This window comes from Pristiophorus japonicus, chromosome 5 (assembly GCF_044704955.1).
Source record: "Pristiophorus japonicus isolate sPriJap1 chromosome 5, sPriJap1.hap1, whole genome shotgun sequence".
NCBI classification, from domain to species: domain Eukaryota; kingdom Metazoa; phylum Chordata; class Chondrichthyes; family Pristiophoridae; genus Pristiophorus; species Pristiophorus japonicus.
Window position 1 is genome coordinate 148,439,629 of NC_091981.1, and position 144,179 is coordinate 148,583,807.

General features: G+C 46.4%; 1 protein-coding gene across 5 annotated transcripts; it reads right to left on the bottom strand.

Moving 5' to 3' along the window:
• Nucleotides 1-29,831: 29,831 nt before the first annotated feature.
• LOC139263909 (uncharacterized) lies at nt 29,832-101,293 on the bottom strand. Of its 5 annotated transcripts, none has more exons than XM_070879987.1 (5): nt 101,245-101,281; nt 75,784-75,914; nt 65,134-65,259; nt 36,785-36,953; nt 29,832-30,685 (listed from the first exon to the last, which is right to left on the bottom strand). In XM_070879987.1, exons 3-5 carry the CDS (start codon nt 65,164-65,166, stop codon nt 29,985-29,987), a joined length of 903 nt encoding a protein of 300 aa, XP_070736088.1. In that variant the 5' UTR covers nt 65,167-65,259; nt 75,784-75,914; nt 101,245-101,281; the 3' UTR covers nt 29,832-29,984. The 5 variants fall into 5 exon arrangements, with proteins under 5 accessions (XP_070736088.1, XP_070736089.1, XP_070736087.1 ...); XM_070879988.1 differs by lacking the exon at nt 101,245-101,281 and adding an exon at nt 78,792-78,823; XM_070879986.1 differs by lacking the exon at nt 75,784-75,914 and having other exon boundaries at nt 101,245-101,293.
• Nucleotides 101,294-144,179: the final 42,886 nt, after the last annotated feature.

Sequence of the window (144,179 nt, forward strand, 5' to 3'; positions counted from 1 at the left end):
AGGTGATGCATAATATAATACTCTGACGCACTGCAATGAAATGGGAAGACAAAATAAGCCAAGTGAACCTGGAAGCCAATATTCCAAGTTCATGTCATTAACAGGCAGCCTCACCTATTGGCTGCAAATGTCAGAAAGTAATGGAAAATCATGAACAGCATGCCTCACAGAGGGGGCTGCTCCCCACTGGCAGCACAAACTGGGCAAATTATCCCATAGAGTTCAGAGGGAGCTTTTTTTCCCAACAGAGGTAGTAGGTACATAGAACAGGCTCCCAGCCAAAGTACCTGTTACAGATCTTCAACTCAAAACTACAGTTTGACAGTGGGCTGACCACAGAACAGATGCTGAGAAAGGACTTGAAGGTGGAGGCCTCTGTCTCATCAGCAGCATGAAGCATGAGGCCCAAATTTCATGCCCTAGCTTAAAGCTGGAGTTCAAGGGTTCTGTTAACTCCTTTGAAAGAAGCTAGGTAACTTTCAGGGGATTGAAATTCTCTGTGTACCATTTTTAGCACACTTTCTATTGTGTGCATTATTTTAATGAAATCATTTACAAGCTCACAACTTTATTAGCATAGCACACACAGGAATTTGATAGCAACTTGTCAGCCAGTGCATTAAAATTACCACACAGTGGGGTTTCAACTTCCTGATTGAGAATGTGATTGGAGGGTATAAGGATAGATATCGACTCAAATAATCAAATATTCCATGGGAGATGACTATTCCTGTGCAGCTGTGTCAGGAAGGTGATGCTATTTCAAGGACGCCAAACTTATTGAATAGTGGAGTTATGAGAAGGGTAAACAATTGAATAACCTTTAGGGATGAGAAGTCATTTCTAGAGAGCTTTCTTTCAGGAGAAAGAGTGGGACTTGCTGCCACCCACCCAGTAGGCTCCATCCATGTTGGACCCATAAATTAATATTTTGGTATGGTCCAGGAGCAGGGCAATGAGAAGGTCCTCCGACTTACCCACCCACCTCCAGACTGGTGGTCAAAGATCAGGGGGGTGGAACTAAAACATCGCCAAAAGTAGAGGAGCAGCCTCTTCATTTGGCTGAGTGGGGCTGCAACCATTCACACTGCACATATGCATGAAATACGGACCCCTATCTGCCATAGAAATCAAGCAGTTGACTAAAAATCTATTGCTCATGACCACTCCAGCCCAGGTCCCCAATAGTGCAGGGAAGGACTCCCCGATAAGGAGCCTTCCAATGTGGACCCCTGCCTCCACCAGATGGCAAGATGGAAGGAACACAGTTAGGGCCAACTTCAGATTATGAGTTCAAGATGGTATTATGCAAATAACACGAGTTATATGTGGATTTTCTTAAAATAACAAAACTAGCTTTATTTAAAAAAAAACACACGTAGGTATTTCCTTCCCCAGTGTCAGCTTTGGCTCAGTGGGTAGCACAATCGCCTCTGAGTCAGAAGGTTGTGAGTTCAAGTCCCACTCCAGGAACTTGAGCACATAAACAAATCTAGGCTGACACTCCAATGCAGTACTGAGGGAGTGCTGCACAGTCAGAGGTAGCGTCTTTCGGATGAGACGGTCTGCCCTCTCAGATGGACATAAAAGATCCCAAGGCATTAATTCGAAGAAGAGCGGGGGAGTTATCCTCGGTGTCCTGGCTAATATTTATCCCTCAATCAACATAACAAAGAAAAGATTATCTGGTCATAATCACATTGCTGTTTGTGGGAGTTTGCTGTGTGCAAATTGGCTGCTGTGTTCCCAAGTTATAACAGTGACTACACTCCAAAAGTATTTCATTGGCTGTAAAGCGCTTTGAGACGTCCAGTGGTGGTGAAAGGCACTGTATAAATGCAAGCCTTTCTTTCTTTATAGGCATATAAATAGTAAACGGGTAGTAAGAGGAGGGGGGAGGCTGATTAGGGACCAAAATGGAGACCCACACAAGGAGACAGAGGGCAAGGCTGAGGTACTAAATGAGTACTTTGCATCTGTCTTTACCAAAGAAGAAGATGCTGCCAAAGTCATAGTGAAAGAGGAGGTAGTTGAGATACTGGATGGGATAAAAATTGATAAGGAGGTGGTACTAGAAAGGCTGGCTGTACTTCAAGTCGATAAGTCACCTGGACTGGATGGGATGCATCTTAGGATGCTGAGGAAAGTAAAGGTGGAATTGCAGAGGTACTGGCCATAATCGTCATTTATCCCTCAGTCAACATAACAAAAAAAAAGATTATCTGGTCATTATCACATTGCTGTTTGCGGGAGCTTGCTGTGCGCAAGTTGGCTGCTGCATTTCCCACATTGCTACAGTGACTATACTCCAAAAATACTTCATTGATTGTAAAGCATTTGAGATATCCGGTGGTGAATGAAAGGTGCTATATAAATACAAGTTTTTCTTTCTTCGTTCCCCAACATACACGCGCCCAGATACAGACAAGAATACATGGAATCACCCATGTAACAGGGAGCGAGAGGTCGGGGGAAGTGGGCATTTTTCCTTCAGCAGGTCTGTCATCCGGCTGTCTCTTAAACTTGCTGCTATTTGCAGGAGAAACAGCAGTGTGAGATTAATACTGTTAACATTTTCTTTGCTTGACTTCTTAAAGAATTTGCTGGCATTTCAGAGAACTCAGAGGGATAAAACCCATCTGCCAGTAATGAGACATTTATTCCTGTTCCCCATTACTGCAAATGTCCTTGCTAATTTTTAAGAGAAGGAACAACAAATTCCTCTCGCACTGCCAGTGTGAGCCAACCGAACAATGGCATTACCCTAAGCTGGTTGCACCTGGAGGTTGTTTACTTGCAGCTCCTCACTTCCTGAGGGAGGGGAAGTAGAAATGGAATGATTGCTCTGTACAGTATAGCACATTGTTTCAAAGCAACCCAACACAGCAGGAAACACATTGCTCCATTGCTTCAACAATACAATATATTGCTAAACAAGAACATTCTCAATACAGTGAGACATTCAAAAATATACATGAATAAATTGATCCTGGTTTACGGTGATTCGTTTGTGGAAGGAGAGAACTTCATGAACCAAATGATTTGTAGCCATTTTTCATACTCTTATGTGTATTTATGTTCTTTTGAGTTGGAGGTACTTCCATAATTCCACATATGTCAATTATTTAAATTTGATTCTTGAGCCCAACCTAAGCTGCCTCCCCACATAAAGATTGCTTTCTTCCATCTCTGTAATATTGCCTGACTCCACCTTTACACCTCCCCACAGCTATTAAAACCCTAATCCATGTCCTCATCGCCTCGAGGCTTGACTTCTCCAATGCTACCATAGCCGGCCCCCTCACCTCGGGGCCGAAATTGCTCCTATCTATAAGGTCCGTGGCCACCTGAACGTGGCAGCCAAGGGTCAGTGTGGACTGGCCGCCGAATCTCCATAGAGGGACCACCATTTTAGATATTGACCTCTGCCCGTTTTCCCAACACGTCGTGCATGCGTCAATCCCTTACCGACCGGCGGCAACCCCTTCCCGAAATTGCCCCTCAGGACATTGCCCCTTTCAAAAATTACCCCGCGGAGCGGCGCTACTACCAGTCGGTGCCACTGACAGCTTATGCTTTCTGTTGCTTGGCAGCGCGGCGGCCCATAATGGGGAGGTGGCGCTGCCGGCAAATCCATATTTTTTTTTTGTCGGCCAACTGCCAAGACAATTATGCCCGCGGGTTCGGCCGGGCCGCCAAAAGGCACCCCTCTTGGGGTGCCAGGCCGCTGGCCCAGCTGAAACACTTCCTGGTAGCCCAGTGTTTGCCACTGAAGTGGCTGCAGAGTTCGGAGCGGACCTCCCCTTTAACTGATGACTTGGAGCATCGGCCACTCTGACCCGTTGCCACTTCCTCCTGCTAGTGGCAGTTACTCCAACCCGACCGCACTTCCACCCCGATGATGAGACCACTTCAGCCCCACTCCAAAAAAAACACCAAGACCTAAATTTCTCCAGTTTATCCGCCCCATGCATTGTGGTGGACGGAACCCTTCAAAAACGGTAGGTCCACCCCATTTGGGGCAGAGGGCCATTTCGACCTCCTCAACTCCCCACAAACTAGAAGTCATTCAAAATGCTACCACCTTTACATGCACAAAGTCCCGCACTACTCTCACCTCTGCCTTTTTCCAATTTCTGCTGACTTTATGTGTTGATTTCACGTGACATTTTGACATTTTTTAATGAGAAAGGATTTGGAAATTAGTTATATTTAAATTATGTGTTATAAATTAAAGTGGGCTCACACAGGTTTAGAATTTCCCAGACAGCCATATACCACAGCTGCAGAGACACGAGAACCTAGGAAAGAACATAAGCCTAGAAATTCAAGTAGGCCGAAAACGTGCTGGTTCCACCGCAGGCCGAATCTAGCGGCTGCCCGCAATAATAGATCACCGAAGTCTTCACTGCCAACAGTGTCGTCCCCACGACCTGGCTCAAAGAATCTTCATGACCGCAGACCAGTGGTGAAGGTCAGTGAATGGATCATCAAAAGCTATCTCCTACCAACTGCACCACTAGCCTCTCCCACTGCTGATTGCATGACACATCCCCACTCCCACAGATCACTCACATACCAACAATCTCGACCAAACACGAGGTACACTTCACACTGCTAGCTTCACCTCACCCACTTGGAACGGGGCTGGCCATTCTTTGCAGGCGCATGGTTGAGCCCTTGTTCAGCAGCAGGGCTGAAAGGATATAAGCTGTTGGTATCCTCATAGGCTATCCTCCTTCGCACATCCCACTCCCTCTCATCCCACAATATCTTCTGATTTACAAGGTGCACTAGGTGCAAGCATACAGTTCTTGCTTTCCCACTCTCCCCTCACCACAACTCTACTCTTGTGACTTCCTCATTTCATACACCCAATAAATACAGTCTGCCCAACCAGTGGGTGACCAAGAGAGGGAGAGGAGAGAGAAGAAGAAAGTGAAGAAGAAGAAGAAGAAACAATGCCATCACTCAATTTGACACTCCCAGCCACCAACACCCCGAGGTCTGCAGTGATACTACTGAAAGTCACTTCCATTGGCCATGCTGCAACCACTGGGGTAGCAGTATGTAACATCAGTAGGACAGGCACAGTCCCACACAAGACAGTCACTAAGGGAATGCGTAAGGGTGTTTAATTTATATCTTGAGGTCATATTGGATGGATAGATGTATCAAGTTGGATTGGAAAGTTTACTTTGTGGTGGCTATTATTCCAGCATTGTGGCCAAGAGGACGCTACGATGGTCAATAACAGAGGGAAGGTAAGGGGTGGGACAAACATTGAAAGGGGAATTGGGTTGTGATCACTGGTACCACAGGCGGATGATTCCATCCCAGATATCCCAGCCAGAAAGGGGTTATCTGGGTTGTAACCTTCCTTCCACTTCCTACTCTTCCGCTTCTTCCTATTCCCTCTGCAAGTGGATGCAGGAAACCTCTGTTTCTCTCTCCGGGGATGCCACCTGACCTGCTGAGTACATCCAGCATTGTCTGTCTTCTCAGTGGCCTTCCTTTACCATCCAAAGTCTTGCAAGCATCCAGGAGCACTCACTGCACACTTCAAAAACTTTTAACATCTATTGCATCAAGCTTAATACTTAAATAAAATATGTTTTTTAAGTCCAAAAGCTATAATACAAACTTACCTGAAAGATGTGTATGTCCCTTTAAGAAATGCTGACTATTATACATGTAAACTTGAAATTACTCTGTACAGCCACCAGATAGCTCATCCCCTGGAGTCCCAAGGGATCCCATAATCCCTTGGAAGCACAGGTATTTAAGGAGGCTTCACAGGTTGGAGAGGCACTCTGGAGATCTGCAATAAAAGACTAAGGATACACTTTACTTTGAGCTCACAGTGTTCAGCCTGACTCTTTCTCCATACACAACAACTGGCGATGAGATAGCGAATGCAAACGATAGAGAACAGTCGGCATCCTGAAGAAATTCTCCACGGGAGATGATTGGGAAACTTTTGTGGAGCGACTCGACCAATACTTCTGGCCAATGAGCTAGATGGGGAAGAGAGCGCTGCCAAACGAAGGGTGATCCTCCTCACTGTCTGTGGGGCACCAACGTATGGCCTCATGAAGAATCTGCTCACTCCAGCAAAACCCACGGAGAAATTGTACGACAATTTGTGTACACTGGTTCGATAGCATTTGAATCTGAAGGAAAGCGTTCCGATGGCGAGGTACCGGTTCTACACCTACAAAAGGTCTGAAGGCCAGGAAGTGGCGAGTTATGTCACCGAGCTAAGACACCTTGCAGATATTGCGAATATGATGGACATTTGGAGCACATGCTCAGAGACTTTTTCATACTTGGCATTGGCCACGAAACCATACTTCACAAATTTTTGAATGTAGAGACCCCAACCTTGAGTAAGGCCATAGCAATAGCCCAGGCATTCATTGCCACCAGTGACAATACGAAGCAAATCTCTCAGCACACAAGTGCTGCTACACATACTGTGAACAAAGTGATATTGTCTTCGAATCGTAACGTACAGGGCAGGTCACACATACCTGCAGCTACACGTCCACAGATGTCTCAGAGTCCACCATCAAGGGTGATGAATGCAAGGCCATTAACACCTTGTTGGCGCTGCAGGGGTGATCATCGTTTCCATTCATGCTGATTCAAAGAGTACATTTGCAAGGGCTGTGGAACAATGGGACACCTCCAACGAGTGTGCAGGCAAGCTGCAAAGCCTGTTAAACCTGCAAACCACCATGTTGCAGAGGAGGACAGATCCACAGAGGATCACAATTAACCAGAGACTTAGGTTGTGGAGGCAGAGGTACATGGGGTGCACACATTCACCACGAATTGTCCCCCGATAATGCTGAATGTTGAACTAAATGGACTCCCGGTGTCAATGGAGCTGGACACGGGCGCAAGCCAGTCCATCATGGGCAAAAAGACTTACGAAAGGTTGTGGTGCAACAAGGCCAGTCTTAACTCCAGTTCGCATGAAACTAAGAACTGACACAAAAGAACTGATACCCATAATCGGCAGTGCTACTATAAATGTCTCCTACGATGGAGCGGTGCACAAGCTACCACTCTGGTACCGGGCGATGGTCCCACACTGCTCGGCAGGAGCTGGCTGGGAAAGATATGCTGGAACTAGGACGACAGCCGAGCGCTATTGCCCGCTGATGACACTTCGTGTGCCCAGGTCTTAAACAAATTTCCTTCACTGTTTGAACCAGGCATCAGGAAATTCCAAGGAGCAAAAGTGCAGATCCACCTAATTCTGGGGGCGCGACCCATTCAAACACAAAGCGAGAGCAGTACCATACATCATGAGAGAAAGGGTAGAGATCGAGCTAGACCGGCTGCAAAGAGAGGGCATCATTTCCCCGATTCAGTTCAACGAATGGGCCAGTCCTATCGTCCCAGTCCGCAAAGGAGACGCACCGTCAGAATCTGTGGTGATTACAAAGTACCTATCAATCGTTTCTCCCTGCAATACCCACTACCAAAGGCCAACAAACTCCTTGCAATGCTGGCCGGAGGAAAGACGTTCACGAAGCTGGATCTGACTTCAGCCTACATGATGCAGGAACTGGAGGAATCATCAAAAGCCCTCCTCTGCATCAGCACGCACAAAGGGCTTTTTGTTTATAACAGATGCCTGTTTGGAATATGATCAGCGGCGGCGATATTCCAGAGAAACATGGAAAGCTTACTGAAGTCGGTCCTGCACACCGTGGTCTTCCAGGACGACATCTTGGTCACAGGTCGGAAGACAGTGGAACATCTGCAGAACCTGGAGGAGGTTCTTAGTCGACTCAACCGCATGGGCCTCAGGTTAAAATGCTCAATGTGCATTTTCCTGGCACCTGAAGTGGAGTTCCTGGGAAGGAGGATTGCGGCATCAGGCCCACCAAGGTGAAGACGGAGGCAATTGAGAATGCACCGAGGCCACAGAACGTGACGGAGCTGCGGTCGTTTCTGGGACTCCTGAACTACTTAGGTAACTTCATACCGGGTCTCAGCACACTGTTAGAACCACTACATGTCTTACTACGAAAAGGGGAGGCGTTGGGTGTGTATTGCAACAAGCTAATGATTTCGGGAAACTGCAACTGGTTGCTTATGCATCCAGGAGTCTGTCTAAGGCTGAGAGAGCCTACAGGATGATTGACAAAGAAACATTAGCATGTGTTTATGGGGTAAAGAAAATGTATCAATACCTGTTTGGGCTAAAATTCGAATTGGAAACTGACCAGAAGCCACTTATATCCCTGTTCTTCGAGAGTAAAGGGATAAATACCAACGCATCGGCCCGCATCCAGAGATGGGAGCTCACTTTGTCCGCATCCAACTACGCCATCCGCCACAGGCCAGGCACAGAAAACTGCATCGACGCTCTCGGTAAGCTGCCATTGCCCACCACGGGGGTGGAAATGGCGCAGCCCGCAGATCTAGCCATGATTATGGAAGCATTTGAGAGTGAGCAATCACCCATCACTGCCCGGCAGATCAAAACCTGGACAAGCCAGGACCCCTTATTATCTCTCGTCAAAAGCTGTGTGCTTCATGGGAGCTGGTTCAGTGTCCCAGTGAAAATGCAGGAAGAGATAAAGTCGTTCCAGTGGCGCAAAGATGAAATGTCTACACAGGCAGACTGCCTTCTGTGGGGCAATCGAGAAGTGGTCCCCAAGAAGGGCAGAGACACCTTCATCAATGACCTCCACAGTACCCACCCAGGCATCGTAATGATGAAAGCGATACAGATCCCACATGTGGTGGCCTGATATCGATGCGGACTTAGAGTTCTGTGTTCACAGACGTAATACATGCTCGCACTTAAGCAATGTACCCAGGGAAGCGTCGCTAAGTTTATGGTCTTGGCCCTCCAAACCATGGTCTAGGGTACACGTCGACTATGCAGGCCCGTTCTTGGGTAAAATGTTCTTTGTGGTTGTAGACGCATATTCCAATTGAATATGATAATGTCGGCTAGCATGTCCGCTGCCACTACTGAAAGCATGCCGGCCATGTTTGCCACACACGGCCCACCCGAGATCCCGGTGAGTGACAACGGGCCATGTTTAACCAGTGCTGAGTTCAAAGAATTCATGACCCGTAATGGGATCAAACCTATCACATCTGCCCCGTTTAAACCAGCGTCCAATGGTCAGACAGAGAGAGCAGTGCAAACCATCAAGCAAGGCTTGAAGAGGGTAACTGAAGGCTCACTGCGGACTCGCCTATCCCGAGTCCTGCTTAGCTATCGCACGAGACCCCACTCACTCACTGGGATCCCACCTGCTGAACTGCTCATGAAAAGAGCACTTAAGGCAAGGCTCTCGTTAGTTTGCCCTGATCTACATGAACAGGTAGAGAGCAGGCAGCTTCAACAAAGTGCATACCATGATAGCAGAAATGTGTCTCGCGAGATTGAAATCAATGATCCTGTATTTGTATTAAATTATGGACAAGGTCCCAAGTGACTTTCCGGCACTGTTGTGGCCAAAGAGGGGAGCAGGGTGTTTTGGGTCAAACTTTCAAATCGACTCATTCACCGGAAACACGTGGACCAAATCAAACTCAGATTCATGGACTATCCTGAGCAACCCACCTTGGATCCTACCTTTTTTGATCCCCCAACATAGACACCAGTGGCAATCGACACCACGGTTGACCCCGAAGCAGAACTCATCATCCATAGCAGCCCAGCAGGGCCTAACACACCAGGCAGCCCAGGAAGGCCAGCTGCACAGCAGGCCAGCGAAGTCCCGACAAATGATTCAACAACACCAGCTTTCACACCCAGACGATCAACCAGGGCAAGAAGGGTCCCAGATTGACTCACATTGTAAATAGTTACACTATTGACTTTGGGAGGGAAGTGTTGTTATATATGTGGACTTGTATTTACTCTGTACAACCACCAGGGGGCTCATCCCCTGGAGTCCTAAGGGATTCCATAATCCCGTGGGAGCACAGGTATTTAAGGAGGCTTCACAGGTTGGAGAGGCACTCTGGAGATCTGCAATAAAATAATACAGAGGTGGCACTTTACTTTGAGCTCACAGTGTTCAGTCTGACTCTTTCTCCATTCACAACAGTGACAGCGTCTCTGCAGGGCTGCTCCACGCACACTTTTCTATTCGTGCTTAGGACTTGGCATTATGGCATGCAAAAACATCCAAGTTGACAGTCGTGGCATAAAGTCAGGCGTTGTACGCTGATTGCCGTCACAATCTGCTCATTTACTTTTCAGAGGCCATTATTGTCAAGAGCAGCGTTATGACCCTAAAAAAACTGGCAGCCGCCGTGTCCTGGGCCAGAATCATCCGGAAGCGAGGTCGCCATCATTTTTTTGATGTAAAACTCATTGTCCGGTTAAAAACAGAAGCATCTCTACGTGTTCAACCTTGAATTTAAGGATCTGATGTCTCAGAGTGATAAAGTTGTAATTTGAGCTTCACTTATGAATCTGTAAACTATACGAGCAATCTGTGCAATCTAACTCCTTGGTCACATGACTGCAATCTCACCCAAGTAGCCTTTCTTCATCTGTGAACCCAGACAATGAGTGTTTGCAGTGCTATTTTGTCATGGGTGACATCACAGCTGAACTGTCACAAGTTAAGGATGAAATTACCACATATCTAGAGAAAGGGGGGAATTTTTCGTTATGTCTCACCATTCACTGCAACTCACTAAGCCACTTCCAAAGATGCACACAAATCTGTCCAAGAAGGCAAAGTGTTGAAAATAAAAATTTCAATGTTTGACAGCACAGTAACAGAAACTTCGCATGAACATTGGTGAAAACACACAAGTGCCTACCCTTGTGTGTTGTTAGTTGGTATAATTGGACTAGGATGAGGGGGAATGTGAGGGATGGCTAGTGACATAGTGAAGTGATAATGTAGATAGAGAAGGATGGGTGGAGGTGTAAGGTAAGTTGGTGTGAGTAAAGATGTGCAGAGTAGGGAAGGCAGAGCGATGGGGATGTGATGACTGGCACAGCAGGATGAGGTTAAGTGTGGCTTTGTAGTAAGGTTTTGTGATCTACTGACATACTTAAAAGGTTTGTGCCACTGCAGCCTGGTCTTCCTGACGACATCCCTGCTTGTGCCCTCCTGTGCAATGTGCAACCAGGCTGCGTTGCTGTCCAGGGGAGGTCTCTTCTGCCAATTGGAAGGGAAGACAACCTTCTTGAGTGCTGACTCCCTCCATAAGTATCTGGAGGGAATCATGGGAGAGCCTCGGTTCAGCTGTGCACCTCTGTGCAGTGCTTGTCAGTGTTTGCAGCACCTCAATGCTGTAGAATACTGACATCACAACTGTCAAAATTAATTTGCGCATGGTCCCTTTAAGGATAGCGCGTCATCAAGTGACATCACTAGACCCACTTCCTTCAATTTGCCGGGAAACACACTGGGCGGGCTTAACTAGCCTAATCAACTTAAAAATCCTTCTACACAGCAGGCAGAAGCAAACAGCAAGGCTGGGACCCGCCACCGCTCCCAGCCGCACCAGACCCGCCAAGGTAGGGGAAATCACAGCCAAAGAAAAAATAGTTAGGAGTTGCTAGCATTGATTTCAGAAGGATGATTGTGCTTGACAAACTTCATTGAATTCTTTGAGGAGGTAACATATATGGTAGATGGAGAAAATACAGTGGATGTAGTGTATTTGGATTTTAGGAAAATGGAAGACTAGTAGAGACGATTAAGGGCTATGGATTTAGGGGAGAATAGCAATCTGGATTAAAAATTGGTTAAAAGGAAAAATAGAGAGTAGGGGTTAAACACAATTTTCAGAGTGGTTGGAATAGGTTGTGATGTCTTATAAGGTTTAGATCTGGGCCATCTCTATTTGCTGTGCATATTAATGATTTGGATATAGGCCTTGAGGGAATTGTATTGAAATTTGCAGATAACATCAAAATTGGAGATATAGTTAAATCTTTAAAAGACCAAAGGATGCTGCAAAGGAATACTGATAAGATGAAGAATCGGCTAACAAGTGGCAGATGGAATTAAATGTCAGTAGGTGTGAGATAAGACTTTCTGCTTACAAAACGTGATAGAGGTGATGATAAGCCTATTTAAAGCCTTAATAAGATCTCAGTTAGAATATTGTGTGCAGTATTAGGCTTTACATTATAGAAAGAATATTGAGGCTTTAGAGTAGACACAATGCAAATTCACTAGGATTCTGCTTGGTATGAGCAAATACAAATCTGAAGAAGTTATCTTTGTATTTGTAGAAAGTATGTAAGTTAATGGAGAATAAAATTGGGTGTGATGTAAAATAGACAGCTGATCCAAACCTGGTAACATAGAAGCAGGAATAGGCTATTTAGTTCCTCGAGCCTGTTCTGCCATTCAATGAGATCATGACTGATTAGTGACCTAACTCCATATACCCGCCTTTGCCCCATATCCCTTAATAACTTTGTTAACAAAAATACATTACTCTCAGGTTTAAAATAAACAATTGACCTGGATCAACTGCTGTTTGTGGAAGAAAGTTTCAAACTTCCACCACCCTCTGTGTGTAGAAATGTTTCCTAACTTCACTCCTGAAAGGCCAGGTTATCATTTTTAGACTATCCCCTATTCCTAGATTCCCCAACCAGCGTAAATAGATTCTCTCTATCTACTCTATCTGTTCACCTTAATATCGCGAAAACTTTGATCAAATCAACCCTTATACTTCTAAATTCCAGGGAATACAACCCTAGGTTGTGTAGTACTTCCTCATAATGTATCCCTTGGAGTGCAGGTATCATTCTGGTAAATCTACGCTGCACTCTCTGCAGAGCCAATATAATCCTTCCAAACATGTGGTGCCCAGAACTGAACACCGTACGTCAGATATGGTCGAACCAGGGCTTTGTATAGTTGTAGGAAAAAAAAGAAAGACTTGCATTTATATAGCACCTTTCATGACCTCAAGACATCCCAAAGAGCTTTACAGCCAATGAAGTACTTTTGAAGTGTAGTCACTGTTGTGATATAGAAAATGCGGCAGCCAATTGTGCACAGCAAGCTCCCACAAACAGCAATGTGATAATGACCAGATAATCTCTTTCTTTTAGGTGTATTGATTGAGGGATAACTATTGGCCACGATACCGGGGATAACTCCCATGCTCTTCTCCGAAATAGTGCCATAGGATCTTTTACATCCACCTGAGAGAGCAGATGATGCCTCAGTTTAACGTCTGATCTGAAAGATGGCATAACTTCTATCCCCTTGTATTCTACTCCTCTAGACATAAAGGCCAGCAATCCATTAAGCTTTTTGATTATTTTCTCTACCTGTTCATGACATATTAATGATAAATGTATATGTTAACCAAAGGTATTAAGGGATATGGGACAAAGGCAGGTATATGGAGTTAGGTCGAAGAACAGCCATGATCTCACTGAATGGCGGAACAGGCTCGAGGAGCTAAAGGGCCTGCTCCTGTTCCTATATTCCTATCTTCACCATTTAGAAAGTACTCTGATTGTCCTTTTTAGGTCCTGTGACTTTCCCACTGGGCAAGCTAGTTTATTATTACCCCCAATATTACTTTCAAGATTAGATTAGATTAGATAGATGGATGAAGAAAAAGGGGAAAAAAGGATATGCACTATGGGTATATATATGATTTAAACTATGTGCTTGCATGGAGGATAAACATCAACATGGACTGGTTGGGACAAGTGGCCTGTTTCCATGTTGTAACTTCTCATATTTATATGCTCTATCCTCATCCAATGTCCTTTGCCAGGAGCGGGACTTTGGATACCACTCTTAGCAGGAACACTAGTTGCTACTGCTAGGTGTGATGCATTCATAATAAAGGATGAAACTGAGTACTGTGTACAATGAGCAAGTGTGACCTTAGCTCCTTTAATGAAACTCCAGAATGCAGGTACCTCGTGGGTGGCCTGCTTATATACCGTGCTCCCAAGGGATGCTGGGATCCCTTGGGACTCCAACAGGTAGGCCCTCTGGTGGTGGTGTAATACCGGTTGCAAGGGATTAAATATATAACATCACACCCCCGTAAAGTCAATAGTACATTTATTTACAAGGTGAGATGATCTGGGGCTTTTCGCTCCCTTGTCGATCGTCTCGGTACAAATGCGGGTGTGGGTGAGTTGGTCAGTTCTTCACTGGGCTGCTGGGCAGCCGGCCTTGCCGGGCTGCTGGGGATGGTGAGTTCGGCTTCGTGGTCAACCATGATGTCAGTCACCACTTGTGTGTGCGTTGGAGGGTCAAAGTTGGTGGTGTCTTCTTCAGGTTGTTCGTAGCTGTTAGTGAACCGCAATTTGATTTGGTCCAAATGTTTTCTGCATGGTAGTCCATTGGCCAATTTGACCTGAAACACCCGACTCCCCTCTTTGGCTATGACCGTGCCGGCAAGCCATTTGGGACCATGTCCATAATTGAGTACAAACACAGGGCCCTCGACCTCAATATCATGTGACAAATTTGCACGGTCATGGTACACACTTTGTTGATGCCGCCTGCCCTCCACGTGATCATGAAGATCAGGGTGGACAAGACAGAGCCTTATTTTGACCACCTTTTTATGAGCAGCTCGGCTGGGGGAACCCCGGTGAGTGAATGGGGTCTGGTGCGGTAACTGAGCAGCACTCGGGATAGCTGGGTCTGCAGGAAGCCTTCCGACACGCGTTTCAAGCTTTGCTTGATGGTCTGAACTGCCCGTTCTGCCTGGCCCTTGGATGCGGGCTTGAAGTGACAGATGTGACATGCTTGACCCACATTGCGGGTCATGAATTCCTTGAATTCAGCACTGGTGAAACAAGGCCCATTGTCGCTGACTAGGACATCAGGCAGGTCATGCATGGCAAACATGGCTCATTGGCTTTCAATAGTGGCCGTGGATGTGCTTACAGACATTATTGCACATTCAATCCATTTTCAGTAAGCCTCCACAACAACCAAGAACATTTTGCCTAGAAATGGGCCCGCATAGCCCACATGGATCCTCGACCACGGTTTGGAGGGCCATGACTACAAACTTAGCGATGCCTCTCTAGGTGCATTGCTCAGCTGAGAGCAAGTGTTGCACTGGCGCACGCATGACTCTAAATCTGAGTCGATGCCGGGCCCCCACACATGGGATCTGGCTATAGCTTTCATCATTACAATGCCTGGGTGGGTGCTGTGCAGTTCACAAATGAACATATCCCTGCCTTTCTTGGGCAAGACCATGTGATTGCCCTACAACAGGCAGTCCGGCTGCAGGGACATTTCGTCTTTGCGCTTGTGGAATAGCTTAATTGCCTCCTGCATTTCCGCTGGGTCACTGGACCAGCTCCCATGGAGGACACAGTTTTTTACCAAGGACAGTAAAGGATCCTGGCTGGTCCAGGTCCTGATCTGGCGGGCCATAACGGGGGACTTTTCGTTTTCGAATGCATCCATTACCATGAGCAAGTCCGCAGGCTGTGCCATTTCCACCCCGGTTGTGGGCAATGGCAGCCGACTGAGAGCATCAGCGCAGTTCTCTGTGCCCGGTCTGTGGCGGATTGCATAGTTGTATGCCAACAGTGTGAGCTCCCATCTTCGGATGTGGGCAGAGGCATTGGTGTTAATCTCTTTGCTCTCAGAGAACAGCGATATGAGCGGCTTGTGATCAGTTTCAAGCTCAAACTTGAGGCCAAATCAGTACTGGTACCCCGTAAACACACGCCAGAGCCTCTTTTACAACCATGCTGTCGGCGCTTTCAGCCTTAGACAAACTCCTGGACGCATAAGCAACCGGTTGCAAAATCCCCGATTCGTTAGCCTGTTGTAGCACATACCCAACCCCATATGACGACGCATCGCAAGCTAGCACTAATCGTTTCCAAGGGTTATACAGAACAAGCAGTTTTTTAGAACACAACAGATTCCTGGCTTTCTTAAAAGCAGTCTCTTGTGAATTTCCCAATACCCAGTCACCTCTCTTGCACAGTAGCGTATGTAGGGGTTCTAGCAGGGTGCTTAATCCAGGTAGGAAATTACCGAAATAGTTAAGGAGTCTCAGGAACGACCGCAGCTCCGTCATGTTCTGTGGTCTCGGCACGTTCTTGATGGCCTCTGTCTTGTCGTCGGTGGGTCTGATGCCGTCTGCTGCGATTCTTCTTCCCAAGAACTTGACCTCTTGCACCAGGAAAACACACTTCGAGCGTTTCAACCTGAGTCCCACTCGATCCAACCAACTAAGAACCTCTTCCAGATTCTTCAAGTGCTCAATGGAGTCCCGACCTGTAACCAGTATATCATCCTGGAAAACCACAGTGCGAGGAACCGACTTTAGCAGGCTCTCCATGTTCCATTGGAAGATTGCCGTGGCCGACCGAATCCCGAACGGGCATCTGTTATAGATGAACAGACCTTTGTGCGTGTTGATGCAGGTGAGGCCTTTCGAAGACTCCTCCAGCTCCTGCATCATGTAGGCCGAGGTCAGGTCCATCTTGGTGAACGTTTTCCCTCCAGCCAGGTTAATCGTTACTTTCTAATCCCCACAAATTCTGACCGTACCATCCTCTTTAAGTACCGGGACAATTGGACTGGCCCACTCGTTGAATTCCACCGGCGCGGTGATGCCTTCTTGCTGCAGCCTATCCAGCTCAATTTCCACTTTCTCACACATCATGTATGGTACCGCCCGTGCCTTGTGGTCGATGGGTCGCGTGCCGGGAACCAAATGGATCTGGACTTTCGCCCCTGAGAAGCTTCCAATGCCTGGCTCGAACAACGATGGAAACCTGCTCAGAACCTGGGCACCTGAGGCTTCGTTGATCAACGAAAGCGCTTGGATGTCATCCCAGTTCCAACGGATTTTTCCCAGCCAGCTTCTGCATAACAACATGGGGCCATCCCCGGCACAATCCACAGTGGGAGTTCATGTATTGCTCCATCATAGGAGACTTTGACTTCTACCCTGCCAATTACAGGGATTAGTTGCTTGGTGTAAGTCCTTAGTTTGGTGTGAATGGGGCTGAGCTTGGGCCTGTGTGTCTTGTTGGCCCACAGCCTGTCGAAGGCCTTTTTACTCATGATGGACTGACTCGCACCCGTGTCCAGTTCCAAAGATACTGGAATTCCGTTCACTTCAACTTTCAACATTATTGGTGGACATTTCGTGGTGAATGTTTGTACCCCGTATACTTCTGCCTCCTTGGCACGAGTCCCCAATTCAGCCTGATCCACAGTGGATCTATTTTCCTCTGCAACATGGTGGCTTGCAGGGTTTGCACGGTTTGCAGCTCGCCTGCACATTCGCTGGAGGTGTCCCATTATTCTGCAACCATTGCACGCATAGTGCTTAGCGGCATTGATGGGCCTGATGATCATCTCCACAACGCCAACATGGTGTTAACTGCCTCGCATTAACGATTGATGGTGGACTCTGGGTCATCTGAGGTCAAGCTGCAGCAGCCGGCATGTATGTTCTGCCATGTATATTCCTGCTCGAAAACGATGTTACTTTGTGCACAGCACTGGCCGAAACTTCTTTACTCTGCAAGATCTGTTTGGTGTTGTCGCTGGTGGACATAAATGCCTGGGCTATTGTTATGGCTTTATTTAGATTCGGAGATTTAACAGTCAACAGTTTGCAAAGGATTACCTCATGGCCAATGCCCAATACAAAAAAGTCTCTCAGTATTTGTTCTAGGAATCCCTCAAATTTGCAATGTCCTGCGAGGCGCCTTAGTTCGGCGACATAGCTCGGCACTTCCTGGCCCTCTGACCATTGACACGTGTAGAACCAATATCTCGCCATCAAAATGCTTTCCTTAGGATTTAGGTGCTCCCGGACCAGCATACACAATTCTTCATAGGATTTAGCTGTTGGTTTTACCGGAGCTAGGAGATTCTTCATGAGGCCATAGGTTGTTGCCCCACAGGCAGTTAGGAGGATCGCCCTTCGTTTGGCAGTGTTCTCATCCCCTTCCAGCTCGTTGGCCACAAAGTATTGGTCAAGTCTCTCCACGAAGGCCTCCCAATAATCCCCTTCTGAGAACTTCTCCAGGATACCAACTGTTCTTTGCATTTTTGTGCGGTTGTTCGTTACCTCGTCGCCAATTAATGCGTTCATAATAGGGGATGAAACTGAATACTGTGGACAATGAGCAAGTGTGACCTTAGTTCCTTTAATGAGACTCCAGAGTGCAGGTACCTCATAGACGGCCTGTTTATATACCGTGCTCCCAAGGGATGCTGGGATCCCTTGGGACTCCAACAGGTAGGCCCTCTGGTGGTAGTGTAATACAGGTTGCAAGCGGTTAAATATATAACAAGGTGTATCACTTCTCCTGCCATCCCAGCTAAAATCACATATTAGGAATCAATTTGGTCCCTTTGGTTTGTATGGCTGTTACATGTATGGGATGATTTTCACTCCCCCACGCTCCCCCTCCCCAGGGAGCAGTTAAAATGGAATGGGATAACTTGCCCACTCCTTCCTTGCCCCAAACTGGCTGAATACAATTTAAAATTGCAGACAACAATTGCACCTGGCCCGATAAAGTAGGGTCCTCTTTAAAACTTGAGGAGCAATGGTGGCTTCCCTGCCAGGTAAATTCTGCTGGGAACAGCAGGTAGGGCCAGAAAATAAATGAGATAATATATATGCAAGTTAAGTTTTTAAATTTTTCTTTTAATTTCATTGTGTGCAAGTAGGGCAGGAATGCTTCTCTAGGCCCCACTTGGAAGCCTTGGGCCTCCCCCCACCCCCGACTAGGATTCCTCTACCGCAACACTTACCCTGTGCTATGGGCTGTTCCCCTGGATCGTTGACAGCTGCCTCTTGCTACCCAATTTTAATGGGCAAGCATCCGCTTCAAGCCAACTTCCTGGTTGTTTTGGTCGGGAGGTCTGCAAGCGACATGTGAATGGGACCTGTCTGTTAAAATCACCCAAACCTCTCTGTTCCCGCTCCTGGATGGGCCGGCCGCTCATTTCACCGCTTTCCAGCCCGAGAGGTAGAAATCGAGCCTGTCGTCTCTATTTACTAAACCATCGAGGGAGTTGCTATTACATTGTTTTAATTTTAGAAGAAAGCCAAATGTCCCGTTGTTCCTTTGTTAACATTAAGATTGTACTGGCACTTGCATACTAGTGAGTGGTACTCTTTATACATGTACTCTATTTTCTCAGTTGCGCATTGGTGCTGGTCTCATAGTATAATCTGGGTCCGCTACCCCCACGTTGACTAGCAGTCAAGCCCAACAGTTTAATTTCAGGCATGGCTCTCTGATAATTTAAGAAAAAAATTGAAACAGGAAAATTGAAGCATTTAAAAAATCTGAACATGTACAGGAGTCATTAATGTAAAGTCAATGCATAGTGTTTCCATGTTGAATGCCAAAGGTAATCTTTCTAATGGAACTAAAAGTATAAATGCCTTTGCTTGCTTGGGCTGTGTTCAGAATATAAAAATGCCATATATTACCTACCACCATTGTGGAGGAGCACACTAACATTCTGGAACTCACTTGTGACTATAAGCACCTTCATTCAAGCTTGCGTGCTATCTGATGCAGAACTATGTGTATGCTCTTGGCACCTTTCTGGCACCAATGTAATAGATGTAAGTAAACACGCTCAAGAAGTTCAAAGTATGAAATATCTTTGCTTGTGCACTTTACTTGTAAGGAATGTGCAAAATGCATCACCATCAAACTATGGTAGTACACAGTCTTAAATGAACCATGGCCTACAACTCCAGCTATATGTGGAATAGTGATGGCTAAGGAATGCTAGACACGTTGTAAATCTGATTGCTTTATCTCTTCTATCTTATTGTGTGCCTTCATGTTTTGTTCCTTTAGTGTGCTAAGGTGGTCAAACTTTTTATTGAGCTTTGTTTGGAGTGTTTTCTACTTGACCATCTTGCGATAAGAACCTGATAATTATCAGCCTCTGTTTGATCAGACTGAGTTAGTATGAATAGCTATTGTTCTGTGAAATTATTTATTGATTTATAATCAATATTAACCAGGAGAAGCACATAGCAGTCTGCTTCCTAGCTATTGAACAAAAAACAAAGCATAAACCCACTCGACAACGCACAGATACAATTTTTTTCAAAGTCTTATAATTATTTTAGGAATGCTCTTCAAAAAGTGAGCTAATCTCCAAACTTGTATCCATTTCTTACAGAAATAAATCAATTCATAACTTGTTTATAATGTTTTGGTTGTCAGTGTTGGAAAGTTAAACCATTTTCTGCTTCTTACATCCAATATCAGCAATGATAGAATGGATTAAATCTAAGGTAAAGCCCTCTCCTATGATGAGAGCATGCAGTAGTTCAATCACATGACATTCCCACTCCTCATATATCCACCTATAGCCAGGAACTGCATCGGGGAGGGCGCTGAGCAGCTCGAGTCTCATCGCCGAGAGCATGCAGAAAACAAGCGCAGGCAGCGGAAACAACGTGTGGCAAACCAGTCCCATCCACCCCTTCCCTCAACGACTATCTGCCCTACCTGTGACAGAGACTGTGGTTTTCGTATTGGACTGTTCAGCCACCTAAGAACTCATGTTAAGAGTGGAAGCAAGTCCTCCTCGATTCCGAGGGACTGTTTATGATATCTATCTATAGCCATTTAATGCAGGAATGCCAGGCGAGCCACACTGAAAGAGACCTGAGACCTCAGTTTGCCACCCTCCCCTATCGAACATCGAGAGCAGAGATCTAAAACTAATGGCTAGAAGAAAGAGAACGAATCTGCACATTTATTTGGAACCAGAGACCCAATAGCAACTTGCAAGACCCTTGAAAATCTGATCCGACATTGCTGTCAGAACTAGAGTACCACACATTTGCTGTCAATGACACTCCTTCAGTGTCAGCTGTGGCGCAGTGGGTAGCACTCTCACCTCTAAGTCAGAAGGTTGTGGGTTGAAATCCTACTCTAGGGCCTTGAGCACAAATAATCTAAGCTGACACTCCAGTGCAGTGCTGAGGGAGCACTACACTGTCAACAGTGTTGTCTTTCAGGTGAGATGTTAAACCAAACCCTATCTGCTCTCTCAAGTGGTTGTTAAAGATACCATGGCACTATTTCGAAGAAGAGCAGGGAAGTTCTCCCTGTTTTCCTGGTCAATATTTATCCCTCAATCAACATATCAAAAAAACAGATTACCTTGTCATTATCACATTGCTGTTTGAGAGAGCTTACTTGTGTGCAAATTGGCTGCCGTGTTTCCCATATAACAACAGTGACTGCACTTCAAAAGTATTTCATTGGCTATAAAGCACTTTGAGATGACCGGTGGTCATGAAAGATATATAAATCCAAGTCTTTCTTTTTCTTTCTTAACAATACCTTCATCAGCTTTTAAATTAACTGTGTAATCAGTGATTAATAATAGCAGGTTTTTTTTTACATATATTGGGAACTGGGTGAAAAAAATGACAATATTCTTGGATCCTATACCTCAACAAATAAAGGGAGTGAAATTCGATTCGTCCCAAAAACCGGTCTAGGAAATACAATCTGCCCACGCCCATTTAAAGTGGTGCAGGCAGCATGCAAAATTTGTGCTGCCTAAACATTTAAATAATTGAAGCGCTGAGCTCAGTGCTAAACGTGCTGCTGGTTGGCTTAGTGCTTAAGCGGGGGGGCCAATATCAGGTGCAGTCCACTGGCCAATAATATTTTACCCAGGCTCTCTGCACTACTTAAAGGGGAGGTGCATTGTTGCAGAAGCACCTCATGGTCACTTTGCACACAGCCATGGCTCAACAGGGAATAGAGAGGCCAAAGAGGTTCTCAGATGCAATACTGAAAGTCTTGGTACTGGGGAGACACAGAAGAAGGCAGCATGCCAAAAGGCAGTGGGAGGAGATAACAGAAGCCGACAATATTACGTGTGTAGCCCGCAGGATCTGGCTCCAGTGCTGCAAGAAGTTTAATGACCTCACATGAGTGGTCAAGGTGAGTGAATGCTTCTTCAAATATCATATCCCACCTATTGCACCACTCGCCTCACACACTGCTCAGTGCACTACATCCCATCACTCACCTATCAGCAATCTATTGCAAACATGACTCATGCATACAATCATAGCTTCACCTCACCCTCACACACTTCCCACTGCTGCAAGACTCCCCCACATGTTACACCTTGCACGCACTGCCAGCTATTCAATCATAACAGGCACATCACCCAAACACGTTGTACCACACTCATTGATAAACTACCCTTTGTCTGGCAGGCAAAGATGGCACACAAAAAACGTGAGTAGCAGCAGATGGGTGGAGGGGAAGCATGTCTTCAGAACCTCACTGAGCTGGAAGAAACAATGCTGAAAATCATTGATGGGGCTGTCACTGGGGCCTTGCCAAGCGGTGAGGTTGAAAGCATTGCTGATGATGGCATGCCACACCGAATCCTTCTTCACACAGCCCACTTCCCCCTCATCCCACAAAGTCTTTTCACTTACAAATTGCTGATGGTGTAAGCATGCACATCTTGCTTTCCCCCCGGCCCCTCATCATATGCCGACGCTTGTGCCATTCTCCTTTCTGATACCCAAGTACTCCAACCTGGCCAGCCTGTCCCTAGCACTGTACAGGAGGAGAATGAAGGTGAAGAAGAGGCACCATCGCTCGATCTGACACTCCCAGGCACCAAATGACGCTGCACATACTTTAGAGGGTAGCGTAGAGGCAGGATCTGTGTGTGGCGAGCCACCGGGCATGAGTGGGCTGAAGCCAGGCAGGGGGAAAGGGTATCTCAGGTGCGCGCTCCCCAGAGGGCGAGTTCGCGTACAAGTTCTGTTGCACAGGACTCAGATGATAACGTTGACGGGGAGGCCTTCAGAAGAAACATGATGAGCAGGCGCACAGAAATGCACACACATATGCTTGGTGCAATGGCAGGCCTGCCAGAGAGCTTCTTTTTAGTGTCAAAGAGCATGGAGGAGTCCGGCTCAAACATTGGATGGGGCTTTGTGCAGAGCTTGGAGCCCATGGGATGGAAGTGATGGCGAACTCCATTAGGACACTTGTGGACCCAGCCATGATGCTGGGTGTGATGGCCGTTGTCGCAGCTTCAATTGCAGCACAAGCGGAAGCGATCCAACATCTGAGTGCCTCACTGGAACCGCAGGCTGCTCTCATGCAGGCTCAGCTTGCTGCCACGTAAGCTCAGACTGATGCCACCATGGCTGAGTTTCCAAGTGTGAAAAGGGGCTTGCAGAGTCTCACAACCGGCTCTTCTAGCCTCGGAGCTGATTGAGATCGTCCTGCAAAGCCATCTGCAGTCTCCCCCATGGAAAGTCAGCAGCCTTCCACCTGCCATGCTGCAGCCACTGGGGGAGCTCTAGAGTAGGCAAAGGGAATGATCAAAGGTGATTAGTTGACGTTGTTATCAATGTTCTCAGTAAACTCCTGTTTCTTTTAGTGTGTGGTTCCATTAAATTTCAGCGCATGCGTGATGTTTACAATGGAAAACCGCTGAGCAGCCTGCATGGGACCTTTCTCATTACTGTGCAGCCGTGCTTAGAGGGAACATTGGTTTTATAAGTAGTTTTCCATTGATTAATTTATAAATTTATATTTGAAATGTCTGTTTTTGTGGTGACTCTTATTTCAGCTTTGTGCCCAAGAGAATGCGGTGATGTTCCATGACAGAGGGATGGTAAGAAGGGGAGCAACGAGGGTTTGGGGTTTCATTCAGGGGAACCGGATGCTGATGAGGCACTCACAGACAACCCATCCAAAATGGGCATCTGCTGCTGCCTCCGCCCTTCCTCCTCCTCTTCCTACACCTCTACCTCCTCTTGAGGTGGTCATGGAACCCATGGTGGCAAGGGCTGCACCCTCATGATTGCCAAGTTGTGGAGGATGCAGCAGACAAGCACCAATTGGAACACCTGCTCCCGTGTATGAGAGTGCTCCTCCCTAGCGGTCAAGGCAGTGAAACTGTTGCTTTAGCACCCCGATGGTCTGCTCAATGTGTTTCCTCGTGACAACATGGCTCTCATTATATGATTGCTGGCCACGAGTGGTGGGGTTTCGGAAAGGAGTCATCAGACAGCTGTTCAGCGGATAGCCCTTGTTGCCTAGCAGCCACCCTCGGGTTCAACATGGTGGCTGGAAGATTGCTGGCATAGTGGACTGGCGCAGGATGAAGGCATCATGACTGCTGCCAGGATACCGGGCATTCACCATCATGATGTGCTGGGCATGGTGTAAGGTTCGAAAATCCATGGCCGCATTTTATTGGAACACTCTAAGATCAAGAAAACTAAGATGGAATCGTCCTATACATTTTAAATGAACATTTTTGGCCAAGTAAAATCCTCAGACCAGGCAGGCTGGGAAACGTGTGGGCGGATACAGACATTGTGGAGTCTGGCTCACAAGCGAGACAGAGGCACTGGCCTATGGGGGAAAAGTGCATTCTGGCAGGCCAATCAGGGGTCGAGTCGGGCCTGAAGCGGGGAAATCCTCAACCAATAGGGACTACCCGGCCCAGTTCGAAAATATGACTCACCCCTAATCAAATTATGAATGTGGACCATCATCTGCCTAATTAATATGGACAGTGGACAACAGTCCTGATATCACTGCAGTGATGGCCTATCAAAGGGGAGGCCCAAACCGATTGACTCCCAGGACTGTTACAAGGGACCAGCAGACTTTGAGGTACCAATCTGCACTGAAACAGTAACCCTGTCCTCACACCTACCTGTACATGTGACATCTTCTGATTAAATATTCAAAGCTATCTCCCCGCCCAAACTTACACAATGGACCACCAACTGAGTTTGGGCGCGGAAAGGCCAGAACTAAATTGGATACAAATATAGGACCTACGGAACCACCGAGAGGGAAGAAGCAGCTGGAGCAGTAGGAGAAGGAGTCGAGGAGCAGTAGCAGTCACAGACAGATAGAAACCGAGAGAGAACGGAGACGGACTGTTAACGGCTGGGAAACCTACCATCGAACGGGCCCTGGACTCGACTTGTGTGCAGAACATACAACCCAACTACCGAGAGGCCCAACATCGTCTCAAGAAGCCGAGCTGCACACCGAACAATGCTCCGAGGCCAACCAGCTGAAGAACCGGAGACCGAAGTAACTGGGAGAGGCAACATTCACTCCAGCTACCCCGTATACCAACCATCCTAAGGCTAAAAAAAATAACTGTCAAAAAGGATCGTAAGTATTATCCTGGGTTCCTTTTCTCAACTGTCAGCCTAGGTCAGTCAGGTAAAAAGCGGGGTGGGGGTGGCGTTGGAAATGTCTTGTAAAGATAAAATTGTGTAAGGTTTTCGTTGTGTTCGTTTCTTCCCATAGATTTTCATAGTTTATAAGTGTGTGTCAGATATGTGTTTTGATTAAGTTTAACCTTGTTGGAAACTTACCGTGATTAATAAATTGGACTTAGCCGTTTTTTTTTCGTTCCAAGGACCACTTGTCTCTGAGTGTTTTGTTTTCCCTTGTGGAAGCTCATAATCTACAAAATTCTGAGGTTAGAACCAAAGGGGCGCTAAAGCGCTTCGAAACCGCCAGTTTAGTGGTCAGCAAGCCATAAGCTGCTGGACCGTCCCCTAGAAGGGGCAGAGAGACCCAATACACCAACAGCCACAAAAGACCCCCGTAATTGGGCAGAGCAAAGCCCCCCCTACAATGGCTGCATAACAACTGCACATGAAGTGAGTGGTAGCCTTTGCAGTTGCGGTACATCTCAGCATTGATATACGGTGCCTCCAAAGCCACGTGTTTGCAGTCGATGGCGTTCTGCACCATGGGGAAGCCCACTATCCTGGCAAAACTACATGCTTGCTCTTCCTGCTTCTTCACTATTCAGAGAGAAGTCAATGAAGTCACTTCTCCTGGAGTAGAGAGTCTCTGTGACCTTCCAAATGCAGCGATGGATGACGAACCCTCCAATCTGCAGGAACTGTTCCATAACCTATAGAATTTTGGAAGATGACAACCAATGCATCTACTATTTCCATGGCTTCCACTTTTAGTACTCTGGGATGCAGATCATCTGGCCCTAGGGATTTATCGACCTTCAGTCCCGTTAGTTTCTCCAGCACTATTTTCTTACTAATAATCATTTCACTTAATTCTTATTGCTCACTACATCCTTGGTTCCCCAGCATTCTGGGACGTTATTTGTGTCCTCCTCCATGAAGACAGAACCAAAGTATTTATTTAATTGTTCTGCCATTTCCTTGTTGCCCATTACAAATTCTCTCATTTCTGTCTGTAAAGGACCTACATTTGTCTTCACTAATCTTTTTCTTTTTACGTACTTGTAGAAACTTTTGCAGTCGTTTTTTATATTCCTTGCAAGTTTACTCTCATACGCTATTTTTCCCCTCTTAATTAATCTCTTGGCCCTTTTTTGCTGAATTCTAAACTGCTCCCAATCCTCAGGCTTGCTACATTTTCTGGCAACTTTATATAACTCCTCTTTGGAACTAATACTATCCTTAATTTCTTTCGTTAGCCATGATTGGGCCACTTTTCCTTTTGAGTTTTTACGTCAGAAAGGAATGTATAACTGTTGCAATTCATGCATTCGTTTCTTAAATATTAGCTATTGCCTATTCACCGTCATGCCTTTTAATGAATCTTCCCAATCTATCATAGCCAATTCACTCCTCATACCTTCGTAGTTTCCTTTGTTTAGATTTAGGACCCTAGTTTCAGATTGGATTACTTCACTTTCCATCTTAATAAAGAATTCAATCATGTTATGGTCATTCTTCCCTAAAGGACCCTGCACAACAAGACTGTTAATTAACCCCTTCTTATTACACAATACCCAATCTAGGATAGCCTGTTCCCTGGTAGGCTGCTCAACATACTGGTCTAAAAAAACATCTTGTACACATTCCAGGAATTCATCTGTAGTACCCTTGCTGCATGCATCTCTAATTTCCTGTTTGATGTCATCCCCTACACTACCACTACTGTTTGGAGCCTGATAGACAACTCCCACTAATGTTTTCTGCCCCTTGGTGCTCCTTAGCTCCACCCAGACTGATTCTACATCTTGATTTTTTGAGCCAATATCTTTTCACACTATTGCTCTGATTTCATCCTTTACTAACAATGCCACACCACACCCTCTTCCTTTTTGCCTGTCCTTCCTAAATATCGAATATCCCAACCCTGGTCACCCTGCAACCATGTCTCCGTAATTTTAAGTATATCGTATCTGTTTATATCTATTTGCGCTGTCAATTCGTCTACCTTATTACAGATGCTTCGTGCATTCAGATACAGTGCTTTTAGATTTATCTTTTTCACATTATTAAACATCTTAACATTATTTTGCACTATAGCTCTATTTGTCTTATCGCTATTTTTTCTTGCCTGGACCCTATTTGTTCATGCAATTTGTGTTTTTATGCTCTGTCCCTTCCTGACATAATCTGTTTATCCTTACCACAATCACATTCCTGCATTGCTTCCTTTTCTTTTCTCTTCAGCATTCTAGATTGCTCTCTACTGCGACTGTCCTCCAAACTCCACCCCCCACCCCGCCCCACCCACTTATTTATTTAAAGCCCTGTCTACCTCCCTAGTTATTCGGTTCACTCCACTAGAATAGTACACTAGAATAGTCCCAGCATAGAACAGCTCTCTCTTTCCCGAGTATTGGTGCCAGTGCCCCACAAATCGAAACCCACTTCTCCCACACCAACCTCTGAGCCATGTATTCATAGAAACATAGGGCTAGATTTTCCACTTCACATCGCCATATAAGGCCCATATATTGGCCAAAACTGACCTCTATTGCCAATTTCGAGCAAAAAGTGGAAACTAGGCCAGAAAGATCGCCGGAAAAATAAGCCCCCAAGTTTCGGCTCACTTTGCCGAACTGATCGCCCGCACATCGCCCGTCCCAACTTTCGGCACATCGCCGGGCTGATCGCTCGCTGAGAACATCGCTGGGTAATAGTTGCTTTTCTGAAAGGAAATGGTCACTAAGGACGCCATTTTGAAGATCGAAGGAAATGTGGAGACAGAAAAATCGTGCTTAGATAGTTGTGAGTTATTTAAGGGTCCTGTATAGATAGATCTACTCAGATTATTACTTATATTTAATTTTACTAATACTAGCCTAGTGGATTAGGCATTTTTTAGTGAATAGTGTATTTATACCAAGTGAAAATAATTATTGAAAGTGATGGGGCCTTAGTGTTTGACTGGGGCTGGAATCGAGAGAGTATTAGACTGAGATTGGTATACAGTGTTAGACTGGGGGTTTTATAGAGAGAGTAGTTTAATAGATTGACATTCTTTAGTGAAAAGTGCATTTATAGCAAGTGAAAATAATTATTGATAGTGATGGGGCCTATGCTTTCTCTGCCATTACTTGTAACTGCTCACAAGCTGGTTTCTGAAAGGATCAATCGAAGAGGTGGCAGAGTAATGTGTAGATAGAGACAGAGGAGACAGAGGAGGCAAGCGTACAGCCAACTAAGGTACTTGGAAAAGCAATCTTACCTCAACTTGTCTGAAAACGCATGTCTTAGGAGGCTGGGCTTCCGGAAGGAGGTCATCGATGAGATTTGCCAACCCATCAAGGGGGATCTGCAGCCTTCCAGCACCATCAGAATCACACTGTCCATTGAGGTGAAGGTTACTGCTGCCCTAGCCTTCTACGCATCGGGATCTTTTCAGGCTTCAGCTGACGACCTCTTTCATATCTCTCAGCACGCTACACACTGCTGCATTCGGCAGGTGACTGAAGCCCTTTATGATCGCAAGATGGACTTTATAAGCTTCCCTATGACCAGAGAGGCACAGATCGGAAGGGCTTCTCGAGAATAGCAGACTTCCCCAAGGTGCAGGGAGCAATAGACTGCACGCACATTGCCCTGAAAGCCCCTTTAAAGAATGTGGAGGTGTTTCATAACAGAAAGGGATTCCATTCCCTGAATGTGCAGCTTGTTGTCGACCACAAACAAATAATCATGACAGTAAATGCTACATTTCCTGGCGGCATCCATGATACACACATCCTATGTGAGAGTCCTATCCCTGACCTGTTTGTCAATCAGCCAGAAGATCAGGGTTGGATACTGGGGGATAAGGGATATGGCCTTGCCAGTTGGCTGATGACCCCACTGCGTAATCCCGTCACTGAAGCAGAGAAATGTTACAATGAAAGCCACATCGCGACATGCAACATCGTTGAAAAGACAATTGGAGTCCTAAAGCAGCGCTTCAGATGCCTGGACCATTCTGGTGGCAGCCTACAGAACCACTCTGACCAGGTCGCTGAGTTTATTGTGGTGTGTTGCATGCTGCATAACCTAGCTATGAGGAGAGGAAAATCAATGCCAGATGGGGCTGCAGGAGGGGAGATGGAAGAGCCAGCCGGCGAGAAGGAAGATGCGGAAGAGGAGGCTGGTGAGGACCTAGGGCAGGCCAATCAGCCTGGCGATCTAGCCATGGTACCATCAATCTCCCCCCACCCCGTTGAAGACCAGTACTCAGTGGCAGTTGCGCGGCTGCTAAGCTATTGCGTTAGAAGCCCATTTATGAACGCTTTTCATGAATTACTTTGTGGATAGTCACATTTACATTTACAGTTACGGTTAAGCAAAAGTTGCATTTGCGTTGAGTTATGTTTTTATCTTGCCTGCAGAGGCCTGGCATTTGCATTAATGTTTAACTTAAGTAAACTTTTCCTATAATAATAGAATGCACAACAAATGCAGAACAATTTTTAAATGTTATGCTTAACATAACTATAAGAGAATGCACAACAATTGTTAAACTCAATAAAAAATTTTAATGAACACAACGAATTTAAAAAGAAAATTCTTTCACCACCCTCTCTTCCACCCACTCCAAACAACAATGAACGCTTGAACTTTAAAAAATTTAACACTGATATAGAAAAAAACAAAGCCCCTCCCCACCTGCGGCCACGTTTCCCTCCAAGTCCTTTACCACCACCTGCCCGTTTTGGTCGCCGCAGACTGAGACGAAGCTAGCGTGTAGTGGGCAATGGCAAAACTTCCTGCCATGGTGGAAGTGTCGGAGTGGAAGGCGAATCATGTCGTTCATCTTCCGAGTCCAGAGGAACTGTGTCCACCATACTCACTTGAGTGCTAGGGGTTCCACTTTGAACCAACACGACGCCTTGGGGTGCAGTGCCGTGTCCAGCTAGCAACACATGCCGAAGGGCATTGGTTGCGGCTGTCAGTTCTCTGATCCCCTCCAAGGTGTCCCGTGCTAACTCCGTTTGCATGACAGACCAGTTGGAGAAGGTCATGGAGAATTGGCTCAACCTGTTGGAGAACTGATGGAACCTCTGGATAAGCTCGCGACCTATCGTGACCGTCTCCCTGCACATGGAGATCAAGCACTCTGTCTGTCCTTCCAAGGTAGGCGATTGCTCACCTCGCTGGCCTGACGTGCGCAATATATCACATCTTGGTGTTGCCGGCTGCACACCAATTGGTTCCGGTGCCTCTTTCCGCTCAACAGAGATGACCGCAGGTTCATCCCTCACTACAAAAATGGATGGATCCTGCAGGATCTCAGGATCATCGTCCTCCACCTCCTCCTCCTCCTCCTGTTCGAGGTAAGGAAAGTACTCCTGTTCCTCTGTTTCCTCCTGTTCCTCCTCCGAGGTTGTTGGTGCAGCTGCTGGTGCCAGCTGGAGTTGTACGAGCTTCTCAGGTTGACCTTCAAAACACATATGACATTTTTACAGAACTTATTAGAACTTCCCCGAGTACTTTAGGAAGTGGCCCTAGAAATAGTGGATGCATTGGTGATCATTTTCCAACAGTCGATCGACTCTGGATCAGTTCCTATGGACTGGAGGGTAGCTAATGGAACACGACTTTTTAAAAATGGAGGGAGAGAGAAAATGGGTAATTCTAGACCGATTAGCCTGACATCAGTAGTGGGAAAAATGTTGGAATCAATTATTAAAGATAATACAGCAGCGCATTTGGAAAGCAGTGACAGGATCAGTCCAAATCAGCATGGATTTATGAAGGGGAAATCATGCTTGACAAATCTTCTGGAGTTTTTTGAGGATGTAATTAGTAGATTGGACAAGGGAGAACCAGTGGATGTGGTGCATTAGGACTTTCAAAAGGTTTTTGACAAGGTCCCACACAAGAGATTGGTATGCAAAATTAAAGCACATTGTATTGGGGGTAAAGTGCTGACGTGGATAGAGACAGGAAGCAGAGAGTCGGGATAAACGACTCCTTTTCAGAGAGGCAGGTAGTGACTAGTGGAGTGCCGCAGGGCTCAGTGCTGGAACCCCAGCTATTTACAATATGCATCAATGATTTAGATGAAGGAATTGAGTGTAATATCTCCAAGTTTGCAGACGACACTAAGCTGGGTGGTGGTGTGAGCTGTGAGGAGGACGCTAAGAGGCTGCAGGGTGAGTTGGACAGGTTAGATGAGTGGGCAAATGCATGGCAGATGCAGTATAATGTGGATAAATGTGAGGTTATCCACTTTGGTGCAAAAACACGAAGGCAGAATATTATCTGAATGGCAACAGATTAGGAAAAGGGGAGGTGGAACGTGACCTGCGTGTCATGGTACATCAGTCATTGAAAGTTGGCATGCAGGTACAGCAGGGGGTGAAGAAGGCAAATGGTACGTTGGCCTTCATAGCTAGGGGTTTTGAGTATAGGAGCAGGAATGTCTTACGGCAGTTGTACAGGGCCTTGGTGAGGCCTCACCTGGAATATTGTGTTCAGTTTTGGTCTCCTAATCTGAGGAAGGACGTTCTTGCTATTGAGGGAGTGCAGCAAAGGTTCATCAGACTGATTCCTGGAATGGCAGGATTGACATATGAGGAGAGACTGGATCGACTGGGCCTGTATTCACTGGAGTTTAGAAGGATGAGAGAGGATCTCATAGAAATATATAAAATTCTGACAGGACTGGACAGGTTAGATGCAGGAAGAATGTCCCAGGTGCTGGGGAAGTCCAGAACCAGGGGACACAGTCTAAGGATAAGAGGTAAGCCATTTGGGACAGAGATGAGGAGAAACCTCATCACTCAGTGAGTTGTTAACCTGTGGAATTCTCTACCGCAGAGAGTCGTTGATGCCAGTTCATTGGATATATTCAAGAGGGAGTTGGCCCTTACGGCTAAAAGGATCAAAGGGTATGGAGAGAAAGCAGGAAAGGAGTACTGAGGTGAATGATCAGCCATGATCTTATTGAATGGTGGTGCAGGCTCGAAGGGCCGAATGGCCTACTCCTGCACCTATTTTCTATGTTTCTATGTTTCCATAATGGTGAACATTAACAAGAGATGTTTCATATCAATACTTTTTACTACCTCACAAAGCTGTAGCGGCTACATCCCCTGCTTCTTATGCAGAAGGGCTGCACAAGGACTGCATGCATGAAATGACATGACATGACATGACATCATTAGTATATCATAAGTACATCAGAAGTATATTGCACATTGCATTATAATTAGAGAACATTACATCAGTTACTTATTTAAGTTTTTAATATTGTTTTTAACACTGTTTGACACGTTACACATTACACATTACTCATGAGACACACGGCTGGGTTCGGCCAGACCACGGGTGGTGGCCGAACAGCTCTCATGTCCAACCAGCGCAGCCGCACGCTCCTCAATTTAATTTAAAGGCTGCAGCTGAGCAGAGCCGTCCCCTGTCCATCTTTGCTCGGAACGGTTGATAGATATCGTCTTCTACAAATGAGAAAAGAGCATGGCACGGCATTAACTAATGGACTTGGTAGTATCTTAATAAAAATTTGCATGCATCAGTATAATATTAAATATAAAATTTGAAATGGAAAGTGAAACTTACTGTTAAGATTGTTTAATTAATTAATACAATAAAGAATGACAAACTTAAATTCAATGCAAGACATTCATTGCTCTAATAAAAATTTGCATGCAAAATTAAATTATTAAATATAAATGATAAAGCATTAATTGCAACTTACTGTTAACATGGTTTAAGTAGTACATTTAAGAATGACACACTTAAATTCAATGCAGGAGATTCAATGTTCTAATCAAAAATTGCATATATCAGTAAAATATTAAAGTTAAAATATACAATATAAAATATAAAATGCAACTTACTCTTGTTGCCACGACCAAGCTATTCCAACGTTTTCTGCACTTGTCAGGCCCCCTTGCCTCATGGGATGCAGACGTTACCACGTCTGCACTCTCCACCCAAATTTTTTTGTAGACATGGTGTGGAGGTTTCCCATGCACACCCCGTGTCAAGTCAGCCCACCTGGCTTCCACCTCGTTCAACAGGGCCTCGTTTGCTTCATCGCTGAAGGGTTTTGCCCTTTTCTTCTCTGAGTCAAAGTCAGCTGACATTTTAATCATACTTATATTTCTTATAGTACTTATATTTATTTATTTTTATACTAATTATATTTATAGCACTTAAATTTAGACTTATAATTGCAATCGATCCAATTCTTTCTCCTCTAACTCTCTTGTTTCCTCCACTCTCTCTATCTCCTCTCTCTCTCTCATTCTCCTCCACCTTTTGAGCATGTGTGATGACCCCTGACCTCCCGAAACGCGGTAAAACCAATCGGCCGGAAAAAAAATCTCACACATGCGCAGAAGGAAGTTGCTAGGGAAGCTTTTGACTTCCTCATTCGGTGGGTGAACTCGACATCGGCAAAAATCAGATCGCCCACTCCACCTCGCTGGCCGAAGGCCGAGTGGAAAATCACAAAAAGAATGAGCCATGTACCAGCGATCAGTCAGATTGAGACGTCCTACATCGCTGGAACAAGGCCCATTTTTGGGGGCGATGGCCACCTAGTGGAAAATCTAGCCCATAGAAATTTACAGCGCAGAAGAAGTCCATTTCGTCCCATCGTGTCCATGCTGGCTGACAAAGAGCCTCACGGCCCTTGGTCAGCAGCCCTAAAGGTCACATATAAACCTATGAACAATGATGGAAAGGCAAAGAGCACCGAGCCCAAACCCGTCTGCTTCACACAACTGCAACACCCCTTATACTGAAACATTCTACATGCCATCCCAACCGGAGTCATGTGATCTCCTGGAAGAGACAAAAACCAGATAAAAACCCAGACCAATTTAGGGAGAAAAAATCTGGGAAAATTCCTCTCTGACCCAACCAGGCAATCAAAACTAGTCCAGGAGATCACCCTGGCCATATTCTATTCCCTGCAGTACACCAGACTGATTCCCGGGATGGCGGGACTGACATATCAAGAAAGACTGGATCAACTGGGCTTGTAGTCACTGGAGTTCAGAAGAATGAGAGGGGATCTCATAGAAACGTTTAAAAATCTGACGGGTTTAGACAGGTTAGATGCAGGAAGAATGTTTCCAATGTTGGGAAAGTCCAGAACCAGTGGTCACAGTCTAAGGATAAGGATAAGCCACTTAGGACCGAGATGAGGAGAAACTTCTTCACCCAGAGAGTGGTGAACCTGTGGAATTCTCTACCACAGAAAGTTGTTGAGGCCAATTCACTAAATATATTCAAAAAGGAGTTAGATGTAGTCTTTACTACTAGGGGGATCAAGGGGTATGGCGAGAAAGCAGGAATGGGGTACTGAAGTTGCATGTTCAGCCATGAACTCATTGAATGGCGGTGCAGGCTCGAAGGGCCAAATGGCCTACTCCTGCACCTATTTTCTATGTTTCTATGTTACCATTATATCTGCAACGCCCAACAAAAGGTCATCCAGTCTAATCCCAATTACCAGCTCTGGGTCCGTATCCCTGCAGGTTACTGCACTTTAAGTGCCTATCCAACCATCTCTTGAAAGTGGTGAGCGTTTCTGCATCCACCACTCTTCCAGGCAGCGAATTCCAGATCCCCACAACCCTCTGCGTAAAGAAACCCGCCCCCCCTCAAATCCCCTCTGAACCTTGCACCAACCACCTGAAAATTATGCCCCCTTGTAATAGACCCCTTCACTATGTCCTAGCCCCTCAATATTTTGTACACTTCAATAAGGTCTCCTCTCAACCTCCTCTGTTCCAATGAGAACAAACCCAGCCTATCCAATCTGTCCTCATAACTAAGATTCTCCATTCCAGGCAGCATCCTAGTAAATCTCCTCTGCACCCTCCCTTGTCCTTCCTATAATACGGCAACCAGAACTGCAGGCAGTACTCCAGCTGTGGCCTAACCAAAGTATTATACAATTTAAGCATAACCTCCCTGCTCTTATATTCTCGACCAATAAAGGCAAGCATTCCGTATGCCTTCTTAACCACCTTATCCACCTGGCCTGCTACTTTCAGGGATCTGTGGACAACCACTCCAAGGTCCCTTTGTTCATCTACACTATTAAGTGGCCTACCGCTTAATGTGAATACCCATTCCTTATTAGCCCTCTCAAAGTGCATCACCTCACACTTCCATTTGCCACTGCTCTGCCCACCTAACCAGTAGATTGATATCCTCCTGAAACCCATGACTTTCCTCTTCATTATCAACCTCACAGCCAATTTTAGTGTTGTCTGCAAACTTCTTAATCATGCTCGCTATATTCAAATCTAAATCATTGATATATACCACAAAAAGCAAGTGACCCAGTACTGAGCCCTGTGGAACCCCACTGGAAACATCCTTCCAGTCACAAAAACACCCATCAATCATTACCCTTTGCTTCCTACCTCCAAGCCAATTTTGGATCCAACTTGCCACTTTGCCCTGGATCCCATAGGCTTTAACCGTCATGATCAGTATACCCTGTGGGACCATATCAAAAGCCTTGTTAAAGTGCATATATAATACATCGTATGCATAACCCTCATCGACCCTCTTGGTTACCTCCTCAAAAAATTCAATCAGGTTAGTCAAACACGATCTTCCCTTCACAAATCCGTGCTGACTGTCCCTAATTAATCCTTGCCTTTCCAAATGTAGATTTATCCTGTCTTTCAGGATATTTTCCAATAATTTTCCCACCACTGAGGTTAGGCTGACAGGCCTGTAATTACTCAGCCTGTTCCTTTCTCCCTTCTTAAACAAAGGTACTACATTAGCAGTCGTCCAATCCCTGATTCTATTGATCCTATGCCAATTTGCTCGTGTATCAGGTAATAATGCAGAGATTATTACCTTTGTGGTTCTGCTTTTCAATTTAGTCCCTAGCTGTTCAAACTCTCTCAGTAGAACCTCTTTCTTAGTCCTACCTATGTCATTGGTACCTACGTGTACCACGACAACTGGTTCCTCCCCCTCCCACTCCAAGTTCTTCTCTATGCCAGAGATGTCCTTTACCCTGGCACCAGGTAGGCAACACAGCCTTTGGGACGCATGCTCTTGACTGCAGGGAACCCTATCTATCCCCCTAACTATACTGTCCCCTACTACAACCAACTGTCTCTTTACTCCCCCCACTTGAATGGCTTTCTGCACCATGGTGCCTTGGTCAGTCTGCTCATCCACCCAGCAGTCTGCACACTTTTCCACAAGAGTTGCATGAACCACAAATCTATTGGACAAGTGTAGGGACTGAAGCTTCTGTAATACTATCTCGTGGATCCCACTTACCGCAGATGTAGTCGCCCTGGACGAATACGTCCAGAAACTCCCACATATTGCAGCAGCAACACATCTCCTGTTTTCCCATTATTTTACTTAATTAATTAGTTTAGTGTTAATCAAGTATTTACCCTATATAGTTTATTAAATTAGTTAAACAAATAAAGGTTTGTTTTAGTATTTAGTTATATGCTATATGTTAATTTAAAAGAAAAAAGAAAAACTTAGCCCACAATCACCACCAATCACGTACCCGCCTTACCTGTGATGTCACACAGCAGAGTTCTCCTCACCCGGAGTCTCCTGCTGAGACCCCCTCCTCCTCTTCCCTCTGTGAGTATCTTGTCCCCTTCTTTGGTGCCTCTGCTCCACCTCTCTGTCAAATTTGAGGGCGAGATGGACTGAAAGTAGAGCCCACATAACTGGGTGCAAGTAATGTGAGTAGAAACCACAAAATTAGAAACAAGGTCTTCTGCATTTGGAGCACCACTCCATCACTTTACCAACTTTCAGTAACTGTAGAAAGCTCCAAACAGTTGCACAACTTACTTAGATCCAGTAGAAATCAAAAAGCAAGTCACTTGCGAGATGTGAGATGTTGCTGATTCCTTTAAATAGCGCTGGTGGGGGTGTCCCTCATCTAGCTGAACACACATTCCGTTGTTCGTGTTTTGAATGGAGTGGCAACATCCTAATTGGCAGGTCATGCGTCAACTCAGCGTTGCACACTGAATGATATCACGATCTGCCTCAGTACCATTTTTCTCGCGAGTGCAGGCAACAGCCACGCTGCGAACCTGCGCAAAATGGTGGCTGACGCGGGTTGCGCTTGAAGTGGGTGGAAACGAGGCACCCGCCAATTTTCTGCTGACAACGGCCTTAACAGCCAGTGCTAAGGTGCCGAATTTCATGGCCAAACTGTTTCATATTCCTAGGAATGTTGGCAAATGTTAAAGTTGACTGAATGGCCTTAGAAGCATAGCATGATTTAAGGGCCATATGTATTCTGAATGCCAACAATGTAATCATTTACAGTGTTGAAGAGCAACAAGAACTAAAAGATTGAGGAAAAAATGTCCAAAACAGATGTCTGAAAGGGAACACCTAGGAAAATAAAGGAAGAATGTGCCAGCAATAACATCTGGGTAGCAGAATATAGGCATGAGACAGGCCTGAATTTTAAGACCATGCACAATGCCATCTCAGGAAAGGTTAAGTACATGCAAAGAAACCATGCACAATGTACAAAACAATTCACCAGTCGTGGTGGTCAGGAGCTCTAATTATATCTTCACCTTGCGGGGTGGTTTGCTAGTGCTGGTGGGGAGAGTTTAGACTAATTTGGTCGAGGAGTGTGCACCAGGATATTGCAATAGAAAGGAGAAACAAAGGGCACAAAGGACTGGGAGAGACAGATAGCACAAATGTAAGAAATAGTACTGTTATTAGGTGGGGTCAGACTAAGAGAGAACACAGGATAGTCTAAGATAGGTTTACAGTGTATGTATCTGAATGCACTAAGTGTGGTAAATAAGGTTGGTGAGCTGCAGGTGCAAATAGCCACATGGGAATATGATATCATGGTAATAACGGAGACCTGGCTCAAATAAGGGCAGGATTGGGTATTAAATATTCCTGGTTATAAGGTGTTCAGGAAAGATAGGGAAGGAAAAATAGGAGGTGATGTGGCAGTCTTGGTTAAGGAGAATGTTACAGTGCTGGAGAGAGAGGATGTCCTGGAGGGGTCAAGGACAGAATCTATATGGCTAGAGTTAAGAAATAATAGAGGGGCCATTACATTACTAGGTGTATTCTATAGGCCACCAACTAGTGGGAAAAAATATGGAGGAGCAAATTAGCAGAGAAATTAAAGAGAGATGCAAGAACTATAGAATAGTGATAATGGAGGATTTCAACTATCCTAATATCGATTGGGATAGTAATAGTGTAAAGGGCAGAGAAGGGGAAAGATTTCTGAAGTGTGTTCAGGAGAACTTTTTTGATCAGTATGTTTCCAGCCCAACGAGGAAGGAGGCATTGCTGGATCTGGTTGTGGAGAATGAGTTGGGTCAAGTGGAGCACGTGGAGTAGGGGAACATTTCGGGAACAGTGATCATAGTATCATAAGGTTTAGATTTGCTATGGAAAAGGAGAGGGAGCAAGCTAGAGTAAGGCCAATTTCAGTGGTATGAGATGTACCACCAGGATTTGTGAATGATTTTTGGCTCTCTCGGGACCTGTATTCTCTGCCTAGAGTACCGACAGGGAAAAACCTACAGGGCAGCCCTGCCAACAGCGCTAAGTATGAAGACCTGCAAAAAAAGGAAGTTAAAGTTTTTATTTTTTAATTCTTTTTCAGCGATTTAGTAGGTATGGATTTTGTGAATGTTTTTTTTGTTCTTTGCAATTTTTTTTGTTGTTGTTTTTCCCCCCTCCCAAGGCCTCTCTCGCAGCACTTCTGGCCCCGGACGAAATTTGCCAAAATTCACGGTTTGCGCCGCAGATCCTCATGCAATGTTGATTTTTGCTGAATTAAAGGCCAAAAAGCGGGCCTAAAAATGGTAGCGCAGCGAAAATGGTAATTTTGGTGTAAAACTACTACTTTCGCTGAAAACCAAAATTCTAGCCCATAGAATCAAAGGTGTGAAAATTATGATGAATCTGTATAAAACACTGGTTCGACTTCAACTAGAGTATTGTGTGCAATTCTGGGGACTGCAGTTTAGGAAGGATGTGAAGCCATTCGAGAGGGTGCAGAAAAGATTAACGAGAATGATTCCAGGAATGAGGGACTTCAGTTACGTGGATAGACTGAAGAGGCTGGGGTTGTTCTCCTTAGAGCAAAGATTGAGAGGAGATTTGATCGAGGTGTTGAAAATCACGAGAGGTCATAAGAACATAAGAGAACATAAGAAATAGGAGCAGGTGTAGGCTATTTGAGCTTGCTCCACCATTCAATAAGATCATGGCTGATCTGATCATGGGCTCAGCTCCACATCCCTGCCCACTCCCCATAACCCTTTACTCCCTTCACTCAAAAATCTGTCTATCTTCGCCTTAAAAATAATCAATGACACAGCCTCCACAGCTCTCTGGGGCAGAGAATTCCATAGATTTACAATGCTCTGAGAGAAGAAATTTCTCCTCATCTCAGTTTTAAATGGGTGGTCCATAATCCTAAGATTATGGGGCCCAAGTTTCTGCCCCCTGTAAAAACGGTGCACCTCCATGAGGCGCGCCGACTTTCTAGAATAAAAAGGGCGGCGAAAAGTTACCTTCTAATTCTCCGAGCTCCTCAGGATGTCTTCGGCCTCGGCGTAGTGCAGCACAAGGGGTGGGGAGGCCTGAGCCAGGTCCCGGCGCTGAAAACAGTGCCGGGCCTCTGCACATGCGTGCTAGAGTGTGCGCGCATGTGCAGTAGTTCCTCGAAACCGGAATCTCTGCAACTCTGCATGGGATGGCCCGAAGCACGCCGTCCCTAGCCCTGGCTGAACGGGCTCCCCGGGCATTGAAGATGTGCTTAAATAGTTATCGGGACTTGGGCTTCCTAGAAACACCCACACCGATTATAGCTGGGATGATGATCAGTAACAGAGCAGAAAACTCACACACAACTCCTGTTGACAGACGCAGCTTGCACCATTTAACAAGACTATGTTCTGGCTGTGAGAAAACACTCCAGGTAAGTGACTGATACAAACTCGTGACTGAAAAGCTCAGATGTGGGACCTGCCCGATATTGACGTCTCTGAGCTGGACTCGAGATCCTCGTCTTTGAACATTCTCTGACAACCACAGATTTCGGCAAAGTAAGGAGATGACACTCCAAGACCGCATCCGCGGGAAGCGTGCCTAGACTGGGGAGAAACGCCCTGTTTTTATTCCGGACTGGTTGGAATTCTAAAAGTGGAATCTTGCAATCTGGAAGCAGCAAATTAATAAACACCTAAATTAATAAGCGTCTAGGTACAAAATACGCCAATTCTGGTGCGTGCTCCAGTCAGTAAGGTAGGACTTTGAATTTTTATTACTTGATTTAATGTTCATTTATAGTTATTTAAAAATTATGATGGTTTCTATGCATCTTTATGGTTAAAAGTGAAATGTTTAATGCTTTGTATAATCCCCTAACTTCCATCTAACTTCTCTTCCCCCCCCTATCTCTCGCTGCCTGTGCTTAATTTATAAAGTGTAGGCAAGGTTTTCTGAGCGTACAAAAATCTACACATACTCCATTCTAAGTTAGTTTGGAGTAAGTTTTCGCTGCCTAAACTTGCAAAACAGGCGTAAGTGGCTGGTAATTCTCCCTTTAGAAAAAAAAATGTTCTAAAATGAAACTATTCTAACTAACTAGAATTGGAGCAAACTAAATGCCGAGAATTGCAATTTCTAAGATACTCCATACTAAACTAGTTGCTCCAAAAAAATAGGAGCAACTTGAGCCCTGTATCCCCTAGTTTTAGTTTCCCCTATAAGTGGAAATGTCCTCTCTGCATCCACCTTGTTGAGCCCCCTCATTGGGCCCAAGTTTCGGGCCGCGCCGACCTGGACGCCCGTTTTTCGCGCCAGAAAGTACGCCGAAAGAAAACTTACCTATTCTCCGGCTTCCTGCAGGTCCCCGGGAGCTGGGCGCGGCGCAGCACGAGCTGTGGGGGGTGGAGCCAGATCCCTGCGCTGAAAACAGTGCCGGGACCTCTGCACATGTGCGCTACAGTGGGCACGCATGTGCAGTAGCTCCAGGCGCCCAAAACTGTGGGAGGGGCCCGAAGCACGCAGCCCCTAGCCCTGGCCGAATGGCCTTACTGGGGCTGCGTGGATAAGGCTCCTCCCACCTGACCTGACCCGACCCCCGCTCTCCCCCCCGCCCCCTGTGACCCGCCCCCCGCGCCCCCCCCCCCGGCGACCCGACCTCCGCGCCCCCCCCAGTCCTCCGTGACTCTCTTTCCCCCTTCCCCCCCCCCCGGACCTCTGCGACTCCCTCCCACCCCCTGCGCGACTCTCTCCCCCCCCGGATCTCTGCGACCACCCCCTCCCACACCCCCCGAGACCCAACTCCACCTTCCTGTAAATCCAGCCCGAAGTCTTAGGCCTGGCCGTTCAGCCTCCTTCTCTCCCTTCACCCCCCCTCTCTGCTTCCCACCCTCCCTCCTTCCCTCCCTTCCTCCTCTCTCCTTCCCTCCCTCCATCCTCTCTCCTTCCCTCCCTCCATCCTCTCTCCCTTCTCCCCCCTTCTCCTCTCTCCTTCCCTCCCTCCTCTCTTCTTCCCTCCCTCCCTCCTCTCTCCTTCCCTCCCTCCTCTCTCCTTCCCTTCCTCCTCTCTCCCTTCTCCCCCTCCATCCTCTCCCCCCCTTCTCCCCCTCTTCTCCCCCCTTCTCCTCGCCCCTCCTCTCCTCCCCCCACCCCCCTCCTCCTCCTCCATCCTCCTCCCCACCGCCATCCTCCTCCCCACCGCCCTCCTCCTCCCCCACACCCTCCTCCTCCCCCACTCCATCCCCCTCTACCTCCCTCCTCCCCCTCCCCTCCACCCCCCTTCTCCCCCACCCCACCCCCCTCTACCTCCCTCCTCCACCTCCCCACCCCCTTCTACCTCCCCACCTCCCTTCTCCCTCTCCCATCCCCCTCCACTCCCCCTCCCACCCGCCTTCTCTCCCTCCCACCACCCTTCTCCCCCTCCCACCCTCCTTCTCCCCCTCCCACCCCCCTTCTCTCCCTCCCTCTCCCAACCCCCTTCTCCCCCTCCCCTCGCTGTCAGAAACACAAACACTGACAGAGAGTGAGAGACACACACACAGACAGACAGAGAGATAGAGACACTGACAGAGACACACTGTGGGGGCCGTCCCAGCGCACTGTTGGAGGACTCCCGGTGCTGCAGTCGGTAAGTAGAAAATGTTTTATTTATTGATTTTTAAAACATTTTTGTTTTTTATTAATTTTTTTTGATTGATTTATTGGTTGATTTATTGATGTATTTATCATTTTGTATTGATGATGGCTCTTTATTTGTAAAACTGAAGTGTTTAATGTTTGTAAACTTCCCTTTAAACCCCCCCTCCCCCACTTTCCCTACGCCTAAATTGTAAACTACGCCTGATTTTCTAAAGTGTAGACAAGGTTTTTTCGAATGTACAAAAATCTTCACTTACTCCATTCTAAGTTAGTTTGGAGTAAGTTTTCACTGCCTAACCTTTGAAAACAGGCGTAAGTGGCCGGAGACACGCCCTTTTGAAAAAAAAATTCTGTTCCAAAGTGAAACTGTTCGAATTGACTAGAACTGGAGCAAACTAAATGCCGAGAATTCAAATTTCTAAGATACTACATTCTAAACCAGTTGCTCCAAAAAAACTTGGCCCCATTATCTTATAAGTTTCAATAAGATCACCACTCATTCTTCTGAACTCCAATGTGTATAGGCCCAACCTACTCAACCTATCCTCATAAGTCAACCCCCTCATCTCCGGAATCAACCTAGTGAAACTTTTCTGAACAGCCTCCAATGTAAGTATATCCTCCCTTAAATACAGAAACCAAACCTGTACGCAGTACTCCAGGTGTGGCCTCACCGATACCCTGTACAGTTGTAGCAGGACTTATCTGCTTTTATACTCTATCCCCCTTGCAATAAAAAACAACATTCCATTTACCTTCCTGATTACTTGCTGTACCTGCATACTAACTTTTTCTGTTTCATGCACAAGGACCCCCCAGATCTCTCCATACTGCAGCACTTTGCAATTTTTCTCCATTTAAATTATAATTTACTTTTCTATTATTTCTGCCAAAGTGGATAACCTCACATTTTCCCACATTATACTCCATCTGCCAAAATTTTGCCCACTCACTTAGCTTGCCTATATCACTTTGCAGATTTTTTGTGTCCGCCTCACAATTTGCTTTCCTACCCATCTTTGTATCATTAGCAAACTTGACTACATTATACTCGGCCCCTTCATCCAAGTCATTAATATAGATTGTAAATAGTTGAGGACCCAGCACTGATCCCTGCAGCACCCCACTAGTCACTGTTTGCCAACCGGAAATGACCCATTTATCCCGACTCTCTGTTTTCTGTTAGTTAGCCAATCTGGACAGAGTAGATAGAGAGAAACTGTTCCCATTGGCAGAAGGTTCGAGAACCAGAGGAAACAGATTTAAGGTGATTGGCAAAAGAACCAAAGGCGACATAATTGGGAGCAGTGAGTGGTTAGGATCTAGAATGCACTGCCTGAAAGAATGGTGGAGGCAGACTCAATCACGGCTTTCAAAAGGGAGTTGGATGAGCACCTGAAAGAAAAAATTTGCAGGGCTACGGGGAAAGGGCGGTGGAGTGGGACTAGCTGAGCCGAGATGGGCTCGACTGGCTGAATGGGCTAATTCCGTTCTCTAACCATTCATTCATTCAGCCAATTTGTAACTCAAGGAGATCACTAATAACAGCATTTGATGGCCAACCAATTGGAGGAACACTTCACTCAGAAGCTGATTCATTGGAGAATCCTTCTACGAGGTCTTACAAATGAATCCTGCAAACACGGTTATAATTCAAGTTGTTCTTAATGGATTAGTTAAATTAGCAATACTGTTAGCGAGGGTATTGTGTTTCAGTTGAGTGAGCTGGTAGTACTCTGATCTCTAGGTTTAAAAGCTCTCTCCTATATATGAACAGTTGAACATGCATTCAGCTACACGATGGACCCCCACCAGCACTTTTAAAAGGGAAAGATCCAATTTGCAGGTAAGTTGATTATTTCTCTTGTACTTGCTGTTGCAGAGTTTTTATAAATACTGGTTTGCTGGAAGACATTTATAAGGTTGTTAAGTTTGCAGGGAGTGCTGCTGGACATTGGGGAGGTGTTAGCTCCTACTGGAAGGCCTCTGACTATACCATTTGCTTCCAATTATGTGGGCTCTACTTGCAGACACGACAGGGAGATAAAGCAGAAGCACCAAAGACAAGCTGCTCGCAGAGGGAGGGGTGGAAGGCCCCCATCAGGAGGCCTTACCTTGCTAGGGTCTTCTGGGAGCAGTTCTCCTACCTGCACCTAGACCAGAAGCAGTGTGTTTGATTACTCCACTTCACCAAGGAAATGGTCACAGATCTTTTCCACCTCTTAGAACCAGACCTGCAGCCTCAGAACAGAACAATGACAGCACTGCCAGTGGCACTTAAGGTGACTGTTGCCCTGAATTTTTTCGCCAGTGGATCTTTCCAGGATGGAACAGACGATATAGTAAACATCTCACAGTTCGCCATCCATCGCTCCATCTGGGAGGTCACAGAGGCTCTATACTCCAGGAGAGGGGACTTCATTGTCTTCTCTCTAAACAGAAAGAAGCTGGAGGAGCGTGCATGTAGCTTTGCCACAATATTGGGCTTCCCCATGGTACAGGGCGCCATCGAGCTGCGTATCAACGGTGACATGTAACGTAACCGCAAAAGCTACCACTCACTTAATGTGCAGTTGGTGTGCGACCGCAACCAGCATATCATGATGGTGAATGCCTGGTTTCCTGGCAGCAGTCATGATGCCTTCATCCTGCACCAGTCCGCAGTGCCAGCAATCTTCCAGCCAGCACGTCGAACCCAAGGGTAGCTGCTCGGTGACAATGCTTTCTACTCTATACCTGGTTGATGACTCCACTCTGCAACCCTACCACTCATGGCCAGCAATCATATAATGAGAGCCATGCAGCCACCAGGAACATCATTGAGCATCAGGGTGTTCAAGCAACAGTTCTTCTGCTTTGATCGTTCAGGAGGAGCCTTCCAGTACTCGCCAGATCAGATGTTCCAATTTGTGTTGTCTGCTGCATCCTCCTCAACTTGGACATCATGAGAGAGACAGCCCTTGGCACCACAAGTTCTGCAACGACCTCAGGAGGAAGAGGAGGATGAAGAGGAAGGGAGGAGACAATCTGCAAATCCTCACTCTGGATGGGCTTTCTGTGAGCGCATCATCCAACTCCGTTTCCCCTGAATGAAACTCCAAATCCCCATTGCTCAACACTTCCCCACCTTACCATCCCTCTGTCACAGAACATAACAGCATCCACTTGATCGCAATGCTGATATTGGAGCCATCATAAAACAAACATTCCAAACATAGTTTATAAATAATTCATTCCAATGCTACATAACAACGTCATCTAATCACCCTTGCACATTCGCTTAGTGCCTGTCTTTAGTGTGCCTTTGCCTATGCTCGTGTTCCTGTGCTGTGCTACCCCAGTGGCTGCAGCATAGCTGGTAGAAGGCCGATGACTTTCAGTGGAGGAGACTGCAGATGGTCTTGCAGGATGACATCGAGCAGCTCTAACCCAAGAAGGCCCAGCTGTAGACTGTACCACCTCGGCATGGGTGGCAGCAATCTGGGCTGTCGGGCTGAAGGGCAACAAAAAGGGCACTGATGGAGTGGCAATAGTGGAAATAGAAATGCTGACATCCTGAGAGAGGACAGCAGGTTCGTGCTCCACAGAGCCACTGGCACTCCCCTGGGGCAGCGCCATAGCAATCTTAGTAATCTGTTGGAGGACAAATTGCTAGACTGCTGTGAGATGCTGCAAGCCTCTTTGAACACTGGTAAATGCAGCCACGATAGCAGCAGTCAGAGCTTGCATGGCAGAAAGCTGAGCTTTAACTCAGTGCTCAGACATTGGATCGCTTCCGCTTGTGCTGCAATAGAAGTGTAGACTTTGCCTATCACACCCTACATCATGTTTGAGTTCACAAGTGCTCTAATGGAGTTGCCCATCACTTCCATCCTGGAAATCATGGGCTCCGGGGCTCTGCGCGAAGCCCTGTGCAAGATTGGAGCTGGAATACTCCATGCTCCTTGACAGTGACAACTGGATTTCTTGCAGGCCTACCATTGCACCAAGCATTTCTGTGTGCATGCCCATCACTCTTCTTCTGAAGGTCCCCTCATTGAATTCCTCTTCTGATTCCTCTGCAGCAGAACTCCTGTGCGACCTCGCTCTCCAGGGAGCTGGCACCTACACTACCCTTTCCATCTGCCCTGCCTGAAGATCACTCGTGCCCGGTGACTTACCACGTGCAGATCTTGCCTCTATACTACCCTCTAAAGTACACACAGTGCCATTTTCTGAGCTGGTGCCTGGGAGTGTCAGATCAAGTGATGGTGTCTCTTCTTCTCCATCACTCTCCTCCTCTTGTTCTTCCTGCACAGGCTAGGCTGCTTAGAGTTCTTGGTTAATTGAAAGGAGAAATGCAAACGGGTGGGGGAAGGGGGGAAAGCAAGAGGTGCATGCTTACATCATCAGCAGCTTGTGAGTGAGAAGAGATTGTAGGATGAGGAGGAAGTGGGATGTGAGAAGGGGGATTAGGTATAAGCATACCATCATCAATGCTTTCAACCTCGCCGATTGCCATGGCCTCAGTGACGACCCCTCCAATGATATGCAGCACCGTCTCCGCCAGCTGGGTCAGGTTCTATAGCTGTGCCTGCCCCCCGACTGTTAGCTGGTGCTGGTTATGTGCCATCTTGGCCAGCAAAAGGGAAGTTTGTCAGTGATTGTGGTGCAATGTATTTGGCTGATGTACCTGTCATGCTTGAATAGCTGGCAGTGTGTGCAAGGTGTAAGATGTGGGTGTGAGGCTTGCAACAGTATGTGAGGATGAGGTGAAGCTCTGAATGTGAGGTATGAGTGGTGATTGATAGAGTTTGTTGAGTAGCTGAGTGATGGGTGCATGCGAGGCTCGTAGTGCAGTAATTGGTATATGACATTTGAATTCACAGACGTTGACCACTAATGTGAGGTCATTAAACTTCTTTCGGCACTAGATCCAGGTCCTGGGGAAAAGATTGGTGGCACTGACCGCATAGCAATCTGCTCCCATTGCCTTCTTGCATCTGTCTGGAGGACCTCCTGGCACCCTGTGCTAAGAGGATCTGTCTCCTCCTTTCGAAACCGTGCACTAAACCCACCAGTGCTGCATCGGAGACCCGAGGTGCCTTTTCTCTGTACTGTTGAGTTAATTGTGCATAAGAACATAAGAATTAGGAGTAGGAGTAGACCATAAGGCCCCTCAAGCCTGCTCTGCCATTCAATAAAATTATGGCTGATCTTCAACCTTAACTCCACTTTCCCGCCTGATATCCATATCCCTTGATTTCCCATGAGTACAAAAATCTATCTATCTCAGCTTTGAATATACTCAATGATTCAGCATCCACATCCCTTTGAAATAGAGAAGTCTATAGATTCACAACCCTCTGAGTGAAGAAATTCCTCCTCACCTGAATCTTAAATGGCTGATTCCTTTTCCTGAGACTATGCCCCTAGTTCTAGACTCTTCAGCCAGGGGAAACAACCTCTCAGCATCTACCTTGTCAATGCCTCTCAGAATCTTGTATGTTTCAATGAGATTGTTTCTCATTCATCTAAATTCCAGAGTATAGGCCCAATCTATTCAATATCTCCTCATAGGGCAACCCTCTCATCCCAGGACTCAATCTAGTGAACTTTTGTTGCACTGCCTCTAAGGCAAATATATCCTTCCTCAGATAAGGAGACCAAAATTTTTCACAGTAGTCCAGGTGTGGTCTCACCAAAGCCTTGTATAATTGCAGCAAGGCATCCTTACATTTTCCTTTGCTATACTAACAATGAGGCATCTCCCCTTTAAGAAGTGCAGACTGCATTTCACACTACAGGCTAACTTTAAATAGAGATCACACTTGCCATGAAATTGGGCCTCCTGCTGATCGCTGAGCTGACCAGCAGTGTGTTCAGTGCTGGGCTCAGTACTTCACTCATGTACAACAGCAGGCAGCACGTATTTTGCGTGCTCCCTGCATGATTTTTAACGGGCGCAGGCAGATCATGCATTACAATCCTTTCGCACCTTTTTGGGCCTTATCCCTGATTATTTTGCTGGGCTCTGTATAGCTCTTGCATTTTATTACATGTAACAGTCACTTCAGTTTAAATGTAATTAATTGTGAAACACTTTGAGATATTTTGACATGATCAGGCACTATAACAATTTCCATCTGCATAATAAATGCTATGTAATTTAAACCTTTCAACTCCACCAATTTTCATTCAGCAGACCTGGGTTTTGACATGTAAAACACATAAAAGATTTACGTGACTGTGTCAACTTTCCAAGTCTGGGCTTTTGATTTGCCAATAAATTATATTAAAACTGGTTTTGAGCCAACAAAACTTGTGTTTTTCTGAACTTGTTCCCACCTCTAAAATGGAGGCTGAAAGCCAGATGAGAGAATGAACATGTAAACAAAAACTTTTAAATGTAATGCTGTAGTAGAAAAAATGGTTAGGAAATATAAGATAGATTAGAGAGGACACAAATGGAGTAAAATTAAAGTTAAAAAAGACAGAGAGAGAATGGGAAAGAAGATAGAATAGGAATAAAAAAGAGATAAAAGGATGAGGATAATTACAGTGATGATTTTTATTTTTACTTTAAATTGTGTTTCTTTTAATTTTAGTTATTTCTTTAATAATGCCAGCACCGATGTTTGAATAGTTGTATTGTTACAATATAAATTTTAACATAAAAAACAAAATTAGTCAGCTCAGTGAGACTGAAATTTTCAGGAACCTGTTTCCAATCTAAAGATTAAGTTATTCTTTTTTATTGAAAACACATTATAATACTTTCAGCACTCCCATGCCCCCAGTGAGGAGCCACGCTTGAAGGGAGCACTGGTTGGACACTCCGGGCTACAGTGTTATAGTCCTCTCTCCAACATGAACTCCATTTGAGCGCAAATCCCCTTTGACAGCACTAACTTTACTCTCCTAAAGCACACGTTTATTATATATGCATCTCGTTACTTGTGGCCCTAGTGGTAGAAAACAAATTTCAAGTGCAGCAGACTGCATGCTGTGAAATTGCTAGCCCGTTCTCAGAGCTGGAAATTTGGTCCTGCCCATTTTGAGGCGTTATTGCTAGTGGGGCGGTAAGTCTCGCGCCTTCTAAAAGTTTGCGCCTCTTACCGGAAATTTGGTTGAATCGCACCGAGGGATAGAGGGCGCTAAATCAGGTTTTCCACACCTGTGCTCGGGCACTCCAACTGAAAATCGCAGCGCAAAAATGGAAGATGAAATGCACATGCTCCGAGGCCTGCGATAAATCCAGGTGATTCTTAAAGGCGTGGCACTTTAAATATACGCGTGTACAGTTCCAACTGTGCACTCTGAGCACAGCTGGAAAATGGAGGAGTAGGAAGGTTGTCAGCGTGCAGACTGCTTCTCAGCCAGGGTCACTGAGGCCATGATAGAGGTAATTAAAAGGAAGTGGATGTGCTGCAGCATCCAGGAGGAAGGAGGCCTGTCCCACGAGTTGATCACAGGTTTTGGAGGGAGGTGGCACAGGATGTTTCTGCAAGAGACACGGTGCCGCGAACTGCAACACAATGTCGGAAGAAGTTCAACGAACTCATCAGGGTGAGTACCCTTTCTATTAATACAGCAATGCTATGATATAAACCTCACTGCCTCACACAATGTAATGTCTTTACAGTACCTGCCCCTTCTCTATCTGTCCCAGGCCATGGTCTTGGTTGGTGAAGCCACCTAAAAAGTGGTGGCTCAGTTCAGCAGCCATGCCCTGTGCATGCAAGCGTCGCGTACTTTCATGTTCCCTGTTCAGTCTCATCCCTCCTTGCACTACCCTTTCACTCTTGATATGCATTTGCAAAATGTCAGCCTGACCCATAATCCTAGGTGGCTCTCATCTCATCTCATCCCACCATTCCCATATGCAGCCACGCAAATACTAATGGACATCTGCAAACTTCCAGACAGTAGGAGCTATTTTATTCTGGAAGGCACATGTACCACATGACGAGCTGCACACAAACTCACTCCTGCTTTTTCTTATTGCAGGTGAAATTAGCTCATAATCATCAAAAACAGCATCGCACCGGAGGTGGAGAGCCTGATCTACAGGATCAGTTGGCGCAGTGGTGGGTGGCGAAGCAGATGGTATGTGAATGGCGTTTGCGACTTATATGAGATCTGTGACCCTTGATATCAAAAGGCCTACCCACTTTATATATAAATGTCCAATGCCACCTTCCTCTTACCTCCCTGCCCCCTCCCCTGCTGCTCACCACACGTCTGCTGCTTTGTGCTTATAGATGATGATCCAGAAGGGCGGATCCGTCATCATCGGCCGATGGGGGAGATGACGAGGGAGGGAATGACAGTTTGTTGAGTGAGCGGGATGCTCCATCAGTCCCACCAAGTAGGGAAACCACATCGGTCGAAGACCTTGAATTTCTGGGGTTCGAAGAGCCTGAGGCTCCTGGCTAGAGTGGTCTACAACAATGCACAGCGCAAGGGCAAGCTCAGAGGTCAGCCGCCCGGAGGGTGAGTTGGCTGAGAGGCAGGCAGACATGGTCCTGTACTTGGAGATTATGTCCAGGGTGTCCAAGCAAATGCACCGAGAGCTCATGGGTGCATTGGAGAAGGTCCTGCAGAGCATGCGCAGCTCCACCACCTCACTGACCTTTGAGCGGGAAAATGGAGGAGCAGGGAGGAAGGCAGATAGCGCATCGTTTCTCAGCCACAGCCCTGGAGGCCTTGTTGGAGGCTGTTGAGAGGCACAACAATGCACTACATCCTGTAGGAGGAGGAAGGCCATCGCCAAGGGTGTTCAGGATATTGTGGAGCGAGGTGGCCCCACACGTCTCTGCCCACAACATGGTGGCCAGGACAGCGACACAATGTGGCAAGAAATACAACGAACTCACTAGGGTCATCAGGGTGAATACCCTTTACAATAACCTTGCATTGCGTTCATGTGAGCCTCACTGTCTTACACATTGTAAAAGCTTTACACTGCCCACCCCTTCTGGAGACACCCTAAAACGCTCTATCGCCTCACCAGATATGCATCGCACATCCAAGCGTCTCTCACCCTCTAACTCCCGACTCAGACTGAGGACACCCACCGACACCTTTTAACTCTCCATGCCTTCCGCCTCATACTTACTCATAGCTCTTTGTCCTCAAATCCCACCATTGACACATCCACTGTGTGCTGCCACACAGGCTGAGATGCAGAGATTCAAACCTCGTGACATTAGTATTGAACCACTTACTGTAGACTCATTGTGGTACACAAATAGCTCATCAACATCATAGGCAGTCCCTCGAAATCGAGAAAGACTTGCTTCTACTCTAAAAGTGAGTTCTAAGGTGACTGAATAATCCAATACAGGAATTACAGTCTCTGTCACAGGTGGGACAGACAGTTGTTGAAGGAAAGGGTGGGTGGGGAGTCTGGTTTGCCACATGGTCCTTCCGCTGCCTGCGTTTATTTTCTGCAGGCTCTCGGCGATGAGACTCGAGGTGTTCGGTGCCCTCCTGGATGCTCTTCCTCCATTTAGGGTGGTCTTTGGCCAGGGATTCCCAGGTATCGGTAGGGATCTTGCACTTTATCAAGGAGGCTTTGAGGGTGTCGTTGAAACGTTTCCTCTGCCCACCTGGGGCTCACTTGCCATGTAGGAGTTCCGAGTAGAGCACTTGCTTTGGGAGTCTTGTGTTGGGCATGCAGACAATGTGGCCCGCCCAACGGAGCTGGTCGAGTATGGTCAGTGCTTCAATGCTGGGGATGTTGGCCTGTGCGAGAACACTGACGTTGGTGTGTCTGTCCTCCCAGGGGATTTGCAGGATCTTGCGGAGACATCGTTGGTGTTAATTCTCCAGCGATTTGAGGTGTTTACTGTATATGGTCCAAGTATACAAGTATACGAGTAGCTACAGACCCACTGACAACTTTTTGTTTTGGTTATTGCAGGCCAAACTCACCCACAACAGGCGAGACCAGGAGCGGACGGGAGGTGAGGAGCATGACCTCCAGGACCTTACTGCGATCGAGGAGCGAGTGCCCGCCCTCATGGACGCACCAGTCGGGGCAGTGGTGGCCGGCAAGGCAGACAGTGACGGTTTGTGAATGAGATGGACGTTATCTCTGAGACCCCTCACCCTTGAACCCACATGTCTCACAACATGTAGCTCCAAAACAACGATGTCCCCTCCTTCTTGCCTTCCTGCGCCACCCCCCCCCCCCAACAGCTACCCACACTTGTGTTGCTTTGTGCTTACAGATGATGAGCCAGATGAGCCGCAGCCTGACCGTCAGCCGCTGTCATTACACGAAGGGGAAGATGAGGAGGATGTGGAGACATGTGTGGTGACAGAGCGGGTCCCGATCTCAGTGCCAGTGAGTGGGGAGACCAGCTTGGTGGAGGACACCACCACATTCCTGGGGTTTGTTGATCCTGGCGTTCCTGGCCCCAGTGGCCTGCAACAATGCACAGCACGAGGGAAGCTGAGGGGCCAGCTTTCCAGAGAGTAAGTCGGCCGAGAATGCCTACTCAGAGTCAGGCAGCTAAGCACTTGGATTGGGAGGCTATGTCCAGGGAGTCTACGCAGGTGCACTGTGAGATTATGTGTGCATTGGGGAGGGTGCCACAGAACGTGAATTCACTTGCTTTGCTCATGGCAGAGGCTGCATCAAGCCTATACCTCGCAGCAGTCCACTGAGCCAATCCCGCCCCATCTAAATCGGGAAGTGGCCACAAAGAGTGACAGTGGGGTCCCAGAGGTGATGGCATGTGCCATGGTTAACGTGGCAGCAGCCATGACATCACAGGCCAAAGCCATGCAAGGTCTTGCAGACATTGGTTGCTGCAGGCACTGAGGCCACATTGAGGAGGAGCATTAAGCGTGGGAGAGGGTGAGGCAGAAAGATGGGAAATGTCAGCATAAGGCCCACTGAACAAATGTCTCCCAAGGGACCTCTGTAGAAATATAATGAAGACTCATCTTTGTTTGGGTTCTTTGAAGGGGCGGGTGCTCCATTTTGTTTTATTTGAGAGTGTGGGGTTTTTGGGGTTGTTTGAGCGATGTTTGAGATATAAACTGGTACTTTGATCATCTCCTTCACCTCTGGTGTATGACTGTGGACTTGTGACGGAGATGTGGCATTAATGTGGCACAATGTGTGGTCATTATTAGCTGCATTTCTCAGCTCTCTCCATTTAAGCAAACCAATCCCTTATGAGCCGAATAACACTACAGCCGCCAACTTTGGCACGCTGCTTCCTCCGTGACTGCTGCTGTTCCTCGTCATTTTGCTGGACATTTGGGGCATCGCCAATCTCCCGTTCCTCTTACTCCTCCTCTTCCCCCTCTTCCTGAAGTGGTCCTGCGATCCCCACTGGCAAGGCCTGGGCCCTCATGATGGCCAAGTTGTGCAGCATGCAGCAAACCACAATGAATAATGAGATCTGTTGGTGGGGTTGCGGAGTCATTAGCCAGGTGGCTAGGCCATATCCTTTGTCTCCGAGCAGCCAGCAGCACCCTGCCCATGGTGAGCATCATGGGCACTCCCTGGATAGCAGGCATTCACTGCGAGGATGCACTGCACACCAGCTATACGTTTGGGGAGTGGTATCCCTTTCGGTTTCTGCGTTGTCGAATGGTGCTCACAAGGTCATGTGTGTGCAGTCAATGGCTCCTTGAACCCGCAATCCTGCCAAACCCACATGCCTGCTAATTCTGGCTCTCCCTGTTCATTGGGAACGTTATGAAGTCCATTCTGCGGGCGTAGAGAGCATGTCTGACATGACAAATGCAGCGATGTGCAGCGTATTGAGAGATGCTGCATATGTCTCCTGATGCAGCCTGGAAGGAGCCAGTGGCATAGAAGGCCAGCACCACAACAATCTTCACTGTGACAGGCAGCACAGTCCTGGTGCCGATGTGAGGCTGCAGGCCTGCCAGTAGGAGATGGCATATCTTCCTTTCGGAAACACAGGTGGAGCTATGAGCATTGCTTCCTGTAAATTCATGAGGGGTAAGGCCTCCTGTACAGACGTCTGCGGCCTCTCCTCATTCTTGGACCTATATGGCCAACAGCCCTTCGAACTTCATGCCGCCTAGCCAGAGCATGGAGTGTAGGTGACACTGACGAATTAGTAATGCACCCATTAAATTATTTCACTCAAATTGTAAGAACCCTGTAATGGCAGATCAATCTTCCGATTTAAAGTCAGAGGTTCATGTACCGTGCTCTGTGGAAACATTGTACTCAATGTGACCTGCGATTAATGCTCTTCCTCCTCCGTTTACATAGGCTGCAGATAGTGGCAATGGAAGGTGGTACCACCCGGTTTCTTGGGCGTGATTGGGGGCAGACGCTAAATGAGGCGGCCGCACCTAATTTAGCAAGCGGGGCGCTGGCGCGTCGTTGCACGACAACTGACATCATGCAGTAACGGTTTGCACCATCGCAAAACCAGCAGCAACTTTCCTAGCCAAGTGCTGCAAGATGCGCAACTGGGTGGGACACAATTCAAGAAGCATTACCGCCCCTCTAGGGTGCTAACAGAGGCGCTACACAACCAAATTTCCAGCCCAATTTGTGTTTAGTATTAAACTTGAGTAAATAATTTTGTCTCCTTTCTCTCTAGCAAGGCCAGTGGGTTAAACAAAGAAGGTTAGTTAGTAGTCTAATAAATAGAGGCATGGCAGGGCACCTCAGTCCCATTGAATGCACATCCTGTGCCATGTGGGAAGTCCAGGATGCTTCTCGGGCAGGAAGTGTCGTCAGCTGGAGGAGCTCCAACTCTGGGTTTCAGATCTTGAGCAGCGGCTGGCATCTCTGCAGTGCATTCGCGAGGCTGAAAGCTCCGTGGATAGCATGTTTCAGGAGCTGGCAGAGAGGAAGTGGATGACCACCAGACAGACAAGGAGGACCAGGCAGGTAGTCCCCTGAATGTACCTTGCTCTCTAAACAGTATTCAGTTCTGGTGAGGGCGATGGTTCATCTGGAGAGTGCAGCCAGAGCCAAATCCATGACTCCATGTTGGTTCAGCTGTACAGGAGGAAAGGAGCAAGGTCAGAAAAGCAATAGTGATAGGAATTCATTAATTAGGGGAAATGACAGGCGTCTCTGCAGCCGCAGACGTGACTCCAGGATGGTATGTTGCCTCCCTGATGTCAGGGTCAAGGATGTCTCTGAGCGGCTGCAGGGCATTCTGTGGGGAGAGGGTGAATAGCCAACGGTTGTGGTCCCTATCGGTACCAATGATATAGGTAGAAAGAGGGATGAGATTTTAGGGAGCTAGGAAAGAGATTAATAAGCAGGACTCAAAGGTAGTCATTTCCGGATGCCATGTGCAAGTGAGTACAGAAATAGGAGGATAGAGCAGATAAATGCATGGCTGGGGGGATGGTGCAGAAGGGAGGGCTTTAGATTCCTGAGGCATTGGGACCGGTTCTGGGGGTGATGGGACCTGTACAAGCCGGATGAGTTACACCTCAGCAGGGCCAGGACCAATATCCTCGTGGAGACGTTTGCAAGTGCTGGTGGGGGAGGGGGTTAATCTAGTTTGACTGGGGGATGGGAATCTGAGCATAGATTCAAGGGAGGGATCACTATGCTAATTTTAACTGGGATAGAATCAGTGCAAAAGTTATAGATAGCGCCAAATTCTTAAAATGCATCCAGGAGAACATTTTTAGCCAGGCATAGCAAGTCCAACAAGAGAGGGAGCGGTTCTGGCCTTAGTTTTAGGGAATGAAGCTGGGCAGGTGGAAAGTGTATCACTGGAAGAACATTTTGGTGGCCGTGTCATAATTCAGTTAGAGTTAGCATAGCCCATTCTCAAAGCCCCTAGCCTCCATTTTTTAAATTGGGAGTTACCGCGAGCGATATGAAATGGGCGATAGCGATAAGTCTCTCTGACCTTCTGCCGTAAAATGTTGCCATCCTTAGCAACGGCATGGCAACGCTCGATTCCCGTAATTCAGGAGGTCAAGGGTCATCATGACATGCACAGAAGAGGAGACAGATAGAGAGGGAGCTGAGAGGGACTGAAGGTGTGTGTGGGTGTGGTATGGCTGCTTTGGGAGGAAGGAGGGAGAGTTTAAAGCTTTAGAGCAAATACGGAAACAAGAATTAGCTGTTAGCAGCGAGGTATTTGCCCGAATTTGGCCTATAATGGAGGGAGAGGAGGAGGCGTCACAGCACACTGTGGAGACTGACGCTGGCGAGAGCAGTGAGGTGGGAGAGGAACACATTGGAGGGCGCAAAAGAGCCAGGAGGTTCTCGGCCAAAGTAACTGCCTCCCTCCTGCAGGAGGTCGAGTTACGCTGGGGTGATTTGACCCAGGGAGGGCATGGGAAGCCCACCCCAAAGGCTTACCAGAAGATATGGGCTGAGATAGCAGGGGTGGTCTCGTCAGCGACCAGCGAGGTGCGTGAGGGCAACCAATGCCGCAAACGATAGAAAGACCTTGTGGGATCCGCAAGAGTAAATATTACGTTTATTTACATGTACTTATGTATTTATACAATTAGATTTGTAAGAGTCATGAGTGACTATCAGCAGATGTTACGTCTTGCACTTTTACCGGGAATGTTATACTCAAAGCTTGCGGTCACGGTGCACGTCTTTACGTAAAGAATGATAATTATCATTATAATCATGATTACATCTGTTGGTTATGTGTTGTATCAGTCTCTGTGACAGTACCTAGCAATGATATCACGCAATGATCTCATGCCATGTCGTCCTGTCACCTTTTACAGAAGAAGCTATCGACGATGAGGTCTGTGCAGAGGCGAACGGGTGGGGGGCCACCAGTCATCAGCGACATCACTGAGATGGAGCAGCGGATGCTCACATTTGTGGGGAAGCACACCCGGACAGCCATGCAAGCATCTGCAGACCCTGAAGTGAAGTGACGTGAGTAAAGTTTACACCATTGCGTGATGTAAAGTCGATAGATGCCACACCCACTCATATCCGAACAACCATATATGATAGATGATTTCTAAAATTGTCCTAAAGATAATGTTGGCCTAATGAAAATCATTGCAATGCAAATGTGTTGATGGTCATGAAATGTGATGTTTGTGATGATCTTGATAGCGGTAATGCTTTTGTCGTGCATATGCTGTGCATAGTGCCGGAATTACCTTGTGACCCTAGCACCCCCTTCTCCTCTAATAACCTCATTTGTGTTTTGCAGCTCGGCCAGCAGCGTGGCCCCAGGCAAAACCACAGAGGCCAGAAGGTGGGGGCTCGGGGCCGGACTCACCCGATGATCCTACATCTGCTGCTGAGGAGCTCCGATTCTCGCCCATCAATCTGCTGGGTGTGTTCTCTACGGATGAGAGCGCGGATTTCAAGGAACCTGCATCACCACACTCCAGAAGCCATTCCACCCCAAGGCCATCTAGTGCTCCTCTGGTCATTCCCGCCTCCACTCTGGAGATACCAGCCCCAAACACTCCACCCCTAGGTTCCTCACCACCACTGCGAATGACAGATGAGAGGCAGGACCAAGAGAATGTTCTCCCCTCGGCAATCCCTGCTCCCGTACCCATCCAACCACCGCCTCGGCCTTCATAGTCCCCAATGAGGCACCGCCTGAGGAGCTCTTCGACCAGGCAATGTGGAGTGAGGAGGGGACGGTGTAGAGGTGGAGAGAAGAAGGGGAGGGGGGAAGGAAAGTAAGGTGCATGACTGCAGGTGATGGCTGTGTTATATCTCCATCTGGGTGTCTGCAATTTGTTGTAATGTGTGGCAGGAGGGGGCCACCCTCCTGCTTTGCATTTGTAATCTGTGTTGCTGGACACGTTGACCATTTGATTGATGTCAATGGTCGAAAAAGTGGCGTGTGGGCGGGAGTTGGGTGTTTTTGCCTGTGATACATATGATTTCAGACCAATGTTGGCATAATTTTTTTTTTATTGAAGATAACCTTGTTGTGCATTGTCTAAGATAGCTGCACCATTACACACTGGTAATTCCTTAACATTAAAGGGTTAAAAAAAAAAACTTAACTTCAATCAACGTTGCGTAGCCTGATTGTCTGGCCCTAGGTCATTGTCTAGCCCCTCGTCCTCCTCTTCCTCTCTCTCGTGAGGTGAAGCATCAGTCCCTTCTGGCAATTCTTGGCCCCTCCTGATAGCATGGAGCACACGACCACAAATTTAGCTACTTGCTTAGAGTTGTATTGTAGCTCCCCTCCTGAGTGGTCCAGGCATCTGAGGAGCTGCTTAAGCACAGTTAATTTTTTCTGGACCACATTGCATGTGTCTCTGTGGCTCTGGTTGTATCGCTTCTTGGCCTCGGTGTGGGTGTCATGCAGGGAGGTCATCAGCCAGGTGGCTAGGCCATATCGGTTGTCACCAAGCATCCAGCATTGTCCTTGTGGCTGACTCTTAAACATGTCAGAGACAGCACTCTCACGCAGGATGTGAGCCTCATCGAAGCTGCCTGGATATTTGGCATTCACTGTCATTATGATCTGGTTGTGGTCGACAACTAATTGGACCTTCAGGGAGCGAAATCTTTTTCTGTTGCGAAAAAGCTCTGGATCCTAAGAAAGTGCCCACATGGCGATGTGAGTGCACTGTATTGCTCCCTGCACCCTGGGGAACTTAGCAATGCGGTAGAATGCTCCAGCCCTATCAATCTGAGCCTCCATGGTCATGGGGAAGCTGATAAAAGTCCATCCTTCACGCATACAGGGCCTCCGTGACCTGTCTAATGCAGCGATGGATGGCATGGTGCAACAGAGAGGAAATCTCGACCGCAGAGGCCTGAAAGGAACCGAACGGGTAGAAAGACAGTGCCGCGGTGACATTGACCTCGACCAACACTGATGGCCTGATGGCAGGCTGCATATGTGGCCTGATGAGCTCACATATTTCACTGATCACCACCTTGTGGAAGCGCAGTCACCGAAGGCAGGTGTGCTCGGACACATTGAGATAAGACCTCTTTTCCTTGTACGTGTGGGGTGTGTATGGTCTGGACCTCCTCCTCATTCTGGCACATCTTAAATTAGGCACATAATGATGTGCATCAGACATTGAGCCATTTGCACTCTGCAGTATCTGCGTATTAATCGATGCAGGCTGAGAAGTGGCTGGCCCCATTGCAATGAAATTATAATAGCGATTGATCAGAAGCAATAGTTTCCTCACTAAAATATACCTACAGTAAACCCCCAATAGTCCAAAGTCTGAAAATATGTCTGTTGAGATGGTCACTTCACCTGAGAAGAACTCCAGTCAATCCAAACTCCCCCGAAGTTGAAGTAGCCTTTTGAATGAAGTGACCTGCGATTTAAAAAATGGCGCCCACCTTTGATTCATTGAGAACAGTTCCACTTTGTCCGAGCGATGTTTTGGGCGAGCGATATTGTGGGCGATATGTGTGCGAGGTGGTGAAAGTGAGGCTGGGCGATCTCCTGGCGTTAGTTTTGGCAAATGTCACCTTTGCGACAAAATAAAGTGGGTGGTCAGTATTATTGAATCTCGGTGTTAATTACGTGCGGAAACTAACGCTGGCCGATATTATGGGCATTGATTTTGCCCGTTCTGATGATTCTGCCCAAAAAAGTGGGTGGGCGGTATTATTTTTTCCCGCCGTTACACACATGGGGAAAGTAACGCTCGGCGATGTGTCCATTTTGTGGATAAATGGACGATATCTGGGTGTTATACGTCATTTCAGTGGTAAAATGGACGTTAAGTGGGCATTATGCATGCAAAAAAAGTGCAAAATCTAGCCCTAGGTCTGTTGCCTTTTGTGGTACATATCAATGATTTAGACTTCAATGATTAAGAAAGTTGCAGATGATACAAAAATTAGCATTGTGGTTGATAGTGAGGAAGAAAGCTGTAGACTGCAGGGAGATATCAATAGACTGGTCAGGTGAGCAAAAAAGTGGCATATGAAGTTCAATTGAGAGAAGTGTGAGGTATTGCATTTGGGGAGGGCTAACAAGGAAAGGGAATACACAATAACTAGTCGAATACTGAGAAGTGTAGAGGAACAGAGAAACCTTGGAGTGCGTGTCCACAGATTTCTGAAAGTAGCAGGACAGGTGGATAAGATGGTTAAGAAGGCATACGGGATACTTTCCTTTATTCGCCGAGGTATAGACTATAATAGCAGAGAGGTTATGCTTGAACCATAGGCCACAGCTAGAGTACTGTGTACACAACTCGATGGGCCAAATGGCCCCCTTCCGTGTCTTAATTTTCTATGATTCTATGATTACAGGAAAGATGTGTTTGCAGTAAAGAGGGTACAAAGGAGGTTTACAAGGATGTTGCCAGGATTGGAGAATTTTAGCTACAAGGCAAAATTTTTAAAAATTTATTCATTCATGGGATGTGGGCATTGCTGGCAAGGCTGGCATATATTGCTTATCCCTAATTGCCATCGAGAAGGTGGTGGTGAGCCGGCTTTTTGAACTGCTACAGTTCCTTATGGTGGTACGCCCACTGTGCTGACTTTGTCAAAGCGGTTTGGTACAACTGAATGGCTTGCTATTCCATTTCAGAGGGCAGATAAGAGTCAACCACATTGCTGTGGGTCTGGAGTCACGTATAGGCCAGGCCGAGGTAAGGTTGACAGGTTTCCTTCCCGAAATGATATTAGTGAACCAGATGGGCTTTTATGACACTCCCGTAATTTCATGGTCACCATTGCTGAGTTAAAAAAAATTGTAGACTTATTTAATTAACTGCATTTTAATCCCCCAGCTGACGTGATGGGATTTCAACTCACATCTCTTGATTATTAGTCCAGGCCTCTGGATTATTAGTCCAGTAACATAGCCACTATGCTACCATACCATGGATAGGCTGGGGTTGTTTTCTTTGGAACAGAGGAGGCTGAGGGGAGACGTAATTGAGATGTATAAAATTATGAGGGGCCTAGATAGAGTGGATAGGAAGGACCTATTTCCCTTAATAGAGAGGTCAATAACCAGAGGGAATAGATTTAAAGTAATTAGTGGAAGGATTAGAGGGGAGTTTTCGAGAACTTTTTCACCCAGAGGGTGGTGGGGGTCTGTAACTCAATACGTGAATTAGTAGTGGAGACAGATACCTTCATCACCTTTAAAAAGTACTTGGAAATGTATTTGAAGTGCCATAACCTACAGGGCAAAGGACCAAAAGCTGGAAAGTGGGATTAGACTGGATACTCTTTTTCGGCCCGCACCAAATGGCCTCCTTCTATGCCGTAAATTTCTTTGAAAAACATTTCTATGATTTCGGGGAAGTTCTTGGTGTGGATTTTAACTCACAGCGATAAACCGCCCGCCCGCCCGCCTGCCCATGGCAGAATGAGGCCATGCCAATTTTAACCACTGGACCTCATCAACATGCCACCAGCTGACTTCCAGCCTGAACTGGTCAGGAAGTGGCTGCTGCCCTGCCGATAACTAGGCGGGTGCATCTTGCACTATGGAGCAGGATGTCCAGGACAGGAGAAGCCTACACTTTCTTTGTGGGGCCCAGAAGAGCACTCCTGCTCCTCCCGGCCCCACAAAGGAAAGTGAAGAACTTACGTTAAATGACCTGTTCTGCTTCTGATCCTCTTCTGTCAGGCCTTCAGCTGGCAGGAAAGCCACAGCACTTGAGCACTCAGACCAGAAGAGTTGAAATTGCAGTGGGGACCTGCTGACGTCACCAGACCCCGATCTGTATATTTAAAGGAGGACCTGCCAACTTTGGGTGGGCAGCTTAGCCACTTGTCCAGAATAGTCGGAACAATCAGAGATGTCAGGATCTAGGCAGAGCTTTGGTGAGAAAGTCACCAGTGGATTTTAACTGCTTACCCAGTCATTTTCCGTCAGGCAGGTAGCATTGTCTCACTGGGTCAACTAGTTTTATTAAATTTGAAAAAGTAATATTAAAATTATAGCAATGCAGTTATTGAAACAAACAGATTAGTATTGTTATTAAAGGAATATCCCCAAAATAAAAATTAAATAACAGGAATGTGGCTAAGAATTAACAATTCTGCATATGGCATACTTGGTGCATTTTATCCCAGAGATCTCAATTCCTTAACACACACACACCTGGCTTGTCTTGTGCTGTGTAAGAAACATAAGAACTTGCGCAGAGTACATATGTGTTAATGTTGTTGTAACAGTGGCTGCTTTACTGATCTGAATACTGCCAGGTTCTTTTGCTGATGATTAGTGTTCAGTTTGGCACAGCCTTGTCCTATTTTCCACATTAAAAAACATCAGAGACTGACCTTGTCATCTCTATTGTTTAATTGGCTGGAAAATAGCCTTTAATTTTGGTTCTCAGCCAAGAAAAGCTGATTTTTAAATAGATTTCACTCCAACCTTCATATTTGATACTTTGGTCCAGAAGGAAAAACCATATGAAACTCTTGTTATATATAGTTAACAACTATGATATAACATTTGTGTATCACTTGCAAAACAATTCGATGCAAAAATTAATTATTTTTATAATCTATATTCTATCACGTAAACATGAAGCAATTACATTTAATGCTGTAAATGAAAACACGATAACATAATCTGTGTGAAATTAATGTTCTGTTTGCTGATTGAAGTTGACTATTAGTCATATGTCTTATTTGACAATTGCTCAATTTTACAATTATCTCCTTTGATCATCTGTCCATCAATACCAAGCGCTGCTCATTATATCATGAAAATAATTGATATTTTTTTTAATTTTTTATTTATTCATCCATGGGATGTGGACATCACCGGCAAGGCCAGCATTTATTGACCATCCCTAATTGCCCTTGAGAAAGTGATGGTGAGCCACCTTCTTTTACCACTGTTCTTTATAGTGGTTTGGTACAATTGAGTGGCTTGCTAGGCCATTTCAGAGGGAAGTTAAGAGTCAACAACATTGCTGTGGACCTGGAGTCACATATAGCCGAGACCAGGTAAGGTTGGCAGATTTCCTTCCCTAAAGGACATTAGATAAAATAATTGATATGTCGTGGTGAATAAACGACTGAGCTGAAATCTAAACTGATCGTGCAAAAATATTTTGCTGCAGAAAGCTCTACAATAGCCGATTTAAACCAGCCATGAGACAGATGTTAGTCCCCTTAACTGCAAATAAGGCCTGTTAAAGGACTCCTTTTCAAAATTCATCAGCAATGAGCAAGGCAGACATCAGGCCTGCTCCACTCAGGATGCTTCAGCGGCTGCCGACAGCTAAGTGTAAAATAAAACTGTCAAAAAACTTTCATGTGGAGCCAGGAGGTGCAAGAGTGCTCCTCTGTGAGTATAAGAATCGTAACTGCCCCCGACCCCTGTAACCTGCTCCAATACCTGCTCCTGGGATTTACCTGTGGGCTGCTGACAGTGAGGCAGGCGGTGTAGTGAGCAAAATTCACCACAACCCCGACCCTGTGTTTGGGCTCATTCGAAAGGAAATTTATTTTGGGACTATCTACCGAAAAGTTTGGAACTCTAAAGTGCTTATGGAAGAAACTACGAACTTTAATAGATTTATGAACTTTTACAAAACAAAGGAAGCCCACTTGATTATTAGAACTGTTTGGGTGTGAGGACTGAGGTAACTTGTCTGGAAGAATGAGTATTTGGAAATCTTCCTCCACAAGAGACATTACCATCACAAAATCACCCAGATATAGCTCCCCATCAACATGGGTCTGGACAAACCATTTTCAGCATATACATCACAAAGAGGCCCAATCCAGCCTGAATGCGAAAGACTAAGCACAAAAGGACATTGCAATTACCAAACTAATTTTTCCATCAGGAAACAGTTTTTCGAAGATCAACCCACCCAAGACATATCAACTTTAACGAGCCCGATAAAATATTACAAAGAAGAACCAAGCCCGCCAAAATTATACAAAGGATTGTGAACAGATTGGGCAGCTAGATTAGAACACTGAAATCGTATAACTGCCCCTGTTTTCAACCGAGGTTAGTGGGGGAGAGAGGTGGTCGCTACTACCTCATCAAGACAAGGAGAGAAATCAACGTGACAGTTGTAAAACTAACTTCTCCAGCCTCGAAGTCTTGAAGTCCTGAAGGAAGGAAGAACATCACCATCTACCATTAACTATCAAAAGGATTGGGAAGCATAAGTCCCTGCCCTGGAGTCTACCCTAGCTAGAATTAGATATTGGGAGGTTGGAGGTATAATTTTACTGCTACCCGCTTTGAATGTGTAGTGCATGGTACTTTATTAGAGTGATTTTAAGTTTGACCTTGTACCTTTCCTTCTATTGTTCTTTACTAGAGTGATTGTAAGTTTGGCCGTGTATTTTCTTACCAGAGTAATAAGCCTGTATTACCTTGACTGTAATAAAACCAAAGTTCTTTGCATCAAACCAGTGTCCTCTGCACTTTTGTCACCACCCCCCTCCCAAATAAATCCAGAGTACAGAACCCAAGGAAGGGGGAGCGGTTCGAAACCGCTCAAGTTGGTCAGAAGGGAACCTGACCCCCTCATAGAGACCACCACACACAACCCCCCCCCCCCCCGAACCCTTACAGCAGCCAATATTGATGTTTTTATTCAGGCGAGCTGGTTGTGGGGGTTGGGAGGGGGACCTTTATTCCTGGCCAATATTTTTCCCTTAAACAAATCAATAAAACAGATTACCTGGTCATGCATTCTGTTGCTGTTTGTAGGACCTTGTACGCGAATTGGCTGCTGTGTGTTCCAACATTGCGGATGTGAAGCGCTTTGGGATGACTTGAGGTTGTGAAAGGTGCTTTATAAATGCAAGCTCTTTCTTACCTCCTTCTCCTTTGATGCAGTCTTATCCAGCATGTCTGTTTCATTTCCTTTACTTCCTGCTCCTGCTCCACCTCCTTTATAGGAACAAATATGGGAATGTCCATCGTGAACCCCATGGTAAGAATTCTGGGAAAAAAACAAGATCTCCCTGAAAATACTGAAAGGCAGCTTGGAGAATACTTCCTCAGTTACACAACTGAGAAATATTTTTTTCATTTCTTCAGTTAAACCTAATATTTCAGACCAAGTTTATGGACATTCAAAGCCTTTGAGTTCAATCACTTGCTGGGCTAAAACCGATCCGTGAGAGATTCCAATTAGTACATCTCCGCAGCCTGACTCCCCAAACTACCATCCACTGCTTCCTCCTTTGCAGCGCCACCAAAGAACTGACTTCAGGAGTGGAAGCAAGTCTTCCTCGATTCCGAGGGACTGCCTATAATGATGATGATGATGATGATGATGCAGCCAATTCTGAATCCACCGCCACGTTTGATCTAGAATACCTATAACGTTAAGCTGGTGCTGCAGCCTTTGACATGAGGCTTACTGGAATTCCAAAATCATTACCTAACTGGACTTTTGAATATGAACTTGAGATGACCAGTTCAGAGAAAAATCAAGAAGGCTGGGAGCAGAATACCCTCACGGTGATGACCATTTACCAGATAAAAAGAATTCTGCCAAGGAATTCCCTTGGGCTGACAGTTCTGTTATAGCCATAACCAACCTAAATATTTCCAGGAGGGGGATGTAATGGTTCATAGTGAATTGTCTTTTGCAATAAAGGATATGGACCTGCTTGTCCCCTGCCCCTGAAATTTACAAATTCCCTACAAACTCCAGAACAAAATGGAAGAGGCTATAAAGAGGAAATAGTTTGGGGTAGAAATTTGCATCATTTGCGTCTCCCGTTAGCCCCTGGGGGCGCTAATGGGATGCAAATGATTTCTCGCCGGGTGGGGAGTGCTATAGCCCCCCATGAAATTGCGTGGGAGTTAGCGCATACGCAAACCAGTTGTAGCACCCTAGGACACTGCACCGGCAATGATGATGTCCTTGCCATGTGCAGCGGCCCGTTTTTGCCCCACAGTGGAAATTGGGTAGCGACCCGAGAGGCCGCCACGGGCAATGTCAGCACTAGCCTCGCGGGTTGCGAACTGGGCCGCACTCCGCTCGCAAGGCGAAAAGTAAAGGTGAGGTGCGCAGCGTAATTTTTTTTCCCCGGGCGGCCTTTCATTGTTTACTTCGCAGGGTCCGTGCCGCAATGGTACATCCCGGCATTATGCTTCTAGAAACATAGAAACATAGAAAATAGGTGCAGGAGCAGGCCATTCAGCCCTTCTAGCCTGCACCGCCATTCAATGAGCTCATGGCTGAACATGAAACTTCAGTACCCACTTCCTGCTTTCTCGCCATACCCCTTGATCCCCCGAGTAGTAAGGACTTCATCTAACTCCCTTTTGAATATATTTAGTGAATTGGCCTCAACTACTTTCTGTGGTAGAGAATTCCACAGGTTCACCACTCTCTGGGTGAAGAAGTTTCTCCTCATCTCGGTCCTAAATGGCTTACCCCTTATCCTTAGACTGATAGAAACATAGCGCTGGAAAATTCACACCCAAACGGGGCTTTACCGAATTTTGCCGCCTAAGTGTCTTACTATAAGAGCAGCACCACTTATGCTGGGAAAGAAAGGAAACAGATGTTGTGGGTTAATAACTTTCGCTCAAGAACAGCCAATGGCATACTGTATAATGGTAAATGGGTTTTAGTTTGCTTTGTATTTATTTTCTCCCATGGAAATGCACGTTTCATCTACTTTGATTTCTTAATTGATATTTGTTCAGATCCTCGAGCATCCTGTAGGGTAAGTTTTCACTGGCTGTCATCAGTGTAGGGGGTTTTGTGGGTTAGTTCTATTTCCTGGACAAGATATGAACAGCTTATCTCTCAAAAATGCTATTGTCAGCTCTGGGGGATAAATCACACACCATTTGCTACAGCACAAGTATTTTCCTGGGGTTTGCATTAAAAATTTTATTCTACAGATGGCATAAGAAAAATTGGAATCTATTGTCGTCAATTGTTGAAATAATGGCATTATCACATACTGTTCCTGACATTCTAACACACTCATATTAGATCTGCCCTCCCAATGATCAGTGGCCTGCCTTGAATCTAGATTCAGTAGCGGTGCCACAGCAGAAATCCTTCTACCTGATGCAGGATGGTAGCAATTTCCAGACTTCCTGCCAAGTGCCTCAGAGCCCAGGCAGCTACGCAAGTGATGCAGCTCACATCAGGTCATTCCCATGCCTCAGCTGTCAGGAGAGGAGGTCTACCTCAGTCCCAAGAGGCTCTTGGTCCATATATGCAGCCAACAACCTCTCATGACATTGGCCCTCAGATGCCCCTGATCATAACATTCGGATAGGAAAGCACATCTCAACACCCAAAGGAAACAAGGTGATAAAAAGTGGAGACATCTGTGGTTTCTGTTCTAAAGATTGATAATTAAGAACAACAACTTGCAATTCTATACTGTTTTATCATAGAAAAACATCCCAAGGTGCTTCACAGAATCATAATCAGGTGAAAATGGATGCTTAAATATTCAGAGGGGTGACCAAAAAGCTTGGTCACAGAGGTGAGTTTTAAGGAGGGTCTTAAAGGAGGAGAGGCAGGTGGGGAGGCGGAGGCGTTTAGCGAGGGAATTCTACAGCATTGGTCCGAGACAGCGAAATGGATAGTGTGGGATCATCATAGGCAGTCGCTCGGAATTGAGGAAGACCTGCTTCCACTCCCAAAGTGAGTTCTTTGATGGATAAACAGTCAGATACAAGAGCCACAGACCCTGTTATAGGTGGGACAGACATTTGTCGGGGGAGGGGGTCGGTAGGGCTGGATTGCTGCACGTTCCTTCTGCTGCCTGCGCTTCGCTTCTTCATGCTCTTTGCATTGAGACTCGAAGAGCTCAACGCCGTCACGGATGGAATTTCTCCACCTCGGGTGGTCTGCGGCCAGGGTCTCCCAGGTGTCAGTGCTGATGTCGCACTTTACCAAGGAGGCTTTGAGAGTGTCCTTATAACGTTTCTGCTGTCGCCCTATGGCTCATTTACCATGAAGGAGCTCCACATAAAGCATTTGCTTAGGGAGTCTCGTATCTGGCATACGTACTATGTGGCCTGTCCAGCGAAGCTGATCGAGTTTGGTCAGTGCTTCAATAATGGGGATGTTAGCCTGGTCAAGGAGAATGATGTTGGTGCACCTGTCCTCCCAGGGGATTTGCAGGATCTTGCGGAGACATCGTTGGTGGTATATCTCCAGCGACTTGAGGTGCCTTCAATTCTTCGTCCATGTCTCAGAAGCATACAGGAGGGCGGGTATTACTACAGCCCTGTAGACCATGAGTTTGGTGCTAGATTTGAGGGCCTGTTCTTCAAAGACTCTTTTCCTCAGATGGCCGAAGGCTGCGCTGGTGCACTGGAGGCGATGCTGAATCTCCGCATTAATGTCTGCCCTTGTTGATAAGAGGCTCCCGAGATATGGGAAATGGTCCATGTTGTCCAGGGCCGTGCCGTGGATCTGATGACTGGAGATAGAATATGGACAACAGACTTTTGCATGAGCTGAAATTTATAGAGGGAGAAGATCAGAGGCCGGCCAGGAGAGCATTGGAAGAGTCGGCTCTGAAGTTGACAAAGGCATGGATGAGGATGTCAGCAGTAATTGGGTCAAGGTAGAGGCAGGCAATGTTATAGAGGTGGAAGTAGGTGGTCTTGGTGATGGAGAGCATATGGGGTTGGATTGTCAGCTCAGGATTGAATAGGACACAGTTTGCAAACAGTCTTTCAACTTCTTTTAAATGGTCAGACAAACATGCGCATATTGTGTTTGTAAAAATATATTTATATAAACATAACCTCAAACATTCATGCCCTCCATCACTGGTGTAATGTGTCTGCAGTGTGTACCATTTACAAGATGCACTGCAGAAACTCGCCAAGGCTTCTTCAGCAACACCTCCCCAACCCATGACTTCTACCACCGAGACAGACAGGGGCAGCAAGTGCAAGGGAGCACTGTTATATAGATAAACTTGTATTACACTGTACAGTCACCAGAGGGCTCATCTCCTGGAGTCCCAAGGGATCCTATAATCCCTTGGGAGCACAGGTATTTAAGGAGGCCTCACAAGTTCGAGAGGCACTCTGCAGACCTGCAATAAAAGACTAAGGTCACACCTTACTTTGAGCTCACAGTGTACAGTCTGATTCTTTCTCCATACACAACAACTGGTGACGAGATACAGATAGCGAACCCAAACAGTGGGCATCCTGGAGAAATACTCGGAGGGAGATGATTGGGAAACTTTTGTGGAGCGACTCGACCAATACTTTGTGGCCAACGAGCTAGATGGGGAAAAAAGCGCTGCCAAACGAAGGGCAATCCTCCTCACCGTCTGTGGGGCACCAACATATGGCCTCATGAAGAATCTGCTCACTCCAGCAAAACCCACAGAGAAATCATATGACGATTTGTGCACACTGGTCCGAGAGCATTTGAACCCGCAGGAAAGCGTTCTGATGGCGAGGTACCAGTTCTACACCTACAACAGGTCTGAAGGCCAGGAAGTGGCGAGGTTTGTCGCCAAACTAAGACGTCTTGCAGGACATTGCGAATTTGAAGGACATTTGGAACTCATGCTCACAGACTTGGCATTGGCCATACTTCGCAAACTTTTGACTGCAGAGACCCCAACCTTGAGTAAGGCTATAGCGATAGCCCAGGCGTCCATTGCCACCAGTGACAATACGAAGCAAATCTCTCACCACACAAGTGCTGCGACAAGTACTTTGAACAAAGTGATGTTGTTTTCCAATCGTAACGTACAGGGCAGTCAAACATACCTGCAGCTACACGTCCACAGATGTCTCAGAGTCCACCATCAACGGTGATGAATACAAGGCCATTAACACCTTGTTGGCGCTGCGGGGGTGATCATCGTTTCCATTCATGCCAAATCAAAGAATACATTTGCAAGGGCTGTGGAACAATAGGACACCTCCAATGAGTGTGCAGGCAAGCTGCAAATCCTGCTAAACCTGCAAACCACCATGTTGCAGAGGAGGACAGATCCATGGAGGATCACGACGAACTAGAGCCTCAGATCGAGGAGGCAGAGGTACATGGGGTGCACACATTCACCATGAGTTGTTCCCCGATAATGCTGAATGTTGAACTAAATGGACTCCCGGTTTCAATGGAGCTGGACATGGCACGAGCCAATCCATCATGGGCAAAAAGACTTTCGAAAGGTTGTGGTGCAACCTCAAGGCCAGTCTTAACTCCAGTTCACACGAAACTAAGAACTTACACAAAAGAACTGATTCCTGTAATTGGCAGTGCTACTGTAAAGGTCTCCTACGATGGAGCAGTGCACAAGCTACCACTCTGGGTGGTACCGGGCGATAGCAGGAGCTGGCTGGGAAAGATACGCTGGAACTGGGACGACATCCGAGCACCATCGCCCACTGACGACAGTTCGGGTGCCCATATCTTAAACAAATTTCCTTCACTGTTCGAACCAGGCATCGGGAAATTCCAAGGAGCAAAAGTGCAGATCCACCTAATTCCGAGGGCATCCATCACAAGGCGAGAGCAGTACCGTACATGATGAAAGGGTAGAGATCGAGCTAGACTGGCTGCAAATAGAGGGCATCATTTTCCCGATCGAGTTCAACGAGTAGGCCAGTCCTATCGTCCCAGTCCTCAAGGGAGATGGCACCGTCAGAATCTGTGGCAATTACAAAGTAACTATCAATCGTTTCTCCCTGCATGACCAATGCCCACTACCAAAGGCTGACGACTTCTTTGCATCGCTGGTGGGAGGAAAGACGTTCACGAAGCTGGATCTGACTTCAGCCGACATGACGCAGGAACTGGAGGAATCATCAAAGGGCCTCACCCGCATCAACACGCACAAATGTCTTTTTGTTTATAACAGATGCGACGATATTCCAGAGAAACATGGAAAGTTTACTGAAGTCAGTCCCGCAAACCGTGCTCTTCCAGAACGACATCTTGGTCACAGGTCAGAACACAGTTGAGCAACTGCAGAACCTGGAGGAGGTTCTTAGTTGACTCAACCGCGTGGGGCTCAGGTTAAATTGATCAAAGTGCGTTTTCCTGGTGCTTGAAGTAGAGTTCTTGGGAAGGAGGATTACGGCGGATTGCATCAGGTCCACCAACGCGAAGACGGAGGCAATCGAGAATGCACCGAGGCCACAGAACGTGAGAGAGCTGCGGTCGTTTCTGGGACTCCTGAACTATTTTGGTAACTTCTTACCAAGTCTCAGCACACTGTTAGAACGACTGCATGTCTTACTATGAAAAGGGAGTGAATGGGTTTGGGGCAAAAGCCAAGAAAATGTCTTTGTAAAAGGGAGAAAATTGTTTTGCTCAAACAAATTGCTTGTGTTGTATGATCCATGTAAGCATTTGGTACTAGCATGTGATGCGTCGTCATATGGCGTCGGGTGTGTATTGCAACAAGCTAATGATTTCGGGAAACTGCAACCGGTTGCTTATGCATCCAGCAGTCTGTCTAAGGCTGAAAGAGCCTACAGCATGATTGAGAAAGAAGCGTTAGCATGTGTCAATGGGATAAAGAAAATGCATCAATACCTGTTTGGGCTAAAATTCGAATTGGAAACTGACCATAAGTCACTTATATCCCTGTTCTCCTAGAGTAAACTTAGAAATACCAGTGCATCGGCCCGCATGCAAACATGGGCGCTCACGTTGTCTGCATCCAACAACGCCATCCGCCACAGGCCAGGCACAGAAAACTGCGCCGATGTTCTCAGTAGACTGCCATTGCCCACCAAGGGTGTTGGAAATGGCGCAGCCCGCAGATCTAGCCATGGTTATGGAAGTATTTGAGAGTGAGCAATCACCCGTCACTGCCCAGCAAATCAAAACCTGGACAAGCCAGGACCCCTTATTATCTCTCGTCAAAAGCTATGTGCTTCATGGGAGCTGGTCCAGTGTCCCAGTGGAAATGCAGAGAGATAAAGCCGTTCCAGCAGCGCAAAGATGAAACGTCTATACAGGCAGACTGCCTTCTGTGGGGCAATCGAGTAGTGGTACCCAAGAAGGGCAGAGACACCTTCATCAATGTGCTCCACAATACCCACCCAGGTATCATAATGATGAAAGCGATAGCCAGATCCCACATGTGGTGGCCTGGTATCGATGCGGACTTCACAGATGTAACACATGCTCGCAGTTAAGCAATGCACCCAGGGAGAACTGATAAGTTTATGGTCTTGGCCTTCCAAACCGTGGTCTAGGGTACACGTCGACTATGCAGGCCCGTTCTTGGGTAAAATGTTCCTGGTGGTTATAGATGCATACTCCAAGTGGATTGAATGTGAGATAATGTCAGCAAGCACATCTGCTGCCACTACTGAAAGCCTGCGGGCCGTGTTTGCCACACACGGCCTACCCGATGTCCTGGTGAGCGACAACGGGCCATGTTTTACCAGTGCTGAGTTCAAAGAATTTATGACCCGTAACGGGATAAAACATATCACATCTGCCCCGTTTAAACCAGCATCCAATGGTCAGGCAGAGAGAGCAGTGCAAACCATCAAGCAAAGCTTGAAGAGGGTATCTGAAGGCTCACTGCAGACTCGCCTATCCCGAGTCCTGCTTAGCTACTGCACGAGAACCCACTCACTCACTGGGATCCCACCTGCTGAACTGCTCATGAAAAGAGCACTTAAGACAAGGCTCTCGTTAGTTCACCCTGATCTACATGAACAGGTAGAGAGCAGGCGGCTTCAACAAGTGCATACCATGATAGCGCAAATGTGTCACGCGAGATTGAAATCAATGATCCTGTATTTGTATTAAATTATGGACCAGGTCCCAAGTGGCTTTCCAGCACTGTCGTGGCCAAACAGGGGAGCAGAGTGTTTTGGGTCAAACTTTCAAATGGACTCATTCACCAGAAACACTTGGACCAAATCAAACTCAAACTCCTGAGCAACCCACCTTGGACCCTATCTTTTTTGATCCCCCAACATACACACCAGTGGCAACCGGCACCACGGTTGACCACGAAGCAGAACCCATCATCCACAGCAGCCCAGCAGGACCCAACACACCAGGCAGCCCAGCAAGGCCAGCTGCACAGCAGCCCAGCGAGGGGCCAACAAATGATTCAACAACACCAGCTTTCTCACCGACAATCAATCAGGGCAAGAAGGGCCCCAGATCGACTCACATTGTAAATAGTTAGACTATTGACTTTGGGGGGGGAATGTTTTTATATATGTAAACTTGTATTTACTCTGTACAGCCACCAGACGGCTCATCCCCTGGAGTTCCAAGGGATCCCATAATCCCGTGGGAGCACAGGTATTTATGAAGGCTTCACAGGTTGGAGAGGCACTCTGGAGACCTGCATTAAAAGACTAAGGTCACACTTTACTTTGAACTCACAGTGTTCAGTCTGACTCTTTCTCCATACACAACAAGCACCATCACCTGCAAGTTCCCCTCCAAGTTACACACCATTCTGACTTGAAAATATATCGCTGTTCCTTCATCGTCATTGGGTCATAATCCTGGAACTTCCATCCTAACAGCACTGTAGGAGTATCTTCATCACAGAGCCTGCAGCGGTTCAAAAACATAGCTTACCACCACGTTTTCAAGGGCAATTTGGGCTGGGCAATAAATGTTGGCCTTGCTAGCGATGCCCCCATTCCATGAACGAATTAAAAAAATACTGTGATGTGCAAAAACAATAGGGCAGTAATAGTAGGAGAATTCACCTGTCCTAATATTAACTGGGATAGAATCAGTGTAAAAGTTATCGAGGGCACAGGATTCTTAAAGTGCATCCAAGGGAACATTCTTAGCCAGTACATAGAATCCCAACAAGAGATGACTTAGTTTTAGAAATGAAGCTGCGCAGGTGGAAGGGGTACCAGTGGGAGAGCATTTTGGTGGTAATGATCATAATTCAGTTAGATTTAGTGTAGTTGTGGAAAAGGACAAAAGAAGACCAGGAGTCTACGATAACCATTCTACGATAACCATTTTTCACGCAGCACTTTCTTTAACATAGACCAATCTCCTTTAAATATAAAAAGTCTGCAAGCATTGTTTGAAAATGTTATCAATTGATATCAGCAAATTAAAATAACTGTCAGACTTCAAAATGTCACGAATAACCATGTGCACAATTAGAGTGAAGTTTCTTAAAGCTGATTTCAATCAGTTCTACCAGCACAGCTTTAAATTAAAATTTCAGCTTATCTGCAAAGGAAGTGCATAGGATGCTGATTGCCATTTTAGGTCAGAACTGGTCAAAGCCTGTGTCATGCACATGCTGACTATCTCCATGGGCAATACAGCCGAAGAGGTCCATCAAAGGTAAGTGTTAAATTATTTTTGTCCCCGGGGGCCCGATTTAATACCTCCTGTTAATGCCAGACGAAGGCAATGGAAATTGATCTCCTGGTTCATCTTTCGGTATGGCTGTAAATATTATTCTTTATACTGCAGCAAATGTCACTCTTACATCTGCAGTTAGGTATGGAGCAAGAACAGCAGTGTGCTGATAGATACACATTATCTTGTTGGCAGTTGCCGTGACCCAGTCATGAGGCCAGAAAATCAACAAGACTTAAAAAAAAATCCAAATTGCATAGCTTTTTTTTCCCTGTTGAAAATTGGATGGCAAATACTGCACTTAGCATGCATGCTGACATCATAGATATAAGTTGCATGCATCTGTAGACCTGATTTTTGGTAAAAAAAAAACAATGGGAACTATTTTCTTCTCAAACTTAGGAGGAAATTAGTTTTTACGGATTCACCAGCCTAAAAGAAATCCAGGAATGTAGTAATGCAAATCAGCAAAAACTCATTATAACAGTCCATATTTATTAGCAACAAGCTTAAACTGAATTGGGACTTTGCTAATCATTAACAGAAATGTGAATGAACAAAATATCCATCAACACTTCTCAGTGTGGTGCTGAAGGATTGTGTCCAGGCTGATATTACCATCCACCAGGACATTAAGGCGAACACCTTGGGGGGGATTTTAATAGTAAAGTGTGCATGGGTTTGGGTTTGACAGGATTGTTAAAATCGACGGACATGTCAGCGTGTCTGGAAGCCGACTCCAATGTGCTGACTTCTGGGTTTAACTCAGGCACGTTTCAATGCATGTGTGTAACCCTCTCTGGAGAAGCGGGTTACTGCTTAAAATATTTAACTGAGGCAATTTGAAGGAGATTCCACTGGGATTTAAATTTAACATGGTCTGCATGGGTTTCCCAGGCTTCCTGAAACTCACCGTTGAAACCAAGGCGAGAAAACTGAACGGCAACTCATGGGCTCATTAAAAGTCAGGCATACGGACATCAGTAAAAATTCTGTGCTCACAGCTGCTTTCTTACCTTCCACTGGGAAAAGATTTGTTGAGAGTACTTGTGGTGTGAGGTTAATTTCTGCGGCTGTGTTTATTTGCATCACAAGTGCATTGGACCAGATTTCCGATTGGTCCCATTTGAGGACAAGACACACCCAACAATTTGGCTGGAATATGTAATTTGATCTTGCCTGCTAGAGTGTAATTCAAGGTCTCTGCAATGTGTAATTTGATCCAATCATTGTCCCAGCAGGCTCCCCGAGCAAAACTGCTCCAGTGCAGCTATGTAAGTGGCATCTACCTGCTTCATCTGGAGGGTCACCTAGAAAAGGAAGAAAACTCTCACACAGTCATGTATGGCCTGCCATGTTGACCTCCTCCCAATCATCAGTTGAATGATATAACAGAAAATATATGAGTGCATTTCGCTCTCCAACCAGTACTGAATAATGGTGAGGGTGATGGTTCCTCTGGGGAGTACAGCCAGAGCCAAGTCTATGGCACAACGGATGGCTCACCTGTATAGGGGGATGAGGAGGAAGATCAGGAAAGCAATAATGATAGGAGATTCAATAGTTAGGGGAACAGACAGGCCTTTCCGCGTTGACGGACATGATTTCAGGATGGTATGTTGCAGCCCTGGTGCCAGTGTCAAGGATGTCACTGAGTGGCTGCAGAACATTCTGAGGGGGGGAGGGTGAACAGCCAGACATCGTGGTCCATATTGGTACTAATGATATAGGTAGAAAGAGGGATGAGGTCCTGCAGGCAGATTATAGGGACCGGACGGTTACCACACACCAATCAGTCAGCGAGGTGGAGCCGCCATTTTGAAAATTGCCCTCATGGATTTTCCCGGCAGAGAACCTCTCCGCTGCGCCCATCTTGCAACCCCGTCGACTCCTTACCGACCGGTGGCTCCCCCTTTCCACCCCACGTGTGAAATTGCTCCGCGGGAGCGGTTTGTCCACTGGTCGGTGCCCCCAACAGCTTTTCCCAGCGAGAACCTTCGTGTGACTGGGCGGCACATCCGCCCTTAAAGGGGAGGGTGCACTGTCACAATTGTTGGCCTGACTGCCAGGTCGGCCCGACAATGACGGCCATGGGTTTGGCCATGCTGCCAACAGTCAGCCCAGCACTCCCTCTTGGGTACCAGGCTGCTAGCCCGGCCGAAACGCTCCTTGGAGGCCCAGTGTTTGCCACTAAAGTGGCTGCAGAGTTTGCAGCGGCCCTTCCCTTTAACTGACCAGGAAGGACGTTGTGACGCCAGTGCAGTGCTGAGGGAGGGCTGCACTGTCGGAGGTACCGTCTTTTAGATGAGACGTTAAACCGAGGCCTCGTCTGCTCTCTCAGGTGGTGTAAAATATCCCATGGCACTATTTCGAAGAGCGGGGGAGTTATCCCCAGTGTCCTGGCCAATATTTATCCCTCAATCAACATAACAAAAACAGATTATCTGGTCATTACCACATTGCTGTTTGTGGGAACTTGCTGTGCGTGAAATTGGCTGCAACGTTTCCCACATTACAACAGTGACTGCACTCCAAAAGTACTTCATTGACTGTAAAGCGCTTTGAGACGTCTGGTGGTGGTGAAAGGCGCTATATAAATGCAAAACTTTCTTTCTTTATAGGCATATAAATAGTAAACGGGTAATAAGTGGAGGGGTGAAGCCGATTAGTTACCAAAATGGACACCTACACATGGAGGCAGAGGGCATGCCTATTGTATTAAATGTTTACTTTGCATCTGCCTTTACCAAGGAAGAAGATGCTGTCAAAGTCATAGTGAAAGAGGAGGTAGTTGAGATACTGGATAGGATAAAAATTGATAAGGAGGAGGTACTAGAAAGACTGGCTGTACGAAAGTAGATAAGTCACCTGGACCAGATGGGATGCATCCTAGGATGCTGAGGGAAATAAAGGTGTAATTGCAGAGGTACTGGCCATAATCTTCCAATACAGAGCTGGTACAAGAGGTCTGGAGAATTGCAAATGTTACATCCTTGTTCAAAAAAAGGTGCAAGGATAAATCCAGCAACTACAGGCCAGTCAGTTTAAGCTCGGTAGTGGGGAAACTTTTCGAAAGATAATCCGGGACAAAAATAACAGTCACTTGGACAAGTATGAATTAATTAAAGAAGACCAGCATGGATTTGTTAAAGGCAAATTGTGTTTAACTAACTTGATTCAGTTTTATTGATGAGGAAACAGAGGATTGATGAGGACAATATGGTTAATCTGGTGTACATGGACTTCCAAAAGGTGTTTGATAAAGTGCCACATAATGGATTTGCCAGAAAAGTTGAAGCCCATGGAATAAAAGGGACAGTGGCAGCATGATACGAAATTGGCTAATTGACAGGAAACAGGTGGTGGTGAATGGTTGTTTTTTGGACTGGAGGAAGGTACACAGTGGTGTTCCCCAGAGGTCTGTACTAGGACCACTGTTTTTCTTGACATATATTTATGACTTAGACTTGGGTGTACAGGGCACAATTTAGAAATTTGCAGATGACACAAACCTAGAAGTATAGTGAACAGTGAGGAGGATAGTGGTAGACTTCAAAAGGTCATAGACAGGCTGGTGGAATTGGCGGACACATGGCAGACAAAATTTAACACAGAAAAGTGTGAAACAATTTTTTACTGCCCAGCGCTATTTTTGCGCTTCCTGAAAAGTTAGCGCCCCAAATGGGGGGGCTACGCAATTTCTAGCCCATATAAAAGCAAGGAAATTATGATGAACCTGTATAAAACACTGGTTTGGCCTCAACTGGAGAACTGTGTCCAATTCTGGGCACAGCACTTTAGGAAGGATGCAAAGGTCTGAGAGAGGGTACAGAAATTTTTTACAAGAATGGTTTCGGGGATGAGGGACTTCAGTTATGTAGATAGACTGGAGAAGCTGAGTTGTTCTCCTTGAAGCAGAGAAGATTGAGCGGAGATTTGATAGAGGTGTTTAAAATCCTGAGGGGTCCAGACAGAATAGATAGAGAGAAACTGTTCTCATTGGTGGAAGGGTCAAGGACCAGAGGACACAGATATAAGGTGATTGGTAGAAGAACCAAAGGCGACATGAGGAAAAACTTTTTTTACGCAGCGAGTAGGAATTCACTACACACCATCAACTACACCACTTGACTTTGCACCGCATATCAATGGTGTGATGTTCCACAAATGCAAAGTGTACCACTCACTTAATGTGCAGTTGGTGTGCGAACAGCCTAACACATCATAATGGCGAATGCCCGGTATCCTGGTAGCAGTCATGATGCCTTCATCCCGCGCCAGTCCGCTGTGCCATCAATCTTCTAGCCACCACATTGAAGCCGAGGGTGGCTGCTGGGCAATAAGTGTGATCCACTCTACACCTGGCTGTTTACTCCCCTCTGCAACAGCACCATTCTTAGCCGGCAATTATAGAATGACAACCATGCTGCCACAAGAAGCATCATCGAGCAGGCCATTAAAGTGCTCAAGCAATGGTTCTGCTGTCTTTACCACTCAGGAGGAGCCCAGCAATACACGCCGGAGCAGGTGTCTCAATTTGTAGTGGTCTGCTGCATCCTCCACAACTTGGCCATCATGAGGGCGCAGCCCTTACCACCACAGATTCCGCAACCATCTCAGGAGAAGGAGGAGGAGGGAAGGAAGAGGCAGTCTGCAAATCCCCGCTCTGGATGGGCTTTCTGTGAGCACATCATCAGGCTCCGCTTCCCTTGAATGAAACCCCAGATCTCCAGTCTTCTACATTTCCCCTCCTTACCATTCCTCTGCCATGGAACATAACACCGTCCTTTTGGCCTCAATGCTGAAATGAAAGCCACCATAAAACACATGTTCCAAACATAATTTACAAATGATTAATTCCAAAATTACAATACACAGTCAACTAATAACCCTTGTGCATTCCCTTAGTGCGTGTCTTTCGTGTGCCTTTGCCTATCCTAGTGCTCCTATGACTACACCAGACATAATTTATTGGCTGTAAAGCACTTTGGAACATTCTGACATTGTGAAAGATGCTATGTAAATGCAAGTCTTTCTTTCTTTTACTTGCTAATTTAGCTGTTGTACATAAAGTCAAACAGGTTACAGATACTATTGAGATGATATCCAGTATGTTGGCCTAGAAATTCGTCTTGGGTGGTGGCGCAAACATAAAAACATAGAAACATAGAAACATAGAAAATAGGTGCAGGAGTTGGCCATTCGGCCCTTCGAGTCTGCACCACCATTCAATATGATCATGGCTGATCATGAAACTTCAGTACCCCATCCCTGCTTTCTCTCCATACGCCTTGATCCCTTTAGCCGCAAGGGCCACATCTAACTCCCTTTTAAATATAGCGAATGAACTGGCCTCAACAACTTTCTGTGTAGAGAATTCAACAGGTTCACAATTCTCTGAGTGTAGAAGTTTCTCCTCATCTCGGTCCTAAATGGCATACCCCTTATCCTTAGACTGTGAACCCTGGTTCTGGACTTCCACAACATCGGGAACATTCCTGCATTTAACCTGTCCAATCCCGTCAGAATGTTATATGTTTCTATGAGATCCCCTCTCATTCTTCTAAATTTCAGTGAATACAAGCCTAGTCGATCCAGTCTTTCTTCATATGCCAGTCCTGCCATCCCGGGAATCAGTCTGGTGAACCTTTACTGCACTCCCTCAATAGCAAGAATATCCTTCCTCAGATTAGGAGATCAAAACTGTACACAATATTCAAGGTGTGGCCTCACGAAGGACCTGTAAAATTGCAATAAGACCTCCCTGCTCCTATACTCAAAGCCTCTTGCTATGAAGACCAACATGCCATTTGCCTTCTTCACCGCCTGCTATACCTCCATGCCAACTTTCAATGACTGATGTACCATGACACCCAGATCTCATTGCACCTCCCCTTTTCCTAATTTGTCACCATTCGGATAATATTCTGCTTTCCTGCTTTTGCCACCAAAGTAGATAACCTCACATTTATCTACATTATATTGCATCTGCCATGCATTTGCCCACTCACCTAACCTGTCCAAGTCAGCCTGCAGCCTCTTAGCATCCTCCTCACAGCTCACACTGCCACCCAGCTTAGTGTCATCTGCAAACTTGGAGATATTACATTCAAATCCTTTGTCTAAATCATTAATGTATATTGTAAATAGCTGGGGTCGCAGCACTGAACCTTGCGGTACCCCACTAGTCACTGCCTGCCATTCTGAAAAGGACCCATTTATTTCTACTCTTTGCTTCCTGTCTGCCAACCAGTTTTCTACTCACGCCAATACATTACCCCCAATACCATGTGCTTTAATTTTGCACACTAATCTCTTGGGTGGGACCTTGTCAAAAGCCCTTTGAAAGTCCAAATACACCACATCCATTGGTTCTCCCTTGTCCACTCTATTAGTTACATCCTCAAAATTTTCTACAAGATTTGTCAAGCATGATTTCCCTTTCATAAATCCATGCTGACTTGGACCGATCTTGTCACTGCTTTCCAAATGTGCTGCTATTACATCTTTAATAATTGATTCCAACATTTTCCCCACCACCGATGTCAGGCTAATCGGTCTACAATTCCCTGATCTCTCTCTCTCCCTCCTTTTTGAAAAGTGGGTTTACATTAGCTACCCTCCAATCCATAGGAACTGATCCAGAGTCCATAGAATGTTGGAAAATGACTACCAATGCATCCACTATTTCTAAGGCTACTTCCTTAAGTACTCTGAGATGCAGACTATCAGGCCCTGGAGATTTATCGGCCTTCAATCCCATCAATTTCCCTAATACAATTTCCTGATTAATAAGCATTTCCTTCAGTTCCTCCTTCTTGATAGACCCTTGGTCCCCTAGTATTTCTGGAAGTTTATTTGTGTCTTCCTTAGTGAAGGCAGAACCAAAGTATTTGTTCAATTGGTCTGGCATTTCTTTGTTCCCCATTATAAACTCACTTGATTCTGACTGCAAGAGACCTACATTTGTCTTCACTAATCTTTTTCTCTTCACATATCTATAGAAGCTTTTTCAGTCAGTTTTTATGTTCCCTGCAAGTTTACTCTCATACTCTATTTCCCCCCTCCTAATTAAACACTTTGTCCTCCTCTGCTGAATTCCAAAGTTCTCCCATTCCTCAGCTTTGCTGCTTTTTCCCGCCAATTTATATGCCTCTTCCTTGGATTTAACACTATCCCTAATTTCCCTTGTTTGCCACGGTTCAGCCACCTTCCCCATTTTATTTTTACACCAGACAGGGATGTACAATTGTTGATGTTCATCCACATGGTCGTTCAATGTCTGCCATTGCTGATCCACTGTCAACCCTTTAAGTATCATTCGCCAGTCTATCCTAGCCAATTCACGTCTCATAGAAACATAGAACATAGAAACATAGAAAATAGGTGCAGGAGCAGGCCATTCAGCCCTTCTAGCCTGCACCGCCATTCAATGAGTTCATGGCTGAACATGAAACTTCAGTACCCCCTTCCTGCTTTCTCGCCATACCCCTTGATCCCCCGAGTAGTAAGGACTTCATCTAACTCACTTTTGAATATATTTAGTGAATTGGCCTCAACTACTTTCTGTGGTAGAGAATTCCACAGGTTCACCACTCTCTGGGTGAAGAAGTTTCTCCTCATCTCGATCCTAAATGGCTTACCCCTTATCCTCAGACTGTGACCCCTGGTTCTGGACTTCCCCAACATTGGGAACATTCTTCCTGCATCTAACCTGTCGAAACCCGTCAGAATTTTAAACGTTTCTATGAGGTCCCCTCTCATTCTTCTGAACTCCAGTGAATACAAGCCCAGTTGATCCAGTCTTTCTTGATAGGTCAGTCCCACCATCCCGGGAATCAGTCTGGTGAATCTTCACTGCACTCACTCAATAGCAAGAATGTCCTTCCTCAAGTTAGGAGACCAAAACTGTACACAATACTCCAGGTGTGGCCTCACCAAGGCCCTGTACAACTGTAGCAACACCTCCCTGCCCCTGTACTCAAATCCCCTCGCTATGAAGGCCAACATGCCATTTGCTTTCTTAACCGCCTGCTGTACCTGCATGCCAACCTTCAATGACTGATGTACCATGACACCCAGGTCTCGTTGCACCTTCCCTTTTCCTAATCTGTCACCATTCAGATAATAGTCTGTCTCTCTGTTTTTACCACCAAAGTGCATAACCTCACATTTATCCACATTATACTTCATCTGCCATGCATTTGCCCACTCACCTAACCTATCCAAGTCACTCTGCAGCCTCATAGCATCTTCCTCGCAGCTCACACTGCCACCCAACTTAGTGTCATCCGCAAATTTGGAGATACTACATTTAATCCCCTCGTCTAAATCATTAATGTACAATGTAAACAGCTGGGCCAGCACAGAACCTTGCGGTACCCCACTAGTCACTGCCTGCCATTCTGAAAAGTACCCATTTACTCCTACTCTTTGCTTCCTGTCTGACAACCAGTTCTCAATCCACGTCAGCACACTACCCCCAATCCCATGTGCTTTAACTTTGCACATTAATCTCTTGTGTGGGACCTTGTCGAAAGCCTTCTGAAAGTCCAAATATACCACATCAACTGGTTCTCCTTTGTCCACTTTACTGGAAACATCCTCAAAAAATTCCAGATTTGTCAAGCATGATTTCCCTTTCACAAATCCATGCTGACTTAGACTTATCATGTCACCATTTTCCAAATGCGCTGCTATGACATCCTTAATAATTGATTCCATCATTTTACCCACGACTGAGGTCAGGCTGACCGGTCTATAATTCCCTGTTTTCTCTCTCCCTCCGTTTTTAAAAAGTGGGGTTACATTGGCTACCCTCCACTCGATAGGAACTGATCCAGAGTCAATGTAATGTTGGAAAATGACTGTCAATGCATCCGCTATTTCCAAGGCCACCTCCTTGAGTACTCTGGGATGCAGTCCATCAGGCCCTGGGGATTTATCGGCCTTCAATCCCATCAATTTCCCCAACACAATTTCCCGACTAATAAAGATTTCCCTCAGTTCCTCCTCCTTACTAGACCCTCTGACCCCTTTTATATCCGGAAGGTTGTTTATGTCCTCCTTAGTGAATACCGAACCAAAGTACTTGTTCAATTGGTCTGCCATTTCTTTGTTCCCCGTTATGACTTCCCCTGATTCTGACTGCAGGGGACCTACGTTTGTCTTTACTAACCTTTTTCTCTTTACATACCTATAGAAACTTTTGCAATCCACCTTAATGTTCCCTGCAAGCTTCTTCTCGTACTCCACCTAATCAAACCCTTTGTCCTCCTCTGCTGAGTTCTAAATTTCTCCCAGTCCCCGGGTTCGCTGCTATTTCTGGCCAATTTGTATGCCACTTCCTTGGCTTTAATACTATCCCTGATTTCCCGAGATAGCCACGGTTGAGCCACCTTCCCTTTTTTATTTTTACGCCAGACAGGAATGTACAATTGTTGTAATTCATCCATGCAGTCTCTAAATGTCTGCCATTGCCCATCCACAGTCAACCCCTTCAGTATCATTCGCCAATCTATCCTAGTCAATTCACGCCTCATACCTTCAAAGTTACCCCTCTTTAAGTTCTGGACCATGGTCTCTGAATTAACTGTTTCATTCTCCATCCTAATGCAGAATTCCACCATATTATGGTCACTCTTCCCCAAGGGGCCTCGCACAATGAGACTGCTAATTAATCCTCTCTCATTACACAACACCCAGTCTAAGATGGCCTCCCCCCTAGTTGGTTCCTCGACATATTGGTCTAGAAAACCATCCCTTATGCACTCCAGGAAATCCTCCTCCACCATATTGCTTCCAGTTTGGCTAGCCCAATCTATGTACATATTAAAGTCACCCATTATAACTGCTACACCTTTATTGCATGCACCCCTAATTTCCTGTTTGATGCCCTCCCCAACATCACTACTACTGTTTGGAGGTCTGTACACAACTCCCACTAATGTTTTTTGCCCTTTGGTGTTCTGCAGCTCTACCCATATAGATTCCACATCATCCAAGCTAATGTCTTTCCTAACTATTGCATTAATCTCCTCTTTAACCAGCAATGCTACCCCACCTCCTTTTCCTTTTATTCTATCCTTCCTGAATGTTGAATACCCCTGGATGTTGAATTCCCAGCCCTGATCATCCTGGAGCCACGTCTCCGTAATCCCAATCACATCATATTTGTTAACGTCTATTTGCACAGTTAATTCATCCACTTTATTGCGGATACTCCTTGCATTAAGACACAAAGCCTTCAGGCTTGTTTTTTTAACACCCTTTGTCTTTTTAGAATTTTGCTGTACAGTGGCCCTTTTTGTGCTTTGCCTTAGGTTTCTCTGCCCTCCACTTTTCCTCATCTCCTTTCTGTCTTTTGCTTTTGCCTCCTTTTTGTCTCCCTCTGTCTCCCTGCATTTGTTCCCATCCCCCTGCCATATCAGTTTAACTCCTTCCCAACAGCACTAGCAAACACTCCCCCTCGGACATTGGTTCCGGTCCTGCCCAGGTGCAGACCGTCCGGTTTGTACTGGTTCCACCTCCCCCAGAACCGGTTCCAATGCCCCAGGAATTTGAATCCCTCCCTGCTGCACCACTGCTCAAGCCACGTATTCATCTGCACTATCCTGCGATTCCTACTCTGACTAGCACGTGGCACTGGTAGCAATCCCGAGATTACTACTTTTGAGGTCCTACTTTTTAATTTAGCTCCTAGCTCCTTAAATTCGTTTCGTAGGACCTCATCCCTTTTTTTACCTATGTCGTTGGTACCAATGTGCACCACGACAACTGGCTGTTCTCCCTCCCATTTCCGAATGTCCTGCACCCGCTCCGAGACATCCTTGACCCTTGCACCAGGGAGGCAACATACCATCCTGGAGTCTCGGTTGCGGCCGCAGAAACGCCTATCTATTCCCCTTACCATTGAATCCCCTATCACTATTGCGCTCCCACTCTTTTTCATGCCCTCCTGTGCAAAAGAGCCAGCCACGGTGCCATGAACTTGGCTGCTGCTGCCCTCCCCTGATGAGTCATCCCCCCCAACAGTACTCAAAGCGGTGTATCTGTTTTGCAGGGGGATGACCACAGTGGACCCCTGCACTACCTTCCTTGCACTGCTCTTCCTGCTGGTCTTCCATTCCCTATCTGGCTGTGGACCCTTCTCCTGCGGTAAGACCAACTCACTACACGTGATACTCACGTCATTCTCAGCATCGTGGATGCTCCAGAGTGAATCCACCCTCAGCTCCAATTCCGCAACGCGGACCGTCAGGAGCTCGAGGCGGATACACTTCCCGCACACGTAGTCGCCAGGGACACCGGAAGTGTCCCTGAGTTCCCACATGGTACAGGAGGAGCATAACACCCGACCGAGCTCTCCTGCCATGACTTAACCCTTAGATACACTTAAATTGGCAACAACAATGTTAAAAGTTACTGACTAATATAAAAAGAAAAAGAAAAACTACTCACCAATCACCAGCCAATCAATTACCCCCTAGGCTGTGACGTCACCTTTCTGTTTCTTTCTACTTCTTTTTTGCCTTCTCCTTGTAGCTGCACAAGCACGCCTCACCAACGAACTCCCGACGCCTCTCGTGGCCTTTTATCGGCCTCCGACCCCAGACTCACGCCTCACCAACGAACTCCCGACGCCTCTCGTGGCCTTTTATAGGCCTCCGACCCCAAACCCACGCCTCACCAATGAACTCCCGACGCCTCTCGTGGCCTTTTATAGGCCTCCGACCCCGGACTCATGCCTCACCAACGAACTCCCGACGCCTCTCGTGGCCTTTTATAGGCCTCCGACCCCGGACTCACGCCTCACCAACGAACTCCCGACGCCTCTTGTGGCCTTTTATAGGCCTCCGACCCCGGACTCACGCCTCACCAATGAACTCCCGACGCCTCTCGTGGCCTTTTATAGGCCTCCGACCCCGGACTCACGCCTCACCAACGAACTCCCGACGCCTCTCGTGGCCTTTTATAGGCCTCCGACCCCGGACTCACGCCTCACCAACGAACTCCCGACGCCTCTCGTGGCCTTTTATAGGCCTCCGACCCCGGACTCACGCCTCACCAACGAACTCCCGACGCCTCTCGTGGCCTTTTATAGGCCTCCGACCCCGGACTCACGCCTCACCAACGAACTCCCGACGCCTCTCGTGGCCTTTTATAGGCCTCCGACCCCGGACTCACGCCTCACCAACGAACTCCCGACGCCTCTCGTGGCCTTTTATAGGCCTCCGACCCCGGACTCACGCCTCACCAACGAACTCCCGACGCCTCTCGTGGCCTTTTATAGGCCTCCGACCTCGGACTCACGCCTCACCAACGAACTCCCGACGCCTCTCGTGGCCTTTTATAGGCCTCCGACCCCGGACTCACGCCTCACCAATGAACTCCCGACGCCTCTCGTGGCTTTTTATAGGCCTCCGACCCCGGACTCACGCCTCACCAACGAACTCCCGACGCCTCTCGTGGCCTTTTATAGGCCTCCGACCCCGGACTCACGCCTCACCAACGAACTCCCGACGCCTCTCGTGGCCTTTTATAGGCCTCCGACCCCGGACTCACGCCTCACCAACGAACTCCCGACGCCTCTCGTGGCCTTTTATAGGCCTCCGACCCCGGACTCACGCCTCACCAACGAACTCCCGACGCCTCTCGTGGCCTTTTATAGGCCTCCGACCCCGGACTCACGCCTCACCAACGAACTCCCGACGCCTCTCGTGGCCTTTTATAGGCCTCCGACCCCGGACTCACGCCTCACCAACGAACTCCCGACGCCTCTCGTGGCCTTTTATAGGCCTCCGACCTCGGACTCACGCCTCACCAACGAACTCCCGACGCCTCTCGTGGCCTTTTATAGGCCTCCGACCCCGGACTCACGCCTCACCAACGAACTCCCGACGCCTCTTGTGGCCTTTTATAGGCCTCCGAGCCCGGACTCACGCCTCACCAACGAACTCCCGACGCCGACTGATCCTTGACCTCAACTCCATTTTCCCGCCCAATCTCATACCATCATACCTGAGATTACTACCTTTGAGGTTCGACTTTTTATTTAACTCCTAGCTCCCTAAATTCAGCCTATAGACTATAGACCTCATCCTGTTTTTTTGCCTATATCGTTGGTACCTATATGCACCACGACAACTGGCTGTTCACCCTCCCCCTCCAGAATGCCCTGCAGTCGCTCCAAAACATCCTTGACCCTTGCACCAGGGAGGCAACATACCATCCTGGAGTATCATAAGATTTAAGAGCAGGAGGAGGCCATACGGCCCCTCGAGCCTGCTCCACTATTCAATAATATCATGACTGATCTTTGACCTCAACTCCATTTTCCCGTCCAATCTCTATAACCCTTGAATCCCTTAGATTCCAAAATCTATCTATCTCAGCTTTGAATACACTCAAGAATTCAGCATCCACAGCCCTTTGGGAGAGGGAATTCCAAAGATTCACAACCCTCTGAGTGAAGAAATTCCTCCTCAGCTCAGTCTTAAATGGACAACCCTTTATCCTGAGACTATGATCCCTAGGTCTAGACTCTCCAGCCAGGGGAAACAATTTCGGTGGACGATATCAGCGCGTAGACTTGACTATCCTGAACACATTGGCCCGCCGCCTGCTGTGTTTAGAGTGGACCAATAGCGTAAATAAGTCCTGAAATATGATATTAACCCCCTCCATTTGCACATGTAAAGGATTGCTAACATCTACATGAAATGGCATTGGGAGGGAGGAACACAGGAACAGCAAAAAAGCAATTCTGAAAAGTGTTCTGATGGAAAGGTCATCGACCTGAAATGTTAACCTTACCTTTTGCTCTCCCCAAATGCTGCCTTACCTGCTGAGTCTTTCCAGTATTTTTTACTTTTATTTAAAAAAATAAGTTTTGTTTTCTTGCACCCTAACTGCCAATTATGCAAACATTTAGCTGGTCATTATTTAAGAAATCAACTTGAGCAACTTATTCTGTACCTGACGGCTGCTCTTCTCAGTGGAATGACAGTACAAGAAATTTTAATTGTTGTTTTCAAATTAGATCAATTAAAATATGGTGCTGCTGGTGCAAATTAAATACCAGGTACTCTCTTATGTTTTGACTTTTGGCTCCAGCCTTGAAGGTAGGGTTTAACAACAGTATCATAGAATCTTACAGCACAGAGCGAGGCCATTCGGACCATCGTGCTTGTGCTGACTCTTTGAAAGAGCTACCCAATTAGCTCCACTTCCCTGCTCTTTCACAATAGGCCTACAAATATATCCAATTCCCTTTTGAAAATTATTAAATCTGCTTCCATCGTCTTTTCAGACAATGCATTCTAGATCATAACTCACTGCGTAAAAAAAATTCACCTCATCTCACCTCTGCTTCTTTTACTAATTATCTTAAATCTGTGGCCTCTCGTTATTGACCCAACTACCACTGGAAATGGTTTCTCCCTCTTTACTCTATCAAAACCCTGCATAAGTATAAATGTAACCATCTATTGTCTAATTTAATTCCGATGAATGCAGTTGAGTCAGTAATTCACATGGTTCCCTTTGTTGCCAACTTGCCTCATCTATCCTGTGAGACTGACTTAGCAACACTTGAAAAGTACACGTGCAACATGTCTAAAAACATTTCTAAATTTCCATGGTTTGGACCACAAGAAAGCAACTTCTTTGTGCCGGCTCTTTTATTCTGATGGCAGAATCACAAACCCATATATTAGTGGGTCTATTCTGCCTTCAGGACAAAGGAGCTCAATCTGTTTGCATTATGGAGTGCAGCTGACAGTGAGAATGCAGGTCTTCCTTCAGTGGCTACATTGATTCATTCAAAAGCACTCTGAAACATGATGCAGGCAATCACACCCTGTAGATGGGTAAAGCCTGCTATGTTTGCAAAGCTGCAGCCCTTTCCTGCTGATTCCTGGTGTCCAAGGGGCACACAATATAATGGTTAGCTTTCGGTAGCTGTATGTCAACTGCTTGATGCAGGCATGGACTGCAGATTGACTAATATCTTATAATGTTGCGAAGAAGTAAGCCTGAGGATTGGGAGAGCTTTAGAAACCAGCAAAGGATGACCAAAAAATTGATTAAAAGGGAGAAAATAGAATGAGAATAAATTAGCAAGAAATATAAAAACAGATTGTAAAAAGGAAGAGAGTCGCAAAAGTAAGTGTTGGTTCCTTAGAGGCTGATGCATATGAAATTATAATGGGGACTAAGGAAATAGCAGAGACTTTAAACAAATATTTTGTATCTGCTGTCACAGTAAAAGACACAAAAAAAACCCAAAGATAGTGCAGAACCAAAGGGCTAATGATAGTGAAGAAGTTAAAATAATTAAGATCAAAAGAGATAGCTACAGATATAGTGGATGCATTGGTTGTGATCTTCCAAAATGTCCTAGATTCTGGTCCCAGCAGATTGATCCACTATCTCTGCAGCCACCTTTTTTAGAACCCTAGGATGTAGGCCGTCAGGTCCAAGGGCTTTCTTGGCTTTTAGACCCATTCGTTTCTCAAGTAATTTTTCTCTATTGATCTTAATTATAGGGAATTTTGGAAGATCACAACTGTGGGGCTATTCACTTTGGTAGGAAGAATAGAAAAACAGAATACTTCTTAAATGGTGAGAAACTATTAAATGTTAGTGTTCAGAGAAATTTAGGTGCCCTCGTACAGAAAACACAGAAAGTTAGCATGCAAGTACAGCAAGCAATTAGGAAGGCATATGGCATGTTGCCCTTTATTGCAAGGGGGTTGGAGTATAAGAGTAAAGAAGTCTTGCTACAATTGTTCAGGGCCTTGGTGAGACCACACCTTGAGTACTGTGCACAGTTTTGTCTCCTTATCTTAAGAAGGATATATTTACCATAGAGGCGGAGCAATGAAGGTTCACTAGATTGATTCCTGGGATGAGATGTTTGTCCTATAAGGAGAGATTGAGTAGTTTGGGCCTTAACTCTCTGGAGTTTAAAAGAATGAGAGGTGATCGCATTGAAACATATAAGATTCTAAGGGGAATTAACAGGGTAGATGCTGAGAGGTTCCTTTGGCTGGAGAGTCTCGAACTAGGGGGCATAGTCTCAGGATAAGGGGTCAGCCATTTAAGACTAAGATAAGGAGGAATTTCTTCACTCAGAGGGTTGTGACTCTTTGGAATTCTCTACCATTGAGTATATTCAAGGCTGAGATAGATAGATTTTTGGCAAGGGAATCAAGGGATATGGCATTCAGGCAGGAAATTGAAATTGAGGTCGAAGATCAGCCATTGTTATTGAATGGCAGAGCAGCCTCAAGGGGCCATATGGCCTTCTCCTGCTCCTAATTCTTATATTCTTATGCTCTTATCTCATCTGCTGTAGCTTAGAAAGAGCTTGAGCTGAAGAAATTGAGGGCTGTAGTAATTTTCACTGCCACAGAGGGTGCATCGCCAACTGTAACAATATGTTGCAGGTCTTGCTGACAAGGGCTGGTCAGATGGAGAAGTACAGCCTCCTTATGCACTGCTCTTCAGTAAATTGGCATGACAGGGCAAATGACCTCTTCCTGTGCTGTATCATTCTGTGACTCTGTGAAACAGGTAGGAGACTGTGGGCCCAAATACAGATTCCAGAGATCCCTAATGCTGCGGCTGCTCCTTTTCCTCCACTTCCTCCAACCAAAATGGAGTGGGCAAGATAACTCCTTTGTTCTGCAGTAACGAGCATCTCCCTGCGCTCCCTGAACATTTGCAAGCAACTTCAAACAGAACTGCAACAATTTCTATGTCAAAAATGTCTGTATAAATTAAGCAAAAGTTTTGCAAATAGATTCCAAATATCTGAATACTTGCAGGTGGGTGGCTTTTATGGCCTGTCAAACCTGGTGGTACTGGTTGGGTCCAGACTGCACATTCCTCTTGCTAAGTCACCCAAAAATAGCACTGGGGTCCTATTTGCATCATAGGACCAAATTTGAATACTATGATGAGCCCCCCACCTGTTTCTGGATGCCATCTGGGCCATCCATCTCAATGATCCCAGCCAAATGGTGGCAGCTGGAGCAGCACCTGCCATGGGACAGTAAATGCTGCTTCCCGATTTTCAGAATGCTACCACCCCAATCCTGCCCTAGAATGGGGATGTAAAATCGGCCCTCATGTGTCCAGAGCCGGTGTTTATTTAGTTTGGGTTCTGGGAGCCTGGTTCTCCAAGGTTACGTTACTAAATCTAACTATGTTACCCCACCAGCAGAATTTTATATCCTCAAAATAATATGGGGGAGAAATTCGGTTGCGTCTCTGTTTTGATAATGTCCTGGGTGGAGCGGTAAATTTTGCGCCAGCAAATGGATTGCATCTGCCGACGCAAAATTCATCAGCTGGGCCCCAAGTTTGGAGCGGAGCATTAAGGGAGGCGTTTGGAGCGGAGCACTAGGGGAGGCATTTGGAGCGGAGCATTAAGGGAGGCATTTGGAGCGGAGCACTAAGGGAGGCGTTTGGAGCGGAGCACTAAGGGAGGCGTTTGGAGTGGAGCACTAGGGGAGGCGTTGCACACCTCTTTTAGGGTGCTAGGCCGGCTGAACAAGCGGAAATCCTGAGCTAAACAGCCGGCCTCGGAGTGCCATAAGAGAGGCCTCAGGGGGAGGAAAAAAACACCAAAAACATTCCCAATACATAAATCGCCACCACAACATAAATGCCAAAAAGACCCCAAAAGAAACCAATCACACTTACCCGAGGTCAACATTGCTTACCTCACTGTACCTGCCACAGCTTGGAATACCAGCTTCCACAGTCATTCCCAGCAGGGCGCTCTACAGAGTGCTATGGGTAGGGTGGCAGCCAAAAATCAAACTGGTGTCACAACCAAGCGTGTTGCACACCGACTCACCACTTCCGGGCGGTAATGTTCAGCGCCCACTCAAAACCAGCACCGAATGTCCTGGTGAGCGCTGGAAGCTGGTCATCCACTCGGAAGTGCTTACCGTCGCCATTGCTGCCCCTCCAGGGCGCTAACAGGGCAGCAGAAGACCTAAAGTTCAGCCCTATGATTCTGCCACCAGGATAAGGGAATCGGATTTAATAGTGTAAACACGGGGAGCCATATCATGGAATACAAATTGAATGAGTGCCAGAATAAGCAGGGCTAAAAGGAGCAGGAGAGTGGGACTAATTGGATAGCTCTTGCAAAGAGCTGGCATAGACACAATGGGTGGAATGGTCTCCTTCTGCACTGTATGGTTCTGCTTACCTGTGTCTACCTGTGTGTCAGTTGCTGTTTTATTGACTGCCTCTTGCATATGTGCCGTTTTTCCATTGTTGTTGAATCTGGCTTTTTCCAGCCTGGCTGAGACCTTCTCTAGTGTCAGGGAAGATCTGTACAGGCCAGCAATGTTAAAAGCACATGACTATTCAAGTATGCCAACAGAGAATTATAATTAAAACAAGGTCTTGTATTCAGCAGGGATAGAGGCAGTATGGCATCGCTCTTTCTATGGATAACATGCTAATCAACTACATATCTGAATCAACAAGATAGCTTATTTCACCAAAGCTTCTTATATCAAATAATATTTACATGACAAATTTCAATACAGAATGGCTGCTTTTCAAACAAAATCTGAATTTGCAGCTGTTTATAAAACCAGGCTTTGACTTGACATTACCAGCACTAACATTCCATCAGTTAAATACCAGGTAAATCAGACTAGATTAAACTGGGACAAACTCAACTGTAAAATTAAAATTAACGTGAGCCATAAATAACAGATATATAAGAGTAATATTACAAATTTGTGCTCCAAGCACTGAGCTTCTCCCATGAAGTGAAAATTCTCCCTTAAAACTAGTTAAACTAGTCAATTACTAATCCTTAGGTGGGTGTGGGTCTCTCTATCTGATTCAACTATAATTATCTCTGGTTCTGTGTCTACCTTTATGTTAACACTTATCCTGGGTTTTGGGAGGTGTGACTCCAGATATAGCTCTGTAGACCACTCTCCATGTTGATGCTATCTTGTGCCTCCTCTCTCCTGTGAGATGTGGAGAGTAACAGCTCTCCAATTTCCAAATCAGACTCTAACAGGCCTACTGGAGAGTAGAGGCACAGGATAATACAGAAATATATTTTTTTAAATGTTTAAACTCTTCAGTTTACAAAAAAATCCAAACCATGGGTCTGTGAACAGATGCTTGACCAATGTGTGATGCGTGCTTGCGTCATGACTCAATTTGATATGATGACACAAGCATGCAGGCCTGAGGCTTCCTGACATGTGCACCAACAGTAATGTAAAAGCAGCTTTGGTACATATGAACATTCAAAAATGACGAACAAGAAAGATCATCTGGTCCATCAAGCCTGCCCAACACGGTTGTGATGCCCTGAAGCATCAGGATTAGACATCATCTATTCACCAGCAGCCAAGTAATCTCCAGCAGAGGCAACAAAAAGATAAAAACTCAAGACCAATTATGGGAAAAAAATATGGAAAATCCCTCTCCAATCCTCTCAATCCTATAAAAGGCTCACATTATTTTTCAATTCCAGCAAAAAGTCTCTATCCAAAATATCAATCTGTCTTTTTTCTTTTCTGATGATAATGGATCAGTTCTACATTTCCAGCATTTTCTATCTTTATTTGAGACTGCCAATATTTACATTTTTTCTTTTTGTCTTTCTACATTTCTCTAACTATCCCTGTCTACCTATTTGTGGGTGGTACTGCATGTTTCTCTATTGCTGTGTCTCTGCCTCGGTTTGTGTCTCTGTGTTTTCATCTATGTGCCTACAATTTGTGAGCACATCAGAAATAAATCAAAAAGAGACAGTTTGTTTGACATTAAAACTCAGCAGCCAACGGCACAGAAAGAAACGGGGTCATCACAGCTTATAGACAAAACTCAGCAGTCAGTTCTAAAACAAATATATCACACTGTCTATAAACAAAAAAAAAGTTTAAAACTAGCAGGCAGTGAATCTGTTTAAAAAAAAACACCTCTGCAATCATTCTGATGTTGAAAAGTCGCAATCAGAACCCATTACACTCCCTATGCTTTTACAATGACTGCGAACTGTAGCATTATACCACGTTTTGTTTTCGGTGTTGGGATTTATTTTAATTCCCCTTTCACTAACAAGACTACTAAGCTGCCAAGATGACATGATCTTTCTCAACAGGAATATGCATATTTATTGTGTGAAGCAGTTTGAGATGTTTTGGATTGAAAGGCACTTAGCTAATTGCAGAATTATGGAGCTATTCCAGTACCAGAAATAGTTTTGGTTGCACAAATCTCATAGGATTCATATTCAGTGTAAACTCCTGAACTGGATTGGGCCTGACACTGGGGGGGCTTGTCAAAAAAAGGGGATGGGAAATCAGTCTGCACGGCAGAATTCAAAGGATGGGCCAACTGCAGCAAAAGAAACTGAACAGCCATGGCATACAGACAAGACCCAGCTGTCAGATAAGCGGCTGTGCATTGGGACAAATCCTTTCAGTCTTTCCAAGGTCTGTATCGGGCAAAAATGGCTGGCAAAAATCACGGGATAGCAAAATTAATCTGGAGGCAAGTAATTGAGTGCCACAGCAATGATTCATGTAGGAACCTTGAAAATGAGTGTTGTCAGGCTTTTCAAAAATGAGGGAAGGTAGCATCAATGCTGAGACCAATCCTGTCCTCACTCACTGTCCAGATATGCACACTTCCACAGGGCTCATTGGATATCAAGCAGGGGTAGGTTCAGTCCATTGCCAATTTTACACTCTCTAATCCAGGAGTACTAAGGCTAGTTGTTGCATCTGCTGGCACCCCAGCTGAGAGTTGAGGTAGGTAGTGGTTATATTACTAGACTAGCAATCCAGAGGCCTGTACTAATGATCCAGAAATATGAGTTCAAATCCTACCATACCAGATGGGGAATTTAAATTCAGTTAACTAAATAAATCTGGAACAAAAAGCTAGAATCAGTAATCGTGAAAATGAAACTACCGGATTGTTGTACAAGCTCATCTGGTTCACTAATGTCCATCACCAAGAGTGGTTCAATAGCACCACTACTGACCGAGCTGGGCGAGTCCTGCAGGACATAGCTGCCAGACTGCGACTGCCGGTGGTGAGGAAACCAACATGAGGGAAAACCCTACTCGATCTTATCCTCATCAATCTGTCCATGTCAGTATTGGTAGGAGTGATCACTGCACAGTCCTTATGGAGATTCTCAGGGTGCAATTGGCCTGTTTTGTACCTCCCGTTAGCGCCAGTGGGGGACAGCAACGGAACGCTAAGGGGTTACTGACAGGGCACGGCAAACTTAGTGATGCCCGCAAATTTGCCTGGGAGTTTTGCGCTGGTGCTAACACTTACAACCTCGCTCTCTTGCACTCCAGAGATCATGATGTCATCCAGTGCGCAGCACTCCGTTACCGCCCCGGATGCAATATTCACTTACGCCCCCTGCAGCATCGCCGGGCACCCACAACAGCAGCTGCAAGAGATGTTGTCACCTCGGCCGGGTGCTTGGGGAGTGCTAATTAAAGGCAGTGGTGGTCAGGTAGGGCAAAAACATTTTATCTCCACAGTGTGGTGTTTTTTTGCTTTATTTGGGCCCCGCGATTTCTCAGCCCTGCACTCTCATTGAGTGCTTGGGGCCCAACACAGACAGCAACAAAACTCCAGCATTGGACATTCCCTTTAAGCGATGCAAGGAGCCTATACAGATGGCAGCGCTGCCCCGAACATTGCTCAGCGCTCTGCCGATACCGCCCTTCTGACTCCCTTTAGCACTCGAAGAGAAGTGATGCCGCTTGATTTAGCATTCCACATCCCTCTTGGAGCTCTAAAGCGGAAGTTCCCTTCAGTTGCAAATATTTTTCGGCCGGCGATACTTTTGCGCTTTTACAAAAGTTATTGCCCCAAACAGGGCGCTACGCAATTTCTAGCCCAAAGTTCCATCTTCACACTGAGGGCACCCTACATTGTGTTGTGTGGCATTACCACCGTGCTAAATGGGATCGATTCAGAATGGATCTAGCTGCTCAAAACTGGGCATCCATGAGGCACTGTGGGCCATTAGCAACAGAATTCTATTCAACCATAATCTGTGACCTCATGGCCCAGCATATTCCTCACTCTACCATTACCATCAAACCAGGAGATCAACACTGATTCAATGAGGTGTGCAGAAGATCATGCTCGGAGCAGCACCAGGCTTACCTAAAAATCAGGTGCCAAGCTGGTGAAGCTACAATACAAGACTATATACATGCTAACTAACGGAAGTAGCATACTATAGACAGAGCAAATTGATCCAACAACCAATGGATCAGATCCAAACCCTGCAGTCCTGCCACATCAGTCATGAATGGTGGTCGATAATTAAACAATTAACAGGAGGAGGAGGCTCTATGAACATTCCCATCATATTGATGATGGGGCCTAGCACATGAGTGCAAAAGAAAAGGCTGATGTGTTCGTAATCATCTTCAGCCAGAAATGCCAAGTGAATGATCCATCTCAGCCTCCTCTTGAGGTTCCTTCCATCATTGATGCCAGTCATCAGCCAAATTGATTCACTGCATGTGATATCTCGAAATGGATGAGCGCACTGGATACAGAAAAGGATATGAGCCTCAAGAATAGCCTGGCTGTATTGCTGAAGACATGTACACCAGAACTAGCCATGCCTCTAGCTAAGCTATTCCAGTACAGCTACAACACTGGCATCTACCCGACAAAGTGGAAAGTTGCCCAGCTATGTTCATTCCACAAAAACAGGACAAATCCAATACGGCCAATTAACACCCCGTCAGTCTATTCACAATCATCAGCAAAGTGATGGAAGGTGTCATCGACAGTGCTATCAAGTGGCACTTACCCATCAACAACCTGCTCACCAATGCTCAGCTTGGGTTCCACCAGGGCAATTCAGCTGCAGATCTCAGTACAGCCTTGGTCCAAACATGGACAAAAGATAGGTGAGGTGAGGGTGACTGCTCTTGACATCAAGAGAGTATATGACCAAGTGTGGCATCAAGGAGCCCTAGTAAAATTGAAGTTAATGGGAATTAGGGGGAAAACTCTCCACTGGCTGGAGTCATACCGAGCACAAAGGAAGATGGTTGTGGTTGTTGGAGGCCATTCATCTCAGCCCCAGGACATTGCTGCAAGAGTTCCTCAGGGCAGTGTCCTCGGCCCAACCATCTTCAGCTGCTTCATCAATGAGCTTCCCTCCATCATAAGGCCAGGCATGGGGATGTTCATTTATGATTGCACAGTGTTCAGTTCCATTCACAACTCATCATAACAGAATTATGGAATCATAGAATGGTTACTGTACAGAAGGAGGACATTTCACCTGCAAGAGCACATCAGCTAGTCCCACTTCCCCTTTCCCCATAGGTCTGCAATTTTTTTTCCTTCAGGTACTTATCCAATTCCCTTTTGAAAGCCACAATTGAATCTGCATACACCACATTTCAGGCAGTGCATTCCAGACCATAACCACTCACTGCATAAAAAAGTTTTTCCTCAGGTCGCCTTTGGTTCTTCTGCCAATCACCTTAAATCTGTATCCTTTGATTGTCGACTCTTCCGCCAATGGGAACAGTTTTTCTCTCTCTACTCTGTCTAGACCCCTCATGATTTTGAGCACCTCCATCAAGTATTCTCTCAACCTTCTCTGATCTAATGTGAATAACCCCAGCTTCTCCAGTGTATCCATGTAACTGAAGTCCCTCATCCATCCCTGGAACCATTCTTGTAAATCTTTTGCGCACCCTCCCTAAGGCCTTTACACCCTTCCTAAAGTGTAGTACCCAGAATTGGGCACACTACTCCAGTTGAGGCCAAACCAGTGTTTTATAAAGGTTCATCATAACTTCCCAGCTTTTGTAGTCTATGCCTCTATTTATAAAGCCCAGGATCCCGTAACCTTTCTTAACTGCTTTCTCAACCTGCCCTGCCATTTTCAACAATTTGTGCACATATACCCATAGGTCTCTCTGTTCCTGCACCCCCTTTTAGAGTTGTACCCTTTAGCTTATTTTGCCTCTCCTCGTTCTTCCTATCAAAATGTATCACTTTGCACTTTTCTGTGTTAAATTTCACCTGCCACGTGTCCACCCATTCCAACAGCCTGTCTATGTCCTCTTGAAGTCCATCACTATCCTTTTCATTGTTCCATATACTTCAAGTTTTGTATCATCTGCAACTTTTGAAAGTCTGCCCTGTACATCCAAGTCCAAGTCATTAATATATATCAAGAGAAGCAGTGGTCCTAGTACCGACCCCTGGGGAACACCACTATATATTTTCCTCCAGTCCAAAAAACAACCGTTCACTACTACTCTCTGTTTCCTGCTAGGAAACTTGCCGGTTGGGTTTAAATATTTAATGTTTAACGGGCATCAATCTTTGCTCCTGTGAGCGGGCGCGGGGTTTGCTGCTGTGATTGGTGGGTGGACAAAACGTCAGTATATGAGGAATATGAGGTGTGACGAATGTTTGTGACGGAGTAGCGGCTGAAGATCCTGGTGGAGGAACGGTGAAAGATCGTGGCGGAGGTGCAGCAAATGAGGGTACGGGGCCCAGAAGAGCCGAGGACGCAGGGGCTGCACGGGCCAGCCCACACTGCGATATGTGTGCGCACTAGATCCGTGCAGCGGACCCAGGTCTCCAGTAGTCCTGGTTAACTCTTGCCACTGGATAAAGGCACAGCGCTGTCAAGCCCATGTGGTGGCTGATGTGCAATGGTCACCACACGTTAAAAAAATCTACCCGCAGGCAACTTCCACCCTTCAATTGAAATTCAGGTCTGGAATATCAGATCCTTTATTGAAACATCTGTGAACCCATGTGGAAGCAAGTCATCCTCGTTCAATGGACCGCCTATGATATGATGTTTCCTGTCACTTAGCCAATTTCATATCCATGCTGCCATTGTCCCTTTTATTCCATGGGCTTCAACTTTGCTGGCAAGGCTATTATGTGGAACTTTAACAAACACCTTTTGGAAGTCTATGTGCACCACATCAACCTCTTTGCCCTCATCAACCCTCTCTCTGTTACCTCATCAAAAAAGTCAATCAAGTTAGTTAAAAATGATTTGCCTTTAACAATGAATCCATACTTGTCCAAGTGACTCTTAATTTTGTCCCGGCTTATCGTTTCTAAAAGCTTCCCCGCCATCAAGGTTAAACTGACTGGCTTGTAGTTGCTGGGTTTAACCTTATACCTATTTTTGAACAAAGCACCACTCCTGTATCTAAGGATGATTGGAAGATTATGGCCAGTACCTCCACAATTTCCACCTTTACATTCTTCAGCATCCGAAGATGCATCCCATCCGGTCCTGGTGACTTATCTACTTTAAATACAGCCAGCCTTTCTAGTACCTCCTCTTTATGAATGTTTAGCCCATACAGACAGTATCTCAACTACCGCCTCTTTCATTATGATTTTGGCAGCATCTTCTTCCTAGGTAAAGACAAATGCAAAGTACTCATTTAGTACCTCAGCTATGCCCTCTGCCTCCATGCGTAGGTCTCCTTTTTGGACCCTAATTGGCTCCACCCCAATGATGCAGGAAGACTTGGGCGGCAGTCAGGCTTGGGCTGATAAATGGCAAGCAACATTCGCGCCACACAAGTGCCAGGCAATGACTATCTCCAACAAGAGAGAATCTAACCACCGGCCCTTGATATTCAACAGCATTAGCATCGCTGAATCCTCCACCATCAAAATCCTGGGGATCAACATTGACCAGAAACTTAACTGGACCAGCCATATATGTACTGTGGCTGCAAAAGCAGGTCAGAGGCTGGGCATTCTGAGACGAGTGTCTCATCTCCTGACTCCCCAAATCCTTTCCACCATCTACAAGGCACAAGTCAGGAGTGTGATGGAATACTCTCCATTTGTCTGGTTAAGTGCAACACTCAAGAAGCTCGATACCATTCAGGACAAAGCAGCCCACTTGATTGGCACCCATCTACCACCTTAAATATTCACTCACTGCACCACCGGCACACCGTGACTAAAGTGTGTACCATCTACATGATGCACTACAGCAACTCACCAGGGCTTCTTTGGCAGCACCTCCCAAATCACGACTTCTACCACCTAAAAGGACAAGGGCAGCAGGCACTTGGGAACACCATCACCTGCAAGTTCCCCTCCAAGTTAAACACCATCCTGACTCGGAAATATATCACCATTCCTTCATCGTCACTGGGTCAAAATCCTGGAACTCCCTCCCTCACAGCACTGTAGGAGTTTCTTCACCACACGGACTGCAGCGGTTCAAGAAGGCAGCTCACCACTACTTTCCCAAGGACAATTAAAGATGGGCAATAAAGGCTGGCCTTACCAGCAACTTCCACATTCCATGAATGAATAAAACAAAAAGACCAGTTAGCTCACCATAGACAGGGGATTGAACCTAGGACCTTCCTGATCTGTACAGCTCATGATGTAAGCTTGCTGAAGCTCTGTGGAGGGGTGGGGCGGGAGGGAAGGGGTGGTGGAGGTGGATGTGGTAATTCTGTAATATAAGAGAGCATAACTGAAGTACAGGTTGGACCTCTCTGGTCTGGCACCCTTGAGACCTGACCAGTGCCGGAACAGAGAATTTTCCGAACCTCAAGAGGTCATGCTTACCGGTACCTGTCGACGGCGCATGGACTCCTATGTGTGTGTGTGTGTTTGCTGGCAGCCTGTGAGCGGCTGCCTCAGGACCTGCGCACACACTCACTGACTGACAGCTGCTCCAGCCAATCGCTGAACCACACTCACTGACTGATAGCTGACCGGCCAATCGCCGAACACATTCACTGACTGATATCTGCTCCAGCCAATCACTGAACAAACTCACTGACTGACAGCTGACCGGCCAATCACCAAATACACTCACTGACTGACAGCCGCTCCAGCCAATCAAAACTTTTTTTCTTAATAAACCTGCCTCTCCCTCAGACCCAGCTAAAGTCGAACCACGGATGTTTCCGGACCAGTGAGTCCCAGACCAGAAAGGTCCAATCTGTATCTCCAAATGGTAAATTCATAAAACATTGATTTACAAGATAATAGAGGCTGGGACTGTTATAAACTTTAATGTAATCTACTTCTGATTAGATCATGAAGTTGAAACAGTTTATGTAACAATCAGATCCCATAGTTGGACATAAGGTAAAACTTTTTTGATAGGTTTACTGAACCTTCCATGAAGAGCAATTATACACTTCCATTTTAGCGTTGACTATTTTTCTGTAATTCAAGGGACTACAGTAACAGCTAATTCTGCAGGACATGAACACGATCGAGGACTGCGCAGGTTTACTGCAAACAGGATGAAAAGTGGACAAGTGTGTACTAGGAAAATCCTAGCAATTTTCACTCATTTTACAATGGGTGAGAATGGGTTGAGAATCTAGCTATCCAGTCAATCTCCTGACAGAGGTCCTCAAAGACAAGAAAAATATTCAAGCGGTTAAAATTTTCCCTGAGGACCAAATCAAACTGAGCTATCAAACTGCAGGATCAATCTTGCTTTACAAACCATCCTGCTTGCCTCTGACAAGATGTATTTCACAGATGATAAATGTCTCAGTATCACAGGATCCATCGTGTTTCATATTGTATTTCATCACTGGCATCTATACCTATCCATATAACCTTCAATTAATCAGATACTTGTCCACAGTTTTTAATTTATATTGGAGTAAACTGTGGAATATTGAAACATATAGGAAAATAGGAATAGAAATAGGCTATTCATCCCCTCAAGCCATTTAATTAGATCATGTCTGTTCCGCACCTCAATTCCACTTAGCCACCTTTGCTCCATATCCCTTGATACCCTTACCTAACACTCAGATTCCCCCCATAATCAGCAGTAATACAATAACTCACTGATAGTCTAAATGCAATTGGTATCAAAAAGTGTAATGCCCTGATCAACCTGCAACTACTAGTAATCCCATAACCCGTTGACATTCACCCTGAAACTGTAGCCAGAATCCCCCTGAACTGCACAAGATGCAGTCAGGTTCCCCAGTTGATGCCACTTTTAACTGGCCCGACCTCTCTACAACCTTGCACTTTGGTTTGGACTCTGGTTCCATATGAAGGTGACAACTCTGAACTGGAAGCCTTAGTCAGAGCTGGTCTGTGCTTGGGACTTCACACATCAAAACCAGCTGGTACAGACCGACATGAACCAAACCAAGAGATTGCACAAAGGGCAGCGGGCTCAGTGTTTCGGGCATTTCTTATAGGGCACCTTGTCCTTAAACTCAGCTCAGTACCAACATTTCTAAACCATTCCTTGAGCTTGCACACAATAAAGGAGAGTTAATAGAATTATCAAAATTGCAGCACGGGAAGAGGCCATTCGACCCATGTCCACCCTATTCCACAGTCACCCTCTCCTCCTCAAACTCGTGCTCCCTGATTTCACATCCCAGCAATTTCAGAAAACCCCATTTCAGAGATCCCCAAACTATATAAACACATGTTATTGTTGAAGTTAGGTGGGTCATTAGGGGTTGTGTCACACGGTCACTGTTGTCTCCTGGAGCTGGATTGATTACCTTTAGCGGACGGCGGGAAACCTCCTAAAAAAAAAATTCTAAATTGGTCTAAGTTAGTTTTTCTCTTTTTTTGCCTCTCCCAGGAGATTACATGTGCCATGTGGGTGGGGGTGATGTTCAGCAGATGTTCATAGAATCATAGAAATTTACAGCACAGAATGAAGTCATTCGTCCCAGCATGTCCGCCCCGGCCGACAAAGAGCTATCCAGCCTAATCCCAGCTCTTAGTTTGTTGCCTTGTAGGTTACGGCACTCCAAGTGCACATCCAAGTACTTTTTAAATGTAGTGAGGGCTGTAAGAATCGGCGTAAACATCGACAGCATCGGCATAAACATTTTGGAGTTTAAGTTTTGGACATTATTTTTTCATATTTCAGAAGAGCTAACATTGGGACAGGCCCAGGCGTGTTCCACAGGAATACACATCAGATGGGTGGGAATAGTCTGGGATGGCTGAAAGCAGATTAGTGAGAGATCAGGTAAACTGGTTAGTGCTCAAGTCATCGGAATGACTGAGAACCCCGAAGCGCAGGAACCTCAGGACAAAGGAAGCTATTTGGCCACCCAGACTCGTTGGAGCCTTTATCCCCAGGAAGAGCCCAGTAACAAAGGCACAGGCCGAAGATGTGATTCATTGCTCTTTAGTTGGACTGCCTCAGGCAAAGGTCTGTTTTTTGCCGCGAGAGTTCAGCAAGCATTTTTCAGGTATAAGAGTAGGCAGTTTGCTGTCATATCTCTCTTACTCTCCTCTTCTACGCTTGCTTGCTTCGTTCAACGCATTCAAGGACCGAGCACTCCATCTGGAACGGAGAGACAAAACCACCATCTACGAGCAAAGAGAGCCTCGCTATTTCGCCTGGGAAGCTGACCTTGAGACTGGACTAGGAAACCACAGATTGGTACGAAACCAGAAGATACACCTCATTGGGAGAAGCAGCGAGTAAGCCAGAGGGGTAACTGGTAAGCATTATCCAAGCCCACATATCCTTTAGACCACTGGATAGTGCAAAGGGGTGTTGTGTGTCCCAACCAAGCCTTAGGGGTTTAGTGGGGAGATTTCTGCGCGGATCATAGACGTATGCACAGTCTGTTGGACAGATTCGGTGGTTACCTATTGAGCCGAGCAGGGGTGTTTTAGTCATGGGTACTTCGCGATAGTGGCCTGTTCAGATGGGCCAGTGTTGTGTGTTTTACTGTGTTTGTTTTAGGCCGCCAGGGTGAGTTTTACTGGAAGCAGATGTGTACTTTAACTTGAATAATAGCATTGTGACGGTTGAGACCGAAAGATCTGTCTATAACTGAGTATTATGTTCGCTACTAATTCCCGGGGTCTAGAACTGTTGTGAAGTGGGGTGATGGAAAACCACCAAGGGCAAAACCACTTTCAGGGTTTCTGCCACTACCATCCTTTCAGGCAGTGAGTTCAAGACCACCAGCACGCTCTGGGTGAAGAAAGTTCTCCTCAAATCCCCTCTAAACCTCCCACCAATTACTTTAAATCTATGCCCACTGAATGTTGACCCCTCTGCTAAGGGAAATACATCCATTCTATCCACTCTATCGAGGCCCCTCTTAATTTTATGCACCTCAATAAAGCCTCCCTTCTGCCTCCTCTGTTCCAAAGAAAACAAACTCAGCCTATTCAATTTTTCCTCATAGCTAAAATTCTCCAGTCCAGGCAACATCCTCGTAAATCTCCTCTGTACCCTCTCCAGTGCAATCACATTTTTCCTGTAATGTTTTGACCAGAACTACAAGCAGTACTCTATCTGTGGCCTAACTAGTGTTTTATATAGTTCAAGCATAACCTCCCTGTTCTTACATTCTATGCCTTGGCTAATAAAGGCAAGTATTCCGTATGCCTTCTTAACCACCTTATCTACCTGGCCTGCTACCTTCAAGGATCTGTGGACATGCACTCCAAGGCCCCTTTGTTCCTCTACACTTCTCAGTGTCCTACCATTTAATGTTTATTCCCTTGCCTTCTTAGCCCTCCCCAAATGCATTACGTCACACTTCTCAGGATTGAATTCCATTTGCTACTGTTCTGCCCACCTGACCAGTTAATTGATATATTTGTGCAGTCCACAGCTTTCTTCTTCATTATCACTACACAACCAATTTTTGTATCAACCACAAACGTCTTAATCGTACCCCCTACATTCAAATCTAAATCATTGATATATATCACAAAAAGCAAGGAACCTAGTACTGAGCCCTGCAGACCCCACTGGAAACAGCCTTCCAGTCACAAAAACACCCATCAACCATTCGGGAATTCAATAGTTAGGGGAGCAGACAGGCGTTTCTGAGGCCGCAGATGTGACTCCAGGGTGGTATATTGCCTCCCTGGTGCCATGGTCAAGGATGTCACCAAGCAGCTGCGGGACATTCTGGAAGAAGGTGAAGAGCCAGAGGTCGTGGTCTATATCGGTACCAATGACATAGGTAAAAAGAGGAATGAAGTCCTGCAGGCAGAGTTAAGGAGCTAGGAGAGAGATTAAAAAGCAGGACCTCAAAAGTATTAATCTCCAGATTACTGCCAGTGCCACGTGTTAGTGAGTACAGAAATGGGAGGATGGAGAAGATGAATGCATGGCTGAAGACATGGTGCAGGTGGGAAGGCTTTAGATTCCTGAGACATTGGGACTGTTTCTGGGAGAGGTGGGACCTGTACAAACCAGATGAGTTGCATCTCAACAGAGTTGGGACCAGTATCCCCATGGGAGGGTTTGCTAGTACTGTTGGGGAGGGTTTAAGCTAAATTGGCAGGAGGATGGGAACCAGAGAATAGATTCAGTGGGGAGAGAAACAAAGCTGGAATTGGGCAGCAGAAAAGTAGAAAGTGAATTTGGAAGACAAAGGAAACAAGGGCTGGAAAATAGACAACAAGGGAGTTTGTCACCACTAAATGGTATATACTTCAATGCAAGGAGTATAGGCAATAAGGCAAAAGAGCTGAGAGCACAGATAGATACTTTGCAGTATGATATAGCCATTACTGAGACATGGCTGAACGAAGGACCGGTATGGCAGCTCAACATTCCTGGTTGCAGGGTTTTCAGAAGGGATAGAGAGGGGGTAAAAAAGGAGGGGGGCGTCACAGTATTAAAGAAACAATTACAGCTGTGAGAATGGATGATATGTTAGAAGGGTCATCAAATGAGGCCATATGGGTTGAATTGAAGAACAAAAAGGAGCGGTCACACTACTGGGAGTGCACTATAGACCCCCGAACAGTCAGAGGGAGATAGAAGAACAAATATGTGGGCAAATTGCTGCGAAGTGCAAAAACTATAGAGCTGTAATCGTGGGGGACTTCAACTACCCTAATATTAACTGGGAACAAAAAGCAGTGTGAATGGTACCGAGGGTGCGGAATTCCTAAAGTGCATTCAGGAGAACTTCTTTGCCAGTATGTAACAAGCCCAACAAGGAAGGGGGCGGTTCTGGACTTGGTTTGGGGGAATGTAGAGGAGCAGGTGGAAGGGGTATCAGTGGAAAGGCATTTTGGTGATAGTGATTATAATTCAGTAAGATTTAGGGAGTTATGGAAAAGAATAAAGGTGGACCAGGAAAAGAAGTTATCAATTGGGGTAAGCCAATTTTGCCGAGCTGAGATGGGATTTGGCCAAAGTGGACTGGAAACGGTTACTTGATGGTCAATCAGTGTCAGAGCAGTGGGAGGCATTCAAGGAGGAGATCCTGAGGGTACAGAGCAAGTATATTCCCTTAAAAAAATGGTGGGCTAACAAATCTAGAGCCCCCTGGATGTCAAGGGACATACAGGAGAAGATAATGAAAAAAAGGGAAGCTTATAACAGATTCTGAGCAGGCAATACTACAGAAACTCTGGAGGAGTACAGGAAGTGCAGGTTTGCAATTAAAAAAGATATCAGGAAAGCAAAGAGAGAGCATGAAAGAATGTTGGCAAGTAAAATGAGGGAAAACCTAAAGATGTTTTATAAATACATGAAGAGCAAGAGGATAACTAGAGAAAGAGAAGGGGCTATTGGAGACCACAAAGGAAATCTGTGTGTGGAAGCAGAAGATATGGGTATGATTCTTAATGAATGCTTTGCATCTGTTTTCACAAAAGAGAAGGGCGATGCAGACTTTGCAATGAGGGAGGAGGAATGTGAAATATTAGATGCGATAAACATAGTGAAAGAAGAAGTTTTAAGGGACTTAGCAGCTTTGAAAGTGGATAAATCCCCAGGCCCGGATGAAATGTATCCCAGGCTGTTAAGAGAAGCAAAAGAGGAAATAGCAGAGGCTTTGACCATCATTTTCCAATCCACCCTGGCTAAAGGTGTGGTGCCAGAGGACTGGATGACTACTAATGTTGTACCTTTGTTTAAAAAGGGAGAAAGGGATAGACAGAGTAATTACAGGCCAGTCATCCTAACCTCAGTGGTGGGAAATTATTGGAAAAAATCCGAAGGGAAAGGATAAATCTTCATTTGGAAAGACATGGATTAATCAAGGACAGTGACCATGGATTTGTTAAGGGAAGGTCGTGTCTGACTACCTTGATTAAATTTTTCGAGGAGATAACTAAGAGGGTCGATGAGGGCAGTGCGTAAGATGTCGTGTATATGGATTTTAGCAAAGCTTTTGATAAGGTCCCACATGGCAGACTGGTCACGAAAGTAAAAGCGCATGGGATGCAGGGCAAAGTGGAAAGTTGGATCCAAAATTGGCTCCGACGCATGAAGCAAAGGGTAATGGTTGATGGGTGTTTTTGTGACTGGAAGGCTGTATCCAGTGGGGTTCCGCAGAGCTCAGTGCTGGGTCCCTTGCTTTTTGTAGTATATATCAATGACTTGGACTTGAATGTAGGGGGTATGATTAAGAAGTTTGCAGATTACACTAAAATAGGCTGTGTGGTTGATAATGAAAAAGAAAGCTTCGGATTGCAGGAAGATATCAATGTACTGGTCAGGTGGGTGGAACAGTGGCAAATGGAATTGAATCCAGATAAGTGTGAGGTAATGTATTTGGGAAGGTCTAACAAGGCAAGGGAATACACATTACATGGTATGACACTGACAAGTGTAGAGAAACAAAGGGACCTTGGGAGTGCAGGTCCACAGATCCCTAAAGGTAGCAGGCCAGGTAGATAAGGTGGTTAAGGAGGTCTTTATTAGTCGAGACATAGAATATAAGAAAAAGGAGGTTATGCTTGAACTGTATAAAACACTGGTTCGGCCGCAGCTGGAGTACTGTGTGCAGTTCTGGTCACCACATTACAGGAAAGATGTGACTGCACTGGAAAGGGTGCAGAGGAGATTTACAAGAATATTGCCTGGACTAGAGAATTTTGGCTGTGAGGAAAGAGTGAAGATACTGCATCTGTTTTCTTTGGAACAGGCTGAGGGGAGATCTGATTTGAGGTGTATAAAATTAAGAGGGGCCTGGATAGAGTGGATAGGTAGGAACTGTTTCCCTTGGCAGAGAGGGTCAACAACCAGGGGACATAGATTTAGAGGAGATATGAGGGGAAATTTCTTCATCCAGAAGATAGTGGGGGTCTGGAATTCAGAGCCCCCACTATCTTCTGAAATGCCTGAAAGGGTGGTGGAGGCAGAAAATTCCGTACCACATTTAAAAAATATTTGGATGTGCACTTAAAGTGTCGTAACCTACAGGGCTACGGACCAAGAGCTCGTAAGTGGGATTAGGCTGGATAGCTCTTGGTCAACCGGCAAGGACACTATTATGTTCCTAACACAGATGAGACTGCACACAGGGAGGGTAAAATAACAGTGACCTCAGTCTTTATTGAGACACTCCAGAGTGAGGAACAGGCCTTAGGGGCCGGCTTAAATACAGTGCTCCCAAGGGATGCTGGGATCCCTTGGGACTTCAGGTGGCGGAACATGGGAGTGCATGCTTTACAGATACACATCATCACTCCCCCGCAAAGTCAAAGTGAAAACTATTTACAAGGTGAGGCCTTTCTTATCCCTGGTGCACCGCCTCGGTACAAATGTCTGTTCTGGTGTGTTGGCTGTGCCCTCGCTAGGCTGGCGTGTAGTTGGCCCTGCAGAGCTGCTGGGTGAGCCTGGCCTTGCTGGGCTGTTGGGCGTGATGGGTTCAATTTCCTGGTCTTCCGTGGTGTCGTTGATACGTTGGGTGTGTGTTGTGAGCTCGAAAAAGGTGGCGTCTGCTGTGAGTGGTTCAGGGCAGTCTGTGAACCGCAGCCTCGTTTGGTCCAGGTGCTTTCTGCAAAGTTGTCCATTGTCTAGTTTGACTACAAACACCCTACTCCCTTCTTTCGCTATCACCGTGCCCGCGATCCACTTGGGACCATGTCCATAGTTTAGCATATAAACAGCGTCATTCAGATTAATTTCCCGTGACACAGTGGCGTGAACATCGTTTACATTTTGTTGCTGCTGCCTGCTCTCTATCTGATCATGCAGGTTGAGGTGAACCAGCGAGAGTCTGGTTTTAAGTGTCCTTTTCATGAATAGCTCAGCCGGGGGCACCCCTGTGAGCAAGTGGGGTCTCGTGCGGTAGCTGAGCAGTACTCGGGACAGGTGGGTTTGGAGTCTCGTTTAAGGCTCTGTTTGATGGTTTGTACTGCCTGCTCTGCCTGTCCATTGAAGGCTGGTTTAAACGGGGCCGAGGTGACATGTTTGATCCCATTGCGGGTCATGAATTCTTTAAATTAGGCACAGGTGAAACATGGCCCGTTGTCACTGACCAGTATGTCAGGCAGGCCGTGGATGGCAAACATGGCCCTCAAGCTTTCAGTGGTGGCGGTGGCGGTGCTTCCCGACATTATTTCACATTCAATCCATTTTGAAAAAGCATCCACCACCACCAGGAACATTTTACCGAGAAACGGGCCCGCATAGCCGACATGGATCCTCGACCATGGTCTGGAGGGCCAGGACCACAAACTTAGTGGTGCCTCTCTGGGCGCGTTGCTCAACTGAGCACATATGCTGCATTGCCGTACACAGGATTCTAAGTCAGAGTCGATACCAGGCCACCACACTTGGGATCTGGCTATCGCTTTCATCATTACTATACCCGGGTGTGTGCTGTAGAGATCCGAGATGAACGTCTCCCTGCCCTTTTTTTGTTAGCACTACGCGGTAACACCACAAAAGGCAGTCTGCCTGAATGGACAGCTCGTCCTTTCGCCGCTGGAATGGTTTGATTAGCTCTTGCATTTCAACGGGGATGCTGGCCCAGCTCCCATGCAGTACACAGTTTTTTACTAGGGACAGCAGAGGATCTTGGCTGGTCCAAGTCCTAATCTGGCGGGCCGTGACAGGTGATTTATCATTTTCAAATGCTTCCATGACCATCAACAAGTTTGCAGGCTGCGCCATTTCCGCCCCCATGGTGGGCAATGGTTGCCAACTGAGAGCATCCACACAGTTCTCGGTGCCTGACCTGTGGTGGATGGTATAATTATACGCTGATAGCGCAAGTACCCACCTTTGTATGCAGACTGAGGCATTAGTATTTATCCCCTTGTTTTCAGCGAACAGGGATATGAGGAACGTGATCCATTTCCAGCTCAAATTTGAGGCCAAACAGGTACTGATGCATTTTCTTTACCCCGAAGACTCTTTTTTAATCATGCTGTAGACCCTCTCGGCCTTAGACAAGCTCCTGGAGGCATAGGCAACAGGTTACAACTTCGCCGCAATGTTAGCTTGTTGTAATACACACCCGCCTCCGTACGACGACGCATCACATGCTAGCACGAGTCTTTTACATGGGTTGTACAACACAAGCAGCTTGTTGGAGCATAAAATGTTTCTGGCTTTCTTAAAAGCAATTACTTCTTTTTTTCCCCATACCCAGTTCTCACTTTTATGCAATAACACATGTAGGGGCTCTAAGAGGGTGCTTAACCCCGGTAGGAAGTTACTGAAATAGTTGAGGAGTCCCAGGAACGACCGCAGTTCTGTGACGTTCTGTGGCCTGTGCGCGTTCCTGATAGCCTCTGTCTTGGCATCTGTGGGTCGAATGCCGTCTGCCGCGATCTTTCTCCCCAAAAGCTCCAGTTCTGTTGCCATGAAGATGCATTTTGACCTCTTCAGCCGTAGCCCTATGCGATTCAGTCACTGGAGGACCTCCTCCAGGTTTTGTAGGTGCTCGACGGTGTCCCGACCCGTGACCAATATATCGTCCTGAAAAACCACCATGTATGGTACCGACTTGAGTCGGCTCTCCATGTTTCTCTGGAAGACCGCTGCAGCCGACCGAATTCCAAACGGGCATCTGTTGTAGATGAACAGTCCCTTGTGCGCGTTGATGCAGGTGAGGCACTTCGAAGACTCCTCCAGCTCCTGCGTCATGAAGGCCGAAGTCAGGTCGAGCTTGGTGAATGTCTTACCTCCTTGGTGATTGTCCCGGGCGTTGGCCCCACATTGCTTGAAGGAGCAGGCTGGGCAAAATCCGCTGGAACTGGGATGACATCCGAGCGCTATCACATGTCGATGAGGCCTCATGTACTCAGGTTCTTAACAAATTTCCTTCACCATTCACCGTCGCAAATAGGTCATCTGCCTTAGGTAGCGGGTATTGGTCCTGTAGCGAGAAATGATTAATAGTTACTTTATAATCGCCGCAAATTCTGACCGTGCTATCACTTTTGAGTACTGGAACAATCAGGCTGGCCCACTCGCTGAATTCCACTGGGGAGATGATGCCCTCGTGTTGCAGCCTGTCCAGCTCGATTTCCACTCTCTCCCTCATCATGTGAGGTACCGCTCGCGCCTTGTGGTGAATGGTGAAGGAAATTTGTTAAGAACCTGAGTACATGAGGCCTCATCGACATGTGATAGCGCTCGGATGTCATCCCAGTTCCAGCGGATTTTGCCCAGCCTGCTCCTTCAAGCAGTGTGGGGCCATCGCCCGGGACAATCCAGAGTGGCAGTTCGTGCACCATGCCTATTTGGTGACCTTGAGCATGGCGCTGCCTAGGACAGTGATGAGCTCTTTGGTGTACATTCTCAGTTTCGTGTGGATGGGGCTCAGGGCTGGTCTGAGTGCCTTGTTGCAACACAGTCTCTCAAACATATTTTTACTCATGATGGATTGGCTAGCGCCAGTGTCCATTTCCATGGCTATGGGTAAGCTATTCAATTTTACGTTTAGCTTCATAGGTGGACATTTTGTCACAAATGTGTGCACCCTGTATACTTCAGCATCTGCCTCCTCTCTCTGAGGCTCGAAATTTCTTTGATCCACCATGGACCGATCTTCCTCTGTCACATGGTTGTTAGCAGGTTTTGCAGAGCTTGCAGTTTGTCTGCAAGCTCTTTGGAGGTGCCCCATTGTTCCACAGCTCTTGCAAACATACCATTTGAAACGGCATGAATAGGCTGAATGGAAGCCTCCACAACGCCAGCAAGGTTTGAATTCCCATGCATTCATCCTTTGTTGTGGACTCTGAGTCATCTGGGTCACCTGAGGCCTGCTAGCAGTTGCAGACTCGTGGTTTCTGCCCTGTACATTTCTGCTCGCAAACACAGTTCCAGTTAATTTATGAACATTGCTAGCACTTGTGTGCTGAGAGATTTGTTTGGTGTTATCACTGGTGGACATAAACGCTTGTGCTATCACAATGGCCTTACTGAGGGTCAGTGTCTCTACAGTCAAAAGTTTTTGTAGGATGGTCTCATGGCCAATGCCCAGTACAAAAAAGTCTCTGAGCATCTGCTCCAGGTAAGCCATCAAACTCACATTGTCCTGCAAGTCGCCTTAGCTCGGCGACGTAGCTCACCACTTCCTGACCTTCAGATCGTTGGCACATGTAGAACTGATACCTTGCCATCAGCACACTCTCCCTTGGGTTAAGATGCTCCTGAACCAGTGTACACAGCTCCTCATATGACTTATCTGTGGGTTTCACCAGAGCCAGAAGATTCTTCATGAGGCTGTAGGTCGGTGCCCCGCAGACCGTGAGGAGAACCGCTCTCCTTTTTGCAGCACTTCCTTCTCCGTCCAGCTCGTTGGCTAGAAAGTACTGGTCTAGCCGCTCGACATAGGCTTCCTAGTCATCACCCTCTGAGAACTTCTCCAGGATGCCCACAGTTTGCTGCATCTTTGCGTTGGATTCGTATACTCGTCGCCAGTTATTGTGTTCCTAAAACAGATGAGACTGCACACAGGGAGGTTAAAGTAACAGTGACCTCAGTCTTTATTTAGACACTCCAGAGTGAGGAACAGGCCTTAGGGGCCAGCTTATATAGAGTGCTTCCACGGGATGCTGGGATCTCTTGGGACTTCAGGGGATGAGCTCCCTGGTGGCAGAACATGGGAGTGCATGCTTTACAGATACACAACAGACACGATGGGTCGAAATGGCCTCCTTCCATTCTGTAAATGTCTATGAATCTGTAATTACCTTTTCCTGCCTCTGAGCCAATTTTGGTTCAAACTTGCCACTTTGCCTGGCTCGGGTAGTCTCAAGAAGCCTTACCCTGTCCTTTTTCATATGTTTATACATTTGTATCCTGGTCCTGGCTTAGTTTCTGGCTGTTTCTGCAGATTACCATCAAAGTTGCAAGAGGGGTGCACCAGAATAGCCCCAGACACTGGGACTCTGGTATATACAAAGTGAGAACGGTTAACCCTATCTGGTTCAGTCATCTATGGCTTGTTACCAGGCTCCTCTCAGATCCTCCAATCTAAGGGCCATCCTAATGCAAGCCACTGCCACCTTCTCAGTGCCTCTTGCAGGAAATAGATATAACAGCCCCTTCTGCCTCATTAGCCTAATTACTGCAGTTTTAGACCCACGCTGTGTGCCTCGGGGAAGCCCTGGAAACACGTGTGAGGCCAGAGGAGCCTAAAGGGCACAGAGAAAATGGTGTAAAAGGTTTCTGTCCCCTTTTACTAACCTTCGTGCCCAGGAAATGAATACTTTCTGAAGCAGGTGTGGAAAATCAATGCTAAAATGATTAGCTTCCAAACTATGATACACAATTGAATTGCAAGTTGAGATTTGGATCAAATATAAAACAAAGTGAAATTGGAGAAAAAATGTATCATCACACTGGTTAGGTAGGAAACTTAATACATCAAAACAAAAGCAAAATACTGTGCATGCTGGAAACCTGTAACAAAAACAGAAAATATTGGAAACACTGAGCAGGTCAGGCAGTTTCTGTGGAGAGAGAAACAAAGTTAATGTTTCAGGTTCACCTTTCATCAGTACTGGAAGATTTTAGAGATGAACAGCTTTTAGCAAATACAGAGCCCAAGGAAAAGGAGTGGAGGTGGGGCAGGAAACGAACAGAAGGGACAGGTCTGTGATAGTGATTAATTGACAAAAGGGATAATGGTGCAAGGCAAAAAAAGGGTGATAATTGTATAAGTAAAGGAGCAAATATGGGTCCAGAGGAGATGCAAATTACAACAGAAAAGCAGAGTGGGAGGGATGCATAGAAAATCTGGCAAAGGGAAAAAGGCTCCCATGGCTCAGGAATGTGGCAGAGAAAGGTGGATAGACCCCAGGAGTGTAGACCACCCAAGCACAAGCCTATATCTTTGCCATTGCCACTCGCTGTGGTCCAGCTATCCTCCATTACCAGCACCTGCTGTCTGAGAAGATGGGAGTGACAGTTGAGATCTAAAACTGTTAAACTCAGTGTTAAGATTGGAAGGCTGTAAAAGCCCGAATAGCAAGCTGTTCCTTGAGCTTCATTGTAACAGTGTCGGAGGCCAAGGACAGAGAGGTCAGAGTGGGAAGGGGAACTAAAGTGCAAGTGACCAGCAGGTCAGCGTAATGCTTGAAGACTGAATGGAGGTGTTCAGTAAAGCGATCATCCAATCTCGTGGGCAGTGAATACAATAAACTACATTGGAAAAAGTACATGGGAATCGCTGTTTCACATGGAGGGAATGTTTGGGGCCCTGGACAATGCGGAAAGGAGAAGGTAATAGGGCAGGTATTGCACATCCCGCATTTGCATGGAAGGTCCTGGAGGAAGGGGAGCAGGTGTTGGGGTGATAGAAAAGTGGGCCATGGTGCCGCAGAGGGAACAATCCCTTTGGACTGCTAAGAGAGGAGTGGAATATGTCTTTGGTGTTGGCATCATGTTGGAGCTGGTGGAAATGGTAGTGAATGATACATTGAATATGGAGGCTGGTGGAATGGAAGGTGAGGACAAGGAGAATACTATCTGTAATGTCTGTAAGCTTGTAATGTTTGTAGCTCCATACTGTGGATGTGGACGTATTGTGTACTGCAACTACAGAGTTAATAATAAACAGAACCAGGCATGTTCCGGAGGCTCTCGACAGAGCTGCCTGCCATGTTCGAGCTGTGTGTGCTGTGCTTTGTGAATATATCACAATTGGCAGCAAGATGGGATTTTTCGGATGATTTAAAGCTGAAATTATGTTGGTGAAGGATTCAGCCAGCCGACAGAGTGACTTTGGAAGCTTCTGTCTTTGGAAAATGCAAAAAATCCGAGGTAAACTACAGCACACTGTTTGAACAGCTAGAAATTAAAATAGCAGCACCCGCAGGTGTAATGGGACATTTGGGTGAATATAGATACGACCGGGAACATTTTAAAGAGTATGTGGATCGGCTAGAAATGTATTTCACTGCAAATAACATAATCGAAGTTCCAGAGAATGCAGTCCCGAATCAGGCAATATTGGAACATAAGAGAGCAATCTTCTTATTGGAAGCTAGTCCGGCATTGTATGAAACACTGATAAATCTGCTTGTGCCTGACGAGCCAAAGAACACAATGCTTAAAGAGATTTTAACAAAGCTGGAGCAGCACTATAACCCCAAACCATTAGAAATTGCTGAAAGCTATCATTTCGGGATAAGAAATCAAAAGGCTGATGAAGGCATCAGTGATTTCATTGTAGCATTAAAAAAGCTATCTGTTAACTGTAATTTCATAAACTTTCAAAACCAAACGTTGCGAGATTGTTTTGTTTGTGGGGTGAAAAATGATGCAATCAGAAGAAAGTTATTGGCGATGGATGACTTGACTTTTGAGATTGCTTGTCAGACAGCGAGGTCAATGGGCATGGCCGAACAATATTCCCGAGAATTTAAGAATTTAATAAGAATTTAATAATAATTCAAACGAGGTGAATCGCCTGCAGATTCAAAGTAAAAGACTGTGGGGGCCCAAAGTCTCAGAAACTGCAAATTCTAACAGAGCGTCGAAGTGGTGCTATAGGTGCCTGGGACAACACATTGCTCAAAGTTGTCCATATGTGAAGGCAGAGTGTTTCTTCTGCAGAAAGACTGGGCATCTTGCGAAGGCATGCTGACTGAAAGGTAAACCAGCTTTTAAAGCTATGAGTCCAGCGTTCAAAGCTATGAGTAGAAATCCTCAGAGACCACAAAGCATGGAAGAACAACAACAGGACAAGGAGATGTTAGAGTTAAACGCCATCAGGAGCACAAAGTTAACGGGCAGCGATTCGGAAAGTATCAAAATCCACATAGATGTTGTGGGATTCAAGATACCAAAGAAAATCGATATGGGTGCATCCGTGAGTGTAATACTGGAGTTGCTATACCTCGACAAATTGCGTGATTTCCCACTGGAGAAATCCAAGATAGAACTGCGAGGTTACTCGGGAGAGAAAATTCCTGTGATAGGTGGAATCACCAAACCGGTGAAATATAAGGATCAATTTCAGAACTTGCCTCTAATAGTAGTGAAATGAGACAAGCCTGCCTTACTAGGACGAAATTGGTTGAGATCATTGAAGCTGGATTGGAGTGAGATTTTTCGTGTGGAAGCGAGATTTGCATCAGCGGATGATGTTATCAAGAAGTATCCGAAGGTGTTCTGCAAAATGGGCAGTCCGATCCAAGGCTTCAAGACGAGTGTCAGGGTACAGAAGGACACTAGATCGGTTTACTACAAGCCACGTTCCGTACCATATGCATTCAAGGAGAAAGTTAAGCAAGAACTCAAAATACTATAGACTGAGAACATTATGTAAGATAGATCGATGTAATTGGGCTACACCCATTGTTGTTGTACCTAAGTCCGATGGTAAGGTAAGATTGCGTGGTGATTATAAAGTAACCATAAACCAGGTTCTCGAGGGAGATGTCCCCAATACATTGCCAAATATAGAAGATTTGTTCACAACACTGACAGGTAGTCAGATCTTTTCAAAACTGTATCTTACGAATGCCTACTTACAGCTTGAACGAGATGAGGAGTTCAAATCATGCTTGACTATAAATACTCATCTAGGCCTGTATCAATTTAATAGGCTACCATTTGGAGTGTCTTCTGCTCCTGTCATATTCCAAGGGGTGATGAACCAGATTTTGTAAGGTATTGAAGGGGTAGTATGTTATTTCGATGACATACTAATTTCAGCACCAAAGAGGCAAATTCATAATAATATTTTGAATGAAGTCCTCAAATGGCTAGAGAAGCACAGAGTACGAGTGTCTGCTCGTAAGTGTGAGTTATTTAAAAACTCAGTGGAGTACTTAGGGTACAGAGTAGACGAAGATGGTTTACATCCAACCATGGAAAAAATGGATGCAATTAGAAATGCACCCACTCCCAGGAATGTCACTGAACTTTGTTCATTCTTGGGTCTTTTGAACTATTATGGGAAGTTCCTACCAAATGTGGCTACAGTATTACATCCACTGAATGAACTATTGAAAAAACAGGTCCATTGGAAGTGGTCAAAAGAATGCGATACAGCATTCAAGGAGTGTAAAAGCAAATTGGTAGCGAGCACCATGTTAGTTCTCTATGACATATCTAAGGAGATCAAACTAGCATGTGATGCCTCTCCATATGGAGTTGGGGCAGTAATCTCTCATGTATTAAATTGTGGGGAGGAGAGACCAATTGCTTTTGCTTCACGCACTCTCAGTGCCACTGAGAGTAATTATGCGCAAATTGAAAGGGAAGCTTTGGCATTAATTTTTGAGGTCAAGAAGTTTCACAAATACTTGTATGGTCGTAAGTTTACCATCGTTATGGACATAAGCCCCTGACAACAATCCTCCATCCAAAGTCCCCAGTTCCAACATTAGCTGCAGCCCAAATGCAGAGATGGGCTTTGATTTTGTCAGCATATACATATAATATTGAATACAGACAATCAGCTGATCACAGTAATGCTGATGCAATGTCTAGATTGCCTTCCCCATCACAAGTTACACCCGATAGGGAAGAAGTGTTTTAACCAAACGTAACCTAGTGATGTCAAAGGTGTATGATTATATTGCAAATGGATGGTCAAACCAGAAATCAGACAAGGATATTCATCCATTCTTCATTCGTAGGAATGAATTATCAGTGGATAAAGATTGTATCATGTGGGGTGCAAGAGTGGTTATACCAAATAAATTCAGGTCCAAATTATTAGGAGACCTCCATGATCAGCACCTGGGAAAGTGCTTGACCAAGAGTTTTGCACATAGTTATTTATGGTGGCCAGGTCTTGATAACGATAGAGAGTACATCATGAGTCAATGTACGACATGTCAATCGGTAAGCAAGCAACCAACAGCAGTACCATTGCAACCATGGAAATGGCCTCCCAGGATGTGGCAAAGGCTACATATTGATTTTGCTGAGCTAGAAGGACAACAATGTTTCATTGTGGTTGATAGCCATTCGAAGTGGGTTGAGGTGGTCCCAATGTGGAAAATAGCAACAAGTAAAACATTGGACATTTTACGAAGGTTATTTTCTTCATTTGGCCTCCCTGAAGAGATTGTTTCGGATAATGGACCACAATTTCGTTCTGAAGAATTTTCACAGTTCACGAGCAAAAATGGTGTGAAACATACCAAGGTTTCACTGTACCACCCTGTTTCGAATGGTGCAGCAGAGCGCACTGTACAAATTGTAAAACCTGCCCTCCAAAAACAAATGTTAGATCCAAATCCAAGGAAACGACAGTTGTCATTGGATCACAAATTGGTGAATTTTCTAATTCCATATCGTAATACTCCTCATACAACTACTGGTAGAACACCAGCAGAGTTGTTTCTCAAGTGACAGCCACAAACCAGATTCTCGTTGTTAAAATCAAATTTGGCACAGTCTGTAGAAGAGACACAACTAAGACAGAAAGAGAATCATGATAGAGATAGAGTAAAGAGAGAAGTGTGAAATTAAACCAGAAGTTGAGAGTGAAGAACCATCACCATAAATGGTTCAAGTGGTTACCAGGAAAATTGGTGAAGATATGTGGTCCTCGCACATATTTGGTCAAGATGTTTGATAATGGACAGGTTAGGTTTGTTCATATTGATCATATTTTACTGACAGATATGGAAGGAGGTGAAGTTGGGAATGATTCAATTATTTCTGACTCATCAGATAGTTTTGATGTACCAGTAGTATATCCTACAGCTAGTGTACTGGAAACAAATCCAAGAGAAAATCAGAATGTAAGTCTGAGTCCAAGTCAGGAAAACAAACAGCCTGAAGTTAGAGTGAGTTCAAATAAAATCAAGGAAATTCCGTGGAGGAAAACGTTCCTCAAGATGAGTTTAGATTCAACACCATGTTTGGAAGGTTCTGTTCGAGAGTGAAGGTGTCCTCTTCAAAACAAAAAACAAGTGGTGAAGTTAAATTTGCAAATATGGAAAAAAAAAGTCTATATCCTGTGTTATGTATAAACATGCAAGTTATGTATGATGTTTGTTGTAATAATTTCTTCATTAAGGACGGAGAATTGTCATGTCTGTAAGCTTGTAATGTTTGTAGCGCCATGCTGTGGATGTGGACATATTGTGTACTACAACTACAGAGTTAATAATAAACAGAACCAGGCATGTTCTGGAAGTTTTCGACAGAGCTGCCTGCCATGTTAGAAGCTGTGTATGCTTGTGCTCTGTGAAAATATCACACTATCATAGTTATGGGAGAAAGGGAAAGCGGTGAGGGTGGATGTGAGGGAAATGGGCCCTGTCAACCACAGTGGAGGGGATTCCTTGGCTGAGGTAAAATGAAAACATTTCAGAAGCACAGATGTAGAAGGTGGCATTTAATGAAACAGATGTGATGTAGAAGCCTACCTACCCCACTCCCACCCCATCCTTTCCCTGGCTCTGTACATGTTTAAAAGCTGTTCATCTCTCGGATAGACAGAAAGGGAAACGAGGTGGGGTGGCGTTGCTGGTTAAAGAGGAAATTAATGCAATAGTAAGGAGGGACATTAGCCTGGATGAGTTGGAATCGGTATGGGTGGAGCTGTGGAATTCCAAAGGGCAAAAAACGTTGGTGGGAGTTGTGTACAGACCACCAAACAGTAGTAGTGAGGTTGGGGACAGCATCAAACAAGAAATAAGGGATGTGTGCAATAAAGGTACAGCAGTTATCATGGGCAACTTTAATTTACATATAGATTGGGATAACCAAACTGGTAGCAATGCGATGGAGGAGGATTTCTTGGAGTGTATTAGGGATGGTTTTCTCGACCAATATGTCGAGGAACCAACTAGAGAGCTGGCCATCCTAAACTGGGTGATGTGTAATGAGAATGGACTAATTAGCAATCTAGTTGTGTGAGGCCCCTTGGGGAAGAGTGACCATAATATGGTAGAATTTGTTATTAAGATGGAGAGTGACATAGTTCATTCGGAAACTAGGGTCCTGAACTTAAGGAAAGGTAACTTCGACGGTATGAGGCGTGAATTGGCTAGAATAGACTGGCAAAGGACACTTAAAGGGTTGACGGTGGATAAGCAATGGCAAACATTTAAAGATCACATGGATGAACTTCAGCAATTGTACATCCCTGTCTGGAATAAAAATAAAATGGGGAAGGTGGCTCAACCATGGGAAGTTAAGGGAAATTAACAAGGGAAATTAAGGATAGTGTTAAAGCCAAGAAAGAGGCATATAATTTGGCTAGAAAAAGCAACAAACCTGAGGACGGGGAGAAATTTAGAATTCAACAGAGGAAGACTAAGGGGTTAATTAAGAGGGAGAAAATAGAGTACGAAAGGAAGCTTGCAGGGAACGTAAAAACTGACTGCAAAAGCTTCTATAAATATGTGAAGATAAAAAGATTAGTGAAAACAAACATAGGTCCCTTGCAGTCGGATTCAGGTGAATTTATAATGGGGAACAAAGAAATGGCAGACCAATTGAACAAATACTTCGGTTCTGTCTTCACAAAGGAAGACACAAATAACCTTCCGAATGTACTAGGAGATAGTAGGTCTAGTGAGAAGGATGAGAGGGGGTCTCATAGAAACATATAAGATTCTTATGGGACGGGACAGGTTAGATGCGGGAAGAATGTTCCCGATGTTGGGGAGGTCCAGAACCAGGGGACATAGTCTTAGGATAAGGGGTAAGCCATTTCGGACTGAGATGAGGAGAAACTTCTTCACTCAGAGAGTTGTTAACCTATGGAATTCCCTGCTGCAGAGAGTTGTTGATGCCAGTTCATTGGATATATTCAAGAGGGAGTTAGATATGGCCCTTCTGGCTAAGGGAATTAAGGGGTATGGAGAGAAAGCAGGAAAGGGGTACAGAGGGAATGATCAGCCATGATCTTATTGAATGGCGGTGCAGGCTCGAAGGGCCGAATGGCCTACTCCTGCACTTATTTTCTATGTATCTATGTTTCTATGTTTCTAACGTCTTCCATTCTGTTCAAAGGTCATGGACTCGAAAGTTTGGGTTGGATTTTAACACCCAGAAACGAGTGGATTGGGGTTGAGTCAGAGGGTAACATTTTTAAAACCTGAAGCCTGACCCCAAACCGCTTTCAACCTGTCTACTTCCGAGTTTAACGGAGGCACGACAAGGGGTGGGCAGCCATCCCACTCCAAGGAGGTGGCTTGGCAATTTTAATATTTTAATGAGACTGGCAGCCTCTGATTTAACCTGGTTTGCAGGTTTAACTGTGCCCTGCTGGGTTTCCCAGGCCTCGGGAAATGCAGCAGCCGATGGGAGGCAAGGGCAGCTTTGGTCGGCCCCCCAAACTCCCCCCTCCCATCAGACTTCCCCCATACAAAGACACCCATGTTCGTGATCGGATCTTCCCGGGGATTACCCACCCTCTATCTGCTCTGGGGTCCTTCCCAGCCAACTGGAAGCCAAGCCTGTCAGCTCAACACCATCCAGGACAAAGCAGCCCGCTTGATTGGCATCTCATTCCCTCCATCCATCACCAGCGCACCGTAGCTGCAGTGTGTACCATCTGTAAGATGCACTGCAGCAACTCGCCAATGCTTCTTCAGCAGCATCTCCCAAACCCATGACCTCTACCGCCTAGAAGGACAAGGGCAGCAGGCACATGGGAACACCACCAGCTCACCAGCTGCACGTTCCCCTCCAAGTTGCACGTCATCCTGACTTGGAAATATACCGCTGTTCATTCATCGTCTCTGGGTCAAATCCTGGAACACCCTCCATAACAGCACTGCGGGAATATCTTCACCACAAGGACGACAGCTGTTCAAGAAGGCAGCTCACCATCACTTTCTCAAGGGCAATTCGGGGTGGGCAATTAATGCTGGCCTTGACAGCGATGCCCACATCCCCAAACGAATTTTTAAAAAGCAGGCTGACTTCCAGACGGGGAATGCATGCTGTGGAATTAAAACTGCACAGCATGCAGGGAAGCCCAGACTTCTGCCTTTCCCGTCTGAAACTTCGAACCCCCCCTCCCCGCCCCCTACCGCACCCGCCCCACCCTCATCCACACCTACATAACCTGCCCCTGTTATTATCCAGGCCGTTAACTCTGCTTCTCTCTCCACAGATGCTAACTGATCTGCTGAGTGTTTCTAGCATTTACTGTTCTTATTTTAACTTAATTCATTCCTGTTTTAACTAAGCTGTACAAAAATGTCAATAACCTATCTTTGCTCCATGTAGATGCAGCATATTTCCCACATTTTCTGTTTTTATTTCAGGATTCCAGTATTTGCAGTTATTTTCTTTTTTTTAATACATTTCACTTGATTGACTTGATTGTGGAAAGCTCTCAATATATGCCCCTGGGGGTATCACAGCTAGTTCTGGTCATCTGAATCCAATGTGAGCAGGATCGCTCTAACAGACATTAATGGGCTATGAGTTCAGTCTGTCATTGTGTAGGGCATATCCAACCCATTAACTGCAGCAATAGCAACTTTCCACTTTCGAACCAGACTGCATAGCATGAATCAAGATGGGCAATGGCAACTATGTCACTATCAGAATAGAACCAAGGACATTGCCTGAAATGCAAACCCATTCCAAAGAGCAGGGTTAGAGAATCCGACAGAACCTTTCTCTATTCTGACAAAGTCTTGAATATGAACTGCATACTTGTGCAAATCTTTTTAATATTCTTGTGATTTGCACTTTCCAAAGATCAGTGGCTGAATACAAACTCCTTTCTCCCTTCTCGCTTGCTGATAAGGTTTCATTGACTCATTCTCTGTTCTACTCCAAACAGGATTATTGAGATCTTACCTGAGATATTATGCAAGTATTTTACGAAAATAATCTGAGAGCTATGTCTAAAAAACTTGATCTTAATGGAATATAGGTTACTTCACAGTTGTGGGTGGCTGCATACTGTTTTGCAGTAGGCAGTTCTACTTTCCATACAGTTTAAAGTAGGGACAGCTGAGTCAGATTGAGTTGAGAAATCAGCATTAACAAATGAGCCTGTGTTGCTATATGTGCTGTATGCTGAAGTTGGTGACAGTACTGTGACAGCAAGCTGAAGGGTACCTTCATGAGCAGAGCACCTTATTAAAAAGTAGAGATGAGAGTACATTTCATTAAGGATTCATTTAATGCAATAATAAAATTTTGACAGTAGTTTGGTAGAGTACGTGACACACACTAGTTTAAGTTTCAAGGTTTGTTTTATATTGTTTTTATTTTATAGCATTGTTGTATACATCAGCCCTGAGAAGCAGGTTGTAAATAGAATTGAGAGCCAGGCCCGACCTCCTCATTACTATTTACGCCAGTGGGTGGGGAGAGATCAGCTAACAGCAATCTCGGTGGGAGCCAGCAGGGTGAGGAAAATCCAGGGCGGGCAGGGAGGTGACCCCATTTATCAAACCATTTCTAACGATTACAGTTGATTTGGTGCAGGATAGCAGAGGAAAATCCAGTCCTCACTGCCGAGACTCACACATGAATAATGATTATAGAACAAGTAATCAGAGGTCAATCAGTGCCTGTACAATTGTACCCACAGGGAATGAACATTACTATTAGGAACCCAACATAAAGAAACTTTTAAATCTGCATGTCTGTGGGTGTTAAGTATGAATGCAACCTTTGAATATTTGAAATCGTCAGAGTTCTGAACACTGAAGGGGTGGTAACTTTTGAAAGCTGGAAAACTTGGCGCCAGGTGCGACTGCTTCCCATCTTTCAAAACATTGGCTTTATCTAAATCAAGCGCTCCACTTCCTTCTAGGAGCGTTAAAGCACTCGGGCATGGCGGAAACCTTATCAGTGCTGCACACTGGGCCATGCAGTGCTGTCGTGTTCAGAGGGGCCTTCCCTCTCTTAAAGGCTCCACAATTGAAAAGTCACCTACCTGGGCCATCAAGGGAGCGACGATCCCGTGTGATCAGCCTGGCACACAAGCAGAGTGCCGGGTTGAACGATCACGGGCAGGAACCCGTGAAGAAAATGGCAACTGCAAGGGTAAGTTTTTTTTTTACTTACCCCGGCCACTTCACCTTTAATCATCGCCCCGATAGCGGCCGGCCACCTGATCCACACCTCCAGCAGTTGCCGGTGTTTTTGCCCGACGCTGCTGCAAGGGGCGGATGTGAAGTTCGGGTGCGAGATGCTAACGGAGCGATGCACGTGGCAATGACATCACGATCTCCAGGCGCAACCCCATCGCGGCGCCATTAAACTCCCGTTCAATATGACGGAGTCAATGTCAGCGCCGCGCCCAGTTGCAAACGCATTTTTGCACTCTGGGAGGCGCAAATGCATCCAATTTCTCCCCATGAATTTTGCAAATCATAAATATAGTAGCACTTGCAACTGAAAGAAAGACTTACATTTATGTATCATCATCATCATAGGCAATCCCTCAAAATGAGGATGACTTGCTTCCACACCAAAAAAGGGATGAATTCACAGGTGTTCCTGTTGTGTATCTGTAAAGCATGCACTCCCATGTTCCGCCAATAGAGAGCTCATCCCCTGAAGTCCCAAGGGATCCCAGCATCCCTTGGGAGCACTGTATATAAGCTGGCCCCGAAGGCCTGTTCCTCACTCTGGAGTGTCTTATTAAAGACTAAGGTCACTGTTACTTTAACCTCCCTGTGTGCAGCCTCATCTGTGTAAGGAACACAATAACTGGCAACGAGAATACGAATCGAAAGCAAAGATGCAGCAAACTGTGGGCATCCTGGAGAAATTCCAGGAGGGTGAGGACTGGGAAGCCTATGTCGAACGGCTAGACCAGTCCTTTGTAGCCAAAGAAGGAAGCGCTGCAAAAAGGAGAGCGGTCCTCATCACGGTCTGCGGGGCACCGACCTACAGCCTCATGAAGAATCTTCTGGCTCCGGTGAAAGCCACAGATAAGTCATATGAGGAGCTGTGTACACTGGTTCTGGAGCATCTTAACCCGAGGGAGAGCATGCTGGTTCTACATGTGCCAGCGATCTGAAGGTCAGGAAGTGGCGAGCTACATCGCCGAGCTAAGGCGGCTTGCAGGACAACATGAGTTTGATGGCGACCTGGAGCAAATGCTCAGAGACTTTATTGTACTGGGCATTGGCCACAAGACCATCCTATGAAAACTTTTGACTGTAGAGACACCGACCCTCAGTAAGGCCATTGCGATAGCACAGGCATTTATGTCCACCAGTGATAACACCAAACAAATCTCTCAGCACACAAGTGCTAGCAATGTTCATAAATTAACTGGAACTGTGTTTGCGAGCAGAAATGTACAGGGTAGAACCCACGAGTCTGCAACTGACAGCAGACCTCAGCTAACCCAGATGACTCAGAATCCCCAACAAAGGATGAATGCAAGGCAAGTCACACCTTGTTGGCATTGTGGAGGCTTCCATTCAGCCTATTCATGCTGTTTCAAAGGGTATGTTTGCAAGAGCTGTGGAACAATGGGGCACTTCCAACGAACTTGCAAACAAGCTGCAAGCTCTGCAAAACCTGCTAACCACCACGTGGCAGAGAAAGGTCTTTCCATGGTGGATCAAAGCAATTTCGAGCCTCAGAGAGAGGAGGCAGATGCTGAAGTACAAGGGGTGCACACATTTTCGCTGAAATGTCCACTGATAATGCTAAACGTAAAATTGAATGGCTTACCCATAGCCATGGAACTGGAAACTGGCACTAGCCAATCCATCATGAGTAAAAAGATGTTTGAGAGACTGTGGTGCAACAAGGCATTCAGACCAGCCCTGAGCCCCATCCACACGAAATTGAGAATGTGGTACACCAAAGAACTCATCACTGTCCTGGGCAGCGCCATGCTCAAGATCACCTACGAGGGCACAGTGCATGAACTGCAACTCTGGATTGTCCCAGGCGATGGCATGACACTGCTTGGATGGAGCTGTCTGGGCAAAATCCGCTGGAACTGGGATGACATCAGAGCACTATCACATGTCAATAAGGCCTCATGTACACAGGTTCTTAACAAATTTCCTTCCCTTTTTGAGCCAAGCATTGGAAACTTTTCCGGGGCGAAGGTGCAGATCCACTTGGTCCCAGAGGCACGACCCATTCACCACAAGGCGCGAGTGGTACCTCACATGATGAGGGAGAGAGTGAAAATCAAGCTGGACAGGCTGCAATGCGAGGGCATCATCTCCCTAGTGGAATTCAGTGAGTGGGCCAGCCTGATTGGTCCAGTACTCAAAAGTGATGGCACGGTCAGGATTTGCGGCGATTATAAAGTAACTATTAATTGTTTCTCACGACAGGACCAATACCCGCTACCGAAGGCAGACGACCTATTTGCGACGCTGGCAGGAGGCAAGATGTTAACCAAGCTCGACCTGACTTCGGCCTACATGACGCAGGAGCTGGAGGAGTCTTCGAAGGGCCTCACCTGCATCAACACGCACAAGGGACTGTTCATCTACAACAGATGCCCGTTTGGAATTCGGTCGGCTGCAGCGATCTTCCAGAGAAACATGGAGAGCCTACTCAAGTCGGTACCACGCACGGTGGTCTTTCAGGACGACATATTGGTCACAGGACGGGACACCGCGAGGCACCTACAAAACCTGGAGGAGGTCCTTCAGCGACTGGATCGCCTAGGGCTGCGGCTGAAGAGGTCGAAATGCATCTTCATGGCAACAGAAGTGGAGCTTTTGGGGAGAAAGATCACGGCGGACGGCATTCGGCCCACAGACGCCAAGACAGAGGCTATCAGGAATGCGCCCAGGCCACAGAACGGAGCTGCGGTCGTTCCTGGGACTCAACTATTTTGGTAGCTTCCTACCGGGGTTAAACACCCTTTTAGAGCCCCTACATGTGTTATTGCGCAAAGGTGAGAACTGGGTATGGGAAAAAAAACAAGTATTTGCTTTTGAGAAAGCCAGAAACATTTTATGCTCCAACAAACTACATGTATTGTATAACCCGTGTAAAAGACTTGTGCTAGCATGTGATGCGTCGTCATATGGAATTGGGTGCGTATTACAACAAGCTAACGTTGCGGGGAAGTTGCAACCTGTCGTCTATGCTTCCAGGAGCTTGTCTAAGGCCGAGAGGACATACAGCATGATTGAGAAAGAGGCATTAGTGTGTATGTTCGGGGTAAAGAAAATGCAACAGTACCTGTTTGGCCTCAAATGTGGGCTGGAAACCGATCACAAGCCTCTCACATCCCTGTTCGCTGAAAACAAGGGGATAAATACTAGTGCCTCAGCCTGCATACAAAGGTGGGCACTCACGCTATAAGCGTATAACTATACCATCCACCAGAGGCCAGGCACCGAGAACTGTGCTGATGCTCTCAGTCGGCTACCATTGCCCACCACGCAGGTGGAAATGATGCAGCCTGCAAACTTGTTGATGGTGGCGCAGCCCGCAGACTTATTGATGGTCATGGAAGCCTTTGAAAATGATGAATCACCTGTCATGGCCCGCCAGATTAGGACTTGGACCAGCCAAGATCCTCTGCTGTCTCTACTAAAAAACTGTGTACTGCATGGGAGCTGGGCCAGCTTCCCTGTTGAAATGCAAGAGCCAATTAAGCCGCTCCAGAGGCGAAAGAAAGAGCTGTCCATTCAGGCAGACTGCCTGTAGTGGGATAACCACATAGTGCTACTCAAAAAGGGCAGGGAGACGTTCATCTCGGATCTCCACAGCACACACCCGGGTATAGTAATGATGAAAGCGATAGCCAGATCCCACATGTGGAGGCCCGGTATCGACTCTGACTTAGAGTCCTGTGTACGGCGATGAAGCATATGTGCTCAGTTGAGCAATGCGCCCAGAGAGGCACTACTAAGTTTGTGGTCCTGGCCCTCCAGACCATGGTCGAGGATCCATGTCGACTACGCGGGCCCATTTCTTGGTAAAATGTTCCTGGTGGTGATGGATGCTTTTTCAAAATGGATTGAATGTGAAATAATGTCGGGAAGCACCGCCACCGCCACCATTGAAAGCCTGAGGGCCATGTTTGCCACCCACGGCCTGCTTGACATACTGGTCAGTGACAACAGGCCATGTTTCACCAGTGCCGAATTTAAAGAATTCATGACCCGCAATGGGATCAAACATGTCAACTCGGCCCCGTTTATACCAGCATCCATTGGGCAGGCAGAGCGGGCAGTACAAACAATCAAACAGAGCCTTAAACGAATCACAGAAGGCTCACTCCAAACCCGCCTGTCCTGAGTATTGCTCAGCTACCGCACGAGACCCCACTCACACACAGGGATGCCCCCGGCTGAGCTACTCATGAAAAGGACACTTAAAACCAACTCTCGCTGGTTCACCGCAAACTGCATGATCAGGTCGAGAGCAGACGGCTGCAACAAAATATAAACGATGTCACGGGAAATTGATATGAATGACCCTGTGTATGTGCTAAACTATGGACATGATCCCAAGTGGATCGTGGGCACGGTGATAGCTAAAGAAGGGAATAGGGTGTTTGTAGTCAAACTAGACAATGGACAAATTTGCAGAAAGCACCTGGACCAAACGAGGCTGCGGTTCACAGACTGCCCTGAACAACCCACAGCAGACACCACCTTTTACGAGCCGACAACACACACCCAAAGGATCAACGACACCATGCCGGACCAGGAAATCGAACCCATCACGCCCAACAGCCCAGCAAGGCCAGGCTCACCCAGCAGCCCTGCAGGGCCAACAACACGCCAGCCCAGCGAGGGCACAACCAACACACCAGAACAAACATTTGTACTGAGGCAGTTCACCAGGGAAAGAAAGGCTCCTGACCGCCTCACCTTGTAAATAGTTTTCACTTTGACTTTGGGAGGGAGTGATGTTGTGTATCTGTAAAGCATGCACTCCCATGTTCCGCCACCAGGGAGCTCATCCCCTGAAGTCCCAAGTTTTCCCAGCATCACTGTATATAAGCCAGCCCCTAAGGCCTGTTCCTCACTCTGGAGTGTCTTATTGAAGACTGAGGTCACAGTTACTTTATCCTCCCTGTGTGCAGTCTCATCTGTGTTAGGAACACAATAGTTTCAATGAGGGACCTGATAGTTCTGGTCCTGAAATACATGTGGAAGGGTGGAAGATGCCTGTGCGTGGATTTTTTTAACGTGTGGTGGCCGTTGCACACCAGCCACCATACGGGCTTGACAGAGCTAGGTCTTGGTCCAGTGGCTAGGATTAACCAAGACGACTGGAGACCTGCTCTGCTGCATGGATCTACTGTGCACACATATCGTGGTGTGGACTGGCCCGTGCTGCCCCTGGGCCCTCGCCTTTTCTGCCTTACTGAAACCCTAGTGACAACACTGTAACAGAATGTATATAAGCAGGGGGAGGGCCTGGGATTTAGCAGAAAAAATGCATCAGGCTTCACATATGCAAGGAGCTAAAAAAATTTTTAAAACCCTTGTTAAAATCAATGCCATCCTGTACTCTTAGAAGGTCCCTCGCAGGCCACTCATTGATTTATCAATGGAGAAACCATGAACGTGGGGACTTTTGAAAGGGCCGCACACCGGCAAAAAATATTGGAGAGAACATTGGAGAGGAGTAAAAGACATTTGTTGATTTTAAAGGTAATGTCAGCTCCTGGCTCAGAACAAGCATGCACTGGAAACAATTCTTTGCCTTTTCTGTGTATTTTACATTGAAATGTGAAATCTGTACAGACTGTTCACATTTATATAGTGCCTTTCACCACCATTGAAGTACTTTTGGAGTGCAGTCACTGTTGTCATGTGGGAAACGCGGCAGACAATTTGCGCACAGCAAACTCCCACAAACAACAATGTGATAATGACAGGATAAATTGTTTTTGTTACGTTGATTGAGAGATAAATATCAGCTGGGACAGTGGGGATAACGCCCCTGCTCTTCTTCGAAATAGTGCTGTGGGATCTTTTATGTCCACCTGACAGAGAGCAGATGGGGCCTTAGTTTAACATCTCATCCAAAAGACGGCACCTCCAACAGAGCAGCACTCCTTCAGCACTGTACTGGAGTGTCAGCCTAGATTTATGCGCTCACGTACCAGGAGTGGGATGTTAACCTTCTGACTCAGAGGTAAGTGTGCTACCCACTGAGCTACAGCTGACACTGTTTTCCTATTTTCATTTAACTGTTGATGAAGAGTCTCATGAGACAATGAAAGAATCCTATGAACCAGGTCGCGTAAAAACATTTAATTTAAGCCGCACACTGCTTAGTACTCACCACCCTATTTTCATTTAAACAATCCTTTTTCCTATCTCTGTTATTTTCCCTCAAAGTGTTGACAGGATGATTGGGAAAGAGCAGGGGAGCGGGACTAATTGCATAGCTCTTTCGAAGAGCAAAACACTGGCACGATGGACTGAATGGCCGCCTCCTGTGCTGTAAGATTCTATGATGTTTAGGGAACTGTTCCATTGCCGCTCTGGTATCTCGCCCAATTGGCCGTTTTTCATGGTGTGAGCTGAGACAGTGAGCATTGGCGACATACTCGCCATAGTGGTGAGTGGGTGGGTGGGGCATTGCAGCCGAGCCGAATACTCTACCTACTCTGTCCACAAACAGCCACTCTCCTGCAGAAGCCTCCAATAGCAGTCAGGGACTGCAAACTGGCCTCATTTAGCTCTCCTTACCTCCAGGATATTAAAGCTACTCCTGCATCTCTTGGCCCACAAGGACTGGCCTGAGTGGGCCTCTTTTGGCCCTGGCTCCTGTCCCCAGAGGTTTTGGCTTGATGGAGAAGCTGCCACTGCTCCCCACTCGGGGTCCAGGGTTAAAATAACAGATCGGGGCCCCGATTATGTAATCGGAGTGCGATCTGCATATTTAAAGGGCCACTCCGCTGTTCCCTCGCCTTGGTGTGAGTGCCCTTGACACCTGCAATTTAAAACTGTAATTGACCAGATCAGGGCAGCAATGAAGTGAGTAAATCCCCCACTCCATTTAAAAAAAAACATCCCTGGTTTCTGCCAAGCTGGGACGGAAGGGGATTGGGGGGTTTGAATCAAGGCCCAAGAATCTGTAGCGCGTCCCCTATATGAAAGCTGTGTGCCTGTTAGTACCTTCCTCCTCTTAGGCAGTCCCTCGGACTCGAGGATGACTTGCTTCCATACTAAAAATGAGTTATCAGGTGACTGATGAGTCCAATGCGGGACCTACAGTCTCTGTCACAGGTGGGGCAGATGGTGGTTGGAGGGATGGGCAGGTGGGGTGTGTGGGTTGTCGCATGCTCCTTCCGCTGCCTGCGCTTGGCTTCCGCGTGCTCCCGGCAAGGAGACTCAAGGTGTTCGTCACCTTCCCGGATGCTTCTCCCCCACTTTGAGCAGTCTTGGGCTAGGGATTCCCAGGTGTCGGTGGGAATGTTGCACTTTTTCAAGGAGGCTTTGAAGGTTTCCTTGAACCATTTCCTCTGCCCACCTGGGTCTTGCTTGCCGTGTCGAAGCTCCGTGTAGAGCGCTTGTTTTGGGAGTCTAGTGATGAACTTTTGAGGGCAGCCGAATTTGAGGAGCACCCTCTATAATCCCTCCCGGTTGACAGTGTCGAAGGCCTTTGTGAGGTCAAAGAAGGCCATGTACAGAGGCTGGTGCTGCTCCCTGCAATTCTCTTAAGTTTGGCGCACGGTGAAGATCATGTCCATTGTGCCCCTTGGTGGGTGGAATCCACATTACGACTCTGGGAGGACCCACTGGGAGAAGGCGCTTCAGAAGGATTCTTGCGATGACTTTCCCGGTGGAAGCCAGCAGGGAAACCTCCCGGGCATGCTCTCTTTCTTCCAGATAAGAGAGATGAGTTCATGTATTTGTGCCAATAGTGCTTCTCTGCCATGCTTTAGTGATTTGGCGCAAGCACTGTTAGTACATTGGGGAAGTCCAGAACCAGGGGTCACAGTCTAAGGATAAGGGGTAAGCCATTTAGAACCGAGATGAGGAGAAACTTCTTCACCCAGAGAATTGTGAACCTGTGGAATTCTCTACCACAGAAAGTTGTTGAGGTCAGTTCGTTAGATATATTCAAAAGGGAGTTAGATGTGGCCCTTATGGCTAAAGGGATCAAGGGAGCAGGAATGGGGTACTAAAGTTGCATGATCAGCCATGATCATATTGAATGGTGGGCAGGCTCGAAGGGCTGAATGGCCTACTCCTGCACGTATTTTCTATTTGCTACCCCCCTGCCATCTGGAACTCTCATTCACTATATCCTTGTCCTCTGAAATTTTCTGTATTTACATTGCCTTGCCACTTCTCTTCTTGCCTTTCGTGCCCTGCTTTTCAAAGGTGCCTTTGCATCATCCCTCTATCTGTTCTCTATTTTTGGCATACTTTGGGACAAAATTTGCCATGGCAATGCAGCTATTGGTATCTGCCATTAATTAAACATGTCCCTGCACACTTCAGCTCAAAGACTTTTTGCCCATGAAGTTACCGGAAGAACAAGCTGGTAATGGTGCAGTGAGGGAAACCAAGCATCTGGGACCTGAGTGAACAGGGCAATTAACAGGGCATCTCCTTAGCCAATGAGATGAAAGGATTGTAAAATAAACAGCAGAAGGACTGAGTAGCAGGTGGTCTGGTCATTGTCATGTTGCTCTTTGTGGGAGCTTGCTTGTGCGCAGGATGGCTGCACATTTCCCGCATTGTAACAGTGGCTGCACTCCGGGGAGTGCTTCGTTGGCTGTGGAGTGCTTTGGGACGTCTGGTGGTTGTGAAGGGCGCTGTCGAAATCCAAGTCTAAGTCTAAGAAGAGGTTGAATTAAAGCAGGTGAATTTAGTGTCAAATCAGGTACAGAAAGAGAAATAGAGAGAGGGTAAGAAAGATTGGATTAAGTTTGTTTTTTGCATAGTTGAGGGAGGAATATTGCCTCGGACATTGGGATATTTCCCTGCTCATCTTCAAAAAGTGCTACGGGGCTATCTGAATAAGCAGATGTGGTTGTAATTTAACACCTCAGTTAGTGACGACACCTCTGACAATACAGCACACCCTCAGTACTGCACTGAAGTGTCAGGATAGGTTACTTGTTCAAGGCAAGGAATGTGACTTGGATCCACATCCTTTTGACTCAGAGAAGAAAGTACTACCCACTAAGCCAAGCTGACAGTGCTTTTAATATATCTTTCTGTACTGGAAGGAGTTCTATAGAAATATAAGTTCTTCCTCAGTTATGTATGTAATAACTCGATAGACTGAATACTGTAAACTAACACAGGTACAAACCTGGCTCTGCTTTATTCGGGCCAAAGTGATTACATTGCATGATGGCTTGCTGTTTTATACCTGGGCTGCACACACGTGCGTACAGCCCAATGACCTCCGACAGTAGCGCCACCTGCTGGCTAGTAACCCCAAGCATACATACATAACAATATCCCCCTTTAAGATATTAGTAACAGAATTTTTACAAATTGAGACAGTCCGGGGCTTTCCACTCCTGAGTTGATCGTCTCAGTTCAACTCCAGCCTTGGGGGAGTGTTCTGAGTCAGTTATGACTGGGAGCTGGGTAGCCTATCTGATGGGAGTGGCAATGACCATGTCAGGGATTGAAAGTCCAGATTCATTGATGACAGCAGAGTCCTCTGATGACTGAGGGTAGGTTGGTTGGTCACTGATTGTGTCTTCCTCAGACTGTTCTAGTTCATCTGTGTGCCGCAGCTTTATCTGATCAACATGTTTCCTGCATGTTTACCCATTCTTGAGCTTGACGATACACACTCTGTTACTCTCCTTGGCTGTAACAGTACCAGTGATCCACTTGGGACCTTGACCATAATTTAGTACATACACAGGATCGTTAACAGACATGTCGCGTGGCACAGCAGCGCGATCATGATACCACTGCTAACTTTGATGTCTGTATTCAACATGATCGTGCAAATCAGGGTAGACAAGAGAGAGCTTGGTCTTGACACCTTTCTTCATCAATAGCTCAGCAGGGGAGACCCCGGTAAGCGTGTGGGGTCTTGTCCTGTAACTAAGCGATATGCATGATAAGCGAGTCTGCAATGAACCTTGAGTTACACGTTCAATACTCTGCTTGTTAACTGTGGGGTAATCATGTTGTTATGCCTAAGAAAGGCAGAGAGAAATTTGTACATGACAGCATGCTCTGCTTGACCATTAGATGTGGGTTTGAATGGTGCTGACCACACATGTTTGATACCATTGAGTTTCATGAACTCATGAAACTCCAGAGTGGTGAAGCAAGATCCGTTGTCGCTTACACCGATGTCAGGCAGACCATGAGCGGCAAACATGACACGAAACCTCAATGGTAGCTGTGGATGTACTGTATGACATGATTATACACTCTATCCACTTGGAATATGCATCCACCACAACTAAAAACATCTTTCCCAGGAAGGGACCTGCAAAGTCAATGTGGATCCTGGACCACGGTTTAGATGGCCACCACCACAGACTCAGCAGCGATTCCGCTGGTGCTTTACTAAGCTGCATGCAAGTGTTGCACTGATGCACACATGATTCCAGATCAGAATCAATTCCAGACCATACATGAGACCTGGCAATGGCTTTCATCATGACAATACCGGGATGAGTGCTATGTAGATCATGTACAAATTTCTCTCTGCCTTTCTTAGGCATAACAAAATGATTACCCCACAGTAAAAAATCTGACTGAATGAATAGTTTGTCTTTGCGACTGTTGTAAGGTTTGGTCTCATCTCCCATTTGCTTGGGTATGGCAGACCAATCACCACTAAAGACACAACGTTTCACAACCGATGATATCGGGTCCTGGCTGGTCTAGATCTTAAATTGTTGAGCCGTGACAGGGGTTCCTTCACTTTCAAAAGCATCCATAACTAACAGTAGGTCTGCAGGTTGTGGCATCTCTACCTCCGGTGTGGGCAATGGCAGACAGCTCAATGCATCGGCACAATTCTCGGTGCCAGGTCTACGGCAAATGACATAATCATAGGCAGATAATGTCAACGCCTTCCTCTGGATGCGGGATGATGCATTGGTATTTGATACCTTTGTTTTCTGAAAACAATGAAATGAGTGGCTTGTGATTTTTTCCATTTCAAACCAAAGACCAAACAGGTACTGATGCATCTTTTTAACCCCACACACACAGGCAAATGCTTCTTTTTCTACCATGCTGTAAGCTCTTTCCGCCTTTGACAAACTTTTAGCAGCACACAACAGGTTGTAGTTTACCCGAATCATTAGCTTGTTGGAGCACACAACCAACTCCATATGACAAAGCATCACAGGCCAATACTAGACACTTGCACGGATCATAATGTACCAGCAGCTTGTTAGAGCAAAGCAGATTAGTTGCTTTCTCAAAAGCTCTACCTTGAGACACACCCCAAACCCAGTTGTCACCTTTTCTTAGCAGCATGTGCAGTGGCTCTAATAAAGTGCTCAATCTAGGTAGGAAATTACCGAAGTAGTTGAGTAGGCCAAGGAACGAATGCAGCTATCACATTCTGAGGCTTGAGTGCATTTTTGATGACCTTGGTTTTCGAGTCCGCAGGCCTGATGCCGTCAGCAGCAATTTTCCTCCCCAGGAATTCGACTTCCGGTGCCATGAAGACGCACTTCGAACATTTCAGTCTGAGTCCCACTTTGTCCAGACATGTAAAACCTCTTCCAGGTTGTTCAGATCTTCAGTGGTATCACGACCTGTGACCAGGATGTCATCTTGAAACATGATGGTTCGAGGGACAGACTTCAGTAGACTCTCCATGTTCTTCTGAAATATGGCTGCAGCCGAGCAAATTCCAAAAGGACACCTGTTGTAGATAAACAGTCCTTTATGAGTGTTGATGCATACAAGTTTCTTCGACATCTCGACCAGCTCCGATGTCATGAAGGCCGACGTCAGATCTAATATAGTGAACGACTTCCCCCGGCTAGCGTTGCAAACAAGTCAACACTGTACAACAAAATACTAAAAGGACAAAGCCTGAAGGCTTTGTGTCTTAATGCAAGGAGTATCCATAATAAGGTGGATGAATTAACTGTGCAAATAGATGTTAACAAATATGATGTGATTGGGATTACGGAGACGTAGCTCCAGGATGATCAGGGCTGGGAACTCAACATCCAGGGGTATTCAACATTCAGGAAGGATAGAATAAAAGGAAAAGGAGGTGGGGTAGCATTGCTGGTTAAAGAGGAGATTAATGCAATAGTTAGGAAGGACATTAGCTTGGATGATGTGGAATCTATATGGGTAGAGCTGCAGAACACGAAATGGCAAAAAACGTTAGTGGGAGTTGTGTACAGACCTCCAAACAGTAATAGTGATGTTGGGGAGGGCATTAAACAAGAAATTATGGGTGCATGCAATAAGGGTGCAGCAGTTATAATGGGTGACTTTAATATGCACATAGATTGGGCAAACCAAACTGGAAACAATACGGTGGAGGAGGATTTCCTGGAGTGCATAAGGGATAATTTTCTAGACCAATATGTCGAGGAACCAACTAGGGAGAGGCCATCTTAGACTGGGTGTTGTGTAATGAGAGAGGATTAATTAGCAATCTCGTTGTGCGAGGCCCCTTGGGGAAGAGTGACCATAATATGGTGGAATTCTGCATTAGGATGGAGAATGAAACAGTTAATTCAGAGACCATGGTCCAGAACTTAAAGAAGGATAACTTTGAAGGTATGAGGCGTGAATTGGCTAGGATTGATTGGCGAATGATACTTGAGGGGTTGACTGTGGATGGGCAATGGCAGACATTTAGAGACCGCATGGATGAACTACAACAATTGTACATTCCTGTCTGGCATAAAAATAAAAAAGCGAAGGTGGGTCAACCGTGGCTATCAAGGGAAATCAGGGATAGTATTAAAGCCAAGGAAGTGGCATACAAATTGGCCAGAAATAGCAGCGAACCTGGAGACTGGGAGAAATTTAGAACTCAGCAGAGGAGGACAAAGGGTTTGATTAGGGCAGGGAAAATGGAGTACGAGAAGAAGCTTGCAGGGAACATTAAGACGGATTGCAAAAGTTTCTATAGATATGTAAAGAGAAAAAGGTTAGTAAAGACAAATGTAGGTCCCCTGCAGTCAGAATCAGGGGAAGCCATAACGGGGAACAAAGAAATGGCAGACCAATTGAACAAGTACTTTGGTTCGGTATTCACTAAGGAGGACACTAACAACATTCCGGATATAAGAAGGGTCAGAGGGTCTAGTAAGCGGGGGGAACTGAAGGAAATCCTTATTAGTCATGAAATTGTGTTGGGGAAATTGATGGGATTGAAGGCCAATAAATCTCCAGGGCCTGATGGACTGCATCCCAGAGTACTTAGGAGGTGGCCTTGGAAATAGCGGATGCATTGACAGTCATTTTCCAACATTCCATTGACTCTGGATCAGTTCCTATCAAGTGGAGGGTAGCCAATGTAACCCCACTTTTTAAAAAAGGAGGGAGAGAGAAAACAGGGAATTATAGACCGGTCAGCCTGACATCGGTAGTGGGTAAGATGATGGAATCAATTATTAAGGATGTCACAGCAGCGCATTTGGAAAGAGGTGACATGATAGGTCCAAGTCAGCATGGATTTGTGAAAGGGAGATCATGCTTGACAAATCTTCTGGAATTTTTTGAGGATGTTTCCAGTCGAGTGGACAAGGGAGAACCATTTGATGTGGTATATTTAGACTTTCAGAAGGCTTTCGACAAGATTCCACACAAGAGATTAATGTGCAAAGTTAAAGCATATGGGATTGGGGGTAGTGTGCTGACATGGATTGAGAAATGGTTGTCAGACAGCAAGCAAAGAGTAGGAGTAAATGGGTACTTTTCAGAATGGCAGGCGGTGAGTATTGGGGTACCGCAAGGTTCTGTGCTTGGGCCCCAGCTGTTTACACTGTATATTAATGATTACGACGTGTCTAAATCTCCAAATTTGCGGATGACACTAAGTTAGGTGGCAGTGTGAGCTGCGAGGAGGATGCTATGAGGCTGCAGAGCGACTTGGATAGGTTAGGTGAGTGGGCAAATGCATGGCAGATGAAGTATAATGTGGATAAATGTGAGGTTGTCCACTTTGGTGGTAAAAACAGAGAGACAGGCTATTATCTGAATGGTGACAGATTAGGAAAAGGGGAGGTGCAACGAGACCTGGGTGTCATGGTACATCAGTCATTGAAGGTTGGCATGCAGGTACAGCAGGCAGTTAAGAAAGCAAATGGAATGTTGGCCTTCATAGCGAGGGGATTTGAGTACAGGGGCAGGGAGGTGTTGCCACAGTTGCACAGGGCCTTGGTGAGGCCACACCTGGAGTATTGTGTACAGTTTTGGTCTCCTAACCTGAGGAAGGACATTCTTGTTATTGAGGGAGTGCAGCGAAGGTTCACCAGACTGATTCCCGGGATGGCGGGACTGACCTATCAAGAAAGACTGGATCAACTGGGCTTGTATTCACTGGAGTTCAGAAGAATGAGAGGGGACCTTATGGAAACGTTTAAAATTCTGATGGGTTTCGACAGGTTAGATGCAGGAAGAATGTTCCCAATGTTGGGGAAGTCCAGAACCAGGGGTCACAGTCTAAGGATAAGGGGTAAGCCATTTAGGACTGAGATGAGGAGGAACTTCTTCACCCAGAGAGTGGTGAACCTGTGGAATTCTCTACCACAGAAAGTAGTTGAGACCAATTCACTAAATATATTCAAAAAGGAGTTAGATGTAGTCCTTACTACTAGGGGGATCAAGGGGTATGGCAAGAAAGCAGGAATGGGGTACTGAAGTTGCATGTTCAGCCATGAACTCATTGAATGGCGGTGCAGGCTAGAAGGGCCGAATGGCCTACTCCTGCACCTATTTTCTATGTTTCTATGTTTCTCAGTCATCAGCCTTCGGTAACGGGTATTGATCCTGTCCCGGCTGTATCAATGTAGCGGTGGGTAGAGAGATCCCCACAGCTCCCATACGGCAAGAACCATGACTAGCACCCACCAAGCCTGCCTACCTGTGTCCTCTGGACTATGACTCGTGGGGAAGACCGTGGGTGAAAATGGAGGTGGAGGGGAACCAGGGAACTTACTTGTTGGACACAGGGGCTTCAAGCACCCTTGTCCACACAGAGGACCCGGCCTCCTCGCCCCTGTCCAGCGGTGTGCCCTCCGAGCTAGTCAGCTTCACGGGGAACGAAAGAACTGGGTATTTTTCGATCCCACTGACCCTTAAGTTGGGAGCACTGACCACCAAATGGAAGTGCGCCCTGATAAGGTGGGAGCAGGCTAACAAAGGTATATTGAGGGCCGACTTCATTATAGCCCACCAGATCCTAGTGGATCTGCGAAATCACTGTTCATGAGGAACAGTGGCCCCAGGTACAAACAATGAGGTCATGCTTATCGAAAGGATACAAGACAAAGGGGCTCTGTGTACTATGAAGCCAAAAGTGGGTTATGACTCAGAGCTTCTGGTCAGGGACACCCCGGCAGAGTACAGGGCCTATGTGCGAGCCAGTCTCGCAGCATTTGCCACCCACATACACAACTGTGGGAGAGTCATCGGAGTAGAGGTCAGGATAGATGGGGATCCCATGTCCCGACCTCAGAGGCAGACTAACTTCCCGAGAGAGGCAGAAGCCGACTTGGAAGTGGCACTGAGCTCATTGGTGGAGCAGGGTGTATTGAGACCCATAGCAACGCACGTGAACTCTCCCCTGTGGCCGGTAAGAAAACCGGACAACTCGTGGAGGGCCACCGTGGACTACCCGGTGCTCAACAGAAACATCCCGGCTTGTGCTCCTACAGTGGCAGCAGTGGCAGACCTGATCAAGAAAATCCCTGCATCTGCAACCACCTTCACATTCCTTGACATTTCAAATGGCTTCTGGTCTATCCCTGTGAGGAGAGAGGACCAGTACAAGTTTGCTTTCACCTTTAAGGAACAGCAATATACTTGGAGCTGCCTCCCTCAGGGATTTCACAACAGTCCCAGCATCTTCCACCAGTGCATGGCGAACTGTTTAAAGAGCTTCAGCCAGCCGCAACAGTTGGTGCAGTATGTGGACGACCTGCTCCTTTTCACTGACAACAGTAAAGAGCATGGTCTCTGTTGGCAGAACTGTTGGCTGTACTCAAGGAGGGGGGTTTTAAGATGAACCCCAAGAAGGCCCAGATAGGGTTAAAGGAAGTAAAATTCCTGGGTCTAACACTCAGAGCAGGGGAACGAGGTATAGATGAGGTCCGAAGGCAAGCCGTGCAGGAACTCCCGGTACCGACCACCGTATCCGGAGTCAGATCTTTTTTAGGGATCACAGGCTACTGTAGAGATTTCATAGAAGATTATGCAGCAACCGCAGCCCCTCCACTCAGGCTCCTACACAAAGGGGTTGAGTGGGAGTGGGATCAAGGCTGCCAAGCTGCATTTCTTCAGTTGAAACAGAACCTGCAGAAGACACCTGCACTGGGGGCTATTGATGGGGAAAGGATTTCTATTTAGAAGTAGCAGCCAGTGGGGACAGTCTGAGTGCAGTGCTTTTACAGGAAAGGCACGGACAGCTGAGACCGTTGGTGTACTCCTCTGGAGTCCTTGCAGAGGTGGAGAAGGGGTACTCCAACTGTGAAAGGCATCTGTTAGCCACTCACCGGGCTGTGAAAAGAGCACAGGTTTTCACAGAAGTATCCCCTATCACACTCCTCACCCATCACACCCCGACCCAGATGTTGTTAGGTGGGAGAATAAAGGATGGAACAGTCAGCAGTGCCAGGATCACTCGCTGGACCCTCCTCCTCTCCCAAATGGCCATCAGGGTCAGGGGCCTCTGCAAGCCCAGGCCCACAGCTAACCTCATTTATGCAGGGGAGCCACACAGATGCTCAGTAGAAGGGGTTTGGGTCACCGACTTTGGATTTCGGGCAGGGGTACAACCCACAGGCTGCGAGATCTACGTCAATGGATCCAGTTTGGTGTCCGCGGGTACAAGACTCATGGGATGCGGAGTTTGGGACCCCAAGGCAGGCATAGCCTTGGCGCTTAAACTCCCCAGCACCCTGAGCGCCCAGCAGGCTGAACCGTCAGCGGTGATGTACGTGGTGACACACCCGAGGAATTCCCCACCCCATACACGATTTGTTCGGACAGTATGTTTACTTGCAATTCGTGTACAGAGTATCTGGCTATTTGGTCACGCAGTGGGTACACATCCGCAGGTGGGAAACCCCTGGTAACCAAACCCCTGCTAGTAAGGATAGCGGTAGCCCTAGGGAACAATAGGGACGTCTACATCCACAAAGTTAAGGCACATTCTAAGACAGAGCCTAGGGCAGAGGGTAACCAGCGGGCGGACCTCCGAGCCAGAGAAGGAGCCAAGACAGGTTGCTTCTGGGACCCGTATGAGAAAGGCAGGGTGATAGCAGCTCGAGGCAAGCCAGGGAAACAAGGGAGCGCAGGGGTAGCAGTGGCCCCGTACCTGAGAACGGTTCAGGCGCAGGACCCCGTCCTCAAGGCTGCCATAGCAACCATCTTAAGTGGAGGAAAGGCAGAGAGCCCATACAGTGCCGCAGATATAGCTGTCAAGAAAGGGATGCTGTTTAAAGGGGATAAGTAGGTGGTTCCAGCACAACACCAGCGGGAGTTCCTACAACTGGCCCATGAGGGTCCAGGTGCAGGATACCCCGGGCCAGCGTCCACCTGGCAGAAGGTGGAACAGGCAGCATGGTGGCCAGATCTCCGGAACGACATCCGTGATTTCTGCGCAGCCTGTCTGGTGTGTGCAGCCAACAACCCAGACCCCCAGAAGAGAAAGGCATCCATGGGACACATCAGGCGGGTAGAGGGACCATGGCAGTCGATCCAAATCGACGACATAGGGCCCCTACCAACCACCCAGCAGGGGTACAAGTACTGTCTAGTGCTGGTGGATATATTCTCCAAATGGGTGGAAGCCTTCCCTTGCCGAACAGCTACTGCATTGGGGACAGCCAAGATCCTGGTCAGGGAAGTGTTCTCAAGGTGGGGTCTGCCGCAGTTTGTGGAGTCCGACCAGGAAAGCCACTTCACTGGCCAGGTGATGCAGGCCACCTTAAAGGTACTGGGGATTAAAGCACGATGGCATGTGATGTATAACCCCCAGTCCTCAGGCCCTGTCGAGTGTCTCAACTGCACCATCAAGGAAAGGCTCCGCAAGGAGACAGGGAATTCACCCAACAGATGGGTACAGGTCTTGCCACTGGTCCTTATGGGGATCCGGGCCAGTCAGTCGAAAAGCACAGGGTATTTACCCCACGAGCTGATGACTGGGAGACTTATGAAGACCCCAGTACACACATTGGTACCGGGTCTCACCGAAGGACAGCTTCAGGAAGCTAACCGAGACCACTTTGCTAGGAATCTGCTGGAACAGCTGCAGCAGATTCACTGGCAAGCAGCCACCAACATGGGGAGACAGCACTTTAGTAACAAGCTGCTGCTGGAACCCCATAGCCACCACGACTGTGAAATAGGCGACCAGGTCATGGTACTCAGCTTCGCCAGGGTGCAGGTGTTCGAGCCAATGTACATGGGACCTAGAGTATAGTGGAGAAGGCAAGCCCTATGGTTTATGCGGTCCAATTACCCCACCGGGTAAAGTGGTACCACATAAACCAATGCAAGCGGTTCGACCCTACTCGGGCAGGAAAAAGGAAGGCTTCCACAGGTAAAGAAACCCCACGGGAGGCAGAGGACATTCCGGTGGAGGTGAAGGCTATAACAGAGGTCAACCCTGGCCCCGAAGCCCCACAACCCGGAATAGTCCACTGCCACATTACGACCATCACACAGCAGAGTGAAGTGGCACAGGAAAGGCAGGAAAGGGACTTAGCACAGGAGAAGGGAGTCCTGCGCAGTATAACGACAGGGCAGATAGAGGAAGGGATAGACCAGTGGGAGGACCAAGGGGTGCAGCCCGTAACATGGGACTCCGCGCCCCTGGTTAGGCATAGTTCCAGAGTGAGGCAGCCTACGATGCCTTGGTCCCCCGTCCCACCCGTCCCAGAGTCAAACGAGAAAAGAAGCACAAGAGTGGTCGACTCTGTGCGGTAAAAGGGACAGCACCGAAATACCCGGGAAAGATTCCAGACACCGAAGGGCTCACAGAAATGGAAGCAGGACATTTAAAAGAAGTTCTCCTGCTAGCCCTACAAAAGGGGGCAGTCCGGCTCCTGGGGCAAGGTCAGCAAGATGGCCGACAAAGCCAAGTCACTATCAGAGACTGACCTGGCCACCTGGAGACGGGTGGCATTGTAAATAGCCCGGTGTTCTGTATATAGTTTAGGGAGATTTTAAAGTGAGGGGATGGTGTGTTATTTGTTGATGTTACTCCAGTCGAGCCTGAAGAAGTCTCAGGCAAGACTGTGTTCTATCTTGTGTTTCAGAAGATGCTCCGGACCGTTGCGATGTTATTTACCTACCTGGGGACCTGC

Bases quoted from the DNA above. Each gene is read 5' to 3' on its own strand.
- LOC139263909 (XM_070879986.1), bottom strand. From the start codon at position 101,265: ATGCGCCGTCGACAGGTACCG. The intron at 65,260-101,244 runs GTAAGCATGACC...TTTTTTTCCCAG, and splicing joins TGCGCCGTCGACAGGTACCG to AATTCTTACCATGGGGTTCA. The intron at 30,686-36,784 runs GTACGTGATTGG...TGTGTTTTGAAG, and splicing joins TGACATCACAGGTAAGGCGG to GTCAACCTGAGAAGCTCGTA.